The sequence below is a fragment of the Mesocricetus auratus genome, unplaced genomic scaffold, assembly GCF_017639785.1.
Source record: "Mesocricetus auratus isolate SY011 unplaced genomic scaffold, BCM_Maur_2.0 Super-Scaffold_100009, whole genome shotgun sequence".
NCBI lineage: Eukaryota > Metazoa > Chordata > Mammalia > Rodentia > Cricetidae > Mesocricetus > Mesocricetus auratus.
The window spans coordinates 7559322-7703500 of record NW_024429193.1 but is presented as its reverse complement, the minus strand read 5'-3'; the positions used below and the strand labels follow the sequence as shown (position 1 = coordinate 7703500).

The window sequence follows — 144179 nt, the reverse complement described above, 5'->3', positions numbered from 1 at the left end:
AAAAGTGATATAAACTATTAACTTCTAAGCCTCCCTGGGCAACATCTATGAAATCTGGCTTTCTGTACCAAACCATCTAGAGAGACTATTACAAGGTATTAAAATAAATACTTATTTAATTGAGTAATTAAAATTAATCCTGTTTCTGAGACTTTGAGGACAAAGTCCTCATTTCAATAATCACCCCACCCCTGGTACCTTTTGTTATATATGAATAATGAAGATTCTTAAAACACATTGGAAAAGAAATTGGTGAAATAATAAATTAGTTGATAATAGCCACAGGCACAAAGAAACATGTGATTCTGAGGAGGATGGAACACTATTGGACATATTCTACCAGCAAACTGCATGATACTTTCTCGCACTATGTATGCTAGAGAGAAGACTGGAAGCTTTTCAGTCACCCAAAGCTTGTGGTTTCTTCAACAATAGTGGAACTTACCATGTAGTTTAGGTGGGTAACCAAGGGCAATGACCTCTGGAGTTTCACTGAAAATAACACTTACACCTTGTATTGTGCTCTTCATTTAATAACCCAAGTATTCTGTGAGTGACTTGTCCATTCAAGGCGAGTAAATATACTGAAACTACCACTGTGTATGAGTGGTATTTTTTCCAAAATGATGCTGCTTAACCACCATGCGTCAGCTTTTAAAAAGAATGAAAAGGAAGATTACAAAGGCTATATACCAAACCAAAGGTATCAGTCATCTTATGATGCATTCCCTAAGTAAGCACTTTAATTCTTTAATAAAAAAATTCAAGTCACTAGCTGCCACTAAGTAATATTTTGTGTGTTTGCTTATTTTGGAAGGAAAGAAAAAGGCTTAAAATGGATAGGCTTAAGTAATTCGTCAGCTCTTACACATGTCCTTGAACTCTCCCTAAATCAATCATTGTGTCAATATACCTCACATTTTCTGATAAGTGCTAGTCACTTACTATAACAGCACAGAAAAACTACATTTTTGTATCCATAAATTATGTAGCAAGACAAAAGGAAATGGCAAGAGACTCAACACACCGTTAACATGACTTAGAGACATGATCAGACAAGTGATTCAAAAAATAGAACTTCAGTAAAATCTAGAAATATAATTTTATTGAATATTCAACACTAGCAAGTCTAACATAAAGAGATACTTGGAATTTAATTCAAAGGAATTTTAAAACGCAGTTTTTACAAATGAATAAGCTTTTAATTTTAAGCTATTAAAAATAGCCATAAAGGCACTTGCTGGACCCTAATAGCTGACTGGTGCAGGAGCAGGATTAATCTGCAAATAACATGATGAGACTAAACCAACGGACAGAGAGACTTTAACTTTGGAGAACAAGTTAATTTTGCTTCTGAATATTTTATTTGCTTTTTTATTATATTTACTGTATTTGGAGTTATGGGATTCACTCAAGACAAAACGAACAATGTCAACTCATGCATAACCCGGCGAAATGAATTAAAACATTTAAAACAGTGTGGGCACATTGTAACTTAGGGTTGGGAGGGTAAGTGCTCTACTCCCTACCCTCTTTTCAAATCCCCACACATTAGGAACAGGTCCTACATTTTTCAAAACAAGCAGTGGGGATGTGGAACTTCCTATTTTGTAAGAGAAACGGAAACCAAACCTTTAAGGTGTCTGGGATTGGTCTTGATGTTCCTAATCTGCAGTTGTCATTTGTTGGTTAAATAGGGAAGAGAGTGCACAATGACCCAGAGGGAAGAGTACCTTCTGAGTTACGATGGGCCCCCAATTCCAACAGCCCCTTAAAAGAGCGCTCTGCATTAGTAACTGTTCAAGTTGACAGAGAAAACTCTGACGAGGAACATGACAAACATATTGCTATGTGAGAGATAAGAAAAGACAACTGGGATTGGCATGTAAAACAAGCTATTTAAAATTTAAAAATAAATAAATAAATTGAAACAAACAAACAAACAAGGACAAAAGGCATCACACATCTTTATTGTCCACTGAGAGTTCTGACTCATGGGTGCAGAAGCTGGGGTTGGGCACCAATAGTAACAGCCAAACAAGCCTCACTTCTGACTTTCCTTCTAGCCACTTGCTTTTTGCTCTACACTTTAAAATCCTTAGATTTTAAAATAGAAGAAAAACCTTTAGAGTTTCCTCAACAAATCTGGTGACACAGAAATGCCGAGAGTCATTAGAATTGGAGATTTCTCCTCTGTAACATCAGTGACTACTACCTACAGTAGTCTAGACTGATTTCTATGTTTTATTCTGATGTCTTCAACAATCTTGACCTGCCATAATTCACAGTTAATGTTACTGTTACATATTGGGCCATAGAAATAGGCAGAGGGCATTATATGATTTATTTGTTAAATAAGATTTTCATTTTCTGTAGTTTGACCTCTGTCTCTACGAACTAACCTGTGTATTCATGCAATACAGTGAAAAATCAATAGATTATGAACAAGCCAGTTATGATAGATGATGCATGTTTGCCATGGATGTGACATCCATGCACTGGAGTACATTAAGCATTACTGCCTTTGAATTCTTGCTGACATGGTACATCAAATGAGAAGATTGAAGAGAAAAAAAAAGATGCCTTTAAAGTCCAGCTTCTTGTGTAATTTTCCATTTCATTTTTAAAACATGTTTTGCCTCTGTTTGCATGTTGTCTTCAAAACAAAAATATGACAATATCCCCCTCTGAAAATAAGAATAAAACTAATCTCCACATCCTTGCTTCACGGTGTTTTCATTTTACTTCCATGATTGTGATTGTTTCATTTTTTTCTGGATATACGGTCCATATTCATCTTACCATAGTGTGCATCATAGAATCAGCAAATACTGTGAAGTGTTTGTCAGAAATTCAGCTGTCTCGCAGGACTCGGGAGAGCGGCCCCCTTCGCCTCGCCTAGGCAACACAGGAAAGCTGACCCGATACCCAGGTGTGGGGGAATCTGACTCAGAAGCTGTGAAAGCCTGAGAAGGGACCCTGCTCCCTCGCTCATTGCTGCAAGGAGTGAACCATCCAGGGCAGTGTTGGAGAACTCACCAGGGGGAGAGCTGGCAGACTAACCAACACCCCGCAACTACCCAGGCCCAGATCCAGGGTTCTGGGTTGGCCCACTCAACATCATCTCCATTTGAGATTTCCTGGAGCAAGCGAAGGGACCAGTCCTGAAGAACCAACACTGCAGGATTGTCACAGCACAGGGCAACAGCAGGGTAACCAAGAGGAGTCGTGGGAGGGCCCAGCGTCTGTAGTGTAGCAGAAGCCAGAGGCCTCGAACCACACAAATGACAATTCCAAATGAACACTTGCAAGTAACGATATATGGATAAAAGGGTTTACTTTGTGACTGATCTGCAATACAACATAACACTACAACTTCCATGATGAGATTTTTCTTTTTCCCTTTTTCTCTTTTTTTTCTGGTTTTTGGATTGGCTGCAAGGGCAGAGAGCACAAACAAAGGGATGGGGGGATAAAAGGAACCGAGATGTATGGTGCGACAGAGACAAAGGACAAATAAAAAGAAAGTTTACAAAAGAAAAACGAAGTGAAGCTGGCTACCTCCAGAAATCGGTATTCAGTGAGCATTTTCTAAATTAAGCAAGTGCTCTTACTTTTGCTTCAATGAGTTACTTCAAGTTTGCAAAAGGAAGAAATAAAATAAAATTGAAATTTGCAAGAAAAACAGAAAGTCTATAGAGAGGGATTTGTGTGTGTGTGTGTGTGTGTGTGTGTGTGTGTGTGTGTGTTTTGAGTTCGTAAGTTTCCATAGTTTTCCCTATGTAGAGCAGACTCCAGCAACTGAAAAGGATTCATTTGGGGCCGTGCGCTGCTTCTCCTCCACTCTCCCTGTTCTCACCCTTACTTCTGTCTTGTCAGCCATGCTTTCTTTCAGCGTATGTTTGCCTTCCTTTTGGCTCTGCTACGTGCCTATTGCGTTGTTTCCTCAATAATCATGATGGAGGAAAATCTCTAGAAAACAGAAGTTCCCCAAATTGTAGCTAGCTTAAATTTCATCGTTCACATGTGGATCTTGGGGTCACTGGAAGATCTCAGAGAAAGAGTGCCTTACACCGAGACACGGGGAAGGGGTAAACTCCCCGAAGAAAGACAGAGGCATTGTCTGCTGATCATGAAGCTACATTGCAGTCTCGATGAAGACAGACTCAGCGTTGTGTCTTTCAATAATGGCACTTTACGAGCATTGCCATCCTTCGAAGAGTATCCATCCCATACCTTGTAGTATTGAAAGGCAATATTTTGCCACTTTAATTATTTAATTTCCTTTCAATTAAAGCACTAATTACGTGAAAGTATTAGTAACATGATTTTAATGATAGCTATGAAGTTGTAGATAGCACTCTCATCTTTTTAAAATATTTTTTATTTAAACTAGAAACAATCTCATTTTACATATCAATCCCAGTTCCCTCTCCCTCCCATCCTCCTATGCCCCCATGGCCGCCCCCATCCCATCCCCCTTCTGCTCCTCAGGGAGGCCTTCCAAAAAGAAGTTAAAGTACTACCATCTTAAAGAACTGTCTTAATTTTCTAAGAATCTAATCTAAAATCAGATGTGACGGCGCACGCTTGCGATCCCTGCAGCCCACAAGAAGGGATAGGAGAAGGAAGTAGCAAGTCTTTCATGTCTGGATAGGCTGTTTCCACAAACAAAGAATTTGACCAGGGCAGCCCACACCTAAATATGAAACTGTGAGAGGGGACAAAAGGCCTCCGTAAGGTAAACAAGTAAATACTCAAGGTCTGAGGGTGTAGCTCAGTGCTAGAGTGCTTACCCATGTCCAAACATGATCTGGAGGCTGTTCAGTCTGTAGGGCTTAAACAAGAGGGGGGATGGGGCAGACAAGGGGGGAAGTGGGGTAGGGAAGAAAGAAGACAGGTGACACTCTGGAGCTGCCTCTTCAGGAGCAAGGGGCTCCCTGTGTTCCACTTTGCTTGGCTCGTACATACATACGTTCATTTGCCCATACAGTCAAACACCCTTCTCACCCTGCTATCTCTGGCTGCTGGGACCATCCATAAATCGGGCCAACGCCACTGCCATTAGCTGCACATCCAAGTCATCTTTGCTGACTGAACAAAGCCATCTCGATTTTGTGTCACTAAGTCCCCAGACTCTCTTCAGGTCTCTCCGGGCTCCTGGAACGCACGCCCGTGACTCACCCAGACCCTGCCTGGGACATCTCAGCTTCCTGAGGAAGGAACCAGAGCAGCAGGACATACAGCCCTCTGCAGCTGATAAGGCTCAGTGCCTTCATGGTCACCCTGCCAGCACCTCCTGACTCTCCTTGAATACGGTGCAGATGTTACATAACATCTCAGGAAACGAAGTGTAGATCCAGGGGTTCTCAGAAGAATTAACGTGCTATTCTTGTCATTGCTCCCCGCATTAGGCCTCTTGCCTGAGAATTTCTTTTCTCTCAGAAGTAACAAAGTCAAGTGCAGCTACAGTTACAGTCACATTTGGATCTAAATCTTAATTGTTAAATTATATTTCTTCGTTTTAAATTAACTTTTATGTAAATTAAAAACAATCTTGTTTTACACACCAATCCCACTTTTCTCTCCCTCCAGTCCTCCCAACATCTCCCCATCCTACCCCCCATCCATTCCCCAGGGAGGGTGAGGCCAGCCTTCCATGGGGGATCATTAATGTCTATCACATCATTTGGGGCAGGGCCTAGGCCCTCCCCCGTGTATCTAGGCTGAGAGAGTATCCCTCCATAGGGAATGGGCTCCCAAAGTCCATTTGTGCACCAGGAATAAATACTGGTTCCACTGTCAGTGGGTCCATAGACTGTCCAAGCCCCTCTTTTATCTAAAGGTATTGGGTAGCATTTTAAAGATCTTCAGTTTTATATGCTACAAATAGGGTTTTAAAAGCTTCAGCTGTTTGCTTTTGAGGATCTGATGAACTGGTCCTCCTGTCCATCATCGCTTCAGTGTCACTCTGCAGAGATGGTTTAAGCCCTTAACCAATGTTAGTCAAAAGACAGATTTTTATGTTTCATGTAATTTGACAATAGATAAGCAGACAAAGAGTATGTATAACATTTACTTATCCATAAACCTTTGAAATTCTTTTGTATCAGGACTAGTGCACCCTACAGCCCCTTCAGGTCGTCACTCATCAGATGCCTTTGATGATGGCACCATCATAGGAATTTATAGATTGTCCTTGTCTCTTTAAAGTGCATATTATTTACAAAATTTTTATTCTGCAGCTATATGTTAAGGAGGTTCATAATTTCTGTGTTGAATCAAAAAAGTATTTGCAGAGTAATCAGATATAACCTGCAGGCATGTGGATAAAATAACCTTATACTAAAGAGTGCAGAATAATGTTATTAACTGTTGCTTTTGGCTAATATTGAATGGAGAAATAAAGGAATAGAGACAGGAGAGGAGGAAAGAAAAAGTGAGTAAGAGTGTGGAAATAAGGGAAGAAGCAAGAAATGAAGCAAGAAATTGCTTTTAGACTTCCTGTGTTTCCTCGATGGCATAATGAGGTATAATACTTAAATCTCTTTTAAAATACAAAATTAAAAAGAAAACTAGCCCAAGAAAGCTTTCACTAAAGCCAATGCATATTAGAATATAATATAAAAGTAGTAGATTTCAAATAGATATTTGTTGAGACACTCTAATAAAATGACTGAGATGTCTCTAAAATAGATTATCCCTTTTGTTCTGTAAGCCAGAATAGGCAAGGAAAGTGTAAGTCTCCAGAACAAGGAAAAAGGAAGTAGCCATTTCATTTAAAGCACTGGAAAGTGGCTTTCTTGACAACATTTGGACATAGGCTTTATGTGAGAGCCGAAACCTGTGAAAATACTGCCTTTTATACAATTGGAAACATTACAAACCTTCTGAAACAGAGCAAATGTGAAATACGATGCTATTTCAATCACAGAAAGTTAAACATAAGAATTTATAGTAAAGTAACTTATATGCACAGCTATAGCATGTAATTCTGCACACACAGGAACAAGTATAAAATACTGTAATTAAAACACCCATTAAAACACACATGGACTTAAAAATCGCACTGGAATTCCACTTTTAACTTTTTAAACATCTGAAAGCCTCCAGTTCAGCTGTTTAAATAATAGGAAGACTTGTAATAGGAACATATTAGGTCACTGTATTACAAAAACATACCTATTATATCTTTTTAAGGTTGTTATTTCTGGAATATTCTGTTCATATTTTATCAATAGTAGAGCTTTAGTGTTATTTTATCTACAAAAATGTCTTTTTAAGAACACATGTCAATTTACTTTTTTAGACAGAACATCCATGAAAAATGTGTCATTTCATTCTGTGAGTTTTGGTGTTGTTGGTGGGGGCTTTGGGGGGAGAGTTGTTTGGATTTAGTTTTTTTTTAATACAAGGAGTAATGTAGGTTAGACTGACTTTGCATTCCTGAGCCCTCTACCTCAGCCTCCCTGGTCCTAGGATTACCTGTATATGTCATCACACCTTGCTGAAAGTGTTTCTTAACATTCTTCAATCTGATTATCGTGAGGTATGCTATGGCTTATATAGGCAAATTTATCTTTTGGACAGATTTGTGCAAATGGTTCCATTCTACAAACCTGTAATAAATTCAATGATCATGTGAAACTCTAGGTAGCTAAGACCATCAAAGTGCTCAGTCTTGAAAGTGCTATATAGATCATTTTAACATTAATTCTGCTTAGAAGGGTATTTCTCAACCTACCACAGGAGGCACAATGGGCTGGTACTATATCTCTGGAGTGTAAGAAAGACACTGTATGAGTGTAATGAGTATTGTAAGTCCTAACAATAACTTTACATTAAAATTTTATAAGATTTGTGTAACAGTCTCTCCATATACCAGAGCATCAGTGGTATGGTGTTTCAGACTTCCTGTTTTCAATCCCATCTTTCTTCTCTGCTGAAATGTCCTCACTGTTGCCCATGCTGATTCATGTCTATCCAGTTTTCAAGAATTTGATTTAAAAAATCTTTTCCTTCTCTCTCTCCCTTCTTTCTCCTTCACCCCCCCCATCCCTAACAACTAACCACTTCCTGCCTAATGTGATCTCTTCCTTGCGCTCCCTTCTAGAACCTGTTGCAAGGCTTATGAATACATTTTTGGTCTAGACTTTCCATTCCTCTTTTGTGTTCTCCTTGGCAAGCCTCTAAATTTAAGATGTTGAATTCATCCTTTAATCTCTCATCCATTTGCATATGAACACAGCATTTACTTCTTAATCAAAGAGCCTCACAGGACTGGGAATCAAGATCACATCCACTAGAATACGGAACAAGAGAGAGCTCATGGACTCCAGACTGACAGCTGGGAAATCAGCATAGGACTGACCCAGACCCACTGAAGTGGGTGCCAATGAGGAGGCCTGGGCAGTCTATGGGGCCTCTGGTAGCAGATCAGTGTTTATCCATTGTGAATGAATGGACTTTAGGCGCCCATTCCACATACAGGGATACTCTCTCAGCCTAGACACATTGGTAGGATCTAGGCCCTGCTCCAAATGATATGACAGACTTTGAAGATCCCCCATGGAAGGCCTCACTCTCCCTGGGGAACAGAAAGAGGATGGGATAAGGGATGGGGAGCAGGAGAGGAGGGAGGGAGAAGGAACTGGGATTAGCATGTAAAACAAGCTTGTATCTAATTTAAATTATAAAAGGAAAAATTATTAAAAGCATTTAATACAAAGAAAGAAAATAAGGGAAGTGAAATAAAGGGGAAAAAGAAAGAAAAAGATCATAGCAGACTCTTTTGCAAGTTATCACATGGAAATTTTTTTTCAAAAATTGACTCATCTCCACTTACAAAGTCCACTGATTGCAAAAGGTACATCTGCCACATGCATTGAGATTGGAAGTAATGACACTTCACTGTCATTTACCAGTCTTTCAGCCATGGGGACCTCTTGCTCACAACCTTAACCTTGATCTGGAAATCAACTGAAGAAAATAACAACCAATGTTCATAGACATATTCTTGCACTGATATCTTGTTTGTACAAATAAAGCCTGCCGGAGGGTCAGAAAATGGTGCTTTCCACTAGCCAACCATAGAGATCTGGAGGTCTGTACAGACAGGCAGGAAGTGAGATAGCTGGGCAGAAACAGGAAATAAGCAGGGAGAAAAAGCAACTCAGTTCCCTTGTCTGCTGAGGCACTAAGCAGGTAAGGTATGACTGTGGCTTGCTCTTCTCTCTGATCTCTCAGCATGTTCCTCTATATCTGACTCCAGGTTTTTATTAATTAGACCAATTAAGGACTCCTTTTACGTATTCTACAATTCAGTTATCAGGAATTAACACCCTTCCCGTGTGCACAGACTATCTTCAGTTTTCACACCAACTTTCTAAAGATAGTTCATAGCTATTGAAAAATTGTTCCTATAGAGAGAAAGTCTACACTTCATAAGAACTGACTGAGTGTTGCAGTCTTGCTTTGGTTCCACAATGAAACATTTGCAATAAAGCCTACATCATGGTATGAAAGTGCTTGCAGGAAATGCCAAAAGCTTCAGCTCCCTAGGGACATTCTTGTAAGACTTTTAATTATTGGTTTTGAGATGAAAGGTTTAAAAGCTTTTAAAATGGTTTGAGGTGCTTCCTGCTGTTTTGGAATCTAAAAGGCAGCATTCCAATCCAAGTTGTGAGTTGTCTTTGCTGCATTATGGGGCCTCAAAGGACTCTCCACAGATGTGAGTACTGGTCTACCAGAGACAGCAAACCTGACTCTCCTCACAGAAATCAAATGATGAAGTTCAAGCATCCATGGCAGGAGGAGGAGCATAGATTAATGGAGAGAAGAAAGGATAGGGGGAGAATATTTGTGATTTTCTGTTTAATCTTCCACATTTTCGTGATTTGCATGGTCAAACATTTGGAATCTTAAAAAGAACACATGAATGTTTTAACTTAAGCTATGTCTTTTTAATGTCTTCATGAACAACACAGTAACAAAATTTACTGTTCAATCTGTTATTTATTTTATATACAGGCTGAAGTTGGGGTCAAATATGTTAGATGTATTTAAATTGAGAAAGTCCACATATACTGTTATTAAATGCACAAAGGATTCTATTGGCTATGCATAGGACACTTATTTTACATAATAAAGACTAAGCTATCCATTTGGTGAAATGGGGAAACCCAGGATTCACAAGATACTATGGTCAAGATCAAACTGTTCCAGCATCATGAATTCGGAAAAATGTAGTCACCTTAGGAATATCTGTCTCTGTCAGTGAGGCTTAGTTCCTTCATGTCCCTCAAGCTGAAACAATATACCTGCTGTTTACCTGTTGATTTAATAAAATAAAATTCATCATTTATAACACAAGCATAAGATGGAGAACACACTTGCTGAATAAAGTTTTCTCCATTCACAATTATGAAACCATAATGGTTCTGATTTTTTTCATAATTGTTTTATTTTCTTAGTCATGTTGATGTATTTCAGAGTTAAATTATTTTATTTTGAAGGAACCAGCCCTCAGTTTTAGCAGCCATGACAGACTAAAATGTGCTCTTCTGACCTTGCCCCTCCTGTCCTGGTCACTAGGAGGTCAGATGCCCTCCTCATGGCAAAAAAACAATCAGAAGTTAGCTGGCGGGGCTGGACTTCATGGCTCTGTGTGTGCTTTATGGACAAGTGCACAACAGTGACGTGCAGAGCATAGCAACCATGCTGGGAGGGCCTATGGGCCATAACAACCAGGTGAACCAATCATCACAGGGCAGGTGGGTCCAAGCCTGGAAGCTCACCAATCCTGAGACTGTTGCGTACCCCTAGACACTCCCCTTACGCTGCCCTATAAGATCCCTGCCTCGTGATTTCTCCGTGTCTTTTCTCCAGCCATCCACTGCAATGAATGGATAAAAGGCCCGAGTTAATGGGGTTTGTTAAGCAACTAGGATAAAAGACTCTTTGCTTTTGCACTGAAATCTGCCTCTTGATGCTTTTGGGGTTCAGAATTTGGGCACAAGAATTTTGCTTTTCTTATTTTGTTTAATATGTATACATGCATGCAATGTAATTAGGTCAAATCCCCCCCCCCGTATTTCCTTCCCTGCCCCCTACCCCTCCACTTTTCCCTCCCCTCATCATGTGTTTCTTTGCGCAGCTCCCCAGCCAGCCTGAGCCCATTTAGCGCTCTGATAAATGCATGTATTCAGGAACATCAACGGGAACATGGGCAGCCTACTCAGGTCCCTACCACCCCCAACAGCCAGTAGCTGTTCAGATAGCGGTGTGAGTCTATGAGTCTGCCGCCACTCACAGTGAGAGTTTGGCTGACTTGAGCTTCTCTAATCTCGTGCATGCCGTCCTAGCTGCCGTGAGTTGGTGTGTGCTACTGAGGTGTTGCTCTTGGACTGAGGTCGTTGCTTGCCTTTGAAGGATCTTATAAATCTCCCAAGCATGTTTTAGATTTTATCTGTTCTGTAGTAAGCATGGCAAATGGTATCAACATAAAACTAATTGCTGTTTTAACCCGACAGATGTGCCATCGTGAGCATGAAGTCAGAATGCCATGGTGGGTTGAGATAAGGGAAGGTGTTTCTATTTCCTAACTAGAGAGTGTATCTGAAACTTTTCAAAGCCGGTAGTCCATTTTGCCATTCAGAGACTCAAGAATTTAATTTGCTGGCCAGTGGAGGGAAAATAGAAATATAATCTGATTATGCTATTCCTCCTTTTTTTTCCTTCTTTGCCTTCTAAGGGAATTTACATGTTCTTGTTGTTTTAAGTAATTTTACAGAAATTTGGAGCAAATATTAAGTTAGACATTGAAAATTTAATTTTACTGTATTATCACACATGGAGAGATATATACATATACAATTGAAGAACCATCATTACAACTGCGATAGTGAATCTATTAACCACCACCCCACCCTGCCAAAGCTTGTAGTGGGCCTTTGGTATTCCCCTTATCTTCTGCCCTACTGGGCCCCCAAGCAACTTCACTGCAACTGAGCCTGTACTTTAAAAGCATGATGTAATGGAATGCCTCAGGATTCGTTCATTTTAATCTTTCTGGGCCCCATCCATATCATTCTGCTTTTCAGTAATTAATCCTTTTTTGGTGTTGAGGTCTTTTGTCAATTGAGTGAATATCTCACAATCCATTTTTACAAAATTATCTGTTAAAAGACACCACCTGGTTTTATACGTTTGGGAGTGCTACCCTCAGCCAACACTCGTATCCCAACCATCATGGGGATGCCAGCTTTGACTCAGGTTGAACAAGTGTCTAGTATGAAATGACATACCTCATGTCAGGTGTCTGAGTAAATAGCTTTGGGGTATGAACATATTGCTTCGCAGAGTGGTTTATAATCAAAAATTCTCACCAATGGATTGAGAATTCCAGTTACCTCAAACCATTGCCAGCCTGGGTATCATCAGAGTTTTTCCAGATATGTAGTGGTACTTCACTGTGATTGTATATTTTTGATTGTGGTGTTTTTATATTTGTAAATGTGTGGGGGGGTTATATGTGTATTGGTACATAAATGTGAGCATATGGATCAAGAGCAAGAGGCTGGGAGCCTTTCTCTGCCAATCCTCTATCACTCTCCTCCCTTTTGCCTTGAAAAGGGTCTGTCACTGACCCGGAAGATCATTGTTCACTCTAGGCTGACTATCCCTGCACTCTACTCCAATGCTTGGCTGATAGGCATACCAAGCCTCTTCCTACCGATTCAATCTCAGTTCCTCCTGTTGTACAGCAAGTACTCTTACTCACTGATGCATCTCCCTAGACATTTTTTAAATTAATAACCATGAACCCACTTTTGTTTGTAAAACCTAGTATAGACACATCCCAGGCACAGTTTTTACCAAGGCATCCTTGAAGATAACACATGGCAGGCTAATAGGACACCACACCCAGTATGGTCACTGGAGTTCAGGGAATACACAGAATAAACTCCTTCATTGCAGCAGGGTTTATATTGGCCTTTCATACCCACACCCACCTTCCTTTCACTGATTTGTGCTTGTTTTCTCTATTTATTGTTCTTCATATCCTTTCCATTAGCTTCTAATGACAAGTTGAGCACTTTGTACCTATGTCTCAATTCATTTAGTATATAAGAACATGCCAGTTTATAATTCTTAGTATGCATTCCAGGTATTAAAATACACTTTCATAACTCACTATTACTGGTGTTTTGGTGTTATATCGGAATACAGAAATCTTTGTTTCTTGCTCCTTTTACACTCTGAAAGACTATTGTGTTGTTTCTTTTGCTCATCCATAAATTGAATGCCAATGGAAATAATGCCTTCATTTTTATTTCAACCAATCACTATGATCAAGTGAGGCCATGTAACAGTGGACAAGTCCTGCTTTTTAATCCACCAATTTTATTCCTTTCAGGCTGGTCCAGGGATATTTGCCTATTAAATACCTCTATGTTTGGAGAACATTCTGTAGCCACTCTTGATGGACAAATTCATTAGCAATACGTTCTCACCCAGATTATGTTTATTTTCATTTTCTGAACATAGTTTTTATTGGTCTTGGTGATTTATTTCTATTAGTACTTAGAAAATTGTGACTCAGTTTCTTCTGGTCCCATGAGAAAGGTACCATCATTCAAGTGGGTGGCCAATGATTAGATTAGTGAAGTGCTTTGTGCTTGAACTATCTTCTCTCTCTCTCTCTCTCTCTCTCTCTCTCTCTCTCTCTCTCTCTCTCTCTCTCTCTCTCTCCCTCCTTCCCTCCCTCCTCTTCCCCTTCCCCCTCCCCCTCCCCGTCGTTCTCCCACTATTAATTTAACTACATCCTATTTAAAGTAAAAGATCTACTTTCAATACCCCAACTTCTGAATGGGAGCATAAGACCTATTCCTCCTTTGGCCCACTGCCTTGTTGATGAAAACTGATGAACACAAGAGGGCTTGAAGGGCTCACACCTAGTCTGCTTTGTGCTCTTCCCACCCTATTTGAGCTAACACTCAGCTTTTTGAAACTGTACATCTGTGTCTTTCCTTGATTTGGGAAGTTCCAGTCATTTTTTTATTCAAATACCTTTCCAAATTCTGTACTCTCATTGACAACTGTAGCGATAGAAATGTTAACTCCGTTGATGTCTGGGATAGTGTTTTCAGTCTTTTTCCCATTTTTTTCAGGTTTGGTTGACTGCTGGTCTGTCGTCAGATCCTGACTCTACCCCTTGCTGCCTCACCCCTTGAGTTGGCTCCTCCATCATTGAGCGATGTCTTTTCTGTCATTCTGTGTTTCAGTTCTGTAATTTCCGGTGGATTATTTTCCATAACTTCTTGTGCTTAATATTTGTTCCAAAAGACATTTTGAGTTGTTGAAGGAGACATTTACCAGGGTCTTTTAACATCAGAGAGATAATAGGGTATGAATCATTCTGACCAGCAACTGCTGCTTATACACTCTGTGTGACTTTTTTCTATTGTTTTTAATACTTGCTCATATTTATTTATTTATTAATATTCATAATGTTTTTGTTGCTTCTGTGTCTGCATACCGCCTGTGTGTCAGGTGACCTTGGAAGCCAGGAAGAAGACATCAGATCTCTTGAAACCAGAGTTACTGATGTTGGATGCCACGTGGGTGCTGCTGAGAATTGCACCTCTGTTCTACAGGGGAGCTAAAAGTTCTCTTAATCACCGAGATATCTCTCTAGCCATTCCTGTGTCTTAACGTACATGATTTTAACTGGGTTGTAGGTGTATGACAGATTATCTTGACGGGGATGGGAATGCTAACAGACACCATTCTGCTCACACCACCTCATTGCTGTTGTGTGGAGAGAGGAGGTCCATCTGGCAGCTGAGCTCCACTGACTAACTGTCCTAGCAGACAATACACCTAGTCCCATTAGAAAGACAATAAAGACAGCTTCATGACCATTCTTCTCATAACAGACATAATGTTGGGATCAAAGTTAACTCATTCCTTTCCCATTGCTTGGTGTCGAGTGTCTTAATGCCAACTTCTTAGAATTTCTCATGGGAATGTGTATGTGTTCTCACTTTATTCCAATTTTTTTGTAGAAGCACAAGACTGAAATGAAAAATGTAAATTTAACTATTTGACTTTGTTTTTAACAGATAAAATTGAGTTAGAGATAAATTAGTCATAGTACGCATCATTGCTTACACACACTGTGTGTGATAGACTGCACTTCATCAAGTCACAGGTAAATAAAGTTTATTGTTGTCCTACCTTCTTGTAATTTCAGATTTTAAAATTTATAGAGCTTTCCAGAGAGATCCAATCGATGCCAAATGAGTGTCTCATGTCTAGAGTTAAGTATTGTTTCATAATGAATATAAAAATGAAAAATGGGCAAGAACACTCTCAAACAGTAGACTAAACATTGTTTATTGCTTGTGAAAATGTAAGAATAAATTTACAGTTGAGTTAACAGTACTGCAATTGCATGAATGTCCCCATTTTGCTAATTCTACTCTAGTTATGTAAGAGTCCTTAAAGTAAGTCAGGTAAATGAATTCTATAAACTTTCTTTGCTTGTTTCTTCTTCTTTATTTTTTTGCAAAATCTCTGTAAGTCTAAATTAATCTCAAATAGATAATTTTAAGTTATCTGAGCCTGTTCTCGGCGTTGTGATTATCAGAGTCAGTGACTCGAATTGTTAGAATCATCTCCAGCTTTAATTCCACTCCTTTGCCCAATCAGTCACCAAAGCATGTCATTCCAGCTCTGTACAGTCTATTGTTTTCTGAAAAACACTTCCTGCTCAACTTTCTTAGTCTTAGCTGGGACAGTCACGACAGGCTCTCTGTCATCTTCACATACATACATACATACATACATACATATCATTTTATTTGTATGTTTTTAAGACTTGAAGATTCCTGTGATCCTCTCACACATGAGAAGAAGAAAGGCTGAACAAGGAGAATGTAGGGAATTTATATGGTCAAAGTACATGATGTCCTTAAAGAAGGCCTTATTATGCTAGTGAAATCTGTGTGTAGGTATATATCAATCAGTCATTGATGAAAAGTAGCCTAAAATAATGTTGTTGAAACCCAGCACCGGCTGACATTCCTTAAGCCTCATCCTTCTTGGTGTTGCAGTAGTCTCTGATTTCTGCCTTATTCAACTGCAACCTTGAATCCCTGAAGTGCACATACTTTTAAATGTGTACAAGTTAATCTCACATCAGATCAGTCATCTTTGAATGACTGACTTGCCTTATCAGATACATGCAATAACAGTTATTGATGAACAAACCCATGATCAGATAAGCTGAAGTGATATCTGTCTCAAAAGAATTTTAAAAGCTCAATTTCAAGAAATAATAGACTATTGTCTTAAGATTATTCATGGCCTTTACATGCCATCATCACCTATGTCATTTGTCACATTTTAATGCTGTAAATGAAAATGAGCACAAACATGTTAGGAGTTTTCAGCCTTTTCCATTTGGTGGTTTTTTTTTAACAGAAGATTTTTGTTTTATACATCACTGATGTGACCCATTCAGTTTCCCAAATCTTCCCTTTCTGATTCCTATAGGAAAGAAGATGATTTGCCCACAGTTTCTCATTGATAAGTAGCTATGAAACATCTTAAATGTTTATCATGGTCTGTGTCATTTTCTTTTAAAGAATTAGATTACCTGTTTTCAAAGCTTAAAATAGAGCAGCCAGGCTTGCATTTTGCAAATTTTCCAGTTCACAATAAAGCAGCACCTAGGCTCTAGCACATGTTTGCTGGATGAAGAGAAGAGTGCAGGGTTCACAGAAAATCCAGAATTCCCTTCTGAACCTCAGCATCACACGGACTTCTGACTGCCTGGTTGTTCCCAGCTGTACTCAACTGAAATGGCATGGTCCGCATTTCCATAGAGCTCCATTCAGTGAAGAAAATCTATCCTGAGACTTTAAGCTTTAACAAATTGTCTAGGGATGAGGCTAGAGATGACTGAGGATCTCTGAATATTTAAATATTCGGAAGCCACACGTAGTAATTATGGGGAGCTAGGCTAAGGAGAGTAATGCAGGAACTTAAACAGGGGAGAAATAAAAGCTCCTTTGTTCTCCTCCCTGGTAGCCTGCTAGTTGGCTGTGATGTTAAGTAAGAGGCTTGGCTTCAAGGATTGACAGCTGAGTGATCTGACGCTTGAGGAGGTCTTCCAGCAAGGGCGGTATGTTACAAGCACACCCCCTGCTTTAGTTCTGAGGCGCTTGGCATCAGGGCCCCTCCACTATCCTCTGCAGCTTGAGCACGCACAGCTGGGATGGCAATGGGCTTGTTATTTGTAAAACAACCATGAATTTCACCACAGGCCTTCTACCAACATGGAAGCATCTGTGAATCAAACTGTTCCCCAGCTGTTGATCTGCTACCTGCAGGGACTTGTGGTACAAAGTCCTATTAATACTTCTGGCTACACTGACGGCCCCCCACCTCCCCCACATGCCTTCATAAAATATCAGTACCCTTCACTACATCTCAGGGCATCAAATCCCAAAGATAAATCTCTTTAGAGTCATGCATTTTTGAAGCCTACTGTCAGGATTTCTGAGGCATAGCTATATATTTTAATTCCTATTTGTATATTTGTATGAGTGTTCGCACACAGGCATACGCAGCACACAGTGCTCTTGTATGAAGGTACCCGCAAAGAACCGAAGAAAGTTTTGGGTCTCCTGGACGTACAGACAATTCTAACCCATGCATCCTATGTGAGTGCTGGAAGCTGGTCTCGGGTCCTCTGGAAGACACCAAGCCCTCTGGACCACTGAGCCATCTCTCCACACTCAAGACACATATTTTTATTTGGATGCTTTCAGTTTCTAGAATTTTGCATGAGGTTCTTCTTCCTTGTCAGGAACACCCTTACTGCTTTTCCACGTAAAACTTAGAAAACTTTTCCATGAATTGTTTCATGTGCTGAGGGCAAGAGCCAGCGCCACCCTGAAATCCAGACACACCCTTGCTTCAGGGGTCTTTATCAAGCAGCCTTTCTTATGGAAACTCAGGACATTGTTATTTCTTTAGCACCAACCACACATATTTCATGTTTTAATTAAAAGCTCTGAGTGGTAATAATCTATAAAATTGTACAAATGTACTTTTATTTAAAAACAAATTGCATTGATAAATCATTTCCTAAAAGGTCCTTAACAGATTTACTTTGGAAAATGGAAGAGGTCATGCTTTATATTAAAAGCTAAATAATAATATGTATAATTTTCAAAGAAAATTAATTTGGGCTCAAATACTAAGTAATAATTATAGCAAATGGGTGATTACAAGATTTGGTAATTCAGCTCAGGCTTTCAAATGTTAACGGAACTCACAGTATGCTTTGCTTCCAAATTCAGATATCGTCAAGGATTCTATTTTGTCTGATGATTGCAAAATTTCATTAAGATCACTCTAATGCTTATAAACCATAGCAAGCTACTGCCACAGTAGAGTTCTAGAAATTTTTAATGATAAATTCAGTTCTTTTCCTCCCCAATGTGTGTTTAGTCATCTGACTCCTCGCGTTCCTTTGAATCTGAAGATTGCAAACTACTTTAATCAGGTTATACTACCTGAAAATTGTTAATACATGTTTCATGAACAAAAATATTAATAGAATTTTGCTTTATATGTGGATTTTAAGAATTTGTTCATATATTGCTGTATTTTAAGTTTGTCATATAGTATTCATACTTTAGGTTTTAGGTGTTGATTTTCATTAATAAATGAATGCCAACATACTGTGCTTTCAAGACAAAACTCCTAGTAACAGGTTGTCTAACTTAGAACTTTACCTTTCGTAGGACTATTGAATGTTTAGGCCATAGATAGGTTTTTCTTTTAGACCTGGGGGGTGGTCTTATGGTTTTCTCATGATCAAATGTTCTGCCCCTTTCTATAGCCCAAAGAATAGACTACATGCTAAACTCCTTCAAAATTCTTGTGTCTTCTCATATTTTATGATTAAGAACTGTCTTATTTGGCCATCTATTGTCCGAAGAGACACTTGGAAATACAGCTTTTGGGATTACATAATAGTTCCTTTACTAAAGGCACTTGCTGCCTGATTTCTATTCCTGTAAGTAATGTGATAGAAATAGAGAACCAACTCTGACAGGCTCACTTGGGTGTGTGAACACACACACACAAAATTAAATGGACAAAAAAAGGGTAATAAAATGTAAAACAATGAAATACAAGCTTTGCCACATTTGTTTGGAATAAAGGTAGATATTGAGCATGCCACTACCTATAATTTCCAATGCTTTCCTGACTGCCTTGACCTTATCTAGTACTTTTGTTTGGTTTTGGATGTCTACCCCCTCTCTTTCACTGACACATGTGAGATAGAGGAGAACTAAAACACCGCTGACTCACTCACTGGCCCACACATAGAATTTAAAAAGCGCTGTGGCCCCATATTAGAGGCTCTATGAGTATTTTCTTATTGAAATATATGTGGTTTTCAACTCACTCAAATAGAAACTTCAGTTTATGTAATACGAACATTAAGTAGGTATTTCCAGGGAACGTTTTTACTATTTTAATTGTTAATTTGTGTCATTTATTATAAAATGTTATCTTTCAAAGAATTATCAGGTAGAATGAGAATCAACACGTTGTTTGGATTTGAAAGACTTCTGAAAGTTGGTATCTAAAATATCCTTTACCACTGAATTAATGCCTAGTACTATTTCACCTGTATATGCCACACTCTCATGATGATACATGGTAAACAACACAATTTTAACAACTAATATATGCTGACATATCTTACAGATGTTACATGTATACATTTTGGGAAATAGATCCATTTGTTTAATGAAATTGTGTGATGATCAAATAAATTCAAGTTTTATTATCACTAGCATTTTAAAAGTCTTATAATTTAATTTCCAACATGCAGCATTTCATAAAAGGTATTCTACTAATTGTGACTTAAATGGCTAAGTTACTTGCTAAGTTGTAAAATGAAATAATTATATACATATATATGTTAAATGTATCAGATATATAAATAGCTTAGTTGAAATACATTAAAATATTCTTAGAGTCTAGCTGAGGGCGCTTAACAATCCTTTTAAAATACAAGCACTTATAGACATATGGGCATGTCTAGACTTGCTATTACTATCATCAGATCCCACCCTATCTGGAACCAGGCTTCTTAGGGAAACATTCCTTGTATTGTTGAAGGCAAAGGAAAATCCATTAGTTGTCTGGCTCCTTTTCGATGTCTTGGATAAATTGAAATGCTATTTATTCAATAGTCAACACTTGGAAAACAAATTCCCAAATCATAAAAACTGGACACTTTCCATTAGTTTTGGAGGAATGCTTTGATAGTTCCCACGTCTGTAGAACTTTTAGAGAAATACCATGTAAAATGATGTAGTCCTTTTATGTTACATTAGTGCACAGTCATTATGGCACACTATGCTTTTAAACAAAGCAATGATATTCCTACTGACAAGACTAGGGCAACCCAGAGCTGTTTCCTAGTCTATGTTGCACAGAATCACAGAACTGGCTCACAACAAGAAAAAAACACAACCCTAATTCTAGACACTAGCTTTGGGGAAGACTAAGGAAGAACATTAAATTTTTAAAAGAACAATGTCATTTAAATACTTACAAAGTAAGCACTTGCTATGACAGTGACTCCTGAAAATGAGAAGAATAAAGAATTAACAAACGCTAAACACTAAGAGACCTATGCTCACTTTAAAGGCAGAGGTATCATTTGCCTGTAAAACAAATTTCACACATATGTATACACACATGCATATGCACAAACATTTGGATGTTGCTTGTAAGACTAGGTAGTCTCATAACCCACTTGTATGAATCCTCTACAATGAGTAACATGAAATGCGAAAACAATTGCAAAACTGTGTTTCCAGAGTTTCTGATTCTTTTATTTTACTTTAGTTGATGATATGAGCCAACTAATGAAACTGAAAGGTCTTACTTCAGCCGTCAAGACATTTTCATAAATGATATTCAATCTTATTTCTGTTTTTAAATCAAAATGAATATCCTTACTCAGTTCCTCAGACAATGGTAGGAGTAATAAACAATATTACCAAATATTTACTTTATTTGACACAGATATAGATGATACTATGCTGTAAAAACCTTGAAAATTTGCAGATGAGCTCAAAACTAAAATGAAAGAATTGGCACTTTGTAAAGGGCAGAGGGTTAGTTTTTATAATGGAATACAGTTAGTGAGCCTGATAGTGCTCACACTCGGTTTTCTGTAGTTTCTGTTTATTACATCTCTAAGAACTGCAGAGACAGGCCAGCAGTCGCGAGAGCATATACTACCTCTCCTGAGGACCCAAGCATGGTTACCAGCATCCCATCTGGTGGCTCAGAGCAGCCTTTAACTTCCGTTCCAGGGGATTGTGGAAACTCACACAGACACACAGGTATACTGATACTTAAATATAAATCTCACAATGCAATCACAATTGGAATTACGACCATAGACTTGAGGACTCACCAAGTGACCATAAAACCGTGGTGAGAGGGGAAGAAAAAAATGGGCCAGGAAAGAAAGCTGTGTCCTGGCTTTGTACCGGACCACGTTCAGTCTTATGAAAAAGACAAAGCAAGCATAATAATTCTGTTTTACTGAATGTATTTCCGGAACCCTTGCAAGGCAGTCAATCGCCACTGAAAGCAAAGGAAGAGCAAAGATTCCTCCCATCTCTTTCTCCCTTTCTTACTTCACCTTTCTATTCTTTCAATAAGGCCGTGTCCTCCTTTTGCAACCAAATGTGCACAGCTCACTGAGCTCAGCACCACACGGACTTGCCTCCTTTCTTGGTCCTGGCTCAGAAAGCCTTGTGCCTTACTGTTGAGCATGATTTTGATCAGTCGTTCTTAACGAGCTACTCTTTTAGCCATGGGTGTGCTGTAGAAAAGCGCCAGAGCATTTGTCTCCCAGATAGCTGGACAGGAAAATGATAGTAAAGACATTTTCAGTTAAATTTGGTACTAAAACTTGTGAGTTAATTAAGAGGTTTTTCTTGTTAGAAGTATTGTAGTGTTTTGGGTAATTTTTTTTGGTTTTATAGTTTTGTAAATCTTTAGTAGATACTTAATTTTATAATTAGGCATTTTCTTTTCTCTTTTTTATATAAATTTCATTTAGATTAGAAGCTATCTTATTTTATACATCAATCCCAGTTCCCTCTCATCCTCCCATACTACTCAATGACACCCCCATCCCATACCCCGTCCACTCCCCAGGGAGGGTGAGGCCTTCCATGAGGGATCATCAAAATCTGTCACGTCATTTGGGGCAGGGCCTAGGCCCCCTTTGTATCTAGGCTAAGAGAGCATCCCTCCATGAGAAATGGGTTCTGGAAGTCAATTCGTGCACTAAGGATACATCCTGGATCCACTTCTAGAGGCCACATTGACTGCCCAGTGCTTCTAGCTGACACCCACGTTCAGGGGGCCTGGTTTGTTCCTATGTTGGTTCCCAGCTGTCAGAATGGAGTCCATGAGTTCCCACTGTATTACACTGTTTTAAAGAGCATTAAAAATCCCCTATTGTGAATTCTAGTTTGGGAAGAATGTTAAAGAAGAATGGTATATGTTTCTTTGAGTCTCTAGTCTATTCCTTTTGTCATGCTTTAGGGTTACAAAAACTCGGAGATCTATTACCTCTCTATACAAATTCTCTTACATCTGTGTTTTAAGTGCTGAGAGATTTCATGTTGTAAGAAATTTATGTTCCTTCCTTGAAAAAAAACTTGAAATTGCTTCCTGTTTCGCTATCTACTGAGATATGTTCATCATTTGTGAATGCAAAATCAATTATTCAAAATGTTCTGTGTCCACAAGAATCAAGATAACACTTTCTGTGCATCTGAAAATTGTATTTCCATTTTCTCCTTATACACAACACGTTTATCTGAATATACTTCACCCTTTATATTCAGACCACATTTGATATCATTCAGAATTTTCCATTTTCATTGAGAGGAGATAAGTAAAAGAAATAATTGCTACTTGATTTTTGAATTTCTCCATTTTAATTCTGAGAAGAAAGTAAAGTTCTGTTTTTATTTTCTCTTGACAGAATGCAACTAAAGTCCTCCACCTTAAGCCTTTAGTTTGGAAACTCTGAGGAAAAGTCATACATAAATATTCAGATACTAGAATAAATTAAGGTCCAATATATTGGAAGAAATATGACTTGGTAAGATTCCATGTGAGATGGCATTGTTGCCAATATATATGTGAGGATAAATCTATACCATTTAAACTAATTTCTGAATATTTCACCAACAGCAGCATTATTTCCTACTCAAAGATGTATTCTGCGCAAGAATTCACATTGTTCTCATAAGTGAAGCCCCTGGCTGTCCTTTTGCTCCTTCCGAAGTGTTTTCATTCTTATATAGAATCAGGCTATTTAGCATATATTGTTAGACAAAAAAACATGAATATTAAGCCATTATTTTTACATTAGCATGTTTTCCCAAGGTAGACTTTTATCATTTTAAGACACTTTGTTTTGTGTGTTAGTCCCCTTTTGTCTAATCACCCCTAAAATTATGAACACTACAAGAATAATACATGCAGAATAACAAAACAGCTTGAAATATTCATAACTAAGAAGGCAACTGTTAAATGTTCATAAACAAAGTTGTTTGGAGACTCCTTTATTAATTTTTAATTTATTTTCAGTCAATTCCTTATTACTTCCAAATTCCTGGAGGGGATTCTGTTAATTAGTCATGCGTAAAATATTCATTAAAACCAGTCTCCTATTTTCTTCTTTTATTGCAAATTTACATTTCTAATCTTATAACCAAAATAAATGCCATTGGGTAGAGGAGCCATATTAATTTTGATCAGCCATTTGAAATAGAAACTCCTACAACAAAAGATACGGTAATATAAACTAGACCAATATTGAAGTATTGTGTGGGGTATTCCTGATATTGAAATGGCAGATGGGTATCTACTTTATATCTGGAAAAATATCAATATTATGTAGCTTGTTAAAAGTCTAGTAAGGTAGTCTAAAATGAAAAAATAACATCACACAACTTTACGTGTGTATAGAAACCATGGGAATACTTCAGAAACAGAATACAGAATAGAGATCCAAGAATAGCCTTAAGTGCTAATTCTCACAGTAAACTCAGATTGCATTGACTAAATCTGGGTAAAGCTGTGTTTAATCTTCGTGTTTTACTTGTTGGAATGAAGATTTTCAATTTATTGCTTTAAAAAATATTCCGTTTAAATTGTTGTGATTCTGTAGCTGACACAGCAAGGAAGATTTGGAAGCAGAGTTTTCATGTGTCCAGTGTGGAGATGCTGACTACCCCCCTTTTTGGGGGCATGCTAGTGATCTCTACACAGGATCCTCTCTAGGAGAGTCTGGAACAATGGCTCATCCATCAGAAGCACAGACTGCACCTACGGTGGACCCAGGCTCAGCTTTGAACACCCGCACGGCTGCTCATAACCGCCTGTAACTACCTTTAGAGGACCCGACACGACACTCTGATCCCCACAGGCACGGACATGCACGTGTTAAAAACAAAAGAAGAAGGGTCTCTAAGAGAAGCTAGGCATCGTGGTGAGAGGTGTTACAGAAGCCAGGTGAGGTAACAATGGTAACATGCAGATACGTGCTCTGTTTAAACCATGCAGAAACATTCAACATTTCAGGTATAACTACATCACTTCCGTAAGCCTGAGTTCTAAGTCCATATTTAAGCATTGAGCAATTGAATATGAAACATACAACTTCATACAGATGCTTATTTTCCTAAAATATGGTTTAACCTATCATCCACCACACATGATTTCACCATTTCTGACTATGAGTGTTTTTTTTTTCCAAGATCGTAACCAAAGTTCTCTCAGAGTTCTTTCAAGACAAGTCTTCTTATCCAGAACCTGCAATTTGCCTTCATCCTATACACCTCCACAAATGCTCCTCATCTGAAAATGCTGTTATGTGCAATGTATACTTGCTCACCGAGAGATAATATCTAAAAATATATGTGCTTTTAGTGGCTTAGGAGGTATTAACAACTTGAGTTATAATATCAATGTTTAATTAAGAACACTAGGTTTTACATTATTCTGGGTTTTTTGTTTTGTTTAGTTTTGTTTTTCGAGATAGGGTTTCTCTGTATTGCTTTGGAGTCTGTCCTGGAACTCGCTCCGTAGACCAGGCTGGCCTCGAACTAACAGAGATCCATCAGGAGTGCTGGGATTAAAGGTGTGCACCACGAAGGCCTCGCTGATTTTACGTTATTCTGAAAGTACAACTTTAGTGGAGTGCCAAACACCCATAATTCAAGAACTTGGAAATGAGAATCAGAAGAGCTTCAAGTTTAAAATCTTACTAAGATATGTGGTAAATTTAAAATGAACCTAAAATGATGTCTCAAAATAAGATATAAATACAAAGGAGGCCAGTAAGGTGACTCATCAGGTAAAATCAATTGTCATGCAAGCCTGGCACCTCCTCATACACATAATAATGAAAAAAACCAAATACTCTCTAAACTTTTCAAAATAAAAACATAAAAGGTTGGTATATATATGTATATATATATCACTCACTGTCAGAGCTTTTGCCTAGCATATGAAAGCTACATAGTTCAAACTTCAGTAACATTAATTAATTAACTAATTAATCATTGGATAGCTAATAAGAATCCAAGTATTTAAGGCAACAGTTAGAAATGAAACAATAGCACTTAACTCTGGGAAATGATGAAATATATGTCTGTTTTGGTGTAAGTTCTTAACATAAAATTGTTCACCAATACAATCCAGTTCTCTCAATAGACACATACTTCTAATAAAGTTATAATTCTAGGTAGTCATAAACGCATATACTATCAAACATTTTATGAAATAATTAGCAAACAAACAGGTTTAGAAATTGTTAAATAAGAAGTTTTGTTTCAGAGTATAAACTTTGTTTCTGCCTTTGATATTTTTGTCTGTTATCACAAAGTATATTCACCATATTGAAGAAAATCCATAAATATGGAGGTATTATTCAGTTATACTACTGAGACTTTGTCATAGAATACATCTCATCCATTCTCTGCTATACAGAAGAAAAGAGAAAATTATTTCCCATAGCCATTTTAAACAGTAATAACAGTTGAAGCTCAGAAATCAGTGTCCTGGGTTTTAGAAATGAGCATTTTCTATTCACATTTCATAAACTTTCAGATGAGGTTCTGATTCAAAAATAAAGGATACGAAAGAAAGTCAAAGATTAAGAATTCATCACTGCAGGATGATGCAGCCTCTGACAACAGAACTCAGCTGCTACGTGGAAGTAAGTTGCTTATGATTCAAATGCTGAGAATATTTACCTGTGGCATCACCATCATCTGTCTCACTTCTCCCACAAACGGAATAGAATGTCTCTTATTACACAGCCAACATTATTCTTGGTAGCAAAAATATCACAAATGTGAGTACCCTAAAGCAGACAGACAATAAAACTTTTCAGTTGTTCTAATAGCCGTGTGAGGCACTGTTAGAATTCTCCTAATACCACCCACTTTCTCCAAAGCTGTAATTTTATGAAATAGACTTGAAATACAGCATTGGAGAAATTTACCCAAGCCACTTCTGAGATGATATTACGAGATTTAACTAAAGTAGGACTCAAAGCCTGCACCATGCCCATTATCTACGTCTCTCTGGACTCTTAAGCAGTGTATTTTTGCCTCTATTGCCATGTCCTGCCTGAAATTCCTTGAGAAACTACTCACATTGTTGACATAATGGCATACTATAATAGGAAATAATCAAATAAAACTCTTAGTAAATGAAGTTAGACAAGACACCAATGGGTCCTGGATAAGAAAGTGTCATGTTTTAATTAGATTTACCCCTGTTCGGGTTTCATAGACCTGTTGCTATGATGAAAAAATACTTTGACTAAAAGCAGCTTAGTAAATAATGGTGTTTTTTAGCTCACAGTTCCCAGATGCGGTCCACCGTCATGTTGAAGCCAAAGTGGCAGAATTTGAGAAACCCACATGCTACTTGCTTGCCTGTGAATAACTCCGTTTCTCCACTCTTACACAGTTCAGCATCTCCTACCCCAGAAACGAATCCACCTATGGTGGGCTGGGTCTTGCCAAATATATTGACTTGATTAAGACAGCCCCATAGAGACATTCCCTACAACCAGTCAACTCCCCTAGACAATCAACCCACACCATGCTAGATTGTGACACATTGACAATTAAAAGTGCCCATCCCCATCTCCTAGATAACATTCTAGCATTAGAACTGGTGTTTTAAATGAGTTGACCTCTGAACTGAGTACATTCTTTTGATCATATTGTTGTGCATCTGATCTATCATCAGTAATATTCCCCAGGGTGAATGATTTTTGACAAAGCATTGCACTCTCTAAAATTCAATGATAGTTATCTCTTACTGTTTGGCTAAATTGATGTTCAACAAATAAATCACGCTGTTAAGTAAAGTTCTTTTCTTACATTATTGGATACAATGCTGGTTGTGGCACAATTGGCACCAATGTAGCACTGTCGTTTTCTTCTAACTTTCTTCTAACTTTAATATATGATTAATAGTAAAGCTACCCACCATAAACCAGATTGAGAAAGCTGGATCTATAAGAGAACTGAATGATAATGGAATTCTACTGACAAAATTAAATTCGTACGCAAGTCAAACCATGATAAGGTTAAGCATACATTGAAGGGACTCAGGAATATGAAGAGCTGGTAATTTAACAAATCTCGTAGTTGGGTTTTCCTAATTTTAGAAACTACGAGTGGGATTATTGATCCTCTGAATTTCTCTATAGAATAGAAGCCCATATTTATTGTCAGAGTATGAAATCTGTATTGATCACTGCTATAGATTAAACAAGTGTTGTCCCCTTCAGGCACCTGTGTTGAGAATATAGTCCCTAGCTGGTGGTACTCTTCCAAGAGGTCCTGGAAATAAATGTGTGGTGAAGGAAGACAGGGAATATTGCCTTCAAAGACAGCCACTTTCCTCCATTTTATCAGCTTTGAATTATTTGGTCATGGTGGCAAGAGAATATAAATTACCAAGACTACAATGTTAATAGAAAATTGCACCTTATGAGTTTAATGTTATTTCCTGTCTACCATCTAAAATAATCTCATCCTTCCTCCTCAACACCTCCCTGAGGGAGGAAAAGTAGGCATTAACATCCCATCTTAGACTTGGTGAAACTATTGCTAATCCAAATTGCAAATATGTCATGAATAAAGACATACAATCCACTACAGGAGCTGGGGTTTACTTTTTCTTCATCTTCAAAGAAAGGAAAGACTTTAAAATTTATTAAATACTTCCACATAATATTTTTTTAAAAAGTCACTTACACAAAGTATGCCAATTTACATTGAAAATGGCATTTTTTGAAGTTAATGGCTAAGTTCAAATACATGGATATAAAAATGTGTTATGCTGTGTATTAACATACAAAATTGAGTAACACATCTATTTACTTATACCTCATTAAATATGTATTAAGTGATTAATAAATGAATACACTCCACTTTTTGGATACTAAGCATTTCTCCTTAGCTGGTTGTACTTGTATTTCAAGCATAATATCAAAGCTGAAAAATGCACATTATTGTAATGTTTAAAAGCACTGATTTTTTTCTCCAGGTTCTAACAATAACAAGTAAATCACATTCTATCCACAAGACATCCATAACTAATTAGAATCTATTTCAACCATATGCATATTTTATCTTAGAACCAATTAGTTTATTTAATAAAAACGCACTTATGCAATTATTTTATTTTATAATGCTATTTTATAATAGGTCTTTGATTCAATTCAAAAGTAAAAACATTTTTGAAGTTTACTTAATATATAATGTAAATAAATATTTTTAAATGATATTTATCTTTATTCCTGAATTTTCATGCTATTTAATATTTAATATGATGATGTGTCAGTTTTCATACATGTCATGAAGCTTGAATTGCAGCCATACAGACAGTACATAATTTAAACATCAAAAACATTGTAATATTAGCATTTGAAAATGTCTACTATTGATTTCCTATCCAAAACAAAAATCACTGATGCACTGGAAATAGTACCGCAAATTAAAACAATGAAATTTACTTTTTTCTGTGCACTCATCTTAGACAGAAAGTTTCTGGGAACTTCTAGGCTCCTTTCTCCCAACTCCCCCCCTTTTTTTTTTTTTTTGCTGATTGACAGCAAGTGTCAGTGTATAACTGCCGTAAGGTTATTAGCATATAGACTGAGAAAAGACTATTTTTGATTTGGAAAAAATAAATTTCCCATGCAACCAGAAATCGCATTCCTGCGTGGACTTTCTATTCCTTACCTCAGTAAGGTGAGATTGTGTTTCATTTCAGAACATCAGGAACCTATCTAGACATTTTAATAATTACTTTTTGAAAGATTTATGATTATGAATTTGCATGCAAATAGTATTTGAGAGCATTATAACATAAAATCAGTAGAGGGGCTTAAACAACCGAAGGGAAAAGAGGTAAGACGAGGAAGAGGTAGGAGGATTGGATGGGCGAGAGAGCGGAGGGGGGAGGAAAAAGCCCGAAAGCCTGATGCCCGAGCTTCTCATTGCCTTGGATTCACTCCACCAAATGGCACAGCTTCTCCGTTGATGGAATGGAGAAGTAATTCACAGATCCTACAGATCTCAGTCACACTCACAGAATGGATTCTGGCTTTCCTAAGAACTCTCCAAGAGGATGAGGACTGGCAGAGTCCATGTGGAAACTCATTTCATCTGTTTCCATTTTAGACCATCTACCCTGCATTTTTGAAGACTAAATGAAAAGGGAAAAAAATGAAGTTCAACCCTACGAATTTCCATCAAATATCGTTTTAGCTATCAGTTGTCACACCTGCTATTTGATACATTTCAGTCAATTGACACAATTATATGTTTTTTGCAACCTATATCATTCCCTGAGGTCTTATTTATTTTGCAATAAATCCAATTTATTGAAAACGTATTCAATCGTGTTGACACATACCAAATATTTGTTTCTAATATATTTAAATATTCTTCAGGATGATTGTGGAAGGTATTGGTTAATATGACTTTTTTGAGCTAAAATGAGTCACCATTTCTGAGAAATGTGACAGTTCCATCAGCTTTCTGTAGAAACACAGAGAAGCGCATCTACTTAGATTTACCCATAATTTGACCAAGCTTCTTGTTATCTCCTCATAATGTCTTCCTAAACTCTAAAACTCCATTAAACTATTATAGTCTGTTCATTGCCTGCAAATATTGCTAAATCCATATGCCCATTTCGTTATTGGATATATTGAATATATCACATATATTTATTTACAATATAATCTCAAAGAAGCACAAACATGTATAAAATGAGATTTATAAAAAACAAAATAATGGCAAGAACACAATATTACTGCTTCTATATTAAGATATCACTATATATTTGCTGTGTTCCTGAGTGAATTTATCACTGATTCCATAAATATTATATAAACCCTGATTTAAAAGGGAGGGCTTTTTGTTGCTATTGTTTGTTTTGAAGTTAGTTTTTGTCAAATCTGATCGTCACATCTTTACTTCTTAAAATCACTTATGCTGAGAATAATGAGTGTTAGCATTCTGTATATTTTGTTATTTATTGTTCTCTCTCTTTTTCTCTCTCCTCCCCCTCCGTGTGTGTGTGTGTGTGGTTTGTGTGTGTGGTCTGTATGTGTGTGTGTCTGTGTGTCTGTGTGTGTGTGGTGGGTGTGTGTGTCTGTGTGTGTGTGGTGTGTGTGTGTGTCTGTGTGTGTGTGGTGTGTGTGTGTGTCTGTGTGTGTCTGTGTGTCTGTGCTTTCTCTGCATCAAAGTGTACGCACATACATGCCGCAATGCAATTGTGGAGGTCAGAAGGCTGCCTTATGTGTGCCTTCCTCCCCGTCTGCCGTCTTTGACACAGGGTGTCTTTGATGCTCTCTGCTTTGTCTGTCAGGCGAGTTGAACCGTGTGACTCTGGGGATGCTCCTTCCTTTGTCTTCCACCTCACAGTGTAAATGTTGGGGTTACAGATGTGCATCCCTGTGTCTGACTTCATGTGGGTTCTGGAGATCTGTACTCCCATGTGTTTCACATACATGCATACATACATACATACATACATACATACATACATACATACATGTATATATTCTCCAGTCTGATTGTGGAAGGTATTGACTAACATGACTTTTTAAAGATAAATTGAGTCACCATTTCTGGGCTAACATGACAATTTGCTGAGCTTTCTTTGGAAACATACAGGGGCACACTTTTCAGATTTATAAATAATTTGACCAGTTTTCTTAATATCTCTTCCTAGTACACATGCACCATGTGTTTCCTCATGGAGCTGTCACTCCAGCCCTGTAATGCACTTTCATGCTTTACTCATCTGCACTGATTATAAATATGCATACTGAGTTGTTACTAACCTTCAAAATCATGGCTCATAAACTAAACTTTTGACTAAGTAGAATCTTGTTTAAACAGAAATTTCTCAGTGGAATAGCAACATGAAAAATGGATGCTTAAGTTTAAATATGTCTCCTTAAATAATCTTTTGCCTGTTTCTCTCTTTATTTGCATATTGTTTAGATTAAAACATCTTAAATGTTAATTATACTAAAAGTACATGTGCATTTTCTGTGAAGTCCATTTACATGTGTATATGGGCCACACCTCAACCCCCTGCACAGCAACATAGAGTGACATTGACAAAATTCAGTCAGTAGACCGCCATAAAAGCCCTCCAGAAACTAGGAATAGAAATAATATACCTCCACATAGTGAAGGCTGTGTGTGACAAGCCTGTGGTTGACATCATAAATGGGCACAGGTGAACAGCCCTTAAAAATAAAGAATAAACAAGGGTGTCTATTTTTCTACAACCTAGTGACCAAATTCTTAGCCATGGTGCAAAGGCAAGGGACTTTGAGAAAAGCAACATAAACATATAAGGAGGAAGTCAAATAGTCCCGATATGCAGGTGCTGTATCTCCACATAAAGACCAAAGAGTAGAGGGGAAACTCAAAACAGATAAACACCTTCAGCAAAGCAACAGGGTGCAAATTCTGTGTAGACATCACTACTTTTTTGTATACCATTAAAGATCATAGTGAGAATGAAATTAAGAATTAAATTCCTATTCCAGTTGACTCAAATACAAAGAAAATGCCTAGGAATACACCTAACCAAGGAGGTAAATTACAAAGAAAACATTAAGTCACTAAAAGAGAAAGAGAGAAATTGAGGAAAGCAATAGAAGTTAAAAAGATCTGTACTTGCTAATCAGCAAAATTAATGCTGTGAAAATACATATGTACCAATAAAATATTCAATATTGAGATTTAATGTAACCACCATCAAAATTCCTGTGGCATCCTTCACAGAACTAGAAAATTTTTCTGAAAATTCCAATAAGCAGAGCAATCATGAGTAAAACCCAACACTACAAATATTAACAATACCTAGTGGCAGATTGTACTACATAGCCAGGGTAGAATAATACAGCATGATACTGGTATGAGAAAACAGGCATGTTCACAAATGTAATAGACTAGAAGAACAAGAAATAAGACCACGTTGCTAAAGCATCTTATTTTCAGCAAAGATTCCAAAACAAACATTTGATAAACCCACTCTTTAACAAATGGTATGGAAAGAGTTGAATGTCCACACACAAGAAAATGAAACTAGATACTTATTTCCCACATTTTGAATTGTACAAGTCAATTCAAAAACGAATCACATAATTTAATGTAAGAAATTTCAAAAATACATGGGAAAAAATTCGTGATTCAGGCATAGGCGATGCATCTGTGAACCGGACTCTAATATCTTGTATTATAATGGCAAAAACTGGAAGATGCTTTGTACCAATGTAAAGAGTCACACTGACTAGAGTGTGACTGATTGGAGTGAAGAGAGAGACTAAAAATTGGGTGAGAATCTTTGCTGGATGCTCATCCAACAAGGATCCCTCCTCAGCATATGCAAAGAACTCACAAAATTAAACATTAAAGGAACAGATGTCCTGATAAAAATCAGAAATCAGGTCCAGTGGCTCTGAAAAGAATTGCAAATGTGCAACAAATACATGAAGCAATGCTCACAAAGGAAATGAAAGTTAAAGGGACATTGATACTGCCCCAGCCAGAATGGTGACCACAGGGAACTAAGTGGAGCTGGGAAAACACAACTTAGAACAGGAGTGTTCTATAACATGTGGGGCTGTGGATTCCATCCTCAGTGCCAAGCAAAAGAGAAAGAAAAGAAAGGAGGAGGGAGGAAGGGAGGAAGGAAGGGGAAAGAGGAAAGGAAGGAAAGAAGGAAGGGAAGGAGGAAAGGAAGGAAGGAAGGAAGGGAAGGAGGAAAGGAAGGAAGGAAGGAAGGAAGGAAGGAAGGAAGGAAGGAAGGAAGGAAGGAAGGAAGGAAGGAAGAAAAGAGAAAAAGAAGACATGCAGGCAGGGAAGAAAGGGGGAAGGAAGAGAGAGGAAATGGAAAGAAAGAGAACGAAGGTTGGTTGTGGGAGGAATATGCTTGGTGAGAATGTAAATGGGTTCAGTCAATCTGGAAACCAATACAGAGGTTTCCTCAGCAAAGCGATAAAGGAGCTACCACGAGATCATGCGCATCTGTGTGCAGGGACACAGACTGTCCCTAGCCCGCACGTGCTTGAACAACAGCTAAGTTTTGGAAGTAGTGTTAGCACGGTCAGCAGGTGGGTAAGTAGAGAAGATGTGATGCTCATGAGGCTTCATTTGACCATGAAGAACACAAATGTGTCACTGTCGGGATAACGATTGGAGGAAACCGTTATGTCAGGCAGCATCCCCTAGGCACAGAAGGACAAATCACGACCGTTTCTTTCGTATGTAGTGTCTTAGTCAGGATTACTACTATTATGACGCACCACGCCCAAAAGCAAATTCAGGAAGAAGTGGTTCATTCGGCTTACACTGTTGCATTGCTTTCACCATTGGGAGAAATCAGGGCAGGAGCTCCAATAGGGCAGGAACCTGGAGGCAGGAGCCGATGCGGAGGTCCCGCAGGAGGGCTACTCTTTTCCTTTTTCATGTCTTGCTCAGCCGGCTTTCTTATAGAACCAAGGACCATCTGCCCAGGAATGGCATGACCCCCAGTGGGCTGTCGTCCCTCATTAAGCTCTAATAAATTAAATGCCCTACTGGCTTACCTACGACCCGATCTTTTGGAGGCATTTTCTGAACTGAGATTCCTTCCTCTCTGACAACCCTAGCTTGTGTCAAGTTGGCATAAAAAAATAGCCAGCATGTTTGATGGCTAAATTCATGAACAGAGGATTGGACCAACTTGGGGAGGACTGTGAGTGGGAGGGGACAAGAGTGTGTGAAGAAACCTGAAAATGATTAAAGTACGTGGCATAGGAAAGTGAAAATTCGTACAAAAGCCTTTACTTCCCAATGGGCGCTAATTTTATAAAGATTATTTTCTGAACTTTATCTTCTTCCTTGTAGGATGTATCACCATGGAATTACTCCTGTCTCCTTGGCTACACAGTTTGACAGAAGAAAAGAGGAGAGAGAAAGAGAATGTCTCAAAAACAATTAAATAAATAAAGAAGAGAAAGAAAAGGAAAGTCTCTGTTAACAAAGAATATTTCTTTTGTAACTTTTCTGCCATGTATTTTTACTATCATGACAGCTTTCTTTTAGTAAAAATATTCATGGCATTCATTTCCCAACATTCAGTTATTAAAACTTATTTGAATGCATCTCATGTGTGCGCACCATGCTGGGTGAAGCAGAAGTCCTTTTCAACAGTTAATATCTGCTTCCTCCCTTTTTATAATAATTCTCTGTCTTCAGTTAATGAAATTGACAGGGTACCACCCAGGTTTCCTCCGACAGTGCTGTTAATCGACTATAAATACTCCTTTCCCAAGTCAGTAGAAAATACGTGGTCCTTATCAACAGACAGAAAGACTTAACTGTGTGTGAGTGAGCACATAAGAATCTGTTTCCACCCTTGCAATCTGACTTAGAATAAATCCTGGAAATAGCAGTTATTTTATCAGGGAATGTGGACCTTGCCGTTTCTATACTCAGCCTGCTTAACTCTTTGGTTCTGAAAGGAAGGGGAGAGAAACCTGACTTAATCATCTCAGCCTCCAAATTACATCATACATAGTGCGTCTGGAAATGAAAATGTACTTTGCCGACCTGCTTTTTAAGGCTTATGTCCCTTGCTGTGACAAAGTATTTAGGGAGAGAAAATGACAGATGTTAGGCACATTAGCACAATGAATAGTCACTTCTTCCCCCAGATGAAGCGCTTCTATCACAGCAATTTATCATGAACAAGATAGTGATTTAGGGAGAAGCATCTGAGCTGCAGCTTATGCTGCAAAGTCAGTTAGTGAGGGCAAAAACATGGCTGCCTGCAAAAACGCAAGCAGAAGCCTCTCAACCCCTGCGTGCGTTGGCAGCGCATTTTTATTTCTGATTTTAATATTTTGAAATTGAATATCATCACTTGGAAAGTGAAGTGCAAAAAAAATATCCAGTGCTCAGAACACTCAGGGCTGTAGTTAGAGACAAGAAGGTGATCTGTGGTTCAGTCCACAGTCACTGCTGCCTTTCACTGCGTTGATACTCTTACACTATGATCTGTGTGATCTCATCTGTCCGGATAACTAGTGAAAATTTCCACCGCTTCCTTGCACATTCTGGGAACAAATACATCAAAGATCCAAAATCAAATGTTCAAAATACAGATAATTTATTTTTTATTTTACTGCTTTTATTTTCTTTATTAATCATTGCTTACCTTTGGAAGTGCTCTTTTCAGTTAGAGTCTTTGTAAGAAGACCCCTGGAATGTGGAGAAGTGAGAACATTAGGTGGGGAAGCCGATATGGTCAGGAGGAACTGTCCATCTCTGCCCTATATTCTTTCGTTCACTGAATTATGTATGACAACCTCCTCCCCTGAACTGTAAGGATGAGGACATTTGATATCACAAATTTTTTGTGCTATGACAATTAACATGCAGTTTGACTATAGTGTAGACATGCTTCAGCATAACAAGTTCAATATCTGTAAGAGAATAAGTAACCTGAATCAGTCTCTGAGAAATCCTTGGGGAATACTGTCAAGACCTGGGTGTCTGTGGATGACAAGGAAAGCTGGGTATCTTTGGATGACAAGGAAGCAGGCCACAGGAGGTCTCAGTGGATCCACCAGCAGAGTGAATGCAGCCAGTTCAAACCCTTGCCTTCCTTAAAGCGCACGCCCAGTTAGACATTGCCTATCGACATGACATTGGACAACATTAGGGGAGAAGTGCCAATTAAAGGAGTCCTGGAAGCAACTAAGAGAAATCTAAAAGTGTTTACACCCAATGTTCACACCCAGACAGTCATCATCTCTTTCAGTATTTAGATGTCATGAAGCAGGGTCCCGAGAGCTAGTGATGCCACCTGCTTCTGTCTCCAAAGAAAAATGGGAGAAGCTTTGGAAAAGTCACTTTCACTGAACTTGTAAGCAAAAGGAATTAGCTTTCTGATCAACACACTCTTTCTATGAGTATTTATCTCTCTGCATCAGTCTCTCTCTCTCTGTTCCCATATACCTCTGTGTCTCTGTGTCTCTAACTCTGTCTCTCTATCTGCTTCTCTCTCTCTCTCTCTCTCTCTCTCTCTCTCTCTCTCTCTCTCTCTCTCTACACACACACACACACACACACACACACACAAAACCACCAGAGAGAGATATAAAGAATAAAAGCTCTAAGTTCTAGCCCATCCTCCATTGAAATATTTAGTAATAAAATTTTGTCCTAAGTGACCAACAACCCTGCTTCTTGTATCAAAGATTGTCTTTGCAGGAGGATCCTAGCTAGTATAAGAGACTGGAAAAACACATATCATCCACATAACGACATTAAATATTATTGTTATTAGGTCAGATACGGGAAAGAAGTTGATGTTGAAGAGGAGGCTACAACCAGGAAACAAACTGAAGGAATTATGATAAATACATTTCATGACTGTAGACGAATTACTTATTCCGTACTTTTGTCTAGTTCTGGTCTCTGTGCTGAATTTTATTTGAAGATTTGACAACTAAAATTTATTTTTTCTTAATTAATTCACTAAGCAAGTCCACTATCAAAAGGGAGCCAGTGAGAAGTACTCCACGTTAGCACTGTGACACTACCAAGAATCAGTCGTTAAAATCACTACCATTTTGAAAATGACTGTTCATCACTGCGCATGCTGGGCACTAACTCATTTAAGGGTTATAGCACAACTTCATGATTCAGGGAGTCTAGATTCCTCCTAAATCAAGAATTTGAAAGAAGTAATGAAAGACATGTATTGGACTTTCTGAAGAGAAGGCCTATGTCCCTTCTTTGTCTGCTAGCTATGAATGCCAAGCTCCTAAGGAAAACTGATCATCATCAGCGTTAGCCTATGGCTCCTCTGTGCCTACCAATAATCTTCCTAAGTCTCCATTTTCAAATACCCAAATAACCTATAGAAGTTGCTACATTTTAAATGACCTCTCCATGTTTTGACATGAAATTTAATTGCCTTTGTAGGCTGGTGAAGAGATGGATGGAGCCTTGAAGAAAGTATGGGCGTTGACAACTCTGCTCATGAGAACATTAATGATTTTAACGTGAGAACAGGTTATTGTGGAAGTCAGATACTAAAGATGTAAGTTTGGCCCTCTTTCTACACATTCCCAACAGCTCTCACAGTGGGCTTCCCTTTGTCATGTTGCAACTCAGCATGAAGTCCCTTCCCAATTGTGACTCAGAAATCTCAGATTTCTTAGCCTCCAGAACCATCAATTAAATAAATGTTTGTGTTTTTAAAACTAATTCACCCAGTCTACAGTATTGTAATACCAAATAACAACCAAAGAAGGAAGTGCCTCTAAATTATCCTGTACAAGCATGTCAAATTCCATTGTCAAGAAATAGTAATATCATTTTCTAAAGGAGGCTTAAAAATGCATTCCATAATATCTGAAAATACTTCAATGGCAACTTAGAACTAATTTCCTTGTGTATATTTCTAAGACTTCATATTGTGAAATGTGTGCCTAAGTAGTAATACTAACAACGTATTCTGAAATGTTATAGGAACCAAAGATTTAATATTTATAAAATATATCCCAGTTCCTGTGTGAAAGGTTATAAGTTTAGTGAATGTGTGGATTCCAATAAAAGGTCGGGTGTTGAATTTATCGAACTGAAAGAAAATTATTCTTCATGTGCAGTTCCCATATCATTTACATATGCATAAACTGATAAAACAGTCTTGCCCACTGAACCTCACTCCTGCCTGTCGTAGTTAAGCGACAGGACAAGTCATCCTAAACACACAATGGAAGTGAGTGTAAGCATAATAGGGGATAGAACTATGAATACTTCAAATATTTGAAGCAAAGGAGAGTACTATGGGTCAACAGCACAGGTCAAATATTGTGGGGGATAATACTAATATTTCTAAAATATTCTGTGAACACTGTGAATCTAGCACTACATGGCTAATAATACATCAGTGTTCTGTTTTAAAAGTTTGATTCAGAAGAAAGACCATTTGAATAAATCACTGTATCCACAGCACACAGTAACAAACCACTTACCACCATATGTGTAGTCTGTTTTCCAATGTGACTTATTTTTTGTCTCTCATCTATAAATAACTGCTACACTATTCAATCCCCTTGCTTCTGATGAGTCCCATCCCAAATATCTATTCTAAGACAATAGTTTTATGCTCTGAAAATATACACAAATCACATCAAACTCGATGCTATCATTTGTTTTTCTCCCTACACATTTTAGGGAAACATCTATTTGCTGAGGTTTGCTTCATTCCTTTTCATTTTCATACACTGTCACATGGTGTGAGGGTAATTGTTTATTTATGGGACTCTTCTTCCTGTAGTTCGCTTCCAAAAATGTTTATTTTCTGATCACTTATTTTTTGTTGGCTTTTCATATTATCCACCAAATTGCTTTGAACCTTTTTATTTGTTCTAGGGACACATGTCCAAGGGTTTTTATTTTCCTTTGGTGTGTATAACGAAGAGTAGAACTCTTGGGTGACTGGCACTGTGTTCAGCAGATAAAAAAATAAAAATAAAAATCTTACTTCATCCTCATCCATACCTCCAGTGGTGTCGCTGTACTTGCTGCAAATGGAGACAGGCAGCTGTATTTTAGACTTTTATTTCAATGGGCATCTTACTGACTTACAGATTTGTTTTTGGGGAAATGGCATGTTTATATTCCACATCTATGTTAACTTATTTAATGCTGAGCTTTCATAACATTCTTCATGTTTGTCTTCTAATCATTACACATTCTAAAGCACTGATGTTTTGTTTTATTTTGAATTGTGTGTGTACATGCACGTGTGTGTGTGTGAGAGAGAGAGAGAGACAGAGAGAGAGAGAGACCTATTTACCTCTGACCTCTTATGTTTCCTTCACACATGATAGTGTACTGCGAGTGCCATATGAGTCAGAGAAGGTCAGTAAGAAAGCAGGTTTCCAGACAAAGAGTCACACCAGCTCAGGGTTACCTATTATAACACCAGGTCATTTTGTGTCCAGCAAGAACTCTGATCTTTCCATAGTCGACAGTCACACGTTTTCCTGGCAATAACTGGCTGAGGCATCTGGCTCCCTTTTCAGGCCACTCCTGGAAAGAGGAAGTTCATTTTCCTGTTGCTCTCACAGGAAGAGGTGGACCTGCCTCGTGAAATACCACAACAACTTGTTACGACACAGAAGGAGAGGGAGAAGGCAGCATAAGGTGTTCTTGAGGCTTACTTGTCGATGAAGAAAAAGTGGTGTTGAGGGTTTGCATCTGTGTCTGGGTATTGAGTGTTTGATACTAAGCCATCTTTTATCTGGGTTGTATTAGGCAGACTCAGAACTGGCAGAATGGATACGCACTATAATAGGGGACTTACTGCCTCATACGAGGGAACTTAGCAATGCTCTGCGGATGAAGTTGGATGCTTCAGCAGTGCCAATTTGTTGCAGAAGGCCTGGGAATTCCAAGAGTCTCCTGCCTTCAGCTCAAGTTAAAAATGCCAAAACAAGCTAAAGCCCCATGTTAGCAGAGTAGGACTGCAGCATACTCCCTCAGGAGACAAAGGCCAGCAGCAAGCAGCCCTGCTCCGTCAGACCTCCTCATATGAGGACAGCATCTTGAACATGCTGTTCACTCCTTTTCACATGGCTTATCCTTTCTAGAAAGTACTCCCTATCCACCCAGAGATGTGTTTTGTAGCTGACACCAGATCCCATCAAATTGATGGGCTCTACCAACTGCTCCTCACTGGTAGGCATCATTGAATAGATTCTTATCCCCTTTGTGCATCTTAAATGTTCAAGTCCTATTGAGCTGTGACTGAATAATAAATGCCGCATATATTTAAGGGGTGCAGATTATTTGATACACATGATTGATTAATTCTATGGAGGAAAGTGACCATCTTTCAGTACATGTGATTAGCCTTTATGTGTGTGCCTGTATTGTGAATGCGTAAGATCTGCCCTTTCAGCTAACAGCAAGCACACAGTCAATACCACCATCTCTTAATGTCCTCAGAGGACCAATTTCAGGAGTGTCCTAGGTGTCAAACTTCATGGATGCTCAAGTCCCCTTGTGAGCATAATTCATTCACATGCCCCCATACGTTATAAATCGTCTGCAGGTTACTTATGTCCCATTATGTCACATAACAACATGGTAAATGTATTTTGATAAAACAGGGAGAAAGTAAAGACTGTACATGCTATGTTTATGGAATATGAAGATGTGGTAAACATCAGTGTAAAAGTGGACAAAGTGAGTCATCGGTACTTGTAAAATGAAGGCATAGCTGTAGGAGAGGCCGCCAGTCAGCCTACCCAAGTTGCCTTGCCCAAACCAGCCCACATGAACATGTGTGGCAGGAACTTCTTCTCTGAGCCAAGCCTGCCACTATGTCCAGAGACTGCTGACAAAGAGACACCTGACCAAAAACACCAATAAGAAATGGACAGCACAGCTGAGTCAGCCTCCTGAGCCAATGGGACCTTGGGTTGGGGTATAAAGGCAGGCCTGACTTCATATATATATATATATATATATATATATATATATATATATATAATGAGTATCTTTCATAACTATTGTGTAAAAACAGTGTGAGTTGTTTTTGATTATTTTCCTTCTACTTTTCCGTAGAATACAATATTGAAGTACTATTTTATTTATGACTGAAGCATGTACTTAAATTTTTCTTACATTTGTCAGTGATTGTTGTTTTAAATGGATATTATCACAATTAATTAGGGTATTAGTGATTGCAGAAAACATGTTATGCAAAGAAAAGTGTGATGTAAAGCAAAAAGAAAATAATGTACAGGATAATAAAACCTATTTTAAAGGCAAATGAGAAAGCCTCATCCACTAAAAGCAAATCCACTGACATCTATAACTCTACATTATCTGAAAATGCAATTGAGATGAAAACCAGAACTGAAATTTACTAGTAAAATTATTAGCTCTAAGATGTCAACTACTTAGTGACTGTGAGACTTTATCAATAAACCATGTTTGCCACACTGAAAGCTCAGGATTCTGTTATAGAAAAAAAACCCATGTGATCATTATAAGTAATAGATTCTGTTATCACATACAGCATGCTCAGATTCTTGTCTTGTGACTTCGATAAACACTATCTTAGCTTTTAATGAATGTCTTCATAATCCATCAAATCCACCATGTCAACTCTGTGGGAATATTTCCGTAGCCCTTTGAGCCACGGACCTCACTGAGATCCTGAACGTTTGTAGTTCTCTTAACAGATAAAGCAGAACACTTGGAGAGTGCTATGAAGAGTAGTTAAGTGACTTGTACAGGGAATGCTCTGTGGAGGAACCATCAAGCAGAGTTGATACTTCAGTCAGGGGCTGTCATAGCCATTCAGTCATGAATAAAGGGACTGTCACAAGCTCAACTTCTGCGAAGAATCTGTGCGGACAGGACTGCACCATTAAACAATTATTACATAGAAACGATTCCAGAAATACCTACACTTCCGAATGTGGTTTTAATCCCTGGGCTAGTGATAGGAACTTAAAGACTAATTTTGTGAGGGCTAAAGGTTACATACTGCTCTTGCAGAGGACTTGAATTCCCAGACCTACAACCATTGTTGCCTCCAGCTCCTGGTGACATGACACCCTTTTCTAGCCTCTGAAGGTATCCACCTGCAAGTGCAGATGCTTCCTACACGCATACACATAATTAAAAATGTAGTGGTGCCTTGCCTGTGACCCTGTAAAGGTGGCCATACCGCTTCAGGCAGACGGAAGTGGAAAGCGGGGAGCATGAGTCATGGTCTCACTTTCAAGGTCTCTTTCTCTTGGGTCAATAGGAAGGGCAGAGAAGCACTCCCGCTGTTCTTTATTGTTATCTGTGTAAGTGTTCCCCAGAAAAACACCCATTTGTTATTTCTTGGGTCTAATGAAATCATTACACCCTCGCCTTCATAAAAATAAATCTTTAAAAATCTAATTTTATATGTTTTTATTTCAGTGTGAATATATTAAAATTTCAAACAAATATCATTTTTCCTAATTCTAATATCACTGAGCTATATCATACCATGACATTTTCATAATATGGGGGCATTGCTCAGTGTAACCCCTTGAACTCAACACACATATTCAACAAGAAAACTTGAGTATGAGATCATCATTTTCCCAACAGAAGGCAGCCTCTCCCCTCACCCTACATTGCACCACAAGACTAATCACCAGTCAAGGACCATGGAGTCCCTGCTGATGGGGTCTAAAGCCAAATTTTTTAACTTTACTCATTTTCTGCCCTCTAAAAAGGCTGTTGTCTCACATGGACCTTGCCAAAAAGGAGAAGAGAGACAAATTCCTTCCACAGAAATCTAATGAGAATTTCCTGGAAAGTATCCAACTAAATGAATTTACAATTTGCTCTGGAGTAAACTTAGCCTTTGAGAAGATATTCTGAGATAGGCAGCAATGGCCCATTTCTAAAATATTGGGAGAAGCAAGAGATGGATAGAGACAGAGATAAAGACAGAGGGAGAGAAGCAGAGAGAGGAAAGAGAGTTAGAACCAAAGTCCTTCTGATCTTAAAATGGCAGGTACTCTGAGAAACTCAAATTGAGATTGAGTCCTCATTATGCAATTTGAAGAGGTATGTCCATGGAGGATCTTAAAGACATGATTAGGACACTGTGCTCAGCAAAGAACTAATTAACCCAAGTGATTGACACCTCCAGACTTACCTTGAGTGTAATTCCATTGTAAATCCAGCTTGACCAGGCCCCTGCCTCTCCTGTTGCCTTGTGCTGCACTGAGACTTTGAAGACAAGTTCACCACCAGATCGGTACCCTCAAACGTATACCAGAGTCATGAGGCAAATAAACCCATGTTTGCCATGACTTACCCAGTATTTGCTATTGTGTTATAAAGAGTGGAAAGAAGTCTAAGATGCCCAGGTAAGGATCAACAACAGAGAAGAAGGCCCAGGCATCCTGGTGCTCATCGGAAGCCTCTAAGATCTCCACAAGTAGTAGATTCTGAGAGACAGGGTCTTTCTCCAGTGGCAGGCTAAGTGAATTGGGGTGTCAAGAAATCTTAGTTTTAATTCCAGTTGTTGACAGCAGTTGTCTTAAAAAGTACTAGTTACCTCCCCTGCAAATTCAAATTTTCTGCCATACACCTAATACAAATGATCAATGTATAATGTATATAATCTAGGAAGCAGGAGATATAATATGTAGGAAATTAAGAAGTATCTGACATTATACTGCTCCCAGTATCTTAGTTAATTATTGTTTTAATTGAATAATAATACTTTATATGATTCAATGATGGAGTGATCTAATAATTGAATAATGAATTATTACAAGGAAAGTTGAATAATATTCTCCTTTTTTCAGGGTCTATTTTTTGTTTCCAATGTAACAGTTTTATTGGTTATTTGGGAATTCCACACAATGTACCCCTATCAAAAACACCCCCCATTCCATGTCTACCCTCTCATGAAAAAAAGAAAGAAATACACCAAATCTGATTTGTGTTTCCCATACATTCAATGATGCATAGTCAAAGACAGCTGAGTCCTTCTCCACACTCCACACCCATCCAGAAACCATAAACTGTGAAAAACTATAGTCCAGCATCCCTATTACAATTTTTAACAACTCTTCAAAGGCTTCCTGTCTAGACTGTTTTTTTTTTCCCTTGGTTGGGGTGGGGGTTGTCATAGAAGCCTTCCATGTCTCTCATTCTCCACTGTGAACCTGTTGGTATTGATACCACTGTGAAGGAAGCTTACATCAGGCAAGTTCTTTTACCACAAACTTGCTCACAATTGTGTAGTCCTTGATAGAACTGTGGAGTTACAAAAATTCTGGTAAGAACAGATTTGTTCATGAACCAACATTACCTCTCAATAAAATCATTGTATAGCACACTTTAAATTCACAAAGCACTGTTTGTTAGGTGTGGAGATTTTATGTTGACATATGCACAAAATTAAATCCCTACTCTTGACAGCCTTATACGTCCTTCAGAAAACAGAAGACAAAATAAACAAGAGATTTAGCCATCCACTGACAAGGACAGGAGGGAAATGGAACAAAATTAGTGTATTTACAGGACAACCTTTAAGACCATAATAACACAGTGCCTCTCAAATGCTCTGGTAATGGACCACAGAAAATGGTAAACAAGAGGCGTCACTTAAATATTGTACAAATCAACCTTATCAACTTTCACTCCCACAGTAAAAGTGATGCATAAAATTAATTTCAGCTTTCCAAAAAAAGGAAGTCTGTGAACAAAGAACTCATAACTTCAATAATAGGCATTATCACAAACTTTTCCATTAATTTTTAGACTAGAAAATACAGGGATTTGAAGATGCGAAAGAAAACATACTACTATTGATAGGACAGCAAGATGAATGAAATAAAATCAATAATAAATCTGGCCAAAAATAAACGTGTTAGTATTTTTAAGAGGCACATCAGTAATTTTTACTTAATGAAGATTAGAAAACATTAAAGTACTTCTTATAGAGTTCTTTACTAAAGAATATGAAGTCCCTAGATTAAAGAGATGTTTATTTATAGCAGTGTTATACGATTATGTTCTAATTCAATTAGACAAAAGATAAAACCTCTTAAATGGAGCCTCCACCCCAAGCTTAAGGGTAAATACATGGACTGTAAGTAACTAACTTCATTCTTTTACAATAAAACAAATTCACAGCTAACTACCAGTGTAAGTTAGAAACCTGTCTGTTTTGAAATTATGCATTTTATCAAAAACTGCTTTGTAAATATCTGAATATCAGCATTAAAAAATAAAAAGCTCTCAGAATGAGGATATAGTTCAGTGGTAGAGTATTTGCCTGATATGAGCAAGTTTAGAATGGAATGGAAGCAGAACCTTCAAATAACTAAATGAAAGAAAAATTCCTTATCTTCTAAGTTTCATATTCAGCCAGAAAATTAAAGTAATATATTACTGTTTCCTCCTCATTACTGATGGTACCTTAAATAATTTCACTGATATTTCACAAACATGGGTCAGTTGAAAAGATGATGCAGTTTTATCTCTGCCCAGATTTCAAAAGATGCAGTTTTTAACTATGTTTGTGAAAATGCTCTGAGAAATGCTACAGGCCCTAAAACATCTTTGTGAATGACTACAGCATCGTTAGTCTACAGCAAAGAAGGATAGATAAAGGTAGTGACAACCTTTAAAACAGCAGCACCACATACTATGTTACTAAATAAAGACCTAGAGTAAGTTACTAGAATAATAAATATACAGTATAATTAAATGGGAAATTATAAACTATAAAAGCATTTCATAGAAATGGTACAACTGGTTTATATGAGACATACACCAGTAAAATAAAATGACATGATAGTCTTTCCGTGTACTAATTTACAAATTATGTGTCAATGATACCATGTGGTGTCAGAATTTTTGAAAAGTTAGATGATGACCTCTAAACTTGCTTATCATTTCATTATGGGAAAATTATATTTGCAATCAATGTAGTTAATATTGTTTATGACTACTTGTAGGATAGACTGAGAAATGAAGAAAGTTACGAACCTGATACCCATTATTAAAACTTAAAAATAAGAAAAAGTACAAAAAATTATCAGTTAATGCAACCTGGACTTCCAAGGCACCTTCTACTTTTTAAGTCAATATCCCTTCCCAGAAGGCTATTAATAAAACATGTTATGAAGAAAATTAAATCTTGGCCAAGATTAAAAGTGTGTGACAAAGCAGAAAGAGTATGTCTAAAAAGGCAATTCCCAATGTGATAGGAAGTTAAAAAGGATGCTACCCAGGGATCTGAACTCAAACTTGCATCTTTCATGTGCTCATCACTAACAATGAATGCTAGCTGCTCTTACTGCTCGATTACAATATTTAATTTTCCTGAAATAAATGACCAATTGTGAAGAATTGTAAGAAGATGAAATAAACTAGCGATTGAAAAGCCCAAAGGTAGATGAAGTTTAACATAACGTACACTGCATTTGCAAACCTGAACAAATGATTTAAATTACTCATACATCCTGATGGATTTGGCAACCTCTTGAGATGTTGTTCAGAGCAATTTGATGAACCAGAGCCATCAGCTGTGAATGAATCGGCACTATGACATGTGTGAAGCTGAGTTAAAATGTGAGACACTATTAAACAGAAAGCTATTTCACTGCGGTATCTGCTCTAGGAGTGCTGCCCTTTGAAAAGATGAGGTCACTTTAATATTTGTATGACACGGTAAAGGCCCAAACAAAGGAAGATAAATTAATGAAACAATTTGGAAGTCTGACAAAAGGCAAATAATTAGCATAGATGTGACTCTCTCTCCATCCCTCCTGCCTCCCTCCCTCCCCCAGCCTCCCTCTGCCTTCCTGCCCTTCTCCATGTCTGGATCACAAGGCACTATTCCTAAGTTTAGGTATCAGTTTATAAACCTTTACAAGTGGAATCTTAAGAGAGAACCAGCCATGCAGAATAGGACTCTGTTACTCAGAATACTCAAAAGATTTGTGATTATTTTTCTGAAGGGCACAAACCAAGGGAAGAAGCAGCCTTCTCCCTCTCGTGAAATCACTGAAAATCTCTAGATGCTCTGACCCTTCAGATGATCTGTTCTCTACTCAGAGAATCCCCAGCTAGGAAACCGGGCTAGTATTCCTACTTATACTCAGGAACTCAGCTTTGAAAACATTTTCTTAAATACATAATTACATCAAAATTGGATGGAGAAACGACTGATGCTTAAGAACAAATGAATATTAAAGCAATAATTTTTACGTGTGTATGCGTGCATGGTATGAACGTGTACATGTGTTTGCATGTGCAAGAGGCCATATGTGCTTGGTGCGTGTGGATAGTAGAGTTTGATGCTGGGCATCTTTCTTGTTTGTTCTTCACCGTATACACTGAGGCAGTCTCTCACTTTGAAACCGGGGCTTACCAGTTCAGCCATTTTCCTAGCTCAGTTGCCTGGGAAGCCATGTTTCCCCCAAGTGCTGGATTTCTATTTGGGACACACCCCCTCCTTGCATTTTCACGAGTGTTGGTGTCTGGAGTCTTGAATGGCAAGACGTTCATTACCGCCTCACAAATGCTATTTTTGATAGAATGTATGTACAAAGACCCAATATATTATAACCTATAAAGGACACATACATTTCACAATGTGCTTGTAGTTATCTGGGTCTGAACATTGTGATATCTCCTTATTTTCTTAATAGTTCATGAATTAAATAGAAGACAAAAAGGAAAGACTTGCCCACATACCCTGTTTAGAAACTATGAATTCATGTTCACATAAATTAGGTTAAGCTGTATTTTGTTGCTGTTTTGATTAATTAGGGAAAATACAGGCCTTTCCAGTACCAATGCCATAAGATGCATCTGGAACACTGAAGATTACCTGAGGCAAGCACTTTCTGCTCATCTCCAACAACGAAGTAGCATTTTGAACAGATTTTGCTATGTATGGTTATGTGAATGCATTTACACATTGAGGCAGTCAATGAAAGCCTCCTTTTCACCGCCGTTGCTATGTTACTGCAGTAGCTCACCAGATGAGGCTGCAAGGAGCTATGCAGGCCACGCAATCTTTCTACTTCAACAGCCCAGACGCCACAACACCTCACAACCATCTGTTGTCCAATCACATAGTTATCACGCCCATGCAGTGTGTGAAAGAAATGCCTACAGAACTACAGCCGTGACCTCTGCATTCCAGGAAACCATGTTAAGAAGAGCCTTGAGCAGGCAAGTCTGCTGTGTGTCACCTCAGTCCTTATTCACTCCTGAGAGTGCTGAGACAGTACTACAGCTTTTGAACCTTTGAAATATTACTCATACTCTATCAAATTAGCGTCCGTTTACATGAATTTCATTTTCCTTCTTTCTTTGCTTTTCCTCTAGCATGTTTAGTAAGCGTGGGTTGCGAATGTTGCATGTGTACATCGTCTTGTTTCCTATTTGGGACAGGATCACACTTATCCAGACTAATCCCCAAACCACAAGGGAGCCAGGTACACCTTGCATTTCCCATCTTCTCTCCACCTCCAGAATTTTGGAATTGCAGACCTGTACTTGTATATCCAATTCATGGACCCTAAGAAAGGACTCTACCGACTGAGTCACACCCCCAGACCCTGCTAGTGCTGCCTTTGAGGCTAACTGAGCAATTTCAGAAAACTTGTACTCTACTGAACATCCGAATGAAATAGTCAATGTGAAATCATCATGAATTACTTCAATTTAAAAGTTGGAGACAAAATTCACAAAAACTTTAGCAGAAACTCATGTGGTTGAGAATAATTTTAGAGCAATTAATCACAGGTCTGGAAAAGAATCCAATCACAAGATTTACACTACGGAAAAGGTTACTCTAACCAAGACATGTGGAAAGGACATAGTTTTCTAGCGCTGGCCTTTGTGAAAACAATAAACATGGCAGTGGAGAATGTCTTCATACCCACTGCGTACTGATGACGTACATTTAGGTGTGTTGATGTTACAAGCTAGTAGGCGTGGTCTGTAGTGTTTGCCAAAAGCTAAACATGAGGCCAGAGAGATGGCTCAGATGGCAAGGGTACGTGTGGCTCTTGCAGAGCACTGGGGTTCAGTTCCACATGAGGCCAGAGAGATGGCTCAGATGGCAAGGGTATGAGTGGCTCTTGCAGAGCACTGGGGTTCAGTTCCACATGAGGCCAGAGAGATGGCTCAGATGGCAAGGGTATGTATGGCTCTTGCAGAGCACTGGGGTTCAGTTCCACATGAGGCCAGAGAGATGGCTCAGATGGCAAGGGTATGAGTGGCTCTTGCAGAGCACTGGGGTTCAGTTCCCAGCACCTACCACAGGCAGCTCACAATGGCCTGCTTCTCTTCTTGTCTTCATCTATACTGTACTCATGTGTACATAACGCCACACAGACACACGCACACCACATACACAATTCCTTAGGAACCACTGCTTTTAAAATAGGTTTTTCCTTCACTGACAAAATATTTTTATTGAAAATTCTCAGTATCTTTCTGGTCTTATAATGAATGATCTTAAACCACAAGCCCCATTAAACATGCTGTGTCCTTCATATGCCAAACATTTTTAAGGTATGAATAAAGCCCCAGCTTTTAATAAGAACAGAGAAAACATATTCTATACAGCATTCAAGTGTTAATTTGCTTTTGTTAATTCTTATGCAAGAATAACATTTTCAAAGATATTGCTACCTTCTGTATCTTCTGTTATCTTTTGGCAAAACTAAAGGTTAAATGTGTGTGACAGATAGGTGGGTAAATTATTTTAGGTCAATGACTTTTGCAAATAGGTATTGTGTCTCAGTGTATAACTTTTCTCACAAAATAATGAATTCGTACATTAAGCCCTTTGAAGTTAGTTTCTGCAAATGTACACTGAAATGCAATTTCATTTAACCTAAGAATCTCTAATGATAGGGATCATTAGAATGTTTCTAGATTAACACAATGAAGGTAGGCCCATTCCTTTTTCCCCTTCAACGTGAGTCCTCAATTCTAGCCTTCCTGCATTTGTAAAAGAATATAACCTCCCCCAACTAAAAGAAATTGAGCACCTCCATTAGACCCTGGGAATACATGGCCATCCATGCATGGCTAGACCACACTGCATCACTCTGGCCTCATCCAGCCCTTTCAGAAGTCTCCCCATGTCTCCCCAGCACCAGTATGTTGTTCTTGTCCAGGCAATTGCTTGTTTCTTCAGTTATGTGATTCAGTTATGTGAAGACTGGAAAATTCCTTGGGATTCATCATTCAGAGAGTCCTGGAATATCCCCCATGACATTGCAACTCAGTGCTTACAAAGGAAAAAAAAGAGAATAAGGAAATTATTGTTTAATTAATAAGCACCTTTTCCATGAAATTTAAGCACTGAAACCACCTTTTCAGCCTCCCTGACTGCTTTCTCCTACAGCTCCACCTTCTTGGCACAATCTTCAAAGAAGAGGAGCACCACGAGGAGAGAAAGACTGTATCAGAGCCACTGACAGCATGCACTTTGGGACAAAATATCCCAGGTTGTCATGGGGACCAGCTCCTTGGGCTAGCTATGGGGCTATAGAAAAGTCACATGACATTCTGGTCCTCATTTTCTTTACATATAGTGGAATCATTATCAGGGACAAATCATTTATTTATTTATTTGTATCTCTTCTTAAATTGATCTGGGGGATCTCAGGAATGCTGCAAAGGACGAGGGACATGTGATCTGTCTACAAGCTCTTGACCGGTTTCAATATCTGCCTCTGTTATTGTGAGATCCAGGGAGTTGAGGGACCCTGGGGTTTCACTATGAGAAGATGCACTGTACAAAAGGAGGTCCCCAGCGGTCGTCTGGTAGACCCTGGATATGTCACAGTTGTCCCCTACTTCATGAGGGAAAAAGGCTTGGGCTCATGCAATGAACTCCCATCATTTCTTCACACCAGCCTCACACGAACAACTCCTTCAGCTTGCACAGAAAAGGTGCGAAAAGTCTATGGTACAGTCTGATAGATTTTTGACAACCACAGGCACTCATGTCATCACCAGCTCAATCAAGACGCATGACATCCCTTTATTCCCAGAGTTCCCTTTGCACATCCCTGCCGCCCGTCACCCAGCTCGTCCCAATCTCAGGCAAATGTCTGCCTACTTTCTACTGTTATAAATTAGTTTGTCTGAAAATTAGTTTTAATGTCTTAAGCTAGAACCATCTCCTTTTCTGTTTGAGTGGTTTTACTTATTGAAATTTTTTATCGTGTTTCCCTCCTCAAGCTCCTCACAGACCCTCCCTGCCTTAATTAAGTCAACTTAATTTTCTCCTCCCTTACCCACCCAAATAAATGAAAATCAAGAGAGATGGGAAGGGTGGGTCTGAGGGAGACGAGAGATAAGGTGGTGGTTCCTGGAAGAAATGAAAGGAAGGGAGACTGTGATTAGGATGTAATGTATGAGAGAAGAATAAAATATATGCCAGAAAATAAGACGGCAATCAGACAAACACACACACACACACACACCAATACAAAGCTAAACAAAAGGCCTATAAAATAATGCACCGTCATGTGTGTGTGTGTGTGTGTGTGTGTGTGTGTTGGTAGCTCTTGGGCGTGGGGGCCTGCCTTGAACTGTGGTTGATACACCTAGCACCACTTCGTTGGAGAAAACTGATTTCCCTGTCCCAGAAGGAATAAATTATTTTTTTAAAAAAAGCTTCTTGTTTAGGGGCGGGGCTTTGTGTCTAGTGTCTGGCTCGAGTCGGTGCAGGTCGCCTGCGAGCTGTTATAGTCCCATCTGAGTTGACATGGGTCTGGGAGATGCTGCTTCCTTGGAGGCCATCTCTGGATTTTACTATCTTTCCTCCATTTCTATTCTCCGGCCTGAAGGACAGTCACTAACATAATGGACTCGTATGCAAACAAAAGGCAGCTGGGTGTAATGAGCTTTCATGATTGGGGGTGGGGAGTGCAATGGAGAATCATATTTGACTTTTGGTTAGAAAAGAGAAAGGAACATTTTGTGCTTCCGCACCTTTTAGCCGTATAGCTCGACCCTTACTACTCTTTCTTTTTTTTTTTTTTTTTTTTTTTACTTTTCACTCTTTGTTTGACTGCAGTTTCCTGGATTCCTCCAACAGGTGAAAAGTGAGCGCTGAGTAAGCCATGCAGAGACCCCTGGGCTCCTGTGGCTCTCTTGGCCCTTTTCCTTTGGGGCAGCTGTCAGTGAACGGACAGGGAGTCAGAGGCCCCCTGCACCGAGAATGCTCTCTTCTGGACACTCTTCAGAAGTCGTTCACAAGAGTTTTGTGACATCTCCGAGCACAAGCTTTGAGGACACGCTGGTGGCTTGCTCCCGGAGCCATGGGAAGCCACATTAGAGTCCCATCCTTAGTCCTGTAGGGAATTTGTGACCACAGCCTGGGAATGGAGCCCAGGCTGTTTGGGTGAAGGGGCCTGGCGCCGGACGTGGCCTGCAGACTCAGGGCTGTGCACATAATCACACAAAAGAGGCCGGAAAGTGATAGGAGGAAGCTGTGCGTCACAGGGGACTGAGCAGGACCCTGCCGCGCCTGCCCAGCTCAGGACAGACCCGCACTCCAGCCTTGAGCATTCAGCTGAGAGCTAGGAGGCTTCCAATGAGACTCCTCCTGCTTCTAGGTGAGTATGGGCTGGGCCTGGGAGGCCATAGAGCGCCCACCTGCAGGGAGCCAGGGAGGGAGATCAGCTGGGGTTCAAGTGTTAAGTGTGTCTGGCAAGGTCTCCAAGGAAAACAGACTCGGGTTTTCACAGGATGTTTTCCTGCTTGGCCTTTACACTCTGGACCTTGCTCCTCACGACCCAAGGCTTTTTACCTCTTTATTCTTCCTGGAGAAATCCCCAAAGTCCTCGAAGACTCAGACTTTGACCTTTCTTGTGATATCCTACAAGAAACTTGGGAAATCTAAACCGCAAATGCTTGAGAGAGGCTTCCTGACATTTTTAAGTCTACTGCTTGCCTGGACTTTGAGTTCATTATAAAACCTTATTCTGATGATGCATTGGGGAGAGATAATAAATGGCTTATATGAAGGCAAATGAATCCAAGTTTAGGAAGTACATATAGTAAAGGGCTGGGATTTAGGATTGACTGTGTAAGGATCTCTGGGTACCAGATAAGGACAATTTGTCCAAGATAACACTGTCTTTGGAACAATAGCTTTGTGATTCATCCCTGTTCCGGTCCAAGCTTGCTCTTAAGTGAGCCTGGAACAAGACAATAAAAAGAAACACTCTATAATTTTGCTTATCATTTCCTAACAGTCCTCAAAACATTGTTCTGTTTGTCATGTTGGGCAGGTGTTATGTGGCTGAGAGATCAATCGTACAACAGTGTGTTGAATTTTGTGTTAATTTCTCCTAATACAAGATACCAATAAAAAAGGCATTTTTCGTCATGAAAAGGGCAGAATGATGGTTGCCAGAATGCTGGGAGAAGGGAAGGGAAGTGCATTTCTTCTCCTAGATATGACAAGTAATGTCTTTAGAATGAAAGATTTTAGTTTGTGGAGCCCTAGATACTCAATTTACCTTGATTTCTGGAGGGAAAGGGCAACTCCCAAAACAGCAGAAGGGAAATTGCTTTGCAATCAGGCAATACCTTTGCAAGTAACCACTTCTCTCCAGCGGCAAGGGATACTGAGTTTCCAGGACTGGATGACCTCATGGTTTTTATTATAAAGCTGGATTCTCATTCATGTTTTAGCTTTACTGAAATTTTCATGATACATCCCTTAATCTTTAGGCTTAGTCACTTTTCTCCTATGATTTAACTAAATGAGTCATTGAGACAATTTCATAAATCACCTTTCTGGATGAAAAGACATAAGAGCATTTGTGTTGGTCTTGAACACAAGGGTAGGAAGTCTCTTGCTTTTTGACAAGGTCTGCGTCTTGATTTTATTTAGTGGGTTTCTCCACTTTGTTGAATTGTTCCTGCGCACAAAATTGCACCAAGACACCGTGTCTACCAAATGCCAAGTGTGAAATCCACAATGGCATGGAAGCCTGCTTCTGCAGTGTGGGGTTCTCTGGAAATGGCGTCACCATTTGCGAAGGTGAGTAGTCTTGACCTCTTTTGATCTGCTCATGAGATTCAGGTATGAGGTGACTGACTCCTCTCTGCTCTCCAGAAATGGACTTGCTTTTACCTGTGCTGTTAAAGTTGTGTGAATCTGAAAAAGAAGCTCTGTCAACTGCCCAACAAGCACGAACTTCTTATATCAAAATGTATTTTTAGCGTTGATATTGATTACCCCACCATATTTTTTTGTATTTGGAGACTTAAAGATTGCTGTCATTAAGCCAGAGAGTCTAAGCACAAAGAAGAGAGTTAATAGCCCTGAAAGCTCCCAAAGACCAGTCGATACTGGCATGTGAGCTCCTTGGATGTTTTCTGTAGAAGCTAACTACTTAATTTCAATTTGATGCTAAGCGTAGGAAATAGAGTTGTGTTGTGCTGGCGCACACTTGTAATCAGAATTCTTTGTGGAAGGGCAGACAGAAAGATTGCAGATCTGGGGGCAGCCTGGCCAATACAGATCCTCTCAGAAGAAAAGATAGAAGGAGAAGGAAACATAGGGAGACAGGAGAAGAGTTGGGAAGAGACTTAAAGGGTTAGGCGAAGGGGTAGAATTACGGAGAGAAGGAAGGAAGGAGAAGAGAAGGGAATTTAAAAAAAGATTCTTCTCTATGAGTAGATACTGCACATAGAATATCTTTGGTGGAGGCCAGACAAAGCCCAGTGGGAAGGGTCTTGAGAAGGTACAGTTCAGAGAATTGACTGGTTAGGATAAACAAACACCATCTGGTAATCCCATTGAAGTGAGTGTGATCACTTCAGCCAGTGTTTCTCCCTGCCAAAAAGCCTCACTTTGTGTTTCTTATTTCCCATAATCCTCAACAAAGGCCACTTTTAAATAGGTCATTAGTGAAACATTTATACAGAATTTGGAGAAGGGGAAAAATGTTGCAAGTCATAGAAATTAGTTTCAAATATAATTAAATACTAAGTTCACATTAGAGCTGTGTAGCATTATACTCCTAAATGTATTTAAGAACACATGGACTTCTTCTAATTAAGCTAGGATATTGTGCTTTGTTAATATTGCATGTTGTTGCTTATAACATAAACAAGTTGTGTCTTGTGATTCAACTTGATAGGCTCTTAAAAAGATTAAATATGCAGTATATAGTAAAATCCAAACCTCATCATAATTAGTCTAATGCTTAAAAAATGTGCAGCAAAGATGCAGTTTGCTTAATGGTGCATTAGATCAGCCGTTTCTGCTTGTACATCCAGCCAGAATTTGTAATATACTATTCTACAAGCACTACAAAATACTTTCCATAAATAATCATAGATTGTTTTAGCATGTATTTAATTGAATAGCATGAAGGCAAGCTGATAGCTGAATGACCTTCAAAATATTGCTTCCAATATATCAGTGTGCATTCCCAGTAATCATTACAAATTGCTCCAGAGCACTTAGAGACACCATTGCCTTTCTGTGATTTAGATACTTTTACTGCCATGATTATCATCACTAACATCAATAAATTTTTGGTTTTGGCCTTTGATGACCAATGAGCTGATAATCATGGCTTTCATGAATTCTTTGAAAAATACATATCCCAAACACGTTGTTGTCTCTGCTTCTACTGCCTTCTAAAAATAAAATAAAAAAAACCCTGAAGGACCTGTGACTTGCAATTTCTTCTCACTCTGAACATAATTGGTAATGGGAATTATTTCTTTTTAAAAATGCATTAACTTAAGTGCCATTTCTATTTAAAGAAAGAGGTCTGTATTCACTTGATTTAGTAGTCATTACCTGAGATGTAATGTCTTCCAAAACTGCTAAATAGTGATTTTCCTCTTCCAACTTCCTTTTCAGTAGGTATGCTAATATGTTCTTTAGATTTAAACTTAAAATATTACATTTTCAGCTACTGAAAAGTGTAGATTATACATTGACTATGAAGATCTTTTTGTTGAATTTTTCATCTCTAAATAGATAGACTTCATATTTCTTATGAGTCTTTGCAAGCTTGGCACTATGTCAGTAAGAAATGTCTGGGTAGGATTTCAGCTATAAAGATGCCAAGTGATTTAAAATTACAAGTTGCTTTCCTTCCTGTATCATAAACATCACCATCATAATCAATACAGGATTTGATTCTTTTAGAAATACCAGACACATGTTTTCATTATAACTCACTTCCATAACTGTATGACAAGAGTCCATTTTAAACAAGTCACATAGAACATGGCTTACATGATTCCAAGGGAACAAGATTTAGACATAATACGTTTAATCTCATTGAATCAATTTGTTACTTAACAGGTAGTCATTGGTCACCTTTATCATCATTATCCTCACCATTCTCATCACTGAGACTGATATTAATGTATTGCGCATTGAATGCAAGGCATGAGTCAGTACAATGTCTCCCCTGTTAAAGGTATTTTATATCTTTGGAGAACACATGAAGGGATTCAACTAAGAAGTGATAAAAAACAATTGGTTCAGTAATGTTTTCTTATTCTACAGCTGTAAGTGTGTGTGTGTGTGTGTGTGTGTGTGTGTGTGTGTGTATCCCTGAATTCATCCCATTTAGTGTTGCTTGCATGTTTATGTTTTTAGGGTTGACTACTAGATAGTGTATAACCAACTAAGTCTATTCCCGCTTGGGAAGACTAATTCTCCCTCTGTCAATTGACTGTAGCTTTCTATCTAGTGATAGGGCATTGTGAGTGTTCTTTCACCCATGTTGGCATGTCAACTGGTGTTGTCATTCTTTTCAAGTTCTGTAGAATGTCCTATATTGTTGAGATTTCGTAGCTGTAGCTGTTCTGTCCTTTACTGAAGATGCGGTCTCTCAGGAGACATCCTAGTCCTCCGGCTCTCACCACCTTTCTGTCTCTTCTTCTGTGATTTGTCTGAGCCTTAGGTGCAAGGGTTGTGTTGTAGGTGCATAACTGAAGCTGTGCATCCCATGCTCATTTGTTCTCTCCATCATAACCGTTTGTGGCATTCTGCAATTGTCTCCGTATGTTGCAAAGGAAGCTTCATTGATGAAGGTTGAGAGCCATACTTACCCGTGGGCATAAGGATAAGCATTTAGAAATTAGATTTGTATAAGAAAGTAGTTATAGTACATTCTCTTCTATGTTCCATTGCTTCCTTAGTCATGGTTAGTTAACTAGGAATACCCCCATGGCCCTAGACTAAAAATATAAATAGGCAATTGTCTCTGCCATAGAAAGTATGTAGTAGTCAGTTGATATCTGTATTAATTGTTGGGAAGTGGTGCTATAAAGGGGATGTGTAGAATGTAGAAGCATGACAAGTGGAAATGACATTGAGGCTGATAATAGAAAATTAAGTTCTATTTGTCAAGATATCCAAAACAGCAATATCAAAGCAGGCGAATTCACAACATGTACCGGAAAAAAATAGCCTGAACAATTTCTATGATGTAACTCTCTTTTTCATTGGAATAAACTAAGTGAACAAAAACTAGAAGTTGAACGTGTCCGAAGTTTTTTAGAAGACAAGAGTATTTCATGCGTGGTGGCAGAATGTATTAACTGTAGGGCAGACCAATCAGGATGTTGATGCTACTATCAAAAAAGATTAGCAAGAAGAGACACTACAAAATCTTAAAGTAACTGAGTAACGCAATAAATTCTGCTGACTAAAAAGGTTAGCCTATAGGGTAGAGTAAGCAAATGTATAACAATGCATCCAAGGTTCTTGCAGAAACTGGCATGAACACCAGAACTATGTATCTGTACAACACATCACAGGCAATACACTTCTACCCCAAACATGTTCAGTTCAAGGTAGATTTTTTTTTAAACATAAAGACTAGGTACTATTTTGACCTCCGCATTCCGCTATAACTAGTCATACTAGCATTTATGAAGCACTGTGCCACAGCTCTTTGAACTGGAGAAAAACTAAGCCGTGGAAATGTGAGCTCCGTATCCCCTAAGAAGAGGTGGTACAGACAATGCTCAGACCCTGGGACCACCACTTTCTTTCTTTTCTTTCTTTTGGTTTTACGAGACAGGGTTTCTGTGTATTGTTTTGGAGGCTGTCAGTCCACCCCGGCCTCGAACTCACAAAGATCCGCCTGCCTCTGCCTCCTGAGTGCTGGGATTAAAGGTGTGCGCGGCCACCACCACCCCATCCTAGGACCACCGCTTTCTTATAATGACAATGAATGCCAAAGTATCCTTAGGCAGCTGACAATAATTAGGGTACCACAGCCTTTAGAGCTAGGCCTGGAGCAGAAATTAGATACTTAAAAGACGTATTGAGATAAAAGTCATAGTTGATTTGAAATTTTGTAGAGTCCAGATATTTGAGGATGCTTTAAGACAGGAAAAAGTCTACGTAAAAAATTTTAATGTACAGTAAAAAAGGGGTATGAAATTGTTGACAGTATTTTATCTTTTTTTTAGTTTTGCTGTTTATACCACTATTAATTATGCATCTCAACACACTTTTGGTTGCACTTTGGTGCACAGCTATCGCAGGTAAGGGAAGGAAGAGAATGTTCACCCACGAAGCAAGGAGGAAAGTGTAAAAATTAAGTAAGAGGAGAAAGCTGGGGTACACACAGATTTTCTGTGTGTGTTGAAGTGTAACACTTGTGCAATATAGGGTTTGCGTAAGTGTGAGAATAGATGTGAGAGACCGGCTCCCTCCTGGCAGAAAGATTCACTAAGTAGAGCAATGTTTTGGCTCGAACGGAATGTGAGCGAGACAAACAATTGTCCCAGGTGTGGACAGGAAGCGTCAGGAAGGACGCATTGTTGACAGCCTGTGCACATGTATAAACATCTTTTCATAGCTTGGGACATGTCTATCATGAAACAACACAGGGAAACAATGAGGTACTGGCTCTTGCTATAAATGTGACACACTTCGTAACACCGACTTCATGGCCAGCACGGCGGCTCCACAGGTAAAGGAGCTTATCACCAAGCTCGGTGACGTGAGTCCCATTCCCAGGGCCCGCGTGGTGGAAGGAAATAAGCTACCATCTCCAGCAAGCTGTCCTCTGGCCTTCTCAGATTGTGTGGCACACTTGTTCCACACATGCACACAGAACAAATAGATGCAATAAAGTTCAGTTCTCATCGTTGTGTAAAGAGGAGCGCACGGATGCTTATGACGTGTGCTATCAGGATGTGCAGAGCAAATGACACCAGCAAAGGTGTACAAACAATGCCAGAGGCGCTTTCTGAGGATTGAGATTAAATAACCTATGAAGTCAGAACGTGGAAGGGGTATTTAGTCAAAGACACAGACGCAGCTCCAGGTGGAATAAGATCAAAGGAATGGCGGTGATTTTTTGTGTATGGCTGAAACTCAGACATGCAGCAGAGTCAAGCTGCTCTCGACTCTTCCTCTTCCTTAGTTCCTCTCTTCCTCCTTCCATCTTCCTACTTTTTCATTCTTCTACTCTCTTGTCCGGCTTCCCTTTTTTTCTTCTTATAGGGGTACTATTTTATTTTTTGTGTGTCTGATAGTGCACCTACATCTCTGTGTGTGCATGTGTGATTACAGTGCCTCAGGAAGCCAGAAGAGGGTCTCCGAGACACTGAAATGGTAGTTCCAGGCTGTGAGTTGTCATGTGAGTACTGGGAACTGAGCTCAAGTTCTCTGCAAGAGCAAGAAATGTTCTTCAGTACTGGTCCGTCTCCCCAACCCGTGATACACGGGTGGCACACACACACATACATGTAGACATATGTTCATGCTCCTTTCCCCCTTTAATTAAAAATACTTATTTTTTCTCACATTATATATCCTGAACAGTTTCCCTTATATCTATTCCTCTTGGCTCATCTACACCTCTCCTGCCATCCTGATCCACTCCCTACTAAGGGATAGTATAATAATATAACATAAAACAAAAGCAATATTTGAGAGTTGTACAAACTAGCAGAAGGAAAAGAGTCAAGAGAAGGCACAAGAAAGGAGACATACTCATTTGCACACTCACAAATCCCATAGAAACACCAAACTGGAAGCCATAATGAATACATGAAAAATCTAGTAGAGAAATGTGTAAGTTGTGCATGCTACCTCTGTCTCTGAGCGTGAGCTAATATGTGCTTTGATCATATTGATTTAGAGGGTCTCGTTTGCTTGCTGTCTTCTACTCCCTCCAGCTCTTACACTTTTTTGCCTCCTTTTCTGTATGATTCCATGAGCCCTGAGGGGAAGGGTTTGGTGAAGACATCTCTTTAAGGGCTGAGTGTTCCAAGTATAGCAGAATGCCATCAGGAGTCATGTTTTGCTACCTTTTTCAAAAACAGTGGTAATGGTTTCCCTAAGACCTTAAGCTGTCTAGTATCAGGTTCTTGGTCAACCAAGCAGTGTTGGGTATGGGTTCCTTCTCACAGAATGTGATAAAAGTAAAATCAAATATTGGCTGTTTATTCCCTCGATATTTGTGTCGCCATTTCCCTAGCCTATCTTGTAGCCAGGGCACCACTGTAGATTAAAGGGTTGGTGGGCTGGCTTGATGTTTATATTTATCTTTTGGTAGCCTTTGGAGTACCTTCCTGTGCCAGAGATGCTAGCATGTGGGGGTGAAGGCTCTATGTGGGCATCAGCTCAATTTCTCCATGTTCAACGAGTTATGTAGGTGTTGTCTTCAGCAATGGGGTCTTGCAGTCAGTTTGTGGAGAGCAACCTATGGTCTTGACAACAGACTGGATTGTCTGGGGGATTCCCACTGGACTCCTATGGCCAGCAATGCAATTAGATATTACCCAGTTCTGGGACAGGAAGCTTCATTTAGCAACAAGGGATGACCAGGTGGGCCTGTGTCTCCCACATCATTTGGTGATTTCAGTTAGATTGCCTTCATATAGGCATGTATTTCAACAAAATTCTACTCTATTAGGTTTCCATAGTGGGTCTCCAATAACCCCTAATTTCAGCTGCCTCTCCCTGAATTCCCTCCTCCACCACTCCCCTCTCTCTCGCCATTTGACCCTCCTTTTGCATATCTGTCTCTTTCATCCCTAACTCTCTATTCTATATCCCTTTCCTAATGAGATCTATCAGTCCTTCCCCTGTTCCATTACATAACCTCTGTGACTCTATGAATTGTAGCTTATTTATCATTGACATAACAGCTAATATCCCTATAAAAGCAAACATTTGGTTCTTTCTGAATCTGGATCACCTCACTCTGGCTGATTTTTTTCATAGTTCCAACAATTTACCTGAAATTTTCATGATTTTATTTTCAGTGGCTGCGTAGTACTCCATTGTATCAATGAAGAATATTTTCTTTATTCATCCTTCTGTTGAGGAACATCTAGGTTGTTGTTTCCAGTTTCTGTCTACCATGAGCAGATAATCAATAAACAAATAAGCAAGTGTCTCTGTGGCAGGATGAAGCATCATGTGAGTATATGCCCAAGAGTGGGATAGGTAGATATTGAAGTAGATCTATTCCCAGTTTTCTGAGGAACCAACACAGTGGTTGCCATGGTGGCTCTCTAAGTTTTCAGTCCTACCAGCAATAAATGAGTGTTCACCTTGCTCTACATCCTCATTGGGCAAGTTTGTTTTATTCATCTTAACCATTCTTGGGGTGTAAGATTAAATCTCAAAGTAGTTTGATTTGCATTTCCCTATGACTAAGATTGTTAAAGTGTTTCAGCTGGCTTAATTAACCATTTGGCTCATTCCCACTGGCCATAGGAAGAGAAACTAGTTTTAAATCCCCACAATTTACTTTTAGTTGTGATTAGGATGACAATGTGTACAAGGAAAAGAGAAAAAAAGTTGTGCTTATAACAACCAATAGAGGGAGAAAGTTCTGGCACCCGGGTGTAATAGATTATAGTATTTTATATTCAAGTCATAGAATTTTCATTAAAAATGTGATTATCTTGAGTGGCGTTGGTCAGACAAGCCCAACTCCTGAAACATCACTTCTCCTGGGATTTACTGCACAGTAATGCTATTTTCCATATTAACAAGATTTTTTTCTACAATCTTATGTTCAGATACATAATTTATACTACCAAGAAATGTGAATTAGTGTACAGATTCATAGATCCACATTACAATTGTCTTAAAGTTTCCAAATAAATTACTGTTGCTGTGTGACAGAATGTCAGAAGAGTTCAAACCTAAGGAGGAAATTAAGACTTGGGTCTGTTATTACCATGGAATGAGACCATGACTTTTTTGGGACGATGAGAATCTAACCAAATATTGTAGCTAAATATAGCATACAAAGCCATGTGCCATTTCTGAAGATGCTATCAGGGAAAAAAACCAACGACTAGGCTTCTGTGCTCTAGTTTTTAGGTACCCAGATTCAATTTAGAGATTGGGGTTTGAAAATAAAATTTACTGCACAAGTGTTTTTGACTGATAAGAAATGGATTTTGTGACCCTGGCGCACATTAATTGAAGTATCTGGCAATGTGTCTCGACCAGGTTAAAGATACCATATGTACTTGGAACCATATTATTGCTTAACATTGAGCTCCCAAGTTAAAACTCTTCATTACCATATAAGGACACAAACTTTGCCACCAGGACACTGCCCGAGGCAACAGTCGCTGCTGACTAATGCCTGGGTTTTGTGCAATGTACATTCCTTTTAGTTTTCAATCAATATTGAAAATTGATTTTTAACTTAATAATGATATTATCAAAGATTATACTATTTTATATTTCCTAATATTTAGCTTTTTTTTTGCTTTTTGCTTCTTATTTGTTTCTTTGAGACAGTTTCACACTGTAACTGAGACTAACCTAGAACTCACTGTGTATTCCAAGCTTGTCTCAAACATATAGCTCTCTTACTTCAGCCTCCTGAGCCCTGGAATTAGAGGTACTCGTTACTATGCCTAACTAATATTTCTAATATCTTAAATGTTCTATTCATTAAATCATGTACAGAAGAATTTGCTGATGTGTGTATTCAGACATAATAAATTGAATCAGTTTTGGATTAGTCATTCACTTTCATAATATACATTTAAAAATGGTAGAAGTCATGTAGTTGCATGTTGAAGATGGTACATGAGCAGTCAGTTTGTGCCGCTGGCAGGGAAACCAGTATTTATCCCTAGTGCATAAAAGTGCTTTTGGAGCCCATTCCCCGTGGAAGGATACTCTCTCAGCCTAGATAAAGGGGGAGAGCCTAGGTCCTGCCCCAAATGATGTGACAAACTTTGGTGATCCCCCATTGGAAACTTCACCTCTGGAGAAGTGGATGGGGTGTGGGATGGGGATATGATGGGGTAATGGGAGGATGTGAGATAGAGGGAACTTGAATTGGTATGTAAAATAAGATTGTTTTTAATTTAAACTTAGAAATTAATTTTAAAAAGATGGTTGAATATAGTACGTAGTTGTCAATGTTCTTTGTGCAGCTTAAGGGCTAGTTGCTTCAACAGGTTTTGATTCTGGTTTCATTTACACAGGATAAAATCATCTCATAATTTTGAGGCAGTTGAGAAATTGTAACACATATTACCCATGAGATTCTTTGGGTTTAAGTGACTGAGCCAATTATCTGTTCAACAACCATCCATTTGTATCATGTTTGTCTTTTTTGTGTATGTAATCAGGACTAAAATACAGATCATGTCCACACAATGACTTTGTCTTCTGGCCATCTGCAAAACAAGAATACACCCTGTGTCTAAAGAAATTGATACTAAATTTTCAATTGAAGCCATGCTTAACAAGTAGACACAAAATTATGGATACACAGACTTTTGTTTGCTTTTATTGCACTAAAATTGACACATGCACGTCCTAAATCATTTTGATAAGATTAAACAGAGAGTGGTTTTAATATTTGTTTGATAATTTTTCCTTTATGGCAAACTTTTGATATTCTCAAATAAGAGAGCCATATATGCTTTCTGTCAGAAAGAATCTTACGCCAATTTTCCTGGCACCATATGGAGAAGAAATTCTGAGATTATTTCTGGACCTTTATGAACACAGAAACCCATTGAGAATACTAAAGAGAGTGCAGTAGATCTCTGCATCCACGCAATGCAGGATGGCAAGCAGATGCCTGATTAGGCTGAGATGTTTGTTCAGCTAATGTTATGTTCGTTGCAGCAGCTTTGCAATGGAGCACCATGCCGAGGAGAATGATCCGTAAAGTGTGTTTTGGACTCTGAATTTCAGTTCATTAGGACACAAGTATGTCGGAAAATTTTCCGTAGTTGCATTAATTGCTGTTTTACAGCCAACGATCCCTTCATACTTATCCTTTGGAAAAAATCAGAAGGCTGCCTGAAGAATAAGCAAGTGCAGCGGGAGTCTGATGTCGAGAAAAGCTTCAGAAACTGCGGGCATGATAAATCATGCTCGTAACCCCAGCACTCAGGACACTGAGGCAGGAGGACTGCTATGAGTTTGAAGCGAGCCTTCAATACGTAGTGAGTCCCAAAGCAGCTTGAGTTACAGTGTGGGACCCCTGTCTGAAAAAAAAAGGGAAGGAAAGAAACTAACAAAAGGCTCAGCCAGTAACAGTGCTTGTTCTATTAGCCTGACTACTTTAGCCCAGGTCAATGCAGGAAAACTCCATGAGCTTGTCAATGAGCGCTACACTTGCCCATCATGGCATGCATGATCCCAAGAACATACATTGCACACACACAAACACACACACACACACACATGCTTACACTAATAATAAGTAGTAACAGAAGAAGGAAGAAATCGAAGGAGAGAAGGAACTAGAAAGGGAGAGAGGGTTTTAGATAGTAGCCAAAGTACAAACTGCATTGTTATGCTGCATTAAAAAGAAAACCCAAGTATGACCAAATTTCAGTGAAATAATTGCAGTAGAGACTATTAAGGATTGTTAATTTGCTATCCTATTCCTGAAGCACAGTACAAACTGCATTATCATGCTAAAAATGATTAAAAAGCCTACATCTTACCAAATTTTAGTGAAATAGTTTTACTAGAAGCTACTGAATCCTAGCTACTGCTTATGTCTCGATATACATTCCTTTATTCATGAAATTGTCTTTTCATCAATATTCAAAACTAATGTTTGAACTATGATCAGCATTCAGAAGCAGGATATCAAGGGCAGACAGTAACTCTAAAGAAGAAACAATGGTTGCTGTTTAGACAGGGTTGGTTTCAGATGGTGAAATTCTGTGGTGAGATGCTCCACTGAAATACAGGCATCAGTATTTCAGGCTTAGAAACTGCACAAGGATGATTACATTCCAAATTGATTGAAGCCTGATGAAACTGCCCCTCTCCTCTGTGAAACGACAAATTACTATGTGCTGTGGAAAGCAGAGCCTCTGAGGAAAGCCATCTGTGGGACTGAATCCTCATCCCAGAATTTTTCAGTGCCTTAATCCATGGAATATTCACACTTTTGTCAATACCAAAGTCATTTTTGAAGATTAAAGAAGATAATACAAATTAAGCACTTAGTTAAAATGGTTCCACAGAAAGATCTCAATAAACCAAGACTGTAATTCATGTAAGTTAGCCAGTCACTTACTGTCAAAAGTGTTTGTAAGAGCATTCTCTGTCTTCTCTCTCCAAACACTGAGGAAAATAGATGAGGATTCCTGGACCACAAGGTTTGAAAGTTATTGTCATCACACAGCCAGGAGGCATTTTCCTGCCCCCTCCACAAAGAACAACACATGTGTTCACTTCCATTGGAGTACAATGACAACCTGTCAATTCTCAAGTTACAGTTCACGCTTCTTTCGTCCAAAGGCAGTTTTTAAAAAAAGGTGTCTGACTATTAGTTACCTTTCTCTGAAGAGTGAGCTTTTCTTACATTTTCTCTGTATGGATTACCTGATTAGCATGGTGGAAACCTGCATTTGAAGGAAAAGCAGGTTTAAAAAGAAATATCTGGAAGCTAATTTCTCCGAAATCATATATAATTGCATTTATGTCAATAAATCATCTGTTACATTACATACATATTATAGTGTTTGATACATTTACATTACACACACACACACACATATATATGTTTTATAAGACCAAATTTTATATGTGTGTGTTTGTGTATGCACATCACTCGGTTGAGAAATCAGAAAAAGAGTTCTGTAGCACTGAAGGCCTGATGCCCAATGGGAGATCTAAACTAGAATAAGCATGTTTCAATAGTGTAACTCTGTGTCTGGACAGATATCTCAGTAGTTAAGAGCACATACTGCTCTGACAGTGTTCCCAAGTTCACTTCCCAGGACCATGTTGGGAGGCTAAAGAGGAACACCTGTAACTCCAGCTCCAAAGACCTGATAACTCTGACTTCTGCAGGCACCTGCATTAATGAGCATATTAATGAACCCATAATAAACACATACACTAAAAATAAATCTTAAAGAACAAGTGTGAATTGAAGGCATTAGCTTGTTTGTAATGAATATGTATTAAAATTAACTCACATATATCAATACTTTTCACTTGTTTTATTGGTTGAAATAAATAAGATTACATGAAAACATAAAAAGCATGTTTAAAAATTCTAAATACTTATGTTGGTAATCAAAATTTTCTGATTGAATTAAGCTAGATAAAAATATATGAAGAAAGGGGTGCAGTTGGAGACATGGGTCGGTGCTTAACAACATTCATTGCTCTTGCAGAAGATTCAGGTTTGGATTCCAGAACTCACACTGGACAGTTCACAACCACCCGAAATTTCATTCCTAGGGAATTCAAATCCTGCAAATGTACATACACACACACACACACACACACACACACACACACACACACACACACGAAAATAGAATAAGTCTTCAATGGAAATACGGAAGTGAGCTGACTAGAAGGTTCAGTGAATTTAAGGTACTTGTCAACAAACCTAACAACCTGAGTTCAAAACCCAGAATAGCCGGGCATTGGTGATGCATGTGTTTGGTCCCAGCACTCAGGAGGCAGAGGCAGGCAGATCTCCGTGAGTTCGAGACCAGCCTGGTCTACAAGAGGGAGTTCCAGGACAGCCTCCAAAGCCACAGAGAAACCCTTTCTCAAAAAAACAAAACAAAAAAAGAAAAGAAAAGAAATAAACCCAGAATATATGTGGAATAGAATTGACTCCCACACATTTCCCTCTCACTTCAATATCTATAAGGTGCACATATGTCCATAAAACACACATGAAAATGAACGAAAATGTAAAAATTTTTAAATGAAAATAAATGATGGACAGAGACCTGACAGAGCATCTGTTTATGAAACCTCTTTAAAGTATCACTTTGAAAGTCTGACAAAGCCCAGGAATATGCTCACACAAATGGCATTGGTGTGTGTGTGTGTGTGTGTGTGTGTGTGTGTGTGTGTGTGTGTGAAGATGATTCTTAGAAAATGAGAGTTAAATGGTTTTGTACAGTGGAAGGATTGAATACTAGCCAAAATTATGGTTTCCAGATGAGCTATGAAATCCCTGGTCAGATTTTTAATGTGGAGAGAAATATCAAGGATGTGTAAGACACTGTAGTAGGACCACATTCATCAGGGCTTCAGTGTTTGAAATGGCCAGGAACTCAACAGAAGCATGGTTAGAACCATCTCCTGACTTTTCTCAAGCAAGTCCGTGTGATTTCTCAGCACTGGGGAAGACAGATCTGAGTGCAAACAGCTAAGACACTTCCGTTACGTTCAGCACCATTTCTGAGTTATGGTTTAAACTTCAAATCAAGATGACCAAAATATTTAACTAAGGCATTTGAATCTACCGTAATTTCTTAGAAGCTGCCATGGTTTGCCTGTTCTTTCATGATTAGTTGTGTTCCCTGAAGGTCTGTGTTGCCTGAGGGATTGATTGGGAGGCAGGACCTGGTGGGAGGTCTTTAGACATTGGGAACATGTCTTTGGAGGAGGTCTAGGAACACCATTCTCTCACTTTCCTTGACTGCCTTGAGAGAACTGGATTTCAAAGTACCAGACAGGGTACACTTCAGCACCCAAAACTGAGCTCAGAAATGCTATTCACTCTGTAAAAACAACTGTTTCCAGAAGTTTGTACTAAGGAAAGAACAGGTAATAACACAGAGGCCTTTTCAATAAATCGCTGGCTGTAAAATAGGAAGCCAACTAAGACTACAAAATATCTTTTTAAGTGGAATATTTATTTTTTGTTGCTTGTTTTTCATTTGTTGTGTTGTGTTGTGTGTTGTTTTGTTTAACACATGTTTTCTATGCAGGTAAGGCTCTCTTTCAGCCTCTCATTGCCCTGCCCCTGCCTTTGAAGTCTTTCTGCTCCCACCCCCAGATCAATTACATACTTTTAAATTGTTGAAACAGCGAGCTAAGCACTTGGCCAATAACAGAAACTGCCACCAACCACTTCTGTGCCTAAATTTTCTACCACCAGTTCCAATTTGTCTTTTCAAAATGATTGTCAGAAAGCTGATGATGAAATTAACTTTCTAAAATGTTCTGAAACAAAGTACTTAAACTCTTGACCTGACAACATTTGTATTTTATTACTTTCATTTCCTATTTTGTCAAGAAATACCATTGCTTTTAAATTTTTTAGCTATAATTATATTAGATTTTATTCTAATTTGTCGATATTCTTAAATTATAGCAATAGTAATTGTGATTTTTATAGAAAGTATTTTAACAGAAACATAATAAATAATGCTCTACCATAAATCTAAAAGTCCATTCTATAGTTAATGAGATTGTATTTTTTAAAATAATAAAGCAATAAAGTTGAATCAAATTGGAAACTCCCATGGATAATTTATCATCCATTAACTCATGCCTCATTCATTTAATAAATACTTGTGCAGCATATACAATATATTTGACACTTTACTAAGTTAAATATAAATCAAGAAACAAGCAATTAACCCTCCTCTGCCACTGATTCTAGAATAATAAGGAACAATGAAAACTAGCTTACAGAAGTGAACATTTTCAGTGGTCTGAGTGAGCAAGAAATGTTCACAAGAAGAAATGTCATGAAAGTTGAACTGTGAATTGAATCCATAAACCATGTGTTTGTGGAGTAAAGGGAGGGAAAGAATGATTATTTTATATGCTTTAAAAAAGAAAAAATCCAGTAGCTTCATGCTATAGTTGCCTTTGACGATTTCATATTTGACATGTGTATAACATTAGTCAGTTACTATGTACCCTACTTGTATTATCCACAGGCTAGCTATCTCTCTTTATATATTTTTTATATTTTTAAAAGTCACATTAGTTTCTACAGAAAGTGAATTATTTGGAAACTAGCAAAATATTGACACTGGCTGATTAGGTACATGTCTATTCTCCTGTCCAGAAAGAAACAATAGTAGGTTTAATTGGTTGGTTGGTTTTTGGCTTTTTAATTTTTGAGACAGGATCTCATGATGGCCCAAGTAGGCTTCAAACTAACTAGGTGGCCCCAAATGACATGAAATTGAATGTCTGCTGCAACAGCCTAATGACGTTGTTACAGGTGTGAGCCTATAACGTTGATTTACCATTGAGCCTTGGATCAATGATGCTTAATCAGGGTTGCTCTGTCATAAGATAGGCGACAAACCAGAGGGAGTTGTAAAAATATAGAGGTCCCAGTCATAAGGGATTGTGTATTCTGAGTATGAGGAAAACAGATGTGACAAAAAGTCCTTAGGCTCATACTGTGTACAACTGGGTGGATGTTTACACCCTTTTAGTGCAAAGGGGAATGTCCATGGAGAGAAATGGTAAGGAAGGTCTAGAATGGCACGAGTTCACAAGGCTAAGTGGAGACAACAGTGTATACTGTCTGAGATTCGGGTGAGGTTTAAATGGTGATTGTCATGCTCCCTGACAGATGTGGATTTAGATATTGAAATTGTAGCTCCTCTTCATTAATGTTCTTGATTGCTAAAACATCATAAAAACCTGGAAAGCAACACTAGCTAGGCAGAGGTGGCTAAGGCCTTTAATCCCAGCACTCAGAGAGCAGAGGCAGGCAGATCTCTGTGAGTTGGAGGCAACCCTAACCTAGTTTGCAGAATGAGTTCCAGGACAGGCTCCAAAGCCACAGAGAAACCCTAGCTTGAAAAAGAAAGAAAGAAGGAAAGAAAAAAAGAAAACACTAACAGAACTTTGTAAAATATCTTTATCTAATTTTGTACCATTTTACATATATTAATACTAAACTGCCTTTGAAACATCTTGTTTCTACAAATACCTCCCTATGGTCAAATTCAATTTTAGACTCCTTATTCAATATCTCTCCTCAGATATATTTTTCCATCTTTGGGAGTTCTGGATTGGATTGTTTGTAGTACTTTCAGAGAGGACACCAGATGCTCTTAGATTTGATGACTCAACAGCTTGGAAAACATTTGAATTTGAGCAGCAACACAGTTTGCACAGGATTTCATTTTTTATTAGCTGCAAAATATTATTGCATTTCCAAACTTTGAGAACTCTGAATCAGAGAAGAGAAATGAATGCGTACTGATTTTTAAACTGATGTCTTCACTGTGGAAAACAGTACACAATTGGTAGAGACAGTGACTCATAGATCCGCTGAGTAAGAAATGTGAGTCACACTGGTCATATATTCCTACGACTTTGTTTTGCTTTCGGTATTCTGACTTAAGAATCTGTTTTTATCAAAAACATTTTCTCTGATTTTACCTCTAAACTTAGCTTTCCTTAGCTGGAGCTGGTTTGCAAAACAAGATTAGTGCTGGAAAAACTTTATCACCAGGTTAGCATGCTTGCTGTTTAATGTCATGTGTCAACTGGGCAGGTTTGATTTTGTTTTCATGCTTGTTTTTTTGTGGTTGGGTTGGGTTGGTTTGTTTTGTTGTTGTTGTTTCCCCATACTCTGTTTAATTTTTAATTTTTTCCCAAAAATTAAGGCAAAAGAGCAATCAGTATACATAGGAACCAAGAGATTACATGGTATCTGTCGATCAAAGGAAGAATATTAACCTCATTGTGCACTTGCCGTTAAAAGACAAGATTATGAACCCACCTTTAGATTGATGAAATTAAGAATGAGCTATGCTCTTTTGTTTTAAATTTATTTTAGAAAAATGTATTCATAAAAGTAACATAGAGAGCACATACCTTTTAAAAAGTGAAGTTGAAAACCATCACAAGAATATCCATTCACTTAACTTACTTTTAAATAATAAATGAAATCATACTAGTTGTGTTTCCATACATGGAAACTTAGAAACAGATATTCAGGGCAAAGTAGGTGATAGATAGATTGGTAGATAGATAGATGCTTCGGTAGATAGGTGATAGATAGACAATAGACAGACAATTGCTAATACAATAATTAGATTATTGCCTAAGCCACCTTTCACTGAAAGGTCATCTCTTTCATTTTACCAGAAGAAAGAGAAAATTAAACAGAAAATAACTATGATCAAATTTTCCATTTCTTCCACAATAAAAGATAACTTTAAAATAACTTTGAAGAACTACATAAAATAGCCACATGATATCAAGCATTCATTTTTACATCAGACATTACTTTTTGATCAGTTGATACAAGCAGGAATTATTGTTCGCTACATGAATATTTTCTGCTTTACCAACTTTCCTCTTTTAATTGCCTATACTGGTGTCTCACAGTTTGTGTATGTTTGAATGTGCAATGGGTCATAGTAATGATATCCTGTTCTCTATAATTTAATTTTGACTTAAAGGATATTAGTATTTATTTAGAGCCATCTTCACTATGGAAACTTTTTGTAAATAAAATCTATTAGTTAAATTCCTTAATGTTATCTTTTGCATGGAGCTCGGGATAAAGGGCAGGACTTAGTACATTGCTCTACCTCTGAATTACACACACCAGCATCTATGAATTCCTTCACCAAATATGTTTTATCTTTGTCAAACTGTATTCTCTCTCTACTTTTATCTGTATCTGCAAGAGTCTTACCCTTTATACCCACTCATTTTGTCAGGATACATCATTTAAAGTCAAACGAATTTCTGTAAGCCTTAATTTGTAGATTTAAACACTGACAGTTACCTTGTCAAAGCTTGAGGCCTGTTTGGCATTTGCTTCTCATCAAGTGCATGTCATTTCTGTCAACATGAATACATCCGAAACTGATGGAAACAAAATCCAAGAACTGTACCCCGGTTTTGTTATTGTGATCCAGAAACTTGTTTCATTTTTATCTCCTCTACCATTATTTTAAAATAACTTACTATGGAGACTTAGGGAACGACTCAGCCAATGAAATGTTAGTTGTGAAAGACCAAGGACCTGCTTTCTAGATCCAGGCTCTGTGTGGAAAGTGGTGTGGTAGTACACTCGCAATCCCGGGACTCAGGAGGCAGAGACAGGAGGGGCCCTAGGACTCACTGGAGAGCCAGTCTAGTGTTATCAGCAAAGCAAGGTCCCAGGAAGGTGACTTTGTCTAAAACTAAGGTTGATGGATCGTAGGAAAAACACTGTATGTTGATATCTAGACTCCATGCACCCACACACACCACACATTCAATTGTACACGCTTGTACATACATGAACACACAGAGAGAGGGGGGAGGAAGGGAGGGAGAGAGAGAGGAGAGAGAGGAGAGAGAGAGACAGAGAGAGAGAGGAGAGAGACAGGAGAGAGAGAGGAGAGGAGAGAGAAAGAGGGGGAGAGAGAGACAGAGACAGAGACAGAGACAGAGACAGAGAAGAATTAGGAAAAGCTGCTTACTCTGTGTCTGGCATCCCACTTACATAAGTCACACAATCCTCTTTCAGCACAGAAACTCATGTGTTTCCTAAGATTAGTGGTATTGTGATGGCTTAAAGGTGCTGCTGAAACATTACCGGGACAGTTACACACTTCTGCTCACCTTTGCTCCCATAGCTCAGTCTATCTTTGTCCTAAATTTAACCGCAAGTTGTCAGTCAGTGTTTGTCAGTCTGGAACCCTAATTTTCTTGTTCCTTAGAACATGCCCTGAGCTCATAGATATTTTTCCTGAATCGTGAGGGCATATTATATATATATGTCACATCTGAGATGCTGTTGTTTAAGAAGAAACACCCTCCTGTCATTTCTCTGTAGCTTCTTAACAGCACCAACCGACAATTCCATTGAAACTGCCCAGTGTCACCTCCGTGTTCAGATTTCTTTTAATTTAGCTAAGAATTGTGTTCCCCAAATTTCAACGTTGTTGTTACCAAATCCTATATTTTTTTCAATTATATAAAACCGGGCCTCCCTCTGTTGCCCAGGATGTCGTCAAACTCACGGCGATTCTTTTGCTTCAGATTCCCAGGCGCTGGGATTGTAAGAGAGGGGCATCATGCCAGCTCGTTCACCGCTGCTCCTGAAAGTAATGCCTGTCTACCCAGACTGGGATTACAAGCACATGTTCTGTGTCTGCTTCCTAAATTTTTTTGTTTTATTTTTTCAAGTTTTTCATCATTTTCATCGCTTTGCTCCACGTCTTTCCCTTCAAACCTTTTTAGAGCTGCCTCTAACCGTGTAACCACTTAAATAATTAATTTTAATTTAAAGTAAATTAATTAATGATTAGGTATTTTCACTCAGGCACTGCTTGATTCTTTAAACTCCTTGTTTATTGCACAATGGAAACTCTCTCCCATATTTAAAGATCCACCACCTATCTCATTGATGTTTAAACATAGTTTACACCATATACTATATTATTATTACTATTATTATTATTAAGATTCTCTTATTACTTCCTAATTCTTGTTCCTGCCCTTCTTGACAAATGGTGGGATTTTTATTGGCCAGTTAATTAATTTTGGTAAAAAGATTGATTGTAGACTTTGTATCTGGGGAAGCTGCGATGCTATACCAAAGATATTTCTATGTAGTATGAATACTCATTTGTGCTTCCCCAGTGGCTGTCCCATCCAGACTAACACCTATAGGTCAGTTTCTGCTGTTTGTAAGCTTAGAGTTTCTGTAGCCGCAGTTACTGAATTCTGAAATCTTAAATGTCTGTCCTACACCCACTGACACGCAGCCTGTGTAATGGCAAAAAATGTTATCTCTCCTACCAGGTGAAGATCCTTTTCCTGGCCTTGCTGGGGCTGGGGCTGGGACCCTTTGATGTCTTGGATTTTGGCAGATGCCTCAGTGTAAACTCCCAGGGGACACTAAAGTCATCATTTCCCTAAAAGTCTTTGATGCTCTGTTTCATTGCCTAGTTTTAACTTTCTCTGAAGATTGTCTCTCAGGTTGTTAGAATATGAAATCAAAACACATGACAAATCATGTTATAACCAGGAATACATTTAGCTAGTCCAGGGGAAAACACCAGTCTCCAAATGACAGACAAGACAGGAGAAAAACCTTGGTGACCTGAATGTTCTGCTAATCAACCCTGTAGATGATTTATGGGATTGCTTTATGTGCAAGCCACTTTGAAATAAGCCTTCCTGGCATTGTTGGGAAAGGGAGGTGGGCAGGAAGTCCCGCCCCTAGCTGAGGAGCTATTGGCAAATGATAACAGTTGGGAAACTCCATTTTCTTTAAGGGTGTGGACCCTGATAGGTCAACTACGCTTGGGTGGATGTGTACACACCCAAAACTCCAAGTACAGCACAAAAATGAATTGTTTGCTTTGTTGTTGGTGAATGAGTGAATTGATGGGAGAGGAGCCAATACTACCAAAGTACAATGTATAGCACCCTCAAATAACAACAACTTTCCATTATTTTAAGTGAACAGCATCTTACATAACCAATAGTTAACCTTGTCACTTGCACCACCAACTCTTCCCACTTACAGATTAAATTTAAGACCATATTGACGTAAATTGCTGACTTGCCTTTCATTCAGAGTGTTAAAACAAAAAACGACTCTACTGGGAACAATAAAAATTGGTGCACAGATTTTCAAACTGGTTGCTTGAAAATGTAAGAAATATAAGTAGGGCTTTGCGATAAATCTATTTTGGTTAGTGAGATCAAATTTGAGCTCATAATTCTATAATGAATCAGCAAACCTAAAATTACATAAATATGTCAATGAAAAATTATGTTTATCTCAATTTACCAACATAATATTTAAAAGATTCTAAGTGCTGAACACAACTGGAAATGAAAGATATGAAAAACGAGGCTGACTTTTAAGAAGACTACACAAATGGGTGTATTAGTGAAGCCAAACAATAATTACATTACATATTGAACATAAACTGAAAATGATAAGACATCCTGTGGTTGGATGAAGGGCAAGAGAGAAGAAATGTAATAATGCAAATCATCTAATTTGTATTTAGGCTCTATTTTGCATTAATAATTCATCAAACTTAATTCATAATACAAAACATATTTTAATTATGCTTAGGTTTTACTTTTATAAAGCTGAAGAAAACTAGGATATTAAGTAGAGGGTTTTTTCTTTTCTATTACGTGCTTTTACCATGTTATGTTATGGTTCAGAATTAAAATCACACGACGTGGCCTGGGAACACAGCTCAATTGACAGAGTGCTTGCCTAGCTTTCACCATAGACCAAGCACTATGTTTAGTACTGTTTAGACTCAATGTGATGCCGCACTTGATAAACAGAAGCAAGAGCACCAGGAGTTCAAGGTCATTGCCTGCTGTCTAGGTACTTCCAAGGTGAGCTTGCAGTACATGAGATCCTGCCTCAAAAAACAAGAAATAAAAAAAATCATGAAAATATGCTTACACATTTACAGTGTAAAAGTTAAAAGACTCAACAGAGTACTACAAATGAAAACAAATGATATATACTGAGCACCTACTGAATACAGTAGCATCACTACTCAACGTTCACAATACACCATCAACTCTATGAGCAGAATTCTTTTTTTTTAAATGTCAAAATATACATAAATTTTTACATGAGAAATCATTTATAGTTAAATGGAATTCCCTTAAATTTCTTGGGAGAACATTTTTTTAAATTTTATTTTCCAGTTTAAATTTAGATAAGAAACAAGGTTGCTTCTCACGTCAGTTCCAGGTCCCTCTCCCATTCCCTCCCTTCCTCCCGAGCCCTCCTCCCCCCCCCGTTATCCCCTCATTTCCCCAGGGAGGGTGAGGCCCTCCATGGGGGTGTGCATAGTCTGTCATTTCATATAGGGCAGGGCCTAGACTCTTCCCCAAGAGTTCGGGGTGAGAGTGCACCTCACATTGTTATATGGGAGTCCAAAGTCCGTGTGTATACTTGGGATGGGTACTGATCTGCTGCCCAAGGCTCAATAGATTCCCTAGGCCTCCTCACTGACACCCAGATTCAGGGGGTCTTGATCAGTCCCATGCTGGCTTCCCAGGCTGATGCCTGGGATTCAAGAGTTAACCTTTGTCTGGTCAGCTGTTTCTGGGGGTTAAACCAGTCCAGTCTTAATCCCTTTGATCATCAGTCCTCCCTCTCTGTTACTGGCTTTCTTGAGTTCAGCTCAGTACTTAACCAAGGGAGTCTGCCTCTTCTTCGATCAGCCACTAAATAAAGTTTCTGTTTCCCAAACTCTCTGGCCATAGGATTGTAGGCTGGCACTCCCCAGATCTATGTCTAAAATCCATATATGAGAGAGTACATGCCATGTTTCTCTTTTTGTGACTGGGTTACCTCACTCAGGATGGTTTCTTCTAGTGTCATCCATTTGCCTGCGAATCTCATGATTCCATTATTTTTTCTGCTGAATAGTACTCCATTGTGTAGATGTACCACATTTTCTCTATCCACTCTTCAGGTGAGGGACATCTAGGTTGCTTCCAAGTTCTGGCAATTACAAATAAAGCTGCTATGAACATAGTGGAACAGACATCTTTGTTGTATGAATGGGCATCTTTTGGATATATGTCTAAGAGTGGAGTTGCTGGGTCTTGTGGTAGGTTTATTCCCATTTTTCTGAGGAATCTCCATACTGATTTCCAAAGTGGCTGAACCAGTTGGCACTCCCACCAGCAATGGAGGAGTGCCCCCCTTTCACCACATCCTCTCCAGCATAAATTGTCATTGGTGTTTTTGATTTTAGCCATTCTGACAGGAGTGAGATGGTATCTCAGAGTTGTTTTGATTTGCATTTCCCGGATGGCTAAGGATGTTGAGCACTTTCTCAAGTGCCTCTCAGCCATTTTAGACTCCTCTATTGAAAACTCTCTATTTAGTTCTGCAGCCCACTTTTTAATAGGGTCCTTTGGTGTTTTGGAGACTTGCTTCTTGAGTTCTTTGTAAATTTTGGAGATCAACCCTCTGTCAGATGTAGGATTAGTGAATATTTTTTCCCATTCTGTGGGCTGCCTTTTTGTCTTGCTGACTGTGTCCTTTGCTTTACAGAAGCTTCTCAGTTTCAGTAGGTCCCATTTATTAATTGTTGATCTCACTGTCTGTGCTACTGGTGTTATGTTCAGGAAGCTGTCTCCTGTACCAATTCGTTCAAGGGTACCACCCACTTTCTCTTCTAAGAGGTTCAGTGTGGCTGGATTTATGTTGAGGTCTCTGATCCATTTGGACTTAAGTTTTGTGCATGGCGATAAACATGGATCGATCTGCATTCTTCTACATGCCAGTCTCCAATTATGCCAGCACCATTTGTTGAAGATGCTTTCTTTATTCCATTGTATATTTTTAGCTTCTTTGTCAAAGATCAGATGTTCGTACATGTGTGGGTTAATACCCGGATTTTCAATTCGATTCCATTGGTCTACCAGTCTATTTTTGTGCCAATACCAAGCTGTTTTCAGGACTATAGCTCTATAATAGAGCTTGAGGTCAGGGATGGTGATGCCTCCGGACGTTGCCTTGTTGAACAGGGTTGTTTTGGCTATCCTGGGTCTTTTGTTTTTCCATACAAAATTGATTATTGTTCTTTCAAGGTCTGTGAAGAATTGTGCTGGGATTTTAATGGGGATTGCATTGAATCTGTAGATTGCTTTTGGCATGATTGCCATTTTTACTACATTGATCCTACCTATCCAAGAGCATGGGAGATCTTTCCATTTTCTGAGGACTTCTTTAATTTCTTTCTTTAAAGATTCAAAGTTCATACGATACAGGTCTTTCACTTGTTTGGTTAGCATTACCCCAAGGTATTTTATGTTGTTCGTGGCAATTGTAAAGGGTGATGTTTCTCTGATTTCTCTTTCAGCCCTTTTATCATCTGTATATAGTATGAGCAGAATTCTTAACTGTGTTTTGTAGCTGGGAAAAATAAGCGTAACTTTCCTTCATATGAATTGGTTGTACAGTAAACACACAAAATAATTTGAAATATAAAGAAAACAGACATATTAACAACCATGACTTCACGATGACCGTGTATTCTCCAGCCTTCTTCATCCCTGGAAGCAAACACTTCATAGCAACTAATGCACCTTGACACTTCAAACACTGGATTTTTGATTTCCTTAGAATCTGGTGGGGTTTTTTTTGTTTGTTTCTTTGCTTTGTTTTTTGTTTTCTATTCTGTCTCCTTTAGCTTCGTATAATGGCATGACTGCTCTGTGTCGGGGTTTATGATGAGGGAGATGACTGGAAATTAGAAAGTTGCTTTACGGAGAAGCTGATGGCTTCAGCTAGAAACCCAGATGCCAAACATCAATACCATATTGGGAAGTGACTGAGACAAGGGATTACTGGAGAATGCAGTAAACGGGCACAGTGTGTAAGAATGGTGGCTGCAAACAGGGAAGAGGGAGATGAATAACCCTGCTGACCTCAGAGCCTGGATGATCCCTGTGCTAAAGTCAAAAGGATGAGAGTGCAACTTGAGTAGCTTAGGTAATCGAAGAAAGAGTCTTAGTAGGAATGGTATTGTGTGCCAAAATAGTAGCAGGAGGAGGCCTCATACACATCATGCAGAGGCTTTTATAAATAGCACGGTTTCTTAACTCTGTGCAATGACTTAAACATGAGAGATGCATGGCATGGTCTTTCCATGTCATCTCCAACCTTGTAGTTCTCTAAGGAAACAAGATATTTCCTAAAAATGTCTCATAAATTCCACTAAACTGCAGTTAGCATCCCAATGGTAAGCTGTGACAAAGCATTTCTTCTAAATTTTCTGACTTTGTAAATGAACTACAAATCCTCAGTGACTGTTAAATTTCCTCTTCCGCAAGTATTAAGTAAAACTATTCTAATTGCAGAGGTCACCACCGTTTTAAAATAAGACTATAATATGGACTTGATTTTTAAGTCTCAGTAAAAGGGGATACAGTAGACAGCATTGTTTTGTGTTGTCCTTTACACCTCTTTTATACGTATGTTCCAAACCAATGGCAACTTCAAATGTAAATAAAAATGTCTTGAAATCAACACAAGGAAGCATAATGAGGCAAAGTAACACTTAGGGGAGGAAAATCTGTGTGTGTGCGTGCATGTGTGTGTGTGTGTATTTGTGTGTGTGTGTGCTGTGTGTATATGTTTCTGTGTATAGAGATCAGCAGTTATGGCAGCTGTGTACTGAACTGTGTCCTACCATTTTGGCACTTTTTATTAAAGTGAGGTTAAGAAAGAATGACTTAAAACCATGTTTAATTGTTATAGATGAGGGTCACGTGATGTTTCAACATCCTCAATCATTCCTAGAAGATTAGCCAGAAGGGTAGAGAAGAGTGGTGTTGAGTAACATATGAAACATGGACTGTATATGTAATAAAAGACATGATTCATTATTTACTTTCATGAAAAGTGTTTATTTTTGAGGGTTTGATCCCTCACCCACCAACTGTCATTGTAAACTGGATTGAGTTCCTTAGGAAGGTCAGCTGTGGGTGCAGGACAATCTCAGAGTCTACAGAGCACTTCCATGTGCCTATGCCCTCACTTAGCTGCATTTGGAGAGCGATTACACAGAATTTAACCTGTAACCCAGCCTACGAATGAATGCGGGTGTCTGCAAACAAGAGTGGAGAAGTGCCGCACACTCGAGGTATGTGCCTATCTACTGAGCTGCATTCCCAGCCTCTTCTTACGTTTTTAAAAATCTGATCTATGTTGTCACTATGTCCCCCAAGCTAGCCTTGGTAGTAGGCTGTAACCCAGGAAAGTCTGGGATTTGAAATCTTCCTGTCTCAGTCTTCAGAGTAACTGGAGTTACGGGCTTGTATCAGAAGGATCAGTTGTCTTCTTAATTTAAAAATACTGTGGAACACTGCCGTTAGATCATCAGTCTATGGTAGATACCATAATATGAAGAAAGAAATTAGAATAAGTTTTTGGCCTAAAGTTTATATCTTTGACTCCAGTCTTCAAAGTAGCCAAACATTCCATAAAAATCTAAAGGACAAGATTTTCCGCGAGGAATGACTGAAAGAGCAGGGGTAAAGAGAGCACAGATTGCAAGACTGAGGTGGCACTATGACAATCACAGTCCTCTCTGCTGGGTCTATAAAACACATCGCAGTTTGGGAGGAGATCCTCAAAGAAAAGTATGCATCGAGTATGTTGAAGAGTATTGTTATGAAGAACACACAATAATTGAAAGCATAAAATCCAATGATCACCTAGATAATTTCACAAGCATTGGAATGACGTGTTGAATGTTGTGTTTTCACCTGTAGATCACAGCTTTTCATCTCCTGTGCTCTGCACCAAGACACACACTTCCATTTTCACAGTCCCGCCTATGTGGTAGGCAAGAAGTATTTTTTAAATAAAATTTTGTAAAATACTGTGTTACACGTTTGATTCCAGAGGGCTAGACGGTCCCTCAATAGTCTATAATTTCCAGAACTCTAGAGCCTTAAGGTAGATGTTCAGAGAGGTTTTCCACGGGGAGCAAGCTTTTCCCTAAACCTTTCCTACATGTTCATGGCAAACACTGGAGGTACATGTGAATAATTATATGAAAGCATATTTACAGTGCTGAAGTTTCTCTTTGTGATTTAGAAGAGCATGGATTTTCCACATCTGCCAGCCTACATTTAGTTGTGAGCACTGGCTACCACAGTTACATTGTGGAGTGAGAACCTACGGGACTGGAAAGCACTTTTCATACTCAGTCTAGCTGGTGGCTAACAGGAAACACTATCCACTGGTGTGTTTGGGTGATGACAGCAAGGGTCTGATAATGCCAGCTAAGACTCAGCACAGAATCTCCACACGATCATCCTCTTCTGCTACATCTGTCCTTATGACGGTGTCACACCATGGTAATTAAGTGGAACTCAGTATTACCTTGTTACTACTGAAGTTATCTAACCTGTTTTCCTGTACTCATGAGTGTAGTATCAAAGCATCCCTTTGTATTTGAAAATTTCTTACTAAGTATAATTAGCACTAATTCATCATTTAATGAGCTTCTATAAAAATTTAAATCATTGATTTTAATATCAGTGTCTGGATTGTTCCATTACGTCCAAAGCTTTCCTATGCCTCCATTCACTATCAGCCTTTTCTTAAATTTCAAACCAGTTCTGAGGATTTCCAATTCTAGTCTGCACATATATCAAATGCACAAAATTCATATTTCTATGACCCAATAACGTCTTCTTAGCATACTTATTCTGTGGCCTACTCACGCTGTAGATACACATTCCAGCTATTTGTAGTTTGGGACTCTGATGAAGGATCCACTATGAGCGATTGGACGCATGGCTCTGTGTAGGTCTATATGGATGCTCCCTTAAGTAAGTGCCGAGAAGTAGAGGCGCCAGTTCACGGATCACTACTTATTGCACTGTGAAAGATAGGCGCAAATACCTGAACCATTCTGCTTTCCCACAGGCAAGTGGGAGAGATCTACTTGTTCTGCATATTTGGCCTGACACTTGGAACAGGGAAGTGTTGCCAATCAGAACCAAGAGCCTGTGCATTCAGGCAGGGCAAAGTCTATCACTTAGCTACACACCAGAATTGGTTATGAATGATTCCAGTTTTAGCTTCTGTCTATGTTTAAAATTTTGAAATAATGTTTTGATTTATATGTGGGGAAAATAATAAAAAAATACATCTTCAGAACTAAAGCCAACCTCTCTGTCTAATATATGTGGACATAGGCAAGCATATTCAATGCTCACACACATATCTGTATAAGTGATATGTGTTAAGTTTATATATATATATATATATTAAGATACACATGGGGTTTAAAGATATTTAACCTGTCATATGGAGAAAATATGAGCTCCTGTATCAAGAATGCACAAAAAGGCTGCAGCAATGATCCAACCCTTAGAAACACTTGCTGCAACCCTGTCTCGAAAAACAAACAAACAAACAAAAAACAAAACAACAAAAAACACTTGCTGCATTGTCAAGAACTAAAGTTCAGAGTTCTGTTCCCAGTACTCATACCATGTAGCCCACAGCTGCCTGTAACTCCAACCTCAGGGGATTCAACGTCCTCTTCTGGCCTCCAAGGGTTCATGCTTCACCACCTTTCTCATAGGAAAGCAAAAATAAATCTCTACAGAAAAATACCTAAATATAAATAAAACGACAGAAAAAAGTGGTTTTTTGTGTAATTCTGAAGTAGGAATCAAAATGAAATAGCTATTTTTCCAATGTTTTGAAACTGTCTCCTGAGGGGGAGGTGGCTAACTTGGGAAGGAAACAGAGAAATAAAGCAGAGAACATGACATTTGAGAGAAAATGCAAATGCTAAAACCTAAGGGTACCACCTGTCTGGCTTCCCGTAAAAACCATAGAAATGTGTGCTCTGCAACTGAATTCTGTCTGATGTCCCTAGCTGAGAGGCCTGCACCTGGCAAGAACCGGGTCCACTGGCAATCATGCTCGTCAACTCAGCTTCCCACGCTTTTCTGCACCCTGGGACAGACAACAACAACAGATGGAGTACTGCTGCAACATGAAAAACATTTGCTGGGTTCCAGACACAGATGTATGCCGGCCATGAAGTTGTTAGGAAAGTTTTGTAGTTTGAGAAATTAATCATAAGATATAACCATTGCTGAATCAGGAAATAGGGTAGCAAGGAACTGAGGAGAGCTTTGGTGACAAACACATTCTATTTATGAAACCAAACAGCCAACACTATTTCTCACATTTTTCAAACAAACCAAAAAAAAAAAAAGAATTGTTTCCTGACCTTCATCATTTTATGTTTGTTAAGTGTTTTGAAACACACACTAGTAGTGAATATGCACTATAATTAAATTTTAGAGTCTAATTATAAGGAAAAAGGCTACTGCCTTTCATTTTTTCTTTCTCAATCTTTTCTCATGTTTTTGTATTTTATACTCCTTTTTTTTTACCTATTTGTAATTCTCATTTGTGCTAACTTTATAAGGGAATGCTGATGAATCAGTAACATTAACTGACTGGAATCTTAGAACTACCCCACAACTTGTAGCTCTCAGCTTACTGCCTTAATGAAGAGTCCCTCTTGAAGGTAAGCACTCATACTGACATCAAGTCTAGTCACAATGCTCCATGATGGTGACAGGGAACAGATAACACAGTCTGCATCGATTAGTTCTCCCTGATATAGTCATCTTTCTCTCCACTGTGCAGACGGGTAAAGTCTGGAGAAGTTGCCAAGAGTCACAATTGCTCTTGGTAGCTCTTTTCAACCAGAAATCCACACGAGCATGTTGTTTAATTATTTGATCATGTTTTGTGTTGCTAGCAATATTAAAACAAAACAATAATTGTTCTCCTTTTGAAGAATATTTCTCTTAGCAAGATATATATTTGAGGGAAATCTTACCAAATATTTTCTAGTGTCAACACAGATAGGGGTCAGATTTAAAGGCTTTCTCTGCCTAATATTGCATCCTGACTTTCAAAGTGTCTCCTTTATGGGTTTAGTACTGTCATCTGTAAAATGGGGCAATATCCCTGAAGAGGTTCCTTTCTGTGTTTAAATAACAGTTTGACCTAAAACTAAAGTACCCAATCAGTACCAAGGATTGTCTTATAAGCGACAGGTAGGAATTGATTCAGCAAGGACAAATATACTTGTTTTCCAGCTGCTTCAAACTCTGGATGTTTATTTCAACAAAGACTCTAGTTACATTTGATTTTTCTAGGTATTTGTTCTGCTTGCTATGAAGTTGTTGGTTTGTGATGTAAGCTGTAGACCTTTCTGTTTTCTTAACACTTAATTGCTCTAGTGTCCCTGGGACACTGGAGCAACTGAAATGTTAACATGTTGATCTCTAGTATTTACTTTTCTTTTAGCCTGCAAGGTTTGTGTGGGATAAACAAGCCTGAACAAGGAGGCAATGCTCCAAATAGTTTTTGTTCTAGCATAGGTAACACTGAATGATTAGCCAGCTCTCTGTTCTCATATAAAACACTATATAGAACACGGTCTTATAGAGTCATTTTTTAAGGACAATTGTTGTGTAATATATTATTTTAACTAAGCAAAGATATGCTACATTTGCTATTTCTGAGGAATATTACTTTTACTATGTGAAGGTGTGTTGCATTTGTTTCTGCTGCATTTGTTTAATTATGTAAAGATGTGTTGCATTTGTTTCACCTTGCCTGCTGAGGACACCTGATTGGTCTAATAAAGAGCTGAGTGGCCAATAGCTAGGCGGGAGAGCTGGTGGGCAGAGAGAATAGGTAGGAGTAGAAACCTAAGCCAGAGAGAGAGAGAGAGAGAGAGAGAGAGAGAGAGAGAGAGAGAGAGAGAGAGAGAGAGAGAGAGAGAGAGAGAGAGAGAGCAGGGAGGGAATGAATGAAGAAAATGAGGTAGAGAGGAACACATCTGGGGCCAGAAGCCAAGCATCTGCAGCTGCCAGACAAACAGACAAGAGAAGCAGGGGAGGAAGACACACAGAAAGAAGTGTAAAAAACCCTGAGGCAAAATGTAGATAATGAGGAACACATTTAAAAAGGAGCTAGGCTAAGGCGAGCATTCATGACTGATGATAAGTCTCTGTGTCATGATCCGAGAGCTGGTTGGTGGCCCAAAATAGAAACTCTGGTACAGAAAATTGCTGTTTTAAGAAATTTTAACCAATAATACTTTAGTCTTTAAGTTTAAAATATAGTTATTTAAAATAAATACATGCATCAAACTAGAACCCCAGATTTGATAACCACAAGCATCAAGGGGGTTTCTGTTTTGTGACTTAATCAGTTTCTCATATTTAGAGATCAATGTTTTATTTCACTATGTAGTACTGGCTTGCCTGAAACTTCTTATGTTGATAAGGCTAGACTTGAACTTATAGAGACCTACCTGCCTCTGCCTCCAAAGTTTTTAAATAGTGTACTGCTAGTAGTATTTTAGTTTCACAGATTTATATATTTCAGATTGTATCTTACTTAATGCTGAAAGTAACTCTTCAGAAACCTAAAGATATGGAATTGATTTCATAATTGCATAGATGACTTTAAAAAAAGATATAAAGCTAAATGGCTTGGGGCAAATAAAGGGAAAAACATAAGTTTTAAAGAAACCAAGGTTGGGGTTGATCTCAACTCAAAGACATCACAACAGCAAGCAAAGCTGCATTTGGATCATAAACCTTTCCTTTCTTAGTGCAGGCTAACTAGAAGCCCAGAAGTACTCACTTGCAATAAGTCACTACCCAAGGAATCATTATGCATGGTTAAGTGCTATTATAACCATCTTTTAACAAGCATTTCAAAGAAAGGACCTTGATTCCATAACAAAAAAATCATAAAGGTTGAACACACTATTGTATTTGATGACTTAACAGTATCTCAACTAATAAATTGGCTGTCATCCTTGTCCTGCATAAAGATAAGGGGATGGGACAAGAAGATGCCCTTTTCAGCCTGCCAACTTGCAATTACTCCATGACAGAGCAGAGTTTTGCTGTGATTGATGAAGAACTGTAGGAAGAATGGGCTTAAGAGGAGGATTTTATTAGGTTTTCAAATGACATCCCCAGCAGTAGCGTTAAGGGAAAAATAAGCATAAAAAACATCGTAAGCAGAGAGCAGGAACTCAGACTCAGGAGATGCTTCCAATGTCCTTGTTTTCCCTTGCTTTTCCATCACAAATGGAGATGGAGGGTATTTAATTCTAAGGCTGCCGTGCAGCCTGTCCTGCTTTGTACTTCCATCAAAAAATAACATGTGGAATAAGGAAAAGAAAGGTATCTTTAAAACGTCAGGGGACTGTCGTAAAATGATGTTCTTGAACATTAAAACACACGGTAACTGCCCAATCTTAGGTAGAGAGGCACCAGACTGTGGTAAAGAAGAGTGAGTTTCATAGGTGCCGCCATAGTCACTCTGATCCTAAGCAGTCATCTCTGAGTTGTTCCGTGTTTCAGAACCAGGCCCCCCTTGCACTTAAGCATTCATATCTTAAGGTATGGGATGAGTTTTACCACCCCACGTTGGGTCCAGATCACTGGTCCAGAAAATAAGGCCTCATGTCTGTTCCCGGGGTCTGAGGTATTAGTTGAATCATCTCCACCAAGCTGAATGTCCCCTGCCAGTGGTTCAGGCTGCAAAACTGTTGGAGGAAAACAATTTCCAACTGACCCTTGAGGCAATTATTTTCAGGCTTGGAAACCTGAAATTTGTCTACACTCAGTACCGTTTCCTATTTAAATAGCTATAAATTACTAATGCCTTTTTTGAAAAGTAACAATTTTGAAATCAATGAAGTCTTCTAAAATGGTAGAGATGCTCACAGTCTTGAAAGCAAATCAGGGCTTTTGTGCATGCTTTAATTTTCTTCTCAGGCTTTGGTTTTATGTGAAAATTTATTTTCAACCAAACCTATGAAGGAATCATATAAGACTGTCACATGGCTGAAGGTTTGAGACCAGCCAGACATAAATAATAAAAGAATAGTTTTTTTCTTGGGGGGAAACACTTTAAGGATAAAGCATACTTGTCTTAAGATACAAACAAATATTATACTTCATCGTGCTAGCACACAAGTGAGAAGTCTCAGATGCAAAACTCATTTGATGTAGCCCCAGAGTAGTTTTAAAATGTTTAAATCTGATGAGGTAATTCTGTCATTGGAGATTACAAAAGCAGCAAAAGAAACCTTGACTGAACCCTGGAGTGAGTGTGCTCCCATTCCAGTATTTCTCCCTAGCTTCTTCTAGGGTCCAATGGAATTGCTGTCAGGTAACTAAGTAAGTAAAGGGTGTTTGAGGTTAAGGGAAGATGACCTTTGGATGCTTGCAGAGAAGCACAGCCTGGCTGCCCTGTGGGTGAAACACAGATGGACAGACACTTACCTGACACACTCAAATCTATATCAACAATGAAGAAACAAGAAGAGATTTTGTAGTAGTATAGCTTGTGTATAACTTTTCTAAACTTCATCGGCCAAAGTAGATTGGCAACTTATTAATTTCACACAACTGCAGAATTTAAATGAAGCGTCACTATTATTACACTTCAGTCAATGGACAGAGAGATCATGTCAGGTGGGATTTATTACTGGCATAAGTCAATATAATATTCCAACTACAGACATATAGAAAAGAAACACTGAATTCTAATTTCTCAATTATTTTCTTTTGAATATATAGGTATAATATATTTCTCTGTACAGTTACAAAACAAAATATACAGATGGCATTGTGCCACCACTTTGAAAGATGCTTTGGCATTTGTGGGAAGTATCAAAATAAATGAATAAATTTCTGTTTGCATGGCGAGGGCAGGAATAGAGAAGAACAGAGATGCCCTCAGCATGGACCCAGAGAAGGCTGATGGGACTACGGTATGAACAAGGCAGCCCACTGCCTTCTTTGAAGAAGAATGTGATAAATTACAACTTGTCATGGTCAGTTCCAGGAAACATTGAGGGTGTGTAACGTTTAGTCTTCCCACAAGCTGCTGTCTCAGCCACCAAATAACACACAGGACGCTATATTAATTGCAAAGCTGTTGGCCATTTTCTTGGTTTCTTATCAGCTAGCTCTGACTTGATTATTAATCCATAATTACTAATATTTATTTTATAAGGACTTACCTTTTTGGGGGGCGCACTCCTGAGCGTCCATTACTCCCGGGAGATCACTATATTTCCCAGAATCCTCCTGGACTTCTAGTCCCACCTATCTTGTTTCCCTATTGGCCAACAGTGCTTTATTCAAACCAGTCAGACACATATTTATAGAATGATGTTTCCCAGTAAGGGTAGAAGTGAATTTCCACATATGAATTTTGCAGAGATTGAAGCAGTATACACAAGCAGTTAGTAATCATGTGACTGTGAAAAATTATGAAATATTATCCAAAAAATGAATGATTAAAGATAACAAAAATATGTCTGGTTTCCTTATACCATGTCTCAGACCCAGTTTGCCCACTGTGTCCATGGTCTAAGGCAGAGGATAATTTTGATAGTTATGTTAAGTGGTCAAATTCATAGGCACTGCTCAAGAGGAAAGAATCACAACATTTTATACACTTAGGGGATGTGCAAAGTCTTATAATTATCAGAAAAGTAAATGATTTTTCCTGGTTGTTAGGTGGTATCTTCAAATGATAAATATTATTCACATAATCTATAGTGTAAAATATCATGGAGATAGTTAAGATATCATGGATGCAGCTAAGATACCAAGTCTTCTGAAATTTGCCGTGGTTTAGGTAAATCATGATACAAGGTGATTTTTCAAAAACAAATGCCATATTCACATTCAGAGGAGTTAGTATATGTGACAATATGCTCTTCTCTGTATTTTAAGAAAGATGTGGATGACCCCCTCTAAAAAAAATCAATAAGCGGTAGGAGGTAGCCTCACCTTTGCATTAAACTATATCTGAAGCCAGTCAATATTCTCCAAAATGTTTCAATCAATGGTTATGCATTCATAGAAGCAAAAAAATCTGGTACACACTCAAATGTTAATATAGAATATGCAGTGCTCCATATGATGTATATATGGAGGCCCATGCTGACCAGTGACCAAAGTGATATGAGCCCTAGAACTTCAAATATTCAGAGCATTTAGTTGCTTCTTCTGGAATGCATTAGCATGCTAATTAATCCCTGTAAGGAGTTCTGCCTTCCCTGGGGAAAATGGCTTCACTTTCAGTGATTACAGTTAACACTAGTTAACAATGGTATTGAGATAATAAGTGGACAGCTTCACAGATGAGTTATTCGCAAGTTTCAAACTGAGAAGGGAGTCTAGGTAGTTTGATGAAATATATCCACATCTCCATCTAGATGGGCATTTTCCCCATATCCACCATTTCATTGCAATGTGCCTGTCACCGATCTCTCAATAGCAATCATGGTCAACACCACAGGGACATCTGAGACCTCGTGTTTGAAAATCCCTTATCTTACTTCATTATTATTCCAAAATGCAATGCATTTCAAGATATTCAAGGAGAAGCCATAGAGCACTTTCTTTAAGTGGGAAGGAGAAAATTTAGAAGTTTAGAAAGAAAAAAAATCACATATGTTCATGCGAAGTATTTTTATTATGAAGTTGCCAGGAAGTATTGTACAATAAGAAATGCTAACAGAGACAATAACTCCATGGCTCCCATTGCGGGATATTGTGGTAACTTTCTTGTCTTATAACTATGATTGCTGTTCACATCTCACCATGCCTAATTTTTAAGGTAAGCTTTCTCATCTCATAAGGGACAAAGGAAAGCATACATAGTACAGGTGTCTGGTGAGGGCCTCCGTTGCAGCATACCCCCTGTAGATAAGAAGAGGTAGAAGGATTTTGTCTTTATAACCACACAGTCGCTAACCCTGGGAGGTTATACATGTAGGATTTGTTAACTATGACTTGTACCACACTGTCCAGCCTTTAATGTGGAGGTCTGAAATGATTGGCAATTCCTTACAACGCCCTCTCTAAGGTTTCCTTGCATAATTTTATGTGATTTGCTGTGTGGCCCTGTATCTCTGTAAATGCCTTTCAGTGAGATGAAACTTCCTTTTAGCTGATTAGAGAATAATAGAGAGAGAATCATTTCATCTCAGTAACTTACACATGTTGCTCTACTTTCTCCAAACTGCATAATCTGAAGTTCCCCTCTTTATGTCCCTTTGTAAACCATCAAGGTTTTTGCATGGAGGGCTTGTAAGACCTTCTATCAATGGTCTGATTGCCCCATTGCATATGCATCACTTCAGTGATTAGAAACAAAAGTCAATAAAATGAGTTTCACAGAAGCGACTTCATAGCCATCATTTGAGTCCCAGGGAGATTATGAGAATATTATTCATCTTTACTATCAGAGCTGATGGGTACAAGGGAATGAAAATGTTGCAGACTCATTGATTGATAGTTTGAAAGAAATGTGTCAGAATTTTGTCCCAGTCTCATATCCAATGAGCAAGAGATATGGTTCCTGGTGTGTAGAAAAATAAGCCTGTTTTTTTTCCCTTTCCTCGCCCTCCTCTACTTGTATTCAGTGTGCTTGTTTTTATAATATGTGTGCATTAATAGTTCTGACAAAGAGAAATACAAAAACGACAGTAGCAGAAAATGGGAGTATTTTCTTAAGTGCTACATTTTCCTTAAAAAAAAAAACAAGCAATTGCAAAAACAGCCCCAGAGAATGTTTTGTGCATGTATAACTTTTCATCACCTCCCCCAACACCGGCTTCTGCATTCCATTCAAAAGCTGATCCATCGTCAAAGGCATATTTTTCTTTTCAAAAGATCTTGGAATAATAGTTGCTGTTTTGAACAGGTTAAAAAAATCACATCTCCATTAAAGAAACCAAAAAAAAAAAAAGAACAAAATTCTATTCCTGTGTAACTCTACTTTGTTTACCTTCTAAATTGTAACTTCTTTCACTTGGTGCCTTTGACTTTTCCTTTAGTGAATTGGACTCACTAAAAATCTATGGGCAAGGAAATGTGAGTTTACACTAGGGCTACATATCAACAGCGGGAAAGAGGGGTGCATCACTTTCAGTATCAGACTTATGGTTTCCTGTGTCTTGTCAATCAATAATCTTGCAGGTGCTAATATAGATACATAAATATATATGTATATATATATATTAATATATATATGCATGCAGAGTTGGATTATGTGTGCATTGTGATGAATTATTTCCTTCCCTGAAATATTGAGAGGTCAAAGATGTCTCCAGAGGAAAAGGAAAACATGATATAAGATAATATCTATTATCTCCTTCCCTGGCCATTCATACTCTAGGATCTTGACACCAGTTGTGGCAATGCATGCAGTAAGATCATTGGTTGTGGCATGCACACAGTAAGATCATCAGCTGTGGCATGCACACAGTGCGTCTACTATTGCCCTTGACTGATTGAACTCATTCTGCTGCACTGCAGCTCCCCCTCTTGGCTGTCTTTTCCTGCCTGCTTTCCCTTTACCTATATGTCTACCTTGACGATCTCCAGAAAAGCAGTCAGTAGAATGTACAAAACTGAGGCATCAGAGTGGTGGTGTTTTTTCTTAGCTCATTAGAGAACCAGGTGTAAGGGATTTTATAGTGCCTCCCCCCAAGGGGGAGGAGGGCCAAGCTGCACAGGGATAAAAGGGGCAGATAACGCTCTTTGTATGGTTCCAACTTTGACACACAGGGCCTGTTTCATGCGTAATGGTTACGGCCATTTTATTTTTCCGATTTACCGAGTAACACTAACAGTCATAACCAGAGGGACGATGGATCCAAGAGGGAAGCTGCTGTTCAAATTCTGTGCCTTTCAAATTATTATAATCAACGTTGAGCCTAGTCAGTAGTGTCTCAATTTTTAAACTCATTGTTCCTTATCGTTGGTAGCTAGATTTGAAAATAGCATGCAAAATGAAACTTTGTTAGTATTTCACAAAACCCTTGTCCTATAAAAGCAGTAAAATTCTGTTTTAATACATAGGATGCCACTGTAATCACATAGTTTGGGACCTCAAGACGGCCATCACCAAGGTACTTGGGCCTCTTGGATTTGCATGTTCAAATGTTTGTTACTTGTGCCTTATTTAGAAACAGTGCTTAAGACAAAAATACTTTTCTCAGCAACACAAACACATTGTCTTTGAGGTCGGGCATAAAAGCTACATCCACCTGATTCCACCGCTGTACTGGCATCATTCAGATGATCCCAGAAGCAGTTTACTAGTAAAACTGGGCACTTCATTATCACAGTAATTGAGTAATTAAAATGTTCAAGAGGACCTGAAACACATGTTCCTTTCCTGCTTTTGAATTACTGATGTAAATCATGCTGATCCAATGCTTGACATGACCTGAAGAAAAACAACTAACCAATCAGAGCAGAAATAGGTCTTAAATGTAATTTCACCATGAAAACAGTTTATGCAGACAAAACTAAAAATCTGCGTTTGCCCATCATCCAGATGAAACAATTTTGATTCGTGTTTATCCTGCTTTGACACCACCCACTTCCTTTCTTTTTTTTTCTGAGTCATTGACTTGGATCTTCATCAGTAATTCCTGTATTTCAGAATTGCTTTATTACTCAAATTCAAGCTTAATTTTTAGACTTCATAAAATCTATTGAAGGCCATCTTTGACCTAGTCCAAATGCTTAGCATGTCTTTCCCAGTGTTGATTATGTTTCCCCTTACTTCATGTTTCAATAATATAATTTTCCTTATTTTATGCTGCCAGCTGTTTATGAAATCTTTTTTTTCCTGGTTGAGTGTATCAATAGGGTGACTTTACTCTCACTGAACTAGTAATTACAGTGTAATACCTGGTTCCAGTTTCTCTTTCTCTTTGAATAAAATAAGTTGTTATATCCAGACGTTGGCCTAAGGAAGCCCTTCTTTTGCCTGCTTTGTGACATAGTAATGCCACTGTCTACTAAAGGCAGATGAAGTTGATGCAAACACTCCACTCTGGTGCTTTGGGTCTTTACTACATCTTTTCCAAAGTCATGCTTACCTTTGTTAGCGACTGCCTGTGTCTTTGAGCTTGCCATGCTCAGTTCATTCCACTAAGGATGAGCCAACAAGTATTGCTGAAATGATGCCAATTATTTCTCCCTATTAACGGTTCTTAACTATAAAATCTTCTCCAGTTAAACAGTGTATAAGAGATTTTAAAGAATATCGGTACAAATATTTATATGTAAATATGATGAATTATGGAGAGATAAATTCAACATAGAGTCACTGCCAGTAACTGATTTAGAGTATTAAAAGAGAACAAAAGAAACAGATTTTACACGTGCATTTGTGTTTTTATTTTAAATTACATGTATGCATGTTTCTGTATGTGGACGTGTGTTGGTGCGAGTGCAGGTACCCATGGCTGCCAGGAAAGGGTGCCAGGTTCCTCTAGAGCTGGAGAAGCAGATGACTGTGGGCTGTCTGATGCGGGTTCTCTCAGCAAGAAACTAAACCATGGGACCATATTTCCATCCCAAGAAGCACCTTTATATCTCTACGGTCTACCCATATAAAGGACATTTCTCTTTAAATGTTAATTGTTATAAAGCTAGACACTGCAAAGTTTAAGAGTATTTAAATAATTCATATTTATATATTACTTCTAAAAATATTTCTTACCTATCCACTATCTGGAGGTTACTTTCATATAAATGGTATTTTATTGACCAAGATTTGAATAGGAACTCTGGAGAATTTGTCTATAATATATATCCACTTTGCAAGACTTGGACATAGCAAATATTTTAATTTCCTAATTCTTGATAAGAAAGCTAAGAGGTTAGCTGTCCAAAGCTATGCTCAAAGAACAATACAAAATGCAATATTAACTTTTTCTATGAATATGTTGTATAATATTAATAAACATGTGTTGGAATCAAGAACAGTAATATGATAATTTATTTTAGAAACCACTCATTTAGGCAGTATAAGGTGGCTCAATTTCATGGGTTTTGACTGGTAACTCAGATCTAGTGAACCCTTTCCCTATGCATGTTTGCATATTATTTTTGTAGTGGTAGCCCACATGGGATTCAATCCTCATCATTTTCTATATCACCAATAACTTATCTGAAAACACAATTTATTTTAAGTTTAATATAAACCTCCCCCAACATTCTATGACAGGATTCAAATTTAGAGATGTAAATGAAAACTTTTATTTTAATAAAAACTCAATTATCTGCTTGTGTGGTAAGTTACCTTCAAAATGTGAACTCTGGCAGGAGGGCACAGATCCTGACTTTTGATTAATTTTTACTTATTTCCCAATATAGACATTCTCATTTGGGAGCTGGATGGTTCCATAAATATTTGAGTAACTAAATGATTGACTCAAACTCAATGTGGGTGAAATAGTTTTCTTTAACCTAATTTAGATGCTTTGCATGCAATTTATGATCTATTCTTGGTTAATTTTCTTGAAGTAGTGTAATTTCTGCTATATACATGCACATGCATACATGTGTAGATATAGATAGAAGATAGATAGATGCCTTTATTTCTATTATGTAGGTACAGTGATGTACATATTTCTGCTTTCTAATTATGCATATATGGTTTCATAGTAATTGAATTATATAGAATAATTAAATGATGTAGACTGGCAAAGTGTTAGCTTGTGCCCAAGAACAGTGAAAAGTTCTTCTACATAGACATATGTCATATAAAGGGAGACACAGAAGCACGGTCTTATGCCCAGAAAGCCATTCTTTCCATCTGAGGCTTAACTGGGTGCAACATTTCGATGTTACTCTACTTATATGTGGTGGATGGAGCTCTGACAGGTTTTAAAGACTAGAAAACAACGCTGTTCTTCAGAAATGCTAACTGAATTCCTCAAGCCTATGTTCTAGTTGCTGATTTCCTTAGAATGTCATATATTTCATCTTTAAGAGTTAATTACTGGTTATGTACCTCAGTAAACATGAGTAGGCCTAACAGGTAACACTGTAATTAAAGAAAAAATGAAGCCGGGCGGTGGTGGCACATGCCTTTAATCCCAGCACTCGGGAGGCAGAGGCAGGCAGATCTCTGTGAGTTCGAGGCCAGGCTGGACAGCCTCCAAAACAATACAGAGAAACCCTGTCTCGTAAAAACCAAAAAAAAAAAAAGAAAGAAAGAAAAAGAAAAAGAAAAAAGAAAAAATGTAATTGTGTGCTCAATTTTCTATACTCATCAGTCTCCAGAAGACATCTATCTTCTCATTAGATACAGTTTATTTTTAATATTCTTCAGTTCAAAGAAGGCTCTATGTCACAGACACCATAGAAAACAGACATACACACACATGCGTAAGCACACACCACACACACACACACACACACACACACACACACACACACACGGATGTTTGTCAGCATCGCAAGATCACAAGAGGTGTGATCACTGTAATTTAAAACTCTTTCTTCCAATCTTTGTTTCCTCTGGGATGCTGAAGACCAGGCCTAAGCCTTAGCTAACTCCCTTGTAGCTCTTTTAAGAGGTTTGTAAACACAATAACTGCGCCAAACCCAATCCCCAGTCCTGAGTCCTGTGTTTTACCTGTTTCACATGATGGATGATTCAGTGAAAAACTCATTCTCTGGCAGAATGTTATTACTCACCCATTTGGTTGTCCATAAGGGTTATGTTTTTCTAGAAGCTATTGCTCAGCTCCCTCCATTTTCTCTGCTTCTGGAGTGATTTTCATTGTTTGCTCTGATCATCCTCAGGGAGTGCATGTGGAGCCATAAATCTACACCCTTCTGGTCTTATTATCCACCTTGTAACGTAGTGCTGCTGCTCTGCAATTCAGTTAATTCTTAAATGTGACATATGTAGTGATTATGATCATTAAACATCAATATATAGAAACATCATTGAGCATCAGCACAAAGAAAATGAAGTTTCCTATTCAGAGGAATTCCTACTCAAGAGAATTTCTTTAACTTTGGTACATATTTAAATGCAGTTCTGCACACATCAGGTAGTTTTTCAGAAAGGTAGAGGGTGAGAGAACAGTGCATCATTTTACCACCCCCTTGGAGTCACAGTAAATCTGAATGTCAGTTGCGCAATCCCTAGAAGACTAGTTGAAAACCAGCATTTCACAGATGGGAAAACATAAGCACCCAGAGAGGCCAAAGTGACTAAAGCTAGAGAGTAGAGACATCATTTCTTCCTTTGCCCCTCACCTTGGAGCCATGAGTACCACACATGTATTTTGTGTTCTACTGATCTTGGGTATTCCGTGTAACTGTTGTGGTTTTTGTTTTCTTGGAATTGAACAATACCTAAACTGCATCTTACCTTTGTGAATTATTTCCAATAATTAGATATTTGCCTCATATGTTCTGCAATACAGCATTAGAAAAATACATATAACCACACTTTGCGAGAAAATTATAGTAAAAATGCTGCTGAGTTTGCTGACCATAGACATGGAAAACAAGCATGCCCTTTTAAATTAAAATTAGTGAATAACTTGGGGGTTGTAAAGGTTGTGCTTCTTTTTGAGTAGTATTGAATTTTTAGTGCAAAGGCAAGAGCTGTTAATAGCTCGAAAATTGGACAAGTGATTAAACTTTGTCAGTCAATCTTAGCCAGACATAGCTGCAATTTAGTTTTCATCAGGATGGAGGCCAGTGTTCTTTTTCTCTTAGATAACTTTGATAATTACCAAGACGTGACAACTGACCAACGCATTCCTCTGCATCCCAAGTACACATACTCTCAGGCCTCTTGCAATAAGAACAGTGCAAATAGGAAGAGAATCACTGATTTTGATTTTCCAGTTTTAAGATCAGGCATCAGCTGTAGCCTTGGCACACCACTACCTTCAATGCATTAGCACATATGTTATGATGTACACCTCTTCTGCATTAGGTATATTTATTTACTGTATTACAGCTACAATGTAAGAGATTTAGGATATAAACCTAGCCATGCCCATGCCTATAACTATTGAAAAATAGAAACAAGTTGGATGTAGTAGGTTCAAGCCACTTGGGCCTCACAAGAAACTGCAGGCAAATTTAACATGGACCTTGCTACAAGATAGAAACCATGTCTATTTTATCCATAGTAGCTTCAGCCCATTATGACATAGGATATTTTTAAGAAATATTAGGTAAAGAGGGACACAGAGTGATATCCCGAGGACAGTAGAAGTACTTCTGAATGCTCAGACATTCCATTTGTACCATCACCAACCATTACTTGAACACTTCCACCAGGAAAGCCCAGAGCAACAATATTAAATTCAGTAAAATACACATCTTTATTTTTTAAAAGGACATTTCCATTTTGTTAACACATAGGTTTCACTATGACATTTTCATGAATGCATAGAATGTACTTTTATATTAAACCCCATTGATTTTCTTATTTTGAGGTGCTTTTTTGGGGGGATACTCCATGTGTAAGCATTACATTAACATCACTTCCTCCCATCCCTCATCCCCTTTCCAATTCTTCTTGCCTCACCACCTTGACTCCCATAAAAATTCATGAGTTTTAGTGATAATCATATATGTGTGCATGATTGCATTTATATATGTGAGAGAGAGAGAGAGATTGTAAGAGCCATAGGAACAAAATGTCTGCTGCTAGCTAATGTCCTCTAGATGTGACATAGAAGTAAACTCTAAATGAGACTAAGAAGCATTAGTTTCACAGGATAATTGATAGCATTTCATTGAATGTAGGTGCTAACCATAGAAACCCTTCATGAGTTTAATATTGAATGCCAATATCCCAAGAGAGTACTACCACCATTGTTACCATAATTAGATCATCATATTGCCATTCAATAAATTCAGAAGTTGGAACACCTCACTTGGTCCATGACAATGAGATGGCAACCATTTTAGAGAACAGCCGTGGGAAGCCATCAAGTAAAGCCAGGAACACCAGGATACAGGGCACTCCTGCACTCAGAGAAACTGGCTTTCCTCCTTAGGGGCTGCACAAGACCAGACTCATCAGCATTCAGTCCTGAATACAGGGAAGGCTCCCCAGGCCCCAGCCCCTGCTTAGGAAGCTGTTGGCAGCTGAGTACAGTTGAGGGAAGGGGAGTCACTGTCCTTAGGGGTGTAGTGACTGGGGAATTGCTTCCCAGTGAGCTCCAGGGGACAGCATTCCTGTCTTATATCATTTGATATGATGTCACTAGCCATGTATAAAAGTGCTATCAATTTGTGTTACACTAATTTAAGAAAATACTTTCTGAAATATTTGCAGATCTAGAAGAGTGGTAATCACGCTATATGTGAAAATGTGGATGGAGGATTTAACTGCTTCTGTGGGGAGGGTTATCAGACCTCCATGGGGAGAGTCACGTTTCACACTTAATGATGGTGAAATATATATCAATCTTAACTACATAAAAATATTTACTACACATTTATGAAGTATTAATGACATTCCCAAGGTTGAACAAGCCAAGGTTAAAAACTCGAGGTCACAAAACAAAAATCAAGAACAAAACAAAAATTAGTAATGAGAGGGGAACTTGTTTAGGAAAAGAGATTAGAGTGGGATAAGAAAGTGAGAGGCTGAGTAATCAGAATACGCAGTGCATATGTATGAAATCAACAAAGAAGACACTGTGAAATCTGTCCACTGCACATGACATGGATTTTGCACACACAAACCCACGACAGTTGTCCTCACTTATGTACAATCCCAACAAAATCCCTCACCATGGTTTGGGGAGGGCCTCCATAGGTTTGACTTCTTTCTGAGGATATAATGGTAGCTCATGGCTGCTGGTGGAGAAATGGCAACCTTCCTTTAAGAGTTTCACTCCTGGATTGATTCCCCAAGGACAATGGATGGACCGCACCCATACAGATATAGCAGCACTAATTAGATTCAATAGGATAAAACATGTAAAACAGATAAGAAAGGGTGGGGTAGAAAGTGAGGAGAGAGAAAGACAGACGGAGAGAAAGGAGACAGAGTTGGGAGACAAATAAGGTGGAGGGTCTTGGTGAGAAGTGGAGTGGGTATGATCAAGGTATAGCGTATAAATATATGAAATATTCAAAGAATGAATATGTTTTTAAAGAGAGACGCCCAAGTCAATGCAGAACCAAGCCAACATGTAAAGACATGGGAAGTAAGTGTAATAGTAAGGTATAATCATCAGGTGTGTTGAAAACCACCTTTAAGAAGGACGGAGAGAGCTGAGTTTAGAGAGGAACGTTTTTATATAGATCATAGGTTGGTGTTAGATGATGTCATGAGAATACTGCACATTTAAGAAATCAATTCTTATGAAGCCTCCAATGCAACAAAATACAGATACACAAAGAATGTAATAACTGTCCTGCCCATGAAATAATTTGTACCATTTGTGATAGTTAATGGGTCTGCACCCAGCCTTATTTGGGCTGTTTTCCATTGGAGTGCAACATGTGCTTCTAAAACAGCCCCAGGAGAGGAGGGCTGTTGGATGACATGCATGGTGACAGCCCTGCAATCTCTGAACTTAGAAGACTCTGGCAGAAAGATAATCATCAATTCAATGGCTGCATGGTCAGCTCCAGACCGGCATCGTGGGAATCCTGTGTCAGCACAGAGTAAAGGGCTCTTTGGCTTGAATCCCATGTTCTTCACTTGACTGTGTCCACTCCCATCCCTCATTCCTTTCCACCTTCCATGCAGCTTGGAAAGCGCAGGTGGATGGTTCTGCCATATGGGAGTCAACATTCTATAGCTTTCTTTCCCCTTTAGTGAGTAAGTATTGGCTTGCGTTGGATAATAGTTTTTGAACATAAATACAAACTAAAATAAATGAGGAGGGTGCTTTTTTTATAGTGTGTACACCAGGGTATATAACCACATACATCACAGACATGCAGCCATCATCCACACAGAGGTTGTCTAGCCTTTCGCTCTGGTAATGTTCTTTATAATCTAGTATTACCACCTATCTAGCTAATGTCAAGTTCATTAAGAACCTAGGAAGAGGCTCTGTGCTGACTTGCTTTTCCGTGGCTTGGGTCACAAGACTTCCTGTGCTTTCATTGTATTTTCAAATGAAAAACTGGCAACAGCTGAATTTTAGACAACATCCTGATGACATTTAAATTAGACTTTAATAGCTCCCTTCCTTTTTATACTGGTAAATGGTACCATGCATTCTTGTTATTTTAATAATCAAATTGTAATTTAAAATTACAGTTTCATTCATTAATCTAATAGAAAGTATTTCTAAGATGCCAGAATTGGGCTCAGCACACACACACACTAAAAAAAATCTTTGCATTAATTTTAGGTAATGATCTGGACTATTCAGTTCCTTGGAGTCATTTCCCAACCTGGCAGCATTATTTATATTGTATTTATAACTTTAAGACACATTTCAGTGCACTGTGTTAAATTTTAAATTAAGAATATAGATGATGTGAGCCTAAAAACTCAGCACCTTTATTACAGTGTCAATATACAGCCACTGAGAATCTCAGACTTAATTCCATGCAATTTATTTCTTCATCCATACTCAGCTATGATGATTGCATATTAGAATCATAGTCCAAATGTAATATGAACAAAAGTAATCAATCGTGATAAATCTTAAGAGAGTTGAGTAACATAATATGCTGGACCCTAGCTTTCGGGTAAATCACAGGCAGAAATGAAGCTTTCAAGAGAAAGGGAGTTCATCTTTATCCTCCGGACTACTTTAAACTGAGTTATCATCAGTGGAGCCTAAGACTAGCAGGCAAATAATTGTAAGTGCACTTTGAAAAATGAGTCTTTATTAAATTAGAACTAACTGTTACATCTTAGATGATGGGAATAGATTTACTGACTTTGTTGATGAATCATGCTACTCAGAAGACAATTTTGAGAGTGTGGCCCATGAATAACATTTTCAATACTCTGTCAGAATGGATTGGCCAAATTAGAGTTAAGAAATGCACGCAGCCAAGGTTGTTTTCTCTTGTCCCGAATGATGGGATTTCCCCCTGCTTTGTTGTATCAGTGGATATGAAATTGCCAACCATATGTAATATTGTTATCAGGAAACAAGCAAGTAAAAGAACAGTAATTTAAGAAATTACTTTTTGGAATATTTGCAGATATAGATGAGTGCAGCGAGTCGGCTGTCTGTGGTGATCACGCCATATGTGAAAATGTGGCCGGAGGATTTAACTGCTTCTGCAGGGAAGGTTATCAGACCTCCACGGGGAAGTCGCAGTTCATGCCTAATGATGGCTCTTACTGCCAAGGTGATTTATAGCCTTCAGTCTTAAACTATATAAAATATTTACTACACATTTGTGAAGTATCAAAGAGCTGCATTTCCAAGATCTGTGCCAGGATTCACTAAGATTGACAAATTTAAAAAGGTGTATTGTTTCACATAGTGGGAAATGGAAGCAGCATGTTTCATTTAGTTCACATTCATTCCCTCTTCCTTAAACCTCTTCTTCCATTTTCTGTGATACATTACACAGTCTGGAACTCAAATGGAGTCCCAAATATTAAAGAATGCACTTTTAATGTTTAAGTGCGCAAAATCACTCAAGTCAACATAATCAGCTCAGGGAAAAATGGATTGTAGACTCACTGTGGAACGTGTTTTCTTTTTCTACAGAAAGTGTGAATTCAAACTGCCACTTAGAGCATGCCTGCATTGTCACAAACGTTAATAAAACCTTAAAAAGAGTAAGTAGACACTTTAGGTTGAAATATATTTTATTTTGACATTTTGATCTCAGAAGTGCTACCAAAGCCCCATTTGAAAATATTAGCAGCTGAACCTCATGTAGAACTGAAACTTTGCATACAGCCAGGTAAGTATTATTTACGTTGCATATAGGATTAATTTGGAACTCCCAAAAGCATTGGGTAAGACTTTATCCTGCTTCGTTTAAGTTACATTTTTTTCATGATTTGGTGTATTAGAAAGTTATTTTCAACATGAAAGGAAGTTGTTGAGTAAAATGGCAAAAACACACATTGGCTCAAACCCAGTCCCGCATTTTAAGGAGATGTAGTTAAATGCAACTAGATTTTGTACTTCAAAGAGAACACTTCAAAGAGAAAATAAAGAAATAAGGTAGGACATACGCAAAATTGCTGTTATGGGATGGAATGGGTGAACCAAACTATGAAAAGTGAACCTTCAGCCAAGGCATTTCTTCATTCTGTCATGTACTGAGGAGTGCTTTGGTGGAAAACAATCAGATTATTGAGTCAAGATTTCTGACTTAGGATATCAAAACTTATATGAACTAGTGAATTTAAATATTGAGATAGGGTCACTTACTGGGATATAATTCTACACTGGAGAAAAGGCAGTTATTTTCAAAATTATTTTTAAATTATCTATTCAAATGTGTTTCTGAAGTACACTAAAGCATCCCCAGCTGCCTGTGAAGCCTTTCTCGATAAATTCTGTTTTCACTGCTACATGTCATGGTTTCAGGCTAATCTGATCATTTGTTATACAGACAAGACAAGAGAATCAACCTCTGGGTAAATTCGAAGTATGTCTTATTCTGGAACTTTTTAATGCATGTGGACTCTTGTCTGGGTGCCATACATGTATGTTCATGTATGTGGCTGCCGTGTGCAGTAGAGGTCAGATGCTGATGCTGGGTGACCTCCTCCATCACTTTTCATGTTAGTGATAGAGTCAGGCACTCTCTCTCTCTCTCTCTCTCTCTCTCTCTCTCTCTCTCTCTCTCTCTCTCTCTCTCTCTTTCCCTCTTTCTGTCTCAGTCTCTATCTCTCTGTCTCTCCCCCCCCCCAGAGCTCACAGTCTATACTATCTGGATAGCTTACAACAGGGATGCTTTGCCTCCACCTCCAAAGCACTGGGATCAGAGTCTGTACACCGGAATGCTGGTTCTCTAACTTAAATGTCAAGTGTTTTTCTCACTGAACCATCTCCCCAACCCCTTAAATCTTATTCTCAGAATTCCCCCAACAGAAATATGATTCTCCTTTTCTAAACTCATTTTATTTCTCAGATTGGACCAATAAAGGACCAGTTGTCTCTACTACAAGAAATTTACAGAAACTCTGAGGGTGAACTCTCACCAGTGGATCTGATCACATACATAGAGATACTTGCCCAACCATCCCCAGTACTAGGTTACATGAACAGCACCACTTCATGCAAGGATGGTCGTTTCAATTCAACTCTTTCTGTGAGTATGTTGATATTTAATCCATAGTGCAGTTGATCTTTAAAATGTTTCCTGTGATTTGGTTCAGTGTGATATAACAATATTTTTAAAGACATGTTTTTCCTTAAATAGGAGTTTGTAAAAACCATCAACAATTTTGTCCAAAAGAATACACTTAAAATTTGGGACCAATTACCTACAAATAATAGACGACTTCATCTCACAAAACTGATGCACACTGCTGAGCTTGTCACCTTAAGAATCTTTCAGAACTTCCAAAAGACGACTCAGTTTGATCTGAACTCTACTGATGTGGGTAAGGTGTGAAGGTAATTGGTTTGCTTCCAAGCAACAGTACTTACCAAACAAGACAGTAAGGTGTGGTTCTTGAAATGCTAATAAATTGTGCATAGTTTTGTCAATGCAGAAATGAATGATAGTTCGTATTACCAGAGAAATATGAATGAAGGTCTATGCTGGTAGAAAGTTTGACAATGTAGTTGTTTCCCCCTGTCTTATATTGCCTCCCTTTTGCTATTCACAAACTGTGTAGCATGAAAGTTTGAAGAAGACATCATCCCCTTGTCCTATTCACTCAGTGATCTCCTGAGCTTAATTTATAATATCTACATCAGAAATTATGGGTATAGTATATTTAAATTTCTATTTAGGAATGCTTAGCCTTGTGATAATATGAGGCTGTTACAATAATGAGGTACACTTTCTTGATTTCTGAAGTTTGCTTAAAAATGCCACTAAAATTATGGATAAAGTTTGAGGATAATTATGAAATTTTTCCAAAGAAGTGAAGTATTCTTTACTAAGTAATCATTACACATGTCTGTATTGCATGTTTGACTAATATCCTGCTGTGCAGTAGAATGTTGACAGAAGGCAAATTAAGAGTGAAAACGATGAGGCTAATTTGTAGGCACACTACATTTTTATGTTTCTGAGTAAGAGAAGTGCTAATGTACCCCAAAAGGGATTATTACTCAATCATTTAATTCTCTCAATTGTTAGAGGTTAAATTATATTTACATTGCAGATAATCTAACAGGCACATCCAACCTTTCCACATTGAGGCAGGACATTGTCATCTACAAAGTTCACATTTGAGAAACAAGCAATTGAGTTTTAAAAAAGTCTAAGAATCTTAAGGTTTCGACTAAGTTTACTCTTTAGTGTGATGTCATATTCATAGCTTGCCTGGGTGAAGGCAGTCTACAGGCTATGGTTTAGACAGATCTATAAGACATTGTAGTCCTTATTGCTTTAGTAAAGGTGTGTGGATGCTTTCGCGTATGTAGTGGTTTTAGTTTCTATTTTAACTCAGCAAAGATTGAAACCATGAATGCAGTCATGAGCGACAAGAAAAAGAAAATGCTAGTCTTCTCAGCATTTAGGCTATGCACTATACTTCCAAAAGCCTAAATGAGCTGGTGTTCAATGCAGTTGTCTCTAAATTTAAAAGATGCATCGTTTAAACTAATTTCAGACTACTTATTTCCATGCTCTTTTTTTCAGCTCTCAAGGTTTTCGTGTTTGATTCAAATCACATGAAGCATGTTCATCCCCATATGAATGTGGATGGAGGCTATGTAAAAATATTCCCAAAGAGAAAAACTTCACATGACTCAACTGGTAGGTTTTCACATCTTATGCACACTCATGTATTTCTAATAAATGCCAACATGTACTTGGCTATGTCATAGAGACACAAGTTATTCCCTATAGAAAAACTTTAAGTACATATGTAGAACATTCATGTTTATACTTGAGATTCATTCTGACATAACCATCTGAGGAAAAAATTAGCCAATGAAATCTTAGTTCTTCATGAAACCCAATTTGTGGTAGTGTGAAGGGATAAGTTTATAAAGTGCTCAGTTGTTGCTTAGGCTTAGACTTTTTTAATTATTCATCATCCCTTGGCTCCTGTAGAGTAAACTCTAAGTCAAATAAAACTTTAAAAAAATTAAGACAAAAATCTGGTAGCCAGCAGTTTAGTGATTATCTAATTTAACAATCTCATTTGGTAGATAATGGAAATAAGGTGTAAAGTTAATGGATTTGTCTTCATGTTTATCAGCAAATAGTTTAGAGCAACACTAGAAAGGAAGAAGTTAATAAAGACATCAATTCAACAAGCTTTTCCTTGTCACCTAACTGGAGTCAAGCAAGTAGCTAAGATTTTAACTTATAGTATCACTTATCTCTTCTTAGAGTCATGCGCACAGAAAAGTCTCCCCACCATAGCATGACTTCTATTATAGTTGTTCTTTTGCAGGTAATGACATAGTGTTGAGGGTAAACATGAATTGGAAACTTTTCTCAGAGTGTATGGATCATCATAAATGTAGATGAAAACTAGACAGTAATTGTACACAGAAACTGCCTTATGAACAGTCAGGATTTATTTTTAATGACCACTCCACAACACAACCTCATGATATTTTCTGTTTTGTTTCATTTAATTTTGTTTTCCACTGCGTAGGATTTTTTTCCTCTCCTCTTTATCCTCACCATTATTTATTTTCTGATCAAAGCGAAAGACATAGTGTTACAAAGCAAATGAAAGATAACAAAGACGTATTGCCACTGAACCCTCAGCTCATAAGCTACTAAACCACACTGTAATCAACAAAGCACACATATAATATTTGGTCAACAGTTGAAATTTCAAAGACAATTTGAATAGTGTTTAGAAGTTGTGGAAAACACATTGAAAATACCTATTATGGTGACAAATGTTGAAATTGTCAGCAAATTAAAATCTCAGAGCAATGCTGACTGATTGCACGGTAGTTTTGTTACGTTTAATGCTGGCATACATAAAGGGACAGTTGAGAGAGACAGTAAGATCAGATCTCAATAAGGCAGAATGAAAAAAAATGTCTTTTCCTCAAGGCTGAATCTTAAAAGAGGGGCAAATGGGCAAACTGATGTCTCCTTTCAATGAAGTCTGCACGAGATTTTACTTGTAAAATTCATTAGAAAAGACACACCATCATGCCATTTGTGGGAATGCAGAGGGGATCGAGAGGCACAGATGAGTTTTATATTATTTTGTGAGCTCAATTTAGAAACATGATAGGGATGGGGTGACAAGACAAGATTCAGTGCTCTGAGCCATTAAATAAAAACATAATAGACTTGTGCTAAGGAATTATACAAGCTTTCTTTTAAGTATTTGCAAAATTGGGATAATAGTCAGATACCCAAGCAGACCACTGAAGAATGTCCTGCTGAGAAGATCATTTAGCATTAAAAAAAATGAGCATGAAGCCATTTGGAAACAAGAGTTTCAAAGAAGAAGTTCACTATATGATCTACGTTGGAAAACTTACTCTTGAATTTTAACTTTCAGGAAAATCTTAACTTTTTTCACCCTGATGGTTTTTCAGTAATCTAGATAGGTTGCAAAGCATTAGTGCATTGCTGGGGAAAAATTGACTGGTAGCATTCCAACAGAAAAAAAAGAAAGAAAGAAGAAAAACAAGTGAATCTAAGGGAAAATAGCTACTAACAAGCACACACACACACACACACACACACACACACACACACACACACACACGCACACACACATTAAGATGATATCTCCAGAACTTTAACACAGTCATTTACCTAAATAAATACACAGTTGCTGTAGACATTGAATGAAACACTGGTTTTTTTTTTTTTGGTTGTTGTTGTCCTTAGAAAAAAGGATATGCTAATGCTAACAGAATATAGAAAGATTATAGGACAAAAAAGCATAAACATAATCAAATAATGAGAGAAGATGGAATTCAGTATGAAATGATGTAGTCTTTTCAAACAGTCTACACCTGCAATCCCTTTTGTTGGTGAGAGAGCTTTATTTTTTAGTAGAAGGTACAGATTCGCCGTGTAGGTTAGAGACCATCTGGCAGGGAAGCTTCGAAGAGGAAAGATCTGTTTGACTCACGGTTTTGGAGGGTCCATTCTGAGTCAGTCTATCACAGTGGGGAAGGCTTGGAAGAGTTCATGGCAGACAGAAGTGGAGAAAGCAGGATGGAAACGGGAGTAAAAGTGACAGTGACCTTCAAAGTTTCAAGCATAGCGAGCTACTTCTCACAAAGCAGATAGCGTCTCCTAAAATCTCTCTAGCCTTCAAGATATTCCACCAGCCAGAGATGAAGCTTTCAAAACATAACTGATTAGGGGACAATTCACACTCAAGGTAACTTCTGGTAAGGAAGTTCAAAGCTTAATTAGTTGCAAAATTATCAAGAAATCATCAGAACTGGAAAGGTTCAGAATGCTGGGGGAACTGTCGAACGCACATTCATTAATGGAATATAAAGGGGACTTGGGAGATTTCTGTGACACTCCTTGTTCAAAGTCACAAACCGATGTTTTTAAAAAATACCATTTTATGTAGCATTGATGAATAGAATAATTTAAAGATATCTTTTTTAAAACCAACTTTGACCCCTAAGAAGCAACCATTCCTCTCAATGTACTTCATGACTCTTGAAGTTTTCAGTTGTCCCTAGTCAGTCCACAGAGAACATTAGCATCACAGTCTTCTCCGAGAGCACAAATGCATCAGACTGTTTCAGTTAGGATTCTGTAACCCTAACCAAAAAGCAATTGAGGGGAACAAAGTGTTTATTTGACTCACAGGTTTCAGTTCATCACAAAGAGAAGCCAAGGGAGACTTTGGCAGCAGGAACTAAAGAGACACTGTGGATAAGTCTGCCCACTGGCTCCTTCTCAGGCTTATATATGGCCACCTTCCTCACCCAGCCCAGACATACCCTACCAGTGACAGCCCTGCCCACGAGGTTTGACCCCTACTGTATTAATTAGCATTCAAGAAAATGCCTAGAGGCAATGCCTGGAGCTCAATCTAATGGAGGCATTTCTTGAGGTTCCCTCTTCCGCAAGCATTGACAAGCAAGTTTAATCACCACATAGATTGATATCTATATTTCACAGATAGATGTCTTTCAAGCTGGTAGGTCAAAGAAAGATTACGTGGTGTATCTAGGTTAAATAAAGCCTCATAACAATTAAAACTAATAGTAATTTGGAAGCTATGCCTCACATGAGTGTGTGGAAGGAATGCTACTTTTCAGTGTGTGGCGGAGGAGCCCAGTTTTGTGACCACAGTGCTTTCTGAATACAATATCAATATTTATATTTGTAATTCTGCAGCATGGGGTTGTAGTCTGAGACTATATTTGAGCAGTGCTAAGGTAAAACAAGGATCCTCTGACTCCACAGAACCAAATGTTTTCGACATCAGGAGGGAGCATTGCAGTGATTACAAGGTCCACCTCAGTATCACACACCACAGCTTAATCAGTTCTCTGTCCCCTTCATTCCAATTCATTGGCACATGGGTTAAAGCTTGTTTCTTTGGGGGTGAATATGTCTCAAATTCTGGCCCTCTGTGAGGATAAGGCTGTCAAATTATCTACGAATAGCTTTCATCCAATCGAAGTTTGTGTAAAGGTGATGCCACAATAGTTCACAGAGGTCAAAAATGTAAGACATGATAATGTACACATGAGATATTGTACCACGCATTCCGATCACAGCGTCCACGATTTCTGCGGAGTATAACTTTAGTCTTCTCAGTAGTTCACTGACTGCATTTATTTGATTGACAGGCAGTGCTGTCGTTGCATTCCTGTGCTATAAGAGCATTGGCCCCTTGCTTTCCCCATCTGACGACTTCTTACTGGACCCTCAAAATGATGATAATTCTGAAGAAAAGGAGAAAGTCATTTCCTCTGTGATTTCTGCCTCAATTAGCTCAAATCCACCCACACTGTATGACCTTGAAAAAATTACATTTACACTAAGTCATGGAAAGGTAAGTTGTTGTCCAGGGTTACTTAAAATTGTTATGTATTCAATGAACTGGAATGTTTTGGTAGCATTACTTTAATTACATGTGAGTTTTAGAGAGAAAGTATATTGAAAATTAAACAAAAAGGAGATATAATTTTGATCCTTCTTTTCCAGTGATGAGTAGAAACCAAGTCCTTCAGTTCTATGTTTGTACTCCACCAATGAGCTACAACTCCAGCACTCGACCAGTTTTTCTATAAAATATTTTGCATTTCTAGTTCTTCTTGTCAATGCCTATGAGTCACATGTTTAGTGTTCTAAGATTAAGCTATCTCCTAGTTTTATTTTAAATACTTTATTAATTCTGGCAATTTCTAAGCTCATATCTTTAAAAATATAAAGATGTTATTTAAGAGCTTGTGTAATGGTTCAGTGATCCTAGCCTGACAACCTGAATTAATCCCTCAGGACAACATGTACATGAAAGAAGGGGGAAACCACATCCTGCAAGCTATCAGGAATCTCCACATGGGCGCTATGCTGAGTACACACACACACACACACACACACACACACACACACACACACACACACATGACTAAACATCATCTCCCAGGAAAAGTCTCTTTGACTACTTTCCATTCTATTTTTTTCTTCTTTCTCATTTGCTTTTCTCACTTCACAATTTTTGTTTACAAGTAGAATGTAAGATCAACAGCAATACACATCATCTTGGTCAATATTGTCTTTTTAGTCCATAATTGCTTAATAAAAACTATAAGCAATTGCTGAATGAATACAGAATGCCTGTAATGGCATTTTGTTTTAAATACACATGATCTCACTTAATAAAAAGTATCACAGTTCTACAAAATTGAAAAACTGTAGCATTGCGGAAACATAATTTTCAAACCTGTTTTAAAAAGAATGTCATTTGTTCACATTGATCCTGTGTTTACAGGTTAAGCATTGTGCTAATCCTATCCAGTGATGTTTTAAATACAACCAAAGCAGTGCTGATGCATATTGTCCCATGAGTGGAATGTCTATCTTTTGTTAGGTCTCAGATAAGCACAGGACACGGTGTGCCTTTTGGAACTATTCAGCAGACGCCATGAACAATGGCAGTTGGTCATCTGAGGGCTGTGAACTGACATATTCAAATGACACCCACACCTCCTGCCGCTGCAGTCATCTGACACACTTCGCAATTTTGATGTCTTCTAGTACCGCCGTTGTAAGTCCGGTTTGTGCTTCATGCTCACAGAGCTGCCTCATCATTCACTGTCCTCGCTCTCCCTCTTCCTACCTCATATGAGCACAAAGGACGACCCTTTTGTATTGTACTGGGGGCCAACTGTATGCTTACTGTAATCAAAAAGCCTGGGTTGTTGTTGGGTTTGGTTTGGTTTTGTCTTTGTTTCTTTCCTTCCCGTCTAGTAAATTCATAATAGGGAATATTTTTTAGTTTATTTCCTATCAAGGGCTTGTCTAGACTGTAACGTCTGTTAGGTTGCATGTTAAAATTACTCTTTCCATTACTCTGGATTTTACATGGCGTTTCAATAGCTATTCATGAAATGTAGTGTCATGGTATCTGGAAACCTTTCCCTTTATAATGGGATCATTTTGATGCCTGATAATATTTGGCACTTTTTTACTCAATATGTCTTTAAGAGCAAAAACAAAAAAAAACCACAAAGATTTTCAAACCTAAAAAGAAAATTAAGGTAAATATCCTTATAAAATATATTTTGTTTCATCAGTATTTCCTTAGTCTGCATGGTTATTATTATTATTACATAACTTTTTTTTTGGTTTTTACAAAACAGCATTTCTCTGTATTGTTTTAGAGGCTATCGGTCCAGCCCAGCCTCAAACTCACAGAGATCCACCTGCCTCTGCCTCCCGAGTGCTGGAATTAAAGGCATGCGCCACCACTGCCCGGCTCATAACTTTTTTCTTTGTATTTCTATGTTGCAATCTTCATCAGGTTGCTGATTCTAAGTTTCTCAATCAGGACATTGATTTGCTTCCATTAATACTTAATAATCCATGAGGTTATGAAGGGTCACGATACATTTGTTTTAAGTAGTATCAATCATAAAGATGATTTCTGTCCAGGGTATTGGGGGATAAAGCTTCTTTTCTTTATGTAAAACTAAACAACTCATCTCCATTTCAGTCTCCACTAGAGGATTTTGGTCTTCCATATACCCCTTTTCTCTTTTACCTGTGTTTAATGTGTTTTAGATGAATTACCTCACAGACATAGCCTTGGACTTACCACTGATAAATCTGCTTTAATTAACCATTTTCCCATTACAATGATGAATTACCTTTCCAATATCATGCAACTGATGGTGATAACATTATTCAGCCATGTACTAATATATACTATGCTTAGAGAAAAAAAACCCTAATTATGGTGCTGTTAGCCTGCTACATGATTTATATCAGATTTCTCAGGATACTAAGTATAAGTTTTTCTCATCTAAATGTACATTTTTACTTTTGCGTTTTATGAACATTTTGATTAATGCTTCCCAGAGAAGCTCGATAGGGATTGTAGTCCCTTTGATAAGTCACTAAGTCTTTCTCCTAACAGTGCTGTTACTATTTGCCCTTAGGGAATTAAAGATTATAATATCCTGACAAGGATCACTCAGCTTGGGATAATTATCTCCTTGATTTGCCTTGCCATGTGTATTTTCACCTTCTGGTTCTTCAGTGAAATTCAAAGCACTAGGACCACAATTCACAAGAACCTCTGTTGCAGCCTTTTCCTTGCAGAACTTGTCTTTCTTGTTGGGATCAACATCAACACAAATAAGGTAGGCAACCTGCCCCCCACTGTGCCTTATTCTTATTTTCTAACCGAACAAGTCATGTAAACATGAACTTTAATAAAAGTCTTAATTCCCCATGGAGGGCCTAACCCTCCCTAGGGAACAGAGTGGGGATTGGGTGGGGGCTGGGGGGACTGGGGGGCGGCTAGTGAGGAGGGGAGGGAGAGAGAGCAAGGACTGACATGTGAAACAAGCTTGTTTCTAATTTAAATATAAAATTAAAATAATTAATTAATAAACAAAAGTCTTAGTGGGTCAGACATGTCAGATAATTGTTTAAGTTATCTTCTCTAGGTTTTTATGATGGTATTATATCTAAAGGACATACATCAAATTCATTAAACAACAAAAGCCCTTCATTATGTGAATTATTGGGAAAACCAAATTTTGGTTTTTGGTGGTTTTTTTGGGGGGGTGTATAAAATGTTCTCCTTTTTTCTTTTCTTGTTTTTCTTTAAATTGTAAACCAGCTTGTTTTGCATGTGGATCCTAGTTCCCTCTACCTCCCCTCCTCCCCTACCCCCACCGACCTCTCTATCCCATCCTCTTTCTGCTCCCCAGGGAGAGTAAGTCCTTTCAGGGGAGGAGCTTCAATGTTTGTCAAATTTTTATACCAAAGAAATACCTGGTTTTGCATGGGCAATTGGAAATGGATTCTGTTTTAGAATTGAGAGTAAGCACAAAAACAGGTGGGGTAACCTGGGGCCTCACCAAAGAGTTTCATTAATCTGTATCTGCGCAGAAGTGAACCCTATAATGGAATTAAACATGAAACACCTTTATTAAAGGATTGTTCATGAGAGAAAAAATGGTGTTGCAGGCTGGAAGAGCCAGCAGACCAGGTCTCGGCCATTTATACCTGAGGTAGAGAAAGAAGAGAAGTGAGCATCTAAGAAGTTCATCATGGTTTCCATGGAGTCCTTTCAGAACCCTTTACTGATCACAAGAATCCTCCTTGGTCTCCAGGCAACGAGGAAGTCTGTAACCCAGCGGCGGTCAACAGCCCTAGGTTAGGATGTGAGCAACACTGAAGTTCACACAACAGTACCAGTTAGAATTCTAAACACCTCCCACACATTGATAGAGAAATGAATTTTTGGGGACCACAGACCAGGAAAGTGCCTGAGCCTTTCTGTTCCTCTTGGAATTCTTCCCAGGACTGAAGCTAGTCATTGCATTGTCCTTCTGAATTAGGTATCATGGAACATCCATTTTAATTAGTTTACACAAACTGTTTCTACACTAGGCATGACACTTCTCCATTTCATACACCCCTCAGCCCTCCAGTGTGAATTTCCTCCCTGCCCCATTTCCCTTATCTTCGCTCTACAACTATTGCATAGAGAGTTTTTGTTAACTCTCCCCCATCACATGTATCCATTCCCAAGCTCTATCTCATTACCAGTTTCCTAAGTGTCTTCCAAATTTCAGCTTCCAGAGATCTTTCTCCTCCCCAACTTTATACATATGTCTTCAACATATTTTGACATGCAGTTTCCTTGGTCTCAAACTATACTCTTTTTACATTTTTACATTTATTTATGTTATGAGTGTTTTACCTGCACGCATGTGTGTATACCACTTGCATCCGGGGAGTTCAATAAAACGTCATTGGATCCCTTGGAATTGTAGTTGCAGATGGTTGTGAGCCACCATGGGTGCTGGCAACCACACTTTGTCTTCTTAAGGAACCAATGCCTGTAACCACCTAGACATTTCTCCACCTCCTCTATTGTTTTAATAAGGGGAATGAGTACGTATGACCTGTGACCTCTCCACTAACAGATACTATTAAGTTTACTAATTTATTAAATTCCACTAAATTACTAAAATTTACTAAGTTACTAATTTTAAAATTACTGATCGGGTTTTTACAAACCTAACTATAGGGGCTAGAGAGATGGCTCAATGCTTGCAAGGACTTGCTACTCTTGCCTAAGAACATAGTTCAGTCCCTCTCACAGGTGGTCACTCAAACCACCTGTTAAGTCCAGACTCCAGGAACCCGACACCCTCCTCTGACCTGCAAGGATACCACCATCATACACTACATATACACACAAGTACATACACAAGTATACACATACTTTTAAAAAGCAAATTCAAATCCAATTCCAATCCTAAGTAAAGAGTAAATACTCGTGAAAAACGTTGACTAAAACAAATCTCAAATGTATATAGTCATCGTGCAACTAGAAGGCATTCTGCAGTGGATATTTTAGTTAATCATACTATTTGTACATTTTAAATTTTAGCCCTTAATCGAGATGCTCGCTTTGTTTTGTATGGGTTAAAGGTAACTCACGTTCTTCCAACTTTGTTAACATGGAAAGAAGGAGAACCGTCTCCAGACAGAATTGTTTAAACCATCATTACGGCCACTGGGAAACGAGTCGCTTCCTCGAACCCAGCTTATTCTAGAACATCAGTGCGTAAAATTGACAAATCCCTGGACAAGCCAATAGCTTAATTTTTCACGAGGTCCATGGACGCTTGCAGTGGGGTGGGGGGGGCGCTCTTTCAAATGGGCTGCAAGTGGCACATCTTCGTCTTCAAGACTGGCGAGACAGGAATATGTCAGTGTGGTCACTCGTGGCGGGAAGTGACACCCTTCCTGAAGAAAGCTGAGAGGCGGTACAGTTCTAGGGAGGTCGCTGCTCATGGTACAGTTCTAGGGAGGTCGCTGCTCACGGTCTCCCCTTCTTCTGCATCGCAGTTGGTCTGCTCCGTGGTCGCTGGGCTGCTTCATTACTTCTTCCTAGCGGCCTTCGCCTGGATGTGCATTGAAGGCGTACACCTGTACCTCATCGTCGTGGGGATCGTCTACAACAAAGGGTTTCTGCACAAGAACTTCTACATCTTTGGCTATCTCAGCCCAGCCGTGGTCGTCGGATTCTCGGCGTCCTTGGGATACAAGTACTATGGTACCACCAAAGTGTAAGTAAAACGGGCTTTGTGAGCATGGGAAAGACACCACCGAACACTCTGCCTGTCTCTGAGAGTGCTGTTTTCCTGCAGTCCGTGCAACATGTTTACTGATTTCATCTCTCACTTCTCAGATGCTGGCTGAGCACTGAAAACAACTTCATTTGGAGCTTCATAGGACCGGCGTGCCTAATCATTCTTGTATGTATATACAAACTGCTATTAAAACGTAAGGGTTAGCTGTGGTTGAGAAGAAACAGCCCAAATCAGACATTCCGCTTTGTAAAAACTGATTTTGAACATTTTGTGTCTTGTCATTTGGTGCCATTTAACATATTGAATTAGGATGGAGAAAAATACATAACTTATAAGTGAAAAGCAATTACCATTCGTCTACTTTCTTGGGGAAGGATAGGCTTCTGCGTAGCATAAAATAAGGATGACAGATGTATCGTTCTGTCTTCTCAGTAGTGGCTCTCCATCCTGAAACCCTGAAAGTGTGCCAACCAACTGATAATCTGGCATTTCAAATGTTTACGTTATTTAATCTTTTATCAATGATCGGTCATCTTTGAAAATTAGACTGTCATCTTAAGAGTTTTGTCGTCTTTATGTACCCTGTCATCACAAAGTGATTTTAAACTAAATTGCAACATCAGAGGCAAGAACCCGCTATTTCTCACAAGCAGACAAGTCAGCTACTGCTTGTCCTATTTCAACAAGGAAGAAGGCCTTTTAATTCTTATTGAAAGTGGTTTCAAACCTACAAATTTGGCAGGTATTATATGTTCCATTCTAAATAAAGACATTTTTATATGTCTCGCGAGCATTTCTGAGTGCTGAAAGTTTGCAGCAGCCGTTCTGAATATAATAGTCTGTCAATGAGTCAGGGACATCTGAGGAGATGCCAGAATGGAACAAACTGTCAGAACAAAAACCGTGACAATATTTTGGACAACTTTGTCCCATACGATTTGGCTATAAACTAGTCTCCCTTTTTTCTTTTTCTCTCTTTTCTCTTGAATCTTTTATGTTGTGAGGGAATGGCTAAGGGAAAATTACTTCATATACAAGGCAGAGAGCTCTTATCTAGCTTTTTTTTTGCTAGTGATATGGGTAAAATCAAGTGCATTCAAAAATATGCTTCTTGATGACCATAGACAATTGTTTATTATTCTCAGAATTAATCCAGCAAGTACTTTTAAACTAGTGGCTAGATACTGGCTACAATTATTTGAGCTAGTACATTTTATTACAGCTCTAGTATTACAGTCCTTATCATAATACAGACTAAGTGGTTTCCAATCTGTACAGCTTCACTGGTAGATGTTATATGAGTATTTCATGTGAAAACATTGATGTGTTCTCTTCTGAGTTCTTCCCAACAAAGCAAGTGAATGTCCTGCAAACAATAATTCTTCATGCTTAGATGAAACATGGAAATCTAGGAATTCTACTGAAAGCAGGAAGAAATGGGGCCATGTTTCTCTAAAGCAAGATGGGGAAGTAATTTTCTCTAAAACTCACATTTTGAAGTTGCTTATCAATGAAGATAGATACCTCAGAGGGAATTACTCAGACTCAGGGTGGGCTATCTACAATGGAACTCTGAAGACCTTCCAAAAGTGTAAATTGACTCCATCACAATGTTCTGGTTTGGGGCCAGGAAATCTGTTGACCTCTGAACAGTTTTAACATGCTAATTCTCCCCAGGTTAATCAGAAGGTGGGGTTCCTTTGGTCGTTGGTTCCTTAAGAAACACAACATTCTAATTATTGTGTTTTATGAAATACCCCCAAACTATTGTTATATCAAAGTGAATCAGCTAATCCCAATCTTCCTGACCCTGCAGCCGCTAGTCAAGATGCACATTTACGCATCTTGATGGTACAATGGCATGGCACCATTGATGTTATTGGAAACATTTCTGGAGCCACAGAGTGTTATCTTGTTCAATGACAAATTGAGAGACACTGTGTGCCGCTCATTTTTGTTTCTTGGCCTGAGTTCCCGCATGTTTTTTTGTAGAGAGACAGCAGGGCAGCCATGTGTCATCATAGATAGTTTACACCTGGGAGTCTTTGGCCACACTGGAGCGCAGTGTTTCTAGACTTACAGAAAGGTGGTGGTCACTCAAGAACAGCAGGGCATGGCGAAAACACTTTTATGAGCTCACTGAAGTGTGTCTCATGGTGGGAGGCCCCATGTGAACACAGAGACCACCACCCACTTTGATTAGGGTTCCCTGCAGATGTCATGCTCACTGTAGTATCTCATAGGGCAGAAGGAAAAGAGGTATTGTGCAGTATTCCTGAAAATGAAAGAACAGGGAATGTACAAAAAAAATAACTTCAGCTCTTTTACAAACAGAGAGATATATCTAGGCATGCTGGTGCTTAAAATCTAATCTTAGAATTTGAGATACTAATGCAAGAATATCAGGGCTCCACAGTCATCTTCAGCTACATAGCAGTTTCAGACCAGCCTGGGCTAAAGAAGACCCTGCCTCAAAATAAAACATGAAAAAAGAGAAGGGAGAGGAAGGGAGGGAAGGAGTGAGTGAGGCAGGGATTAAGGCAGGAAGGAAGGAAGGAAGGAGGGAGAGAAGGGATGAAATAAGGAAGGAGGAAAGGACTAAGGGACCACTATAGACGTTTTTTTAATGAGTATTCAAGAATTAACTTTCACACAGCTTACCACCCTGGACTAGACTGTTATTTCTAACTAAAAACTATACTAACTAGTACCAAGTAAATAAATTTATCTAGTTCTCCTTTTTAACATTCAGACCTTTTTATCCCCCACTAAATTTCTAGTATCAATAATATTTGCTTTACAAATTACTAAGTACACACACCTCTGATACACATTGGTAGTACTCAATACTCCTTATCCTTAGCTATCCTGTAGTTTTATTATCTCAATGGAGCATATGAAAATGGGAGTTGAAACTGGTGAGTGACTGGCGTAAGCGATAGCTCCGTAAGTAGGACTTGAAAGTGTTTCATTTTTCTCCTCTCCTGTAATTACCTTCTCATCTTTTGTCTGTACCGCTATATCTCATGTTAAGATAGTCTGAGCAGACATAATGTCATTCCTACCATCTTGGTCTCAGTGCTGACTGTTCTGCTTGCCAAGACAAGTCAAGACTGGAGAGTAATGATGGCTTTCTTGTAAATACATTTCTCCTTCCTGTCTCCAACCTTACCTTATCGTGTCTCTCCACAGCGTAGCCTTTATCCTTGTTGGGACACTTGCTTGAAAGACTCTGGGAGTCTTTTCCTTCAATAATCTTGATATTTTCCATGAGGTTCTGCTTTCAGAAATCATTAATTAGTGCAGAGACCCATAGAGTCCTTCCCAGACCAGAGCTATTCTATTTCTCTAATTGCTCCGTAAAATTCGGGTTCCATTCCTCTGTTGTACCTTCAACACTTTTTTATTGCACATGATAACTTTCTGTGCACACCTTTGAGCAACTCTAGAATCCAGAAAGGCATAATGAGTCCTTAGTGGTGATGTTGTTTTGTTTTGTTTCTTTTGAGACAGGGTTTCTCCGTGTAGCCCTAGCTGTCCTGCTCCTAGCTCTTGTAGAGCAGGGTGGCCTCAAACTCCCAGAGATCTGACTGTCTCTGCCTCCTGAATGCTGGGATTAAAGGTGTGCACCACCAACTGCCTGGCTGAAAGTCATTTTTAAATTTTTAATTGATTTGCTATTAAAACCTTAGTAATGCATGAGGCAACAAGGAAAGCTATGTGGTCTTTCTTTGGGTGGTGAATTTCTCTGTGTCCTAGACTCCTAAAAGATAAATGAAGAGAATAATGCCAGGATAACTCAACATTGCAATGATAAATGCCATACTTTATGAAGTATCCATTCTTTAGCAATTAATAAAAAAGGAAAATCTGAAGTTATTCAGGAGAAAATCTCTTGCTACTTTCCTATTCTTACCCTTTGTGCTGAAAAAGCCAAACAAAGAGACAAATTTGGAAACAGGATTTCCAAAGACCCAAATCATATGCATTAGAATATGTGTGATCCAACACAACACATTACAACACATGTGCATATGTGAGCCTGTGCTGATCCTAGCTTTCCAAATGTTAGGGAATATGTCACAGCATTTAATTATGGCATACTAAGTTTATGTGCCTGCTATTATCTAGAGTTTGTGGCTTGAAGTACACACTGCCAGAAATGAAGTTAACCAAAATAGAGAAAATAAAAAATATTGTTTCCAGAATACAGTAAAGTATAAGAGAAGCTTTACGTTTAAATAGGTAGTTGGTGTTGATGGTTTTATGGCCTTAAATGACACACAGGCCTTGTCTGAGGTGTAAGGATGCTGTGGGACCCTCTTCAGTCATCATTGTCTCACATGATGACCTGAACGCCATCTTCAAGACTGAGCCACCTTGTCACTTGCTAGTGTTCAGGAACAGAGCTCGGGGGGGGGGGTATGTGGCTGGCTTTGAAGAGTTAAAACACAGAATTCCTTAGAGATCCCCCTCCATTTTCCTTCTCCCCAGATAGGCTCCCCTTATGTCTCCCTTCAGGAAAGAGCAGACATTCAAGAGACAGCAGCCAAACACAACAAAGCAATATACAACAAGACAAGGCAAAAGCCCCCACGTGGATGCTGGACAAGACAGCCCAGAGGGAGGAAAGAGTCCCCTGAGAGGCAAAAGGGTCAGATAACAGCCACTCCCACTGTTTACAGCCATGGCGTATGTGCAGAGGATCTGTTGCAGACTCATGCAGGCCCTGTTGCTACTTCAGTCTCTGTGAGCCCATGTGAGCCCTGCCTAGTTGAATCAGTGGCCCATGTACTCATGGTGTCCTCCATCCCCTCTGACTCCTACAGTCTCTCATCCCCTACTTCCCCAGGACCCAAGGGGAAGGACCTGATGGAGACCTCTAATACTCCAAAATTCATTAAAGCTGTGATCTTTCATTAGGATTCAAATCAGAACTGTTGTAACAGAGCAATGCGGGGTTGCATTCACCCCAGCAGAACCCCACTCAGGTATTGAAACATTCCCCTCTGGTTCCTCCTTCTGTGCCTAATCTGGCTTCTTTTCAAGAAATGCCGATGCAAACTACTGAAAATGTATTATTCATTTAAGTCACACAAGGAAGGACTTGTGAATGTGTGTGTGTGTGTGTGTGTGTGTGTGTGTGTGTGTGTGTGTGTGTACCACTCTTGCTACAGAACCTGAGGTCACTGCCCATACTTCAAACAGACACACTTGTTAACCTATACTGGAGAAACCAACTAAAAAAGCCAAATTAGTTGTAGAAAGCAAATCAAGGAGATTTACTCCCTGTGGTCATACTGGGAAGTAGGAATGAAGTGACCCAGCAACCATCCTGAAGTGAGATTAAAGTTTAAATAGAAGGCCAAGGATATGCACATCTAAGCAGTCCCTGTCAAGGTGTGGTCACCCCCTTCACTGATTCATCCTTCTATGTAGCTGTAAATCTTTTCTTGGAGAGGAGAGTTTACACACAGCCTGGCCCAGGCTTCTATTTCCTTAGCATGAGACTGCTGAGGGAAATTCCAATTTCCTGGTTGCATTTGTATTGATAATTTTATACCTAAACTATCTCTTTATAATACATATATGCATATATATATATATATATATACATGATATATACACACATACACACACACTTCTGCAAGGTCATCTGTACTTCCTTCTTCATATTTACTCTGTATACTAAAAGATCATTACTCTGTTGTATGTATGTACACACTCAATTACAAACTAAAAAAATCTTGAATTACCTATAGCCTACAATATATCATATCTGTCTTTCCTCATTAGAACCTACAACTTTACCATTTCTGCCCTTGCTTATTATGAGTGTGTGTTTAAAACTTCCCTAAGGATGAATGTTTGTTTCCAGTGTTGCATAAAAAAAAAATCCGAGTCCCACCACAGCTGCATATCCATTAAGACAGTCTTAGGAAGCACATCTTGGAGGCAGAAATGCAAGCAAGTGCAGGTTTTAAAATTTACACAATTATCCTGTAAAACAATTATATGAATTGATTCTTTTTATTCTACCAATAGTCCGTGAGAAAACATTTATTCTAGTATCTATGCCACGTTTTACTCAACAATAGTATGTGAGAAAGCATTTATTCTAGTATCTATGCCAATATTCAGTATTATTACCTATGGGGGTGTCAACACAGTGATGTTAGCATGAAGACAAAAGAAAGGATTACAATAGACCAAGTAGTGCTAGAATTGCAGGAGAGTCCCTCGGTACTGGTAAGCTAATACTGGAGAAACTGGGGTCCTCACTCAGGGTTCATAGTCTCCGTGCTACAGAATTTAAGAAGGGAGTCAAACAAAAGCTCAAGGACAATTTTATTAGAGTTTAAAAGAAATACTGCAGGACAATGAGGTTGCAAATCTCAACAGCTGCCTGGAGGAAAAGAATGGGGTTGAGAAGGGAAAGGAATGGAAGGGAAAAGAGAAAAAAAAAACAGGGGAGGGACATGAGGGGAGGAGAGGAAAGGGGAAGAAGGAGAGGAGACCAGAAGAGAGAAGAGGTGAGGGGAGCAGAGCAGAGCAGAGCAGAGGAGAGGAGAGGGTATGAGAGGAGTGTAATTCTAGCAAGGACAAGAACATCCCCTCATTAAAGGGTGAGTTATTCTTCCTTTCTGTTTAGCATACCTTATGGTAGACATGCCCTTCTAATTGGTGATCCTTTGGGTAGGTTATTGCCCTGCCAAACTGGATTAATTCTTAAGGGAGGCATCAATGGCTTGGTTCCACATGCAGTGAGATTCCACTCTAACACAGGTTTGCTGACACTGGACAAAGCCTTTGTTGTGACTCTGTCCACAACATTGTAGGAGTCCACATCGTCTACAGCTCCTACTCCCTAGATTCCAACAGCTATACTATCTTCAGAAGATACCCAAAAACATCTCTAGAGTCGAGTCCCCCGAGAACCATATCCCAAGATCATTTCAGTGGGAACTGCCTTTAGTATACTATTAGCATTAGCTGTGCTCCTATACCAAGAGCCCAGACATAAGAAATTACTGTCAAGTAGTAGGCACTGTACATAGGATAACCGCATTAAAGCTGTACCAAGAGATGCTACTAGTTTTTAATTTTGTGACGATCAGACCACCAATTTCGTTGGAAGTTTCAATTTGGTGGCAGCATGTATTTTCCTCCATCTTCTAGTGATATCTAGGGCTTAAAGCATTTAAATATACCAGTCTTTCTTGATACTATATATTAAAAAGTAGTTCAGTGCCTATAAACATTGTAATTGTTTTTCATATTATTCTGACGTTCTTGAAAAATAGATAGCTAGAATTTTTTAAGGAGATGAAATGGAGGGGCTGTTTTTTGAGAGGGGAACAAAGCAATATAAATAACACTTTGCTGGTTTTCAATATGTTCTCATACACAGGAACTGTACTGTTACTGAAAATACCTTCAAAGATAATCTTTTGGGGCTCACCAGAGGATTTCGTAAGAGTTGGATAAACTCATAAACTCATAAAAATTAGAGATAAAATAAAAATGTTTCTTAAAAGTACCTTAAGTCTCTGGAACCCAATTATAAAGAAGTGTCTAAAATGATGCTGATTGGAAATGCTCCCTTGTGATCCTCCTTCTGCAGGAAGGGTTCTACAGCGTAGCCCAGAAGAGGAAAGTGCTGACAGTGTTGGTACATCCACAAAGTCATTAGAATTAGTTCTTGGTGTACATTTGCATAATCTTTTAATCTTCGAAAAACCTTTTAATATGTTTCAGTTGATCCTCACAGAAGCTTCTGCAATACATGAAAATAAAAATAGGAGAAGCATTTGGTAGCTCCGGTTTCAGGAGATTTCTGCACCCTGGAACTATAATCTAGACTTATCTGTTTAGAAGTGCCTAGAGAGGTTCTACTATTTATAATTTAAGAAGCAGATAAATTTCTCTAAGTGGACTGATTACAATAAAGCAAATCATCATGTTGAATCTGAGTCATAAAACCTTCAAGAATTTTTTTTCATGATGAATTTTTTAAATTGCTTAGTTTAATCGAGAGGCAAGTTCATCTTTGGATCACTCTCTGAGAGTAAGGCCCACATTGCAAGGCTGTATGTGACAGACTGGTGTCTTCTGGGCTGCATTCGGGACCAGACAAACAGTCCCAGTTCCATTCCTGAGTGGTGGAGTGTGGATGAGGGAAGGCTAGCCATAGACATTAAAGGAAAGAGGGAGACATTGGACAGTGTCAGGTGGGTGGTTTCAGTCCATACTGAATGTGCCTCTATTCATGCATCACCTTAAGTAACCAACCAAAGGCGGGGACAATGGCAAAAGACTTCTATTATCACGTAAAAAGGTCAAACAGCAATTGCTTCCCTCAATGCTAAAGACACTCCATACCAGACCACTTAGCCTTCAGACACTTCATAGTACATGTATCACCTAACCTTCAGGGATAGTGGAAACTTTGCCTGGGCGTAGGAGCCATTCACCATGGAGGCTAGGGTATCCTGCAACCATTAAGCTAATATCTCAAAGACAAAGGGGTTGAGCCTCTCTGGACTCATGGCAGGATGGAATAGATTTCCAGTCTAGGGGCCCAACAGCTTGCACAAGTTGTCTGCAGCTAAGCGATGTCCTTGCCAGCCTTCGAATCAAATCAATAACTTTGCACATGATTTATTCTAAGAGTGACCTGTTGGCTTATTAATGTTCAAACCTTTTGAGAGCAATGGTGGCTTATAAAAACACTTGAAATTAGTGCTGTTGTGTAGGGGATCTATAAACAGCTCTGTTTCCGAATTATTTTTTTAAAATTAGGTCTCTTTGGCAACACAAAAATTACTTGTAGTAAAATCCCACGAGGCTGACCATAATGACCATCACAATTCCCCACTGCTCAACCACCAGTGTCTGGATATGTGACCACAAACTTGGTCACTACCCTGAATGAGCACAGGATACGGAAATAGAGGTGAGGTGTTGCCCATGCCCTTTCATGCATGTTGAACCATATGCGAAGCATATGTGACTTTCACAGGGTACTCCATCATGTATGGCAGAAGCCGGGGGTAGACTGAATCAGATCTCTCTTAGCTTACCTTAACGTGATTTCCACGGAATGCTAACCCGCAAAGATCTCTGCTCAACAGTCCATGTCAACAATGACATGCAGACCCTTTCCATAATACACATTGCATCATGTAACCTACCTGGTCAGCTTTCTTACAGTGGCTGTCAGTATTTAACCACACTAGCTGTTGGGCATGCCCTCTCTGTACCTTCCACTGCATTCTCTCTCTATATAGAGCCGTTTTGTCTCAACTCCTTCTCTTCTTTTCTCCTAGCTGAGTTCCACTTACCTTGTATAGCTCAATTCAAACATTGCCTAAAGGGGTCTTGTCTAACTCATTGGCCTATTACAAATTAGTGCTCTGTTTCTAGTGCTTTCAAAGTTAGATATCTGTTTTCTTCTTGTGAATCCTTTCCCCAATTTACAATTTGTGTAAGTTCTTTAAATATCCCAATTCATGACTGTTCAGTATTTACCTTCCTTGGGTGACTTTATGGTCTGTGAGAGGAAACTATTATGGCTATTGCTGCACTGTACTGTTCTTAAGGTTCAGCATGCAGTAATCACTCAGTCGTACTGTTGAGGAAATAGAAGAGTGATTCACCAGGGTGAATTTGTTCGCAAGTACTCACTCCTTTCCCAGATACGAAATGTAAAGAAAGAAACCCAAGCACAAAACTTGGAGGCTTTCCTTAAATCTGTCATGTCTATTTGTTTTCTTCTTAGGAAGGATTATTGTCTCTGGCCAGCAAGTCTGTCTGTAGTGTGTTTCCACTAAGAGATGCAATGTAGTGTTTTAAATGCATCTGAACAAAATAAGGTCCTGGCTAGACAGTGCCAGAGGTCTCAAAGGCAACATGGTTAGTGAAAGGAGCACTCATGGGGTCCTTTCTGTGCCCTGTATCTCTAGTACATAGATGATTCTCCACAACAGAATTACTGCAAATGGCATTAGAAGGAGGAGAAAATTAAATAACTTGGAAAACAGTTTTCACCCTTTAGCTTAAAACTTAGCTTTCTAGAGGTGGGATGTTGGAGAAATGGCTCAGGGGTCAAGAATGTGTACTGCTCTTCTAGAGGACTGGAGTTCGGGTCCCAACACCAGAATCATATAATTCCCAGCCACTTGTAACTCCTGCTCCAGGGAATCTGACATCCGGGGCCTTCAGGAACACCTATACTTACGTGTGCAACCACACACATAATTAAAATAATGGAAAAATATTTTAAAAATGTAACTCGGCAATGATTTGAATACTGTGTCTTTGAATTTAATTATGGAAAGTTTGTCTTAAAGTCTAATGAATAGTCAAGTGACTGTGCAAATGCATGCAAAATCTACAAACCCCCAGCCACATTTCATTCTGAAAGTGCGCATACAAGGAGAACTTTTCAATTGGAAAGCCATAAGTAGAGAGAATTCGCTGGACAGTTTCTCTTCTGCTATGACATTGAAGTGAACAACTGTGGTAAATGCTCTTTGCACACGGGTTTTCTCCTTCACCTTTGTTTCCCTGCACTATGACTAACTACAGTGAAACCAGCTATAAAATCTAGTCCGTGACATTCGCTTATAGTCACAAGGGTCACTTTACCCTCCAGTTTATAAATATCCTATTCTCTTCTTCCTCCTTTTATTTTTATTCTAATTTAAATTGGTATCTGTTCAAACACCAAAAACCTTGAGGTGTAAAAAATTTCTAATGGATGCATGCCAGAATATTATGAATTATAATTGGCAAAGATGATCAATGTTTAGAATAAAATTTTAGCCATAGCAAAGGAGAGAGAGCCCTTAAATAGCCAACACAGGAAATCAGCCAGGGAATATCCTAATAAAGAAATATCCTGACAACTGTATCAAAAGCTTTTAGTTGTGCCTTATCTTGTATCCAGACCTCATTTTAATGAGCATTCATCCTAGGCCCACACATCTGTGATTCCTGATGATGGCAAAGTCAAGATGCCCTTTGTCTATCCATAAAGTACAGGAAACAGAATTGTACCTTCCCAGCCACTCTCCACATCCTTCCTGTTACTCGGTCCTTACTGGTACAAGGATCCTTGTCTTCTGACCCTTACAATGTATCTGTTTCTCTTCTCCCTTGCTCTGGTGTTTAGCAGGCCAGGGTCTACAGAGTGTCCTGCAAGTATTTCATTACTTTGCTACACCTCCAACTTCCTTACATTTTAGTGATTTACTTGCTCTGCTTCTGCTGTTACTTTTATCTTCAAATAATTTTGTGGTAATGAGAAACTTTTGTAGCAAAACAATCAAGATGTGAGACAAATTATGATAATTTTACACATTTGTTCAGTTAATGACTTACCAGTTGATGGCTTCTTTATTATACAGATGATTGAGGTAACAAGTGCAGAATATTAATTTTAATTAATTAGAATTTTATTCTTTTAGTTCATGTAACACGTGAATATTGAGCCTGTTAGATGCAAGTCATCATTCCTGACCTTGAGACTCAGAAAATAAAGCTTAAGAATGGTTTCATTCTTATGGGTCACGAATTATAGTCCAAGAGCCGTTATTGATTCACTATTTGTTGGGCATTTTACATACTGAGTACAATTCAGAGAACCTTATGATAGCTGTATTATTTTATTCAGGCAAAAATCTATAAGATAAACATTAATATTGCTCAGGCTCATGTATTAAGAAAGCAAAATAAAGAGAGCTCAGCAAACTGTCTAGACTGGACTTCCATGATGCTCTAGAAGCCATGTATTCTAATTGGAGGTTGAGTCATCCATAAGTAAGTGTGTGCTTTTTTAATGCATTCTTACACCTAGAAAGCACTACTCACTTACTGCTTTATGCACATTGCCTTACATTATGTTGAGTATATAGGTTACTCAACAGGTTGAAAATATTAAAGAATCAAACATGAAAGAAAAATATTTCATGCATTTGATATATGCTCCATTAAGATATTTAAATTTCATTATCTGAAATTAAAGGTTTATTTTGTTACAAATGCAGTAACTATATTACATAAACAAGTAGAATGTGTTCTATACTATTATTTTGTGCTGGGAATTGAACCCAGAATTTTGTGTTTACCCAGGCAAGCCTCTGAGACGCAGTCCTACTTCTTTGTTTAGAAGGGTTCCTCAGCTCCACCCTCACAAAGATGCATTTAATGTCCGTGTTGAGGGCACTGTCCCAGGCTGCATCACAGAGGACTCTTCCAATACCCCTTCATGTCTTCAGTGACATTGTCTTTTGCATTTGAAATGATATTTTACTGCTGACTGGGGGGCCAGCCTCCAGTAGCACAGGGCTTTGAGTGGAACCCATGTAATCAGAGTAAACTAGACTTTTCTATCTGACGGGGTTTAGGGAAAGAAACACACAATACAATCTTGATGGCCACCTTCTTTATTCGCTGTTCTCTCATGATTTCTCTATGTTTCTTCCCTTTCTGTGTTTTGTCTACTGTATGCTTTTCTTCGACATCTTATATACCCCAACAAAGTTTTTTTCAGGCAATATAGGAATCACAGTGTGGTTACATACTGTTTTTCATGTGAATGAATACCAAACAGAGAGTAAAGTAAAAAAAACAGCATGTTTTCCATATCCCTTACATGATTAAGCATTTTACATATTGTAGATGAAAAACAAATTATATCAAGAGCCCACATACATTCATACCCAAGCAACTTGTTACAGATTAACCGTGTGGGAAAGCAAGATGTTCTTGTCAGGCCTTTTGCTGGCAGGCTGCATTTACCGGTGGTTACAAAGACAGACCCAATTACTTTATTACTTATTTTGAAAGGTGTTCTTATAACAAATCTTAAAGGGATCACAAGCCTAAACTCTTATATATGAAAAAGAATCAGTCAGCTCTACTTTAAATCTTTAGGCTACATACCCCATCATTAATAGATTTTATTGCAGGAGATTGAGGGCAGAAATGGGTATAAGGAATTAATCATCACCTTTGGTCAACGACCTATCAAGAAAGGAGGTACATCAGCTCATGATAACAGTATTGCTTTGTTCTTGTTCTCTGACCTGAACAAGTTCAATGACTATTGTTCTTTAAATGGTATGTTTGTCAGACTTCTTATCCCAGATCAACTATTTATCCAAGTGTATTTCCCACCTGGCAATGCTCTCGACTAATGTGCAAACCTCAAGAGAGCAGTGTAACATCAGAAGAGGTGCCCTGTCCCAGAGTGGGCGATTGGTGATCTTCTCTTGAGATGTTGTTTACAGCCCTCTTGAGCACAGCTCTTATGTTTTCAGACTGTGTCAGATGTTTCCATGTATTTGGAACTCAACAGTTGTTTCTGTCCCACACTTCTACCCCGTCCTTCCTTTTCTCTGTCGTCTACTCTCTCTTGGGCTAGTGCTGGAATCTCAGCAGAGCAATAGATTCTAACTCTGTAGATATTCCTGAGGTCGTTATGCTGAGCCAAGTGCCAAACCAGATGGGGTACATGGTGGTCTTTCGGCCTCTGTGGGAGAGAGGTGACCCGGTTGAGCTCACAATGTTGAGAATAGGTCAGCACAGACTGTGGTGTTCTGCAAACTCCCAGCAAACTTCTCCTGCTTTTTATCACTAACATTTGCAGGTTTTATTTCTGTCCATTTATCATATTTATTTAGAGACAAGTCTCAAGTTTTCCAGGCTCATTATGTAACTGAAGATGATTTCAGTGTCTAGCCCTCCTGCCTCCACATCTCTTGTATTGATATATATATATATATATATATATATATATATATATATGTATAGCTACCACCACCCGTTTGTGTGGTGCTAGCTATATAACCCAGGGTTTTGTGTGTGTTAGGCAAGTACTCTAACAACTGCACCATAAGCCCAGCCCGTAATGATGTTTATCAGTCTAATTCCTTGCCTCCTGGCACAACTTTCCTATGCACGATGAGGCATTTCCAAGGAGAAAGCATGCTGCCAAACCTCCATAGTGCATGTGCATTCTTTCCTGCACTCAGGCTTTTCTGTCCTTTTACCCACTTCCCAATTTTGGTGCATGTGGGAAGTCTTTGAACATACGTCCTCGTTGAGGTTCGATAACAGGATCTGAAAGTTTACCCCCTCAAACTTTGGCACGTTCTTTTCACACAGTTAGAAATTGGCCTCTGTGAAAAGAGAGACAGCCTTGGGGTTTCCTCTAAGATGTTCTGTCCTTAATGATGCAGGAATTTGGGTATGAATTTGAACATTTGTAAAAGTCAGGGTTAACCTACAAAATGGTGAGTTGTGTGTGTGTGTAGTGTGTGTGTGTGTGTGAAATATTTTATGGAGAACGCACACACAAAATATCCATTGTGTTTCTGAGATTTAAGTTAAAACGTAATGTGTATATTAAGCACACCAGGCAATGCTGAGAATAAAAGTATAGCACTAAGAAGACCGGGAGGAACTAGAAAGAACATGGTGCGTGGGTGACAGCGCAAAGGAAGTCAGTTATTGTTACAATTAATCCTAGTCATTTGATTTCATGAACACAAGAACATAATCCACAAATAATAAACAAAGATGACTCTATATAATTGATTATTCATTAGCTACATAGAGCATCATTAATAAACATGAGCTAACAATAAATGAGTGTGTATGGTATAACTGTGTCCATTTTTACTTAAATATAATTCATTGTCATCCATAACCATAGGGACTTTCATTATATAGGCTAGCTGTACATATGTGATATATGTGTACATGCAACCTTCGTTCTGCCTGAAGCATCATTGCATGCGTATGTGTGTTGTGTGTAAGTATATGTGCATTATACAATACACACACGCCTGCATATTCCTACATTTCTTTCCCTCGACTTTCACTGGTGCCGTGAGAATGACCAAAGGTTTTTCAGAATACAAAGTGCACTTGAGTATTTCACAGGTATGCAGTTCCGAAGTCTGTGCAGAGTATGAATCAGCTGCAACTGTTCTGAAAATCTCTCTCTCCTGATTTCAGCCCAGAGGCTCTAGGGACAGCTTGTTTCCATAGCCCTTCATGTTCTTGATCAAGGTATGTCCGTGTGAGTGCAGGACTGACGCCCCAGATGCTGGCTGGCTGTGAGAAGGGAGGGCTCTCTGCTTGTAGAGACTTCACAGAGACCCTCAGCCGCAGCCGGAGACAGTTTGCCTTCATAGTCAGTGTCTCTGCCTCCGTCCCTCTACTGAGGCTTCCTCTTTATTGTTTTCTCTTCTGTAGACCCCTTCTGCCATCAAGGCTCATGTGATTAGATGGAACCTAATAGCACCAATGGAGACCATCTCTTCATCTGAGAGTCTACAACCTTCATTCTACCTGAAGCATCACTGTGTGTGTGTGTATTTGTGTGTGTGTGTGTGTATTTGTGAGTGTGTCTGTGTGTGCCTGCACATGCTCATGTGGTACTCACAGATATAGGACTACAGTATGAAAAGTCTTGGGAAGACATTCTGTTTACCACATACCCCAGGTTTTCTGATAAGTGTATGATTTGCAATTTTGACGGAGGCATTTTCAGAGATTATTCCAAGTGGGGAGGGGGAAAACAATAAACACAAGATAGAATAGAAGACAAGACCACAACCCTATGATTCTAATTTTGCTAATACACAATTAATGGAGCATGCTCTCTTTGTTCTTAAACTGAACTGCTTCATTATTTAGAAGGTGGTCTGTGGTTTGGAAAGGAATAAATGCTTCATGTGGACATTCAGAAGTCAGATGGAAACCTGCTGTGTATTTGAGACAGAAGTGTGTTTGTCTGGGGCCAGTTAATTTAAAGGTATTAAAACTTTTCGAAAGGACATGTAAGTTGTAATCATGACACAGTCTTAAGTGAGCCTGATTTTTGTTTGATATAATGAAAAATTAAAACCTGATTCTAAAAGTGCCGCAAAAGAAATTTTCCCATTTTTCCCCGTGAGAACTTGCATCAGCATATAAATGTCTTTATCAATTATTGAGAAAGGACTAAGAAAAGAAAAGTGACTGATGGCGGTACTGCATTTTGAACTGTGGTCTTGAAGCCCTTTGGTTGAAGGTTTCTGAAGGTCCAAGTCCTTCTGAGGTCTCTCTTACTCTCTTGCCTGATCAACTGTTTAAAGATTTTTTTTAGGAAAAAATTTAAAAGGGTAAGAAGACTGCATAAAGATTTGTTTTATTTTTAAATAGACTGTCAAATAGAATGTAAGTCTGAAACATTGAAATAGTAATGTTAAAAGTAGATCACTGGGTAACCAAACACCACTTCCAAGGGCAAACAACGTTAAAACTTAAACTCACACTTTCTCTTCAGTGTTAACTGTTCGTGACATTGATTACACACATAACTTCCTTTATTCTCCTGTGTTCCAACACACAGCAATAACACACTAGGGTTATTATTGTTTGCCATCTAGGATTTGTGTCTTATTTATTTCTATATAGGTATACTGGATTCTGGGATAAGACTCTACAACTAGTTTAAAATTTAAGGCAAAACCTCAACAATGAATGTCCATCTACAAGTCCTTAGCCCCTGTGCATTTATGAAACTAACAGTTAGGTATAAATGATAAAGGAATCACAACTCACAAAACTATGAAAGCCAGAATTGTATCAGAATCATAGCATCCATGCCCTTCAAATAGTTTAGGTAGATGTTAATGAGAAAATGAAATTATTCTATTAAGATTAACATGAATGTTTTTCTCGTACTCAAAAATTACTGAGGCTCTCAATTATGTAACAATCATGTAGATATCACCACATAATCATAATATTAATAATGTAGTGCCAACTATTTAACTCAAAATACAAGTATGGATTTATCTAATCTCAATGTGGGCTAATCACAAGGTTTCTTATTATCAGAAGTTTTAAATTCTATATAAACTTGCTTCAAGGTACTCTTGCTATCTTAGCTTAGATCTTTTACACTGATTCTTTACACAATGTATTCTTATAAAGTATTTTCCCATTCCACGTAAGCTGTAGAGATTAAACTTCACTTCCTTCCCTACATGCATAAAGTCATATGCCTTTGGATAGCTTTAGATGATATTGACTGTGTGCATACAGTTTATGAGCCAATAAATAGTCATTTAAAGAAATGTATGCACTTATGAGCAAAATAATATCGTACAAGTAATGTTAAGAAGCAAATGCAGGCTTTGCCACTGGGGTTACGCTACTGCACTTTATGACCTGATGTAATGTTGAAACAGTAAACTTGAACAACTGAAGAAAGATACAAGTTATTTAAGAACACGACTGCTCTAACTAGAATTATTATATTTAAAAAACTCATTTTAACTTTATCTGAAATTTTACCTTTACATTTCACATACCTGCAACGCAGTACTTCAAAGCTGAGATATGAGGATCTGGCCTGGTTACAGATCTGACCCTGGCTCAAAACAAAATAAGATCTGTGACAAAGGGGGACAAAATGTGTCCCTTTCTATTTTACCCGTACAGGATATGTGACATCACATAGTACAGTCACCTGTTGTGGGGTATTCCTTTACACTGTGTGAAGAAGATATGCCACTGTGGTTGGGTTAATAAAGGGCTGAATAGCTCATCAGGAACAGGTTAGGTGGGACTTCTGAGGATAGAGAGGTCTCGGGGAAGAAAAATGGCAGAGTCAACCCCCAGACACAGAGGGAGCAAGACATGCAGGAGAGATGGAAACCATGAGTCCCATGGCATCACATAAATGAGCAGAAATGGGTTCACTTCTGTTATGAGAGCTAGCGGGACAAGCCTAAGCTACAGGCTGAGCTTTTGTTAATAGTAAAAGTCTCTAAGTCCTTTTTCATGAGCTGGTGCTCCAAAGGAAAATCTGACTACAGCCACCTGTATCCCATGAGGATTTTCCCATCATAGTACATCTTTCTTCCTCCTCCTTTGGTCCTCTTGTGAACTGTAACCTCAGTCCCGACTGAAACTTACAGTCAGTTTGTGGGTTGATAGGCATCTTAAGGTTACCTATTTACCTTATCCTCTCCTCTCCTCTTCTCTCCTCTCCTCTTCTCCTCTTCTCTCCTCTTCTCTTCTCTTAGTAGAATCCATGACAACGAAAGATCATGTGAGTTTTATTCATGAATTTGTATGTACCAAGCTCTCACTGGTGTCTGGCACTGCATAATTCAGACTCCTTGAGAAGATTCCTAAAATAAATAAAAGAAATTTAGCTCCCAGATATTTGTGCCATTAACACATAGAAGTAAAACATTTGAAGTGTTCATGATACCGATGAACTTCTGTATGATTACTACAACTTTTGGTAAAGTTATCTTAAACATTTTTCTTTGCATTTGAAAAAACGTAAGCTTGTGGTATAAGAATTAACCTCTCACGGGTATAGCATCACTTATTATTATTGTTGTTTCCTTCCTCCCCTCCTCCCCCTCCTCCCCTCCTCTCCTCTTATCCCTCCTCCTCCTTCTCCTCTTTCTCTTTCCTTTTTTTTTTTATCATTTCTACTATTTTACAGAAAGCTGTATTTTTCCAGTTCTGGATTTCCTCAAAGGAATGGTCTGTCTTCCTCCTCTCTGATCTAGCACAGAAGAGAAAGGGCAAACACAAAGAGTGTGAGTGCTTCTGGGTTCCCGAAAATCAAGTTTACAAAGAACAAAAGTAAAAGACGCACATACCCATGCTTTAAGTAGCTGATTCATGTCGAGAGAAAAATCAGTGGATCTAGAATATGTTCTTAAACATTTACTTCATCTTATAGCCCTTTCTTTGTGGACAACATTAGTTCACTATAAATATATCATGGAATGATTTGAAGAGTTTCAAAGGAATTATGGCATAAATACTTTATGTGACCCAATTGTGAAACATTTTTATTACATAAAATATACATATGCATGTATTTATGACATTAACAATAATGTTTTCTAATTTTATACAAAACTATGGTTTTTAAAAGGTATAAAATGTTATATATTCATTTTATAACTATTAAATTATATTTATTAAGTATTATTAAATTGACATTTCAGTTCATTATTTGAACATCCAAATAGGGTGAAACTGTCAACCAAATCAATTTAAAAATACTTTATCTTGCCTCTGCAATTGCTAAGGTCTTTTAATGGAAGTGTTACTGTAATTGGAATTAATTAATCATGTAATTAGAAGTAATGAACAGTTGGAAGCAAAAAGAAATGACTAGAACCCTTATTCCTTTAAGATTTCATCTCAAAGACCTTTCAATTGGTAAGTGGCAATATGAAATTCTCTGACCCATTTCTTTATACTTATTTTAATAGAAATTACTCAACTGAATTCTGAGAAAGTCTACAAAACTTCTTAGAATATAGAAGATGCAGCTTAATGTTGAAATACTCTACTAGTGTGTGCAAGGTCCTGGACTCCATTTACCAGCATCACCAACAATACATAAAGAAATCACCTCCTTAGACTATGGGAAAGCCTCCTGTAACCCTAAGCTTCTAAATTATTGACATATAAGAATTACCTAAAATTATGATATAGCATTTAGCAATATCATTTAAAAATGTATTTTGAAAAAAATCTATTTAGACTACCATAAACCCCAGAAAATATTAATGCATTAGCCACATATATACTATTTAATGTTTTGTTATTCCCGTGTTTGTACTAGGATGGACTGCATTTATCATTTGAACATTGCCACGTCTGCCTTGTAAGATCTCAGAAACACAGAAATAGGGCTGCGAGCTGGTTCAGTGGTTAAGGGCTGTGATCCTTTCTTTCAGAGGACCCCGGTTCATTTTCTAGCACCCACATTGTTACTCCCAACCATTAACTACAAGATCAGATGCCCTCTTCTGGCCTCCATGGGTACTACATATATGTGAAGCAACATCACACAAGCAGGCACACACTCCTAAGCATAAAATAAATACTCTTTTAAAAATCACGGGGAAAGAAGAAGAAGATGTCTTTTTGAGGTCTTGTGACAGTATGGGAAAACAAACTGAGTGTTTTACTTAGGAAGCAGAAGATACAAATAAAAGAATCAGTCTAGTAGGAAAAATGCATTCTCAACCAGCATTTTTCATGTATTGATACTTTGCACAGTGTCTGAGGTTAAGCATGAGGAAAATAAATCTTATGATCATGTCAAGACAAGATGGCTAGAAGAGCTGAATTAGATGAAGTACAGAAGTGGGTGTGGTGTTATGTTGACTTGCTAATTTCCTGTGAATTCTTCCCAGACATATTTCCAAATGATTGTGGAAATTATATCCCCAACTTCTTTTCAAAGGAACAGTGAACAAAATGGCACTTACACTACTCACAATGTGTACTGACAAAGTTCCTCCGTCCCGTGAAAATCAACCACGATGTCCATCCACCAACACCTGCATGTGTGTGTACACATACACAGATGTGTGTGGTCACGAGAGTTCTCGGGATATCTGCTACTGAAAACTTTAGTGCTTGTTTATTGCATTTGGGTAAACAAGAGTGTACTATGAAAATGATTTCTTTTTAACATTAACGCATTTCCCCAGGTTAATCTCTTGGCTTTTGGAGTTATCATATACAAAGTTTTTCGCCACACTGCTGGGTTGAAACCAGAAGTTAGTTGCTATGAGAACATAAGGTACGTGGTACTTAAAGGTTATTTAAAACTTTAGCAACACTTCTTTCTTTCTTTCTTTCTTTCTTCCTTCATTCCTTTCTCCCTCCCTCCCTTCCTTCCTTCTTTCCTTTCTCCCCCTTCCCTCCCTCCCTCCCTCCCTTCCTTCCTTCCTTTCTCCCTCCATCCCTCCCTCCCTCCCTCCCTTCCTTCCTTACTCCCTCCATCCCTCCCTCCCTCCCTCCCTTCCTTCCTTCCTTTCTCCCTCCCTCCTTCCCTCCCTCCCTCCCTCCCTTCCTTCCTCCCTCCATCCCTCCCTCCCTCCCTTCCTTCCTTTCTCTCTTTCCTTCCTCCCTCACTCTTTCTTTCCCTCTTTCCTCCTTGTGGTTCTGGGCTATAGCACACTCAGTCCCAGTGCATTCCATGAGGTAGGCAAGTGTTCAACCACTCTGCAGCACTCTCAATCCCTTAATCACCCAAACAACAAATAATTTGGGAGACTGTTTTTAATAGAATTAGTTTTTTCTCCATACTTAAAATGTGCAATAGGAAAACAGTATTTAATAAAATTATAAACATCACAGATTAAATGGCATTGAATCCATCTTTTAAAATGTACTCCTATGTGAAAGGGAAAAGATGATAATTGTTCTAAGCTAAAAATAGATCTTAATGACTGTCCTTTGTAAGGCATTTCTCAGAGCTAGGCAAATCTTCCGTCTGATTCAGAGTTTATATATTGCTGTGATTTTTTTGCCTTTAACTCTCTCTCTAAGACCGATCTATTAAGACCTTGAAACTGTTTTGTTCAGGAGAAGCTGAAGCAGGGGTGTGGGAAGCAACGGCTGCTTGTGTTGCTTGGGGAACAGCCCTGCATCCTGCAGTTCTGTTACCTCAAGATGCATAGTTGTGATTTAACAACTGTTTGAGCAATTATCTTCTTTCAGTTCCCAACATTAGGAGGTTCATGTTGCATCCTGGCTTCAGTAAGGTTCAAAAAGGTGCATATTCTGAGGTGCCTTGCTAGCACACCTGCAGTAATGCAGCATTGACTCTACTGGTTTCAATGAGAGAGACAGGAAGCATCAGTTGCTTCTACTGATATCAATAGAATAAGACAGGAAGCATCAGTTGCTTCTATTGATAGCATCAGTTGCTTCTTTCCTTTCTTCTTTTCTTCCTTTCTTTTTCTTTTTCTTTTTGTTTGTTTTAGTTTTTGGTTTTTCAAGACAGGGTTTCCCTAGGTAACTCTGGCAGTCCTGAAACTCACTCTGTAGACCAGGTTGGCCTCGAACTCACAGAGATCCATCTGCCTTTGTGTTGGGATTAAAGCCACTACCACATAGCACCTGGCAGGATCACTTTCTCCAGGGAGAAAGACTTAATAATGTTTTACCTGAAGTCACTGACAGTTGATAGAAAATATCAATAGCTTAATACATATTTGCATATTTCCCTTAAACTTTAAGACCCTGCTACCCTGACATGAATTTATTTGAGGTTACTACCTTGCAAGTGCAGCAACAATGACAAAATTGGAGTTTTTCTCTCTATACTTCCATCACTACGGAACCTAAGCACCACCCCGAAGCCCCTTTAGGTGATGCTGTATGCCTGCTGATGCATGTCCACACAGGACGCTCTTCAAGGACAACTCAGAAAGGAAACCAGAGCCTGCATCTTTCAGTACGCCAGTTTAAAATAGTTTAAAATTAAGTTTCCTTCAGAAAATGTTACATTTTAATAATGAGGCCTTAAGTTTTGGAGCAGATTCTAGGTTGAACAGGAAGATATGTGCCCTAAAGGCTATCACACCAAACCACAGGGCAGCTGTCATTATCTAAGTCCTTCATCACCTCTCTGCTCATAAAATACTCACTTCATGAATCCCTAGAGAAACTGGGGCATATGTGGGATATGTGTGGCAACTGGGCGTTACATGGGCTCTCCTGGGTTCTAACTGAAGCTCTTCAAATGCACTCCAGGTCTTGTGCCAGAGGCGCCCTGGCCCTCCTCTTCCTTCTGGGTACCACCTGGATCTTTGGGGTTCTCCATGTGGTACATGCTTCTGTGGTGACAGCTTACCTCTTCACAGTCAGCAACGCCTTCCAAGGGATGTTCATTTTCTTGTTCCTGTGTGTTTTATCTAGAAAGGTAAGTAGCCCAAAAGCTTTGGTCAACCCAGATTATATTCATGTAGCCTGATAACTGATAGAAAATTTTAGCCTTAAAGATTTGCGACTTCTACCTTTCCCTGACAAATTGTAGTCCCTGTTTTAAATATACAATCATGATTGATGTCATTTTTTGTTTTAAAATACCAGAGTATAGCTGTGCATATCTAAATATGCCATGCAAAAAACCTTGTTATTAAATATGTATAATGTAATATAATAGATGCTATATAGTTTATAGTCACTTGAATATATTCTTATATTCATTCAAGCGCAATAAGATCTCAGTAAAGCAAATATGGCCAAAAAAAGCAAATATGGCCATTTGTTGTGACTAGAAAATAACAGTATGAAATTGCCTTAATGATGCACTGTCTTTTTCTTTTCTCTTTCATCAAGATTCAAGAAGAATATTATAGATTGTTCAAAAATGTCCCCTGTTGTTTTGGCTGTTTGAGGTAAACGAAGAAAATTCCTGATAGTTATAGCTGCAACGAGGTGAACACCCCAAGCTTCAGATCACCTGTGTGTAAACATCAACTTCTCCTTTCATTGCTAGTCATTAATTACAAGTTTGTGTTTTATTCAGAGTATAAAAGATGCAGTTAATGGGAGTTGAAATTATGGACCAGAGAGCTATGGTGTGTTTTCCTACATGACATAGCTAGATATGTCAAAAATAGTACTGCACATATTTGGAAAGTAATTGGTTTCTCTGGAGTGATATCACTGTGCCCAAGGAAAGATTTCTTCCTAACAGAAGAAATATATGAATGTCCTGAAGGAAACCACTGGCTTGATATCTTTGTGACTCATGTTGCCTTTCAAACGAGTCCCCTACCACCTTAGTAATGAGTTCCGCTGCAGAAAGGGGAACATAAGAGAATTGGAGAGGCAGAATATAAAGCAGAGAAGAAGGCTTCTCTGACAAGGAATTGTCATCCCAATAAACTTGACTTTCTCGATACTTGATGAGAAAATTTCAAAACAAAATAATGAAAAAAAATACAGCCTAGCAGTTTGGGAATTGCTCTGAACTTAAAAGAGCCAGACCTAAATTCGCTATATCCATGCTCTTTTTTATTCTAAAAAGCAAACAAAGAAAAATCCCTACAAATGAAAGGATGTATGTTCTTACGCTAACATTAGATTTGACTGTAAGATGCTTTTATTCTTCAGACTGAGACTTCAAATATGCAATCAGTGAAACCCAAATTTGTCAAATTGCAATTCTGTTTATGTCTTTAATGTAAAAATAGGGTGTGAAGCATTTTGTCTACAGTATTTTACTGTTGTGAAAATTATCTTTTCATATTAGAGCAGTATACTTGAATACTTCATTGATTTTAATCTTACAAATAATATAACTCATGTTGCAACAATTCCTTTTAATTGGAGGTTTTTAAGGGGGCACTGTAAATTTAAAGCATTCATAAAGTGAATTGTAATTCTTTTTTCTGATCAGAAAGAATGTGCCATTAAAACATAGTTTATAGCAAAGACATCCGTGAGTATTATGGGGGATTCACAGTGGAACTGTTTTCAGACCGTTTCCTACTGCCTACCAAAGCTGATTTGTTTAAATGTATGGCTGTTAGCTATTCTCTTGCGAATGAAGAGCAGACTTGTTTTTCAGAAATGAGTCGTTGTTCTGTACCTTCCTGAGAATGTGATTCACAGGACACTGTGATTTTAATTCCTGTGGCTGTTGGATGAAGCCTGACACATCCGTCCTCTCCTTCAAATAAAATGTCAGCTTGGTGAGGCTGTCCTGCCAGTGCTTGGCTGGGCTGCGCTCCTGAGAAGACCACTAGTCTCTTTAAGAAGGACTTAGCATTTCATGCCATCTCCCCATTTCTTACATGCTGAATCTGTGACCCAAGACTGCCATTGTCATTCCAGGATAGCACAGTAGAAATGGGATATCAAACACTAACCTGTTCAATCAGTGGACACGAAGCTATCCCATGTGGTGGACAGAAAAACCATCCCCAAATATCCACACGCTACTCTTCAGTACCTGTGGCTGTGGTGGATAGTGAGGCGAAGGGGGAAATGGGCGGACAGTCAGCTCAGCTGGACTCTCCTCAGCTCAGCTCAGCTCAGCTGCCCCGTGGAAGCCAGAATGAAGGTGCTGTTATTTTAGTATGGGTCACCCATTTCGGACCTCTTATTTCCAGAGCTGCCAGGAAATAAAATTCTATTATCGAAGCCACTAAATTTGTGATCTCATATTTATTTCATTGCATTGCATTTTTGAGGTAGCTATAGGGAACTAAGACTGGAAATGTTTATACACTAACATCTTTAGATCAAGCTACTATTCACATCAAGGCTAAAAACATTTTCATGGTTGTCCAGTTTCTCCATCTCTGAAATATCGTTCTTGTGGCAATTTGCGAAACCCACTTCCACAATAGTGCATGAATTTGTGCAAAGTCCTTTTCTACTTTTTCTTCTATTTCTTTGGACGGCTTTCTGAACACAGTCTAATTATCCACCACCTCCTGACCATGGGGCCCATATGGTAACAGTTGTGAACACAGCAGCGCCCCACTGTCCTAGGCCCTTGTGTCAGTTTAGGAATTTCCCCAAATGATTCCCGAAGAGTGTAGAGACAGCATCAGAATCAGGCCACCAACACAGCTGTGCATTTGTGCTGTACTCGGGCTCAGATTTTCCAAGACAGAGTTCCAGGGATGTAAACAGAGCTTGCCCAGTGGCAAAGTGTGTTTCACTCTCCATACCCATGAACCCCTCTCCTTCTGTCACATGACAGGGAGTGACACACACACACATTAGGAAAGTAAACTCAACCTCATAACCCCTAACACATTAGCACATAGTCACCAATAATGACTGGCATACAAAGTCTGCTTCCCTTCATAAATAAATGAACATGGGTCTTGGAGGATCTCAAGAGTCAGACCTCAAACAATAAGATAGACACCGAAGCAGTGTCAGAGAAATCCCCTGACTGTGGAAACCTACTACAACTAAGAAATAAATCATAATCCCTTATTCATATTTCTGTTTATTGTTACCTTGTGTTTAGGAAAAATGTGTTTATGTGCAGTATGAAAAACATACAGCAGTCAGGAAGCAAACACATTGTTGTCCCCAAAGGAAGCATGTCCAACAAACTTCACATGCTAACTTTATGAGAAAAGCACTGTTTTTGTAGCCTTGTTAACCAATGTCAGCCATTTAAAACACTTAAAATATAATCAATAACTGCATTTGATAATTGCCTATGTATTTGATCTAATTACTGAACCCATCTTAAACACCTTACAAACTATGATCTTTATATGTACTTTTTTTAGAAAGTGTCAGAGAACGAGTCCAGGGCTTTGTACACACTGGGTAAACACTGTCGCCCTGGCCTATGTTCATGGGATCCCTACCTCAGCCTGTCCAACATAGAACATTTGAGAAAACCATGAGTTTTGAACTTAGAATGGCCGAAAAGAGCGCCCTTCCTACGAGGGTTTTTCTTCCACCAGTGGTGTTTCCTCCCACGCAAGGTCCATCTGTCACTCAAGGCCACCTTCTACAAAGCCTCGAGTTGGTTCTTATTTCCACAGTCCCTACAACTTTACTTTGCACTTCCTTGTTTGAGACGTGATCTCTGAGCCTGAACTCGAACCCACTGTGTGTCAGACCGTGAACTTCTGATTGTCTGCCTCCAACCGTCCTGCTCTGAGGTACAGGCTTAAGAGCACGCAGACCTTGCATGACAGCGCTTCTGAGGCTCACTGCTAAGGAGCCACTAGGGTACTAAAACTTAACCCCCCCCCCCGAGCATGAGATTGCAGAAGTTAGAGGCTTGACCTAACAACAGCATTCATGGGAGGAATAAACACGGTGTCCCTGAAAGGGGCGTGGGTAATCTCTTGTTAAATTCTGCGACAGCGTTTAATTTTCACGGAGATACGGGTGGGTCCTACTGCTCTTTTCAGTGCAGAAAGCCATTGGGAAATTTGTTAGTGTTAGGACGCTAAAACCCTGAAAATTTTAACTCTCCACCCAAGATTTCCCTTGCCTGTTTGGGTGGGAGGGAGGAGACAAGTGCTTGGGCAGGGGATGAAAAAGACAGGACCCAGCTCGCTCACTGCCACCTGCCTTCCCAGAGCACCTTCCAGTCACAGTTATCAACTTGTGTCTCCGTTGGAAGAAGCACCACACCCTCTCTTTCCTTAGGGTTCCAATATCCTTTCAGCTTGAAAGCAGTGCACACCACAAGCCTCAGAGAAGTGGTCCCCCCCCGTCTTTTCCCACACATTTCTGTCACCCACTCACACCGTCAGACAAGCGCTTCATTTTAACAAACTGCATTTTATTCTTCCGTATTTCCCATCCTGTTCACATCATCATATTGAAATCATTAATATGAGCTCTTGATATAAAATTTATCTCTACTGCCTGCTTTTACTACCTAATAGCTCATTCATCCTTTTTAGTGGCTGAATCATATTCCGTATTAAGGGTGAGCCATAAAACACACAGCTGGTATCCAGTCTGGAATAGTGCAATAATACATTTGCAGGAGTCCAGTATTATTCAGAAGTAAAATTGCATATGCCGTATGGCTCAGAGATGGTGTTGAAAATGCTAAACCAATGGTTATTTATTTCCTTGTGGGGTATGAATTATCAGAAGCTAGCAAAACCTTTAGAAAGTATGTCCAAATGGAAGGAAGTTAGTCCATTGGAGACACCACTAAAGGGGATTGTGGGAGTCTTATTTACACCCTTTTCTTTTTAATTTGCTTCCCGGTTGCCATGGGGCTAACAGATCTCTGCACCCTGTGTCACAGCAACGGTGTAACGCCTTCCTTGTCACAAGCACAACACAGCCATATACCGAAAACTCTGAAAGAATAGAGCAAGATAAACTTTTCTTCTTTTTATGGTTAACTATGTCCAGTATTTTGATATAGTAGCAGAAGACTGACTAACCTGATAACCCTCTCCCTTGAGCAAAAGTCACTTGTTAAGCAGTTATTTAATGAAAATTGTTATGAATTTTAGAGTTACAAAGACAGTAGGCATTTTCATTTTAGAGAAGAATGGGTGTTACTCGTCATGTGTTGGTAGTTTGAGCAAGCATTAAGATCAGTGGGAAATCTGAAGGTGTGGATCTTTTGCTTAGTATTCAGAGAGTACACAGGGTAGGTTTGTGGCAGAGCCATGATTAATATAAAATGAGAGGGTTAGCTATAACAGATCTCTTCCAGTAACAGGATATGATGCTTTTGGTTTCAACCACCCACCTGGAGGCATTGCAAAACAATAAAATCTACAAAGTATATTACAATTTCATGCACTCAAAAATAAGAGAAAAAAAATAATAGGTTTCTTTCAATATTGGACTTGAGAAATATGGTTTTGTTTCCTGTTGGGCTGCAATTTGCCATGTATCAGCATCCAAGGGCCAGGCTGATCAACCTGAAAATGATTGTTTTCTTTCTTTTCCTTAATGTATTGGAAGTGGATCCAAAGGAACCTTCGGGATGCAGGAGGGTTAATTATCCTGGCAGTCAGTTAAGCTTTGGAGGTTTTAGGCGATAAGACAGAGCCCTGAAAAAGACTCCCTGCTACCACAGCCTGCTGTGAAGAAACAGTCATGTGTTGCAACTGCTGCAAATATTGCTCAAATTACCCTAAAATTTCCCTGTTTTTGTGTGCATCCTGGCTCCTGGAGAGAGGCACTGTGCTGAGGAGGTCATTTACTCTGTCACTTCAACCCACTCGGCAATCATGACAACTACATCTTTCACTCAGTCTAATGCAGAAGGCTTTTCAGAGAGACCTTGTGTGACCCAAGGGAAGTAATTATTTAAAACAGTCCTGCTGCTTGCTCTTCCAGTGACGACTCCTCTGCAGAACCACTGACTGCTCCCCAAGTTCATCTTCCCACTCAGGTCAGCTTCTCAGATTCTCCCAAAGGACTGTGCTAATAAACAATTGCCTTGCGTGTCTCAGAACTTCCCTTTCGTCAAGGCACGCCAGCGCCGAGGACCCAGGCAGGGCTGCGGTCAAACCGCCCCACTGGCATCTCATCTCTGTGTTAGTTAGCAAGTCACAGTCCAGGGTCTCAGTGGTCTGTGAAATACAGACAATAGAACCTACCGCATAGTGTTGTTGTAAGAAGTAGGTCACTGAAAACGTTGGAGAAAACACAGTAGCACAGGGTTAGCTGTAGCACTCGTTGAAAGAATTAATTCTCAATTTAGAAGACTAGAGTTGAAAATCCCTGGCACCTACATGATGCCAGTGTGCATGATGGCCCCTCTGTTACGCCTGCACTCTGGAGGCAGAGATAGGGAATCCCCACAAGAAGTTACCTATTATGTTGCCTCTATCAGTGAGCTGTGGGTGGGGTCAACTGATACCAAGTAGCTCCTATCCGTGAGTCCTGGGCTCAACTGAGAGGCTTTGCCTCATTGAATAAGGTAGAATGAAGGCAAGGAAGATTAATGATGTCAACTTGAAGCCTCCACACTCATGCTTACACACATGTGCAAGAACTGTACACACATTTGTCTACATACACAGGAAAATGTGTACATATATGTGTTCATACTACACACACAGAAACAAAAGATTAAGAAAATGAAAGAATCATTTTTAA

The 144179-nt window shown here is 38.7% G+C and overlaps 1 protein-coding gene and 1 long non-coding RNA gene across 4 annotated transcripts; one reads left to right on the top strand and one right to left on the bottom strand.

Moving 5' to 3' along the window:
- The first annotated feature begins 52743 nt into the window (after positions 1-52743).
- Adgrl4 (adhesion G protein-coupled receptor L4) lies at positions 52744-139758 on the top strand. Of its 3 annotated transcripts, XM_040751605.1 has the most exons (15): positions 52744-52885; positions 54172-54321; positions 101062-101211; positions 101580-101650; positions 102961-103140; positions 103252-103435; positions 104647-104763; positions 108765-108970; positions 110009-110185; positions 111579-111782; positions 114514-114734; positions 114857-114923; positions 135302-135393; positions 137355-137523; positions 137943-139758. In XM_040751605.1, exons 1-15 carry the CDS (start codon positions 52864-52866, stop codon positions 138003-138005), a joined length of 2073 nt encoding a protein of 690 aa, XP_040607539.1. In that variant the 5' UTR covers positions 52744-52863; the 3' UTR covers positions 138006-139758. The 3 variants fall into 3 exon arrangements, with proteins under 3 accessions (XP_040607539.1, XP_040607541.1, XP_040607540.1); XM_040751607.1 differs by lacking the exons at positions 137355-137523; positions 137943-139758 and adding an exon at positions 133285-133381; XM_040751606.1 differs by lacking the exon at positions 54172-54321 and having other exon boundaries at positions 52794-52885.
- On the bottom strand, positions 91671-114198 carry LOC121142283. Its single transcript, XR_005879261.1, has 3 exons — positions 114103-114198; positions 95596-95775; positions 91671-91859 (listed from the first exon to the last, which is right to left on the bottom strand). It is a non-coding gene; the product is annotated as an uncharacterized LOC121142283 (long non-coding RNA).
- Positions 139759-144179: the final 4421 nt, after the last annotated feature.

Excerpts from the sequence above, each read along its gene's own strand:
- Adgrl4 (XM_040751605.1), top strand. The coding sequence starts at position 52,864 with ATGAGACTCCTCCTGCTTCTAG. Across the intron at positions 52,886-54,171 it reads GAGACTCCTCCTGCTTCTAG|TGGGTTTCTCCACTTTGTTG; the intron begins GTGAGTATGGGC and ends GATTTTATTTAG. Across the intron at positions 101,212-101,579 it reads TGATGGCTCTTACTGCCAAG|AAAGTGTGAATTCAAACTGC; the intron begins GTGATTTATAGC and ends CTTTTTCTACAG.